This window comes from Carassius carassius, chromosome 46 (assembly GCF_963082965.1).
Source record: "Carassius carassius chromosome 46, fCarCar2.1, whole genome shotgun sequence".
In the NCBI taxonomy this organism is placed as follows: domain Eukaryota; kingdom Metazoa; phylum Chordata; class Actinopteri; order Cypriniformes; family Cyprinidae; genus Carassius; species Carassius carassius.
In genome coordinates, this window is record NC_081800.1 from 12,811,963 (window position 1) to 12,952,099 (window position 140,137).

Sequence of the window (140,137 nt, forward strand, 5' to 3'; positions counted from 1 at the left end):
AACTTCAGCTAACCGTATGTACAAAGGGTAAATTCAGTCATTTTTTTAATTAAGATGTATAATCTTCATTATATATATATATATATATATATATATATATATATATATATATATATATATATATATATATACACACACACACATTAATTCATTCTTTTTTGACAAGAAACATAATCCTTTTAGAAAACTGCATCAGAATCAGGCCAGCACAATCAATTACGAAATGATGCCCTCTGCTGGCCGGTTGTAAAACCATTAGATCAAATGTAGCCAATGCACAGATATAAACAACTTTGGCATTGATTAATCTCATTTAAAAAAAAAAGGTAACTAATATATATATATATATAGCATCATAAATATCTATGTACACATACAAAGAGTTCACACATTCTCAACTGCAAGCTAATACTGAACACAATATCACAATGTTTGATACAACCTTGTTTTAATAGAACATCTGTACAACCAAGAATGTAAAAACAAAACAAACAAAAAAACAGCTAAAATGAAGAATGACTCACTTTTTCCTTTTAAAAAAATATTGTCTGAATTTTTCTCCTTGTTCACAAACTTTTTCTTTTTCTTTCTGAAATCCAAACAAAAAGTATTGACAAAAATGAAACATTGAAAGGCAATTACATTTCTTGGCAATATAAATATAGTGGTATGAACAAGGTTTTTCAAACATCTCGTTTAAGAAGAGCGTTACTGAAAACAGTGAAAATCTGGCCAATGTCGGAGTCACCAATCTCATTCATACAAAACCAGATTTAAATTTAATTGTTTTTTTTTCAGATGATGATGTTTTGATTTGATGTGCTCTTAAATGTTAAATATGTACATTCTTAATGCCAGTAGTCTTTGAGTGAGCATGGCATCCCTATGGCATTTAGTTATAGGTGTAGTCTGAATAGTAGTCTGACCGACCACCCCCTCCCCTCCCAGGGGGATAACCCCAGTTACAGGATGGGCCCCCTCTCATGTGACCCCGACTCGGTCTTGATCTCATGGGATGTGGCGGTACTCCTCGACCCCTGAAACCACCACGCATCATATCAGGATGTCCCCCTCTGGGATTGTACATGCTATTGTTGTGTCCTCCTCGGCACAAGGTTCCCAGTGCAGCTCCAGGGATGGGTAAGAGTCCTCTGCTGGAAGTACTGCCCCTGGTGGGAGGGGCTTGACTTCCACCCTGACTTTCAGAGGAAGAGTTCACTGGAGTTCTGCTGCCTTGGCCACATGAGGTTGAACTACCCATTGCACCTCCTTTCTCTCCACCGGCTTCTTTTTGGACCACTTTAGTAGTTGCCGAAGTAGGGGCACCTTCTTCCTCTTGTCCACGAGCGGTTTCACTCTCAATGGTCCCCACCCATGATCCATCTGCGGGCCTTGAGGCCTCAGTTTGGGTGAAAGGTAGAGCACTGAATCCTGCCCCACTCTGTCCAGCCGCGTAACCCTGCTGGGCTCCTGGTGTAGGACACCAGCCATAAAGCGCTGGAACAGGAGGAATTGGAGTGAGGGCTGGAAAATGTGTAGTATCTGGATAGGAAGGAAAAGTGGTGTGAAGAGAGGATGAGGGAGTAGCAGAAGATGAGGAAGCGGACTCTACACTAAAGTTAGCAGTTTGAGAGCCAGCAAGTCCTAACTGATTAGTGCTGCTTGCCGTTGACACCCCAGGCACTCCCACGCTGTCAGGAATGGGTAGGGACTGTCCAGGTGGATGAAGACAGGTGCCTGATTCTGGAGTAGAAGGCACCTCCACCAGGGGCTGAGGGAGGGAAAGGGGAACGGTGAGCGGTTGAGTAACAGGTATGATGGAGGTGTTTGTTGGAGTTTGGGTCCCAGGAGGAGCAACAGTTTGGCTGTACTCTGATCCCCTGGAGGCCACACTAACTGGAGAGGAATATGCTGAGGACACATGGTAAGCGGGAGAACCAGAGTAAGGGCTCCACTGTGCCGAGCTGGTACACAGGTAGCTCTGGTGGGGGTTCACACCAAAACTGGCCAGGGTGTCCTCTACTTCAGTCATAGAGGTGCTCTCCTGACTGGCAGCTTTATACTGAGCAATGGCAGACTTCAGAGCTGCGTAATCAGTTGAGTAAGAGCCCTGAGTAGGGTAAGCAGATGGGATTGGTTGTACAGGTTGCGTGCTAATGGGGTCCAAAGAGGGTTGGTCAGGGAGGGGTGGACGAAATCCATCGGTCTGGGGTGGAGGGGGCTGAGGTGCCTGTGGTTCCTTCAGGTCATTTTCAGTCTGAATGGACGTCTCTGTGATAACGGGCATGTCATCTTCAGAGTCTATAGACATGTCCTCCTCATCTCGAACCGCATCAGGTTCCACTGAGCAGTCAAAGAGAAGATAGTGTCAAAATTTAAATCTCTCATTTCTTTCTGAATTTTGTCAGGAACAGTAACAGACTTTTAAATCTTTACCTGGTTCAGGTAGGGCAGCAACCGCTACTTCTTCTGGGACACTGATCAAACTCTGGAAGTTGTTCATGATGTCATTCATACCTGCAATGATGACTCCACTACCGGAGAACTGCGAGAATGCGTCATCATGCTTTTCTGTTTACAAACACAGCGCCAATTGATCAAGAAACGTAAACTTAACATAGACAAATCCAAATATCAACTTTCAACTAGACTTGTTGCACATACCTGTCAGGAAAATGAGGTGTCGAAGCTGTGTGTGCTGAGCTTGCAGCTTGACCAGACAGTCTAAATCAGGAGCCGTCCTAGATGGAGTGTCGCACTCGTGATAAGGCAGAAACTCCACCAGGTGTTTCTTCTGGTAGGTCGTCAGCAGGTTTAACAGATCCAAGGCCTCAGTGTTCAGCCTGTGAAAGGGAGGATGTGAGAGATATTGGAGACTAGGAGTCTGTGAGGATTGGCAAAACACACTAATCCTTCGGTCTCTAACCTGCTGAGCTCTTTAAGCTTCTTCTGAGTCTTACAGTGCACCTTCCACTTCCAGGGTGAGCCCTGTTCCTCCAGGAACTTGAGAAATGCCCGTAGCTTCTCTGTAAACACAAATGTCAAAACGACAGAGAGGTGAAACATGAATGGATGAATCATTTACAATGAGATCAATAAGATGTTTTTAGGAAAAAAAGAGTGAATTTCCATTTCATGCAGACTTTAAAGAAAACAAAAACACCAATTTTTGTGATCCCACTTGAAGAGGGGGATTGTTTCAACAAGCTGGTGCAAGATGATGTTGTAAACCCCTGTACATGCTACCTTTAGCTCTCACCTAGTGTTATATTGTCAGGCTTGAGAATGAGCTCATCCGACACAATGAGACCTCCAGACACGAAAAGCTCATTGTAAGTGCGATTTTTCACATCATCCAGGCTGTCCACTCCAGCAAAGTAAACTGTGGGCAACTTCTTTAGAGACACCAGTGCTGGGATCTAAATGGAGTATAGAGGGAACAAGGTCTCAAAATGGATGCGTCTCAGTTTGCATAGTGCAACTAATTAACTAGGTTAAAAAAACAAAACAGAAGTTAACAGTTACCTTATGTACATGAGCGGCTATATCCTCATTCTGAATAATGATCATGAACTTCTGCTGACTTTTACGCTCTAGGTAATTCTGCGGATTGCAATCGATGTTGCCAAGGCTTCTTAAATACTCCTGTAAAACCAAACAAAGTAAGTAAAAGATAAGGCATTTCAAAGGTTGGTCAAATGTATCAGGCCACACTGAATATTCTGACATTTTATACTTTCAGACCTTGATCTCAGTGCAGAGTTCACTCTCCTCATCTCCTCTTTGAATGTAAAACTTTACTGCATTTTTCTGCATGATCTCCATCAGTGTGCACAAAACATCAGGCTTGATTTGCCCAATAACGCTGCCTCCCACAGTGCTTGAGGTTCCTGCATGAGTAGGCTCTGAAGGAATCTCTGGAACTGGAGCAACTGGAGGTTGACTGGCACTTGCAGATGATGGGGAGCACATAGGATTTTCCACGACATCTGTACTCTTGGGGTCAGCTGATTTTTCTGCTGAAAACCGGTGGAGCTCTTTAACAGTGACGAGGCGATGCTTGCCTGAAGGAGGAGGTTTGATGGTAGCTTGTGGCTTGCTTGACAAAGCCTGAGACTTAAGCACTGGAGATGATGTTTTAGTGTGAGGATGAGCAGGAGGTGAGGGCAGTGTGGGTTGGGCAGGAGCCGGCATGGCAGGTGGCAAGGGGGCGGGCACTGGGGCACCAGCAGGCGGTGACACAACAGCCACAGGTACAGATGCCATGGGAGCCTGGATCAAACGGCTCATCTTTTCACAGAGCGTGTTAACGTAGCCCTGCACTGGCAGCGGCGAGACATATTTGGATACAAAAGGTGAGAATGCCGAGCTTGACCATTCAGCCTGATCGTCACATCGTGGCAAAGGTGGCTGAGAGTTGTAAATTATATCTTGGGCGTCCATCAGTTTCTGGATCCCTGTGCAGAGGTTCTGGAACTCACTGTCGAGGATAGTGTCGACTACTTTCTTTGTAGAGTGTACCTGCTTCTCCCCTCCAATCAAACTAGGTTCACCAACTCCCTCTGGAACTAAAAACAGATTATTTATATTAGTTTGGTCATTTTATTATCTAAATTAATGCATATTTTTGCACTGTATAAGTGTTTGAGGGTTTTGCAAGACTTGACTCTGAAAGGCTGCACACTTAAATCAATATATTGTTTTAAACGTATGTAAACACATTGCTTTAACTATAATGACTTTGATAATATTATGACAAAGTTTCTTTAAGGCAGGGGTGTCAAACTCAATTCCTGGAGGGCCGGAGCCCTTCAGAGTTTTGTTCTAACCCTGCTCCAACACACATACCAAGTAGTTTTCAAAATAAGCCTGAAAGAATTGATTAGTTGGATCAGGTGTGTTTAATTAGGGTTGAATCTAAACTCTGCAGGGCTCCAGCCCTCCAGGAATTGAGGGATTTTCACTTCACTCAGTGGCCATCTTTGAAACGCCTCTTGGCTGCAAGTGAAGCTCCTATCTTTTTGAATGGGGAAACGTCAAATTCTCCAAAGCTGTGCACCAAGCTTATGATTCAATTACATTTTTAAAATCACTGTCACATCAATGTTGTTTCTTTTGCTCAAATAGCATAAAAAAAGCTTATTTTAAGGCTAGACCAGCCAGTGAGCATACGCAGTCTTAAGCGCACATCTCCAGAACGGTGACTGTTTCTATAGCAACCAGCTGCAATGATGTGATGACTTTACCGATTAGCGATTGGTCCTTTTATTCAGAGGGTGGGGCTTCCTTCAATGGCACGCCCATATTGAGCGTTGCATTTTTTTTTCCCATTCAAAACTATACGAGTGACACTTCTTGGGTATTCTATAGTCTTTAGTTATACACTTTCTAAAGAAAGGTTATTTCTAAAGAAATTAACACTTATTAGCAAGGATACATTAAATTGATCAAAAGTAAAGACATTTATAATGTTACAAAAGATCTCTGTATTTTGCCATTATAGGAATAAATGACATTTAAATAAAGAATTGCATTATATTAAATAGAAAACAGATTATTTAAATTGTATTGTAGTTCTACTGTGTTTTTGATTGAATAAATCCAGCCTTGGAGAGCATAAGAAACATCTTTCAAAAACATCTGAAACCAACTAACCAACCCTAAACTTTTGAACAGTGGTGTATATAAAGAACATATACATAACGTCATTTTTTTTAAGTTAATCATAATAATAATAAAAAGTATTCTATGTCGCAAGCATGCAGGTTAGGCCGGACCTCTGGTGGATGTTCTCCAGAGATGGTGACTTTGATGTGAGGCTTCTGCTTGACAGGAGGGCTGCTGCTCTAGACTGGACGAGGGACTGTACACATCCACACTGCCCCTGCTGCAGGCCATCTGATCCTAAACACACATACTACAGGTTAACAAAAACAACAATTGAGTGTGGCATTAGATATATTATGAGGAACAGTCCACAGCTCCAACTAATCCTGGTTAACCTGCTCTTCATCAGCACGTCTGCCACGCAGGTCAAGTTCACAGTGAGCGGCTGAGTCACTGGGGTCATGTCCCTCTACGCTTTTGGGTAGTATCGGAGGCTGGCTGCTGGCAGTGTTCGAGCTTTCGGCCATCCTGTTAAGCGTGCTGAGGAAGAGTTTAAGCAAGGCGTGCGTGTCTCGGAGGGTGGCACTCTGAGACACACGCTCCCGCAGGTCCGTGTCACACAGCCCCATGCTGTCCATCACCACTAACGCAAAGGGAAACCAGATGTCAACAAGGATCTCATGTCTCAGAGCAACAGCAGTTATACTCTGGTGCTGGAGCTCTTTTGTGTGAGTAAATACAGGCACAAATAAACACTTCAAATGTACGGGAACTGATGCTTTTCACCTTTATTTACAGCATTTAATAGAAGAATTATTTCAGGTCATTTTCCTATGCAGGTTTAGAAATATATATTTTTTAAACTGAAGCCTTCATTTTTTACACAGAAAAAAAGGTTTTCTAATAAACATCAGGAAATAAGGATGTTACCCTAAATAACATCTTTGTTTTGTTTTTTAAATAATAAAATAAATGAAACATTTAAAATATCGTTTTAAAGCGAGAATTCATATTCAGTATTAGGGGTGTAACGGTACGCAAAAATCACGGTTCGGTACGTAACTCGGTTTTAAAGTCACGGTTCGGTTCATTTTCGTTACAGTAAGGGAAAGAAATGCAAACATTAAACTGCAGGTTGTTTATTACTATAAACTTTTTTTTAATTTGTTTACAATTAAATACTTATTTAATTAAATACTTTTTAATAAAATATATATAAAATAAAAAAAGAATAGGAAATAAAATACTGCTGCAAAGTTCTCCACTAAATAAAATACTCTCAGTCTCAAACCAATATCATATAATAAAATATAATGAAAATATTAATAGATAACTATGATTACAGTGCAGCATTACCAATCCCAGCTTGTAGGCCTGCTCATATTTTAAAAATATAACTTTTCCAAAGTGTAAAATGCAGCATCAACCGTTTCAGTTTTTAGACCTGCTCAGATTTCGTTATTGCGTTGGACCGATCGGAATTAAGAGCAACGGTCTGTTTAAATGCGGATGTGAACTGCGTTTGAATTACAATCGTTTTTTTCCTAGTTGTAGTGATGTTCACACTCGCGTGATGCCTTTTGAAAACCTTAGGCCGGTGACACACTGGCATATTGCACCTGTCAGACATAGTCTATTTTGCCGTCAATACTGTTGACGGTGTCCTTTATCAGTAGGCTTTATATTTATGTTCAACATGAAGTATAGATATTGTTGTCGTGAAGACACAATCCTGGTATGTCGGCAGTCCCCCTTTATGTCACCTACAAAAGGAGTAGCGTGCCAGCACCGCGTCAGGCATGATTCTGGTGTGTAAAGACACAGAAAACGCGAAGCAGCCGTCACGCAACTGACACGCAGCAGAAACGCAACGCTCACGCCACGCAGCCAGTGTGTCACCGGCCTTAGAATCAGCTGCAGGGCGGGATTTGCGCTGAACGCGGAGACTTACGCCACTTAATATGTTCGTTTGGAAACACGAAAATGTATATGTTCCGCGCACAAAATATTGCATTCGGTACACACGTGCACCGTACCGAAAGCCCTGTACCGAAATGGTCCGGTACGAATACACGTACCGTTACACCCCTATTCAGTACTTTTATTCATTTCCATGAGTTTTCTTATACAGGGTTCCCAGAATCATGTTTTACCTTCCCCTACATTCGTTTGGCGCAGACTCACCTCTTCCTGGCTCTCCATTCAGCAGACCTGTCCTAAGGTACTTGCTCACGCCCCCAGGACCTTCCCTCTCCAGCCTCCTCTTCAGGCCAGCGGGGTCCCAGTCCTCTTCTCTTTCCGGCCCGCTCCCCTCATCCTTGCCCAAAGTCCGCTTATGTAACTGTATAAGCTTTAGCAATTTCTCCATCTTCTCTTTGTCATACTCTCCCTGTGACCTCTGAGCGCCACCGTTAGACTGAGAAACCCCAATCGTACTGCTACCCGGCACCTGTCTATCCGAACCTCCCCAGTCTGAGACAGGACTGTATTCTTCTGCACCGGCTGGGGGAGACGCTGCCCCTTGTCGGCTGTCCATCAGATCCTGCTGCAGCGCTTCCACAGGCAGCTGGAACTGTCCTGGACCAAATATGTAAGAGTTCAGTGCCACATCCATATTCTTAGGACGAGGTGCCGGGTGTTGGTTAGTCCGGTCATCCAAACTGTGCCGGTACTCTACTATGTGGAAAGGCCGTATGACACCTTGCTCTTTCTGGCTGAGGTAGTCCAGCACCTGCTGTTTCAGCCCCACCGCGAGCTCTTTGGGTGGATTGGCACGCAGCTTGTAGAAGCCATGATGCAGGGCAGGTACAAAATCGTCTATTTGATGGCTGATTGTGTCTTTAGGCTCTAGTGGAGCAAGAGGGTCCTCATTTACTCCAGAGTTCTTCGAAACTAAAAACAAAACCAAGAAGAATCAGTAGCAAATACACACTTAATACAGAGACACTTCAATAAACAGACATAAAAGAGACACTTACTCAACTTGGAGATGATTCTTTGCTCTTGAAATACAAAAAGCGCCTGCAAAACCCTGTCATTTCTTCCTCGTCGCTCTTTAAAGAAACAAAGACAGACAGCTTCTGTTATTCCACGCAACAGTCACACTGTCAGTGTCACATATATGGTTAAAAGCTGTGCATAAACCTACCAGGGGTAGTGTGCATCTGAGAAGACGAAAGGAGGAAGAGAAATCCTTTGTCTATCAATGGCTTCACCAAAACCTAGAGTGAAGAGTTTAATTATAGCATTACTATAATAAAACACGGGCAGTTTAAATTCTGCATGTCAGATCAGTGACACAGATTCTTTTAACAGACCGAAGACATGGTATACAGGGGTGAGAGATGGCAGTGATGTCATGCGAGAGTAAACCTGCAGGCATTAATGCAATAAAGTGTAAAGTGGGCTGTGAATGAGCTCACCATTCTTTCTCTCTCAAGCCGGTGCAACAGTCCCGAGAGGCTGTTTTCCTGTTTACTTCTCCCCATGACCTCATACAGGCCACAGTACATCCCGCACTTAAATGCTGCAAAATACCACAAAACATTATCATCATGTCAATAGCGCCACATCAAATGTTGTGGCATCTGTCAGGCTGAAAAGCATCCTCCTACCCTCTCGTGATCCACTGTACGCTTCCCATGACAGCAAAACGGGCGGGATCTTTCTCTTTACTTGGTCGAGATGCATAGCCATATTAATGTCAAGCTTGTCTGGGCTGAAAGGTAAAAAATATATATTTATACACATTTAAAAACAATGCAAAAAAAACTTAATTAGCAAAACAAAAGATGACTCACAGTTTAAGTGGAAGGTGAGTGAGACTTGAAGACCGGATGTACACTTGATAGACCTCTTCTCCCTTATTCACCAGCGAGCCACTCCAAACCGTATATCTTCGCCGAACTAAAGCAACAAATTAAGTAATAAAACAATAAGTCAGATTATACACCCATCTTTTCATTTTATGATCTGCCATGAAGAGAAAAAACAAATCATACCTCTTTGCCCTTCATGTAACGTGCTGTTTAATCTACTACAAGAGAAAACAAACCGCTCAAATTAAAATAAAACCTTGACAGATGGTCATTCATTTTCTACGCAAGTCATCAGTGAGCTTGTTTATACCTGTGTGTGGCCGTGGCCGACTCTTTGCCTTTGTATTGAAAAGACACAACCGCATATGGCAACACATGCCTGGGCCTTGACCTGAGCTCCTCAAAAGCAAATTCATAAAAGTATTGCTGGAATAAAACAAAGAGGAATCCATTATAACAGTTCATCTATCGGATCAAATAATACAAATCAGAAGTTCAAACTGAAAAACAAAATGAAACACTTACCTGAGTGTGCTCAAAGGCCCTATAGGACAATAATGAGGTCACTTTGCTGGCATTTTTAAATACATGGCTGTCATATTTAAGGGTCGGCTCAAGATTGTTTTTGGGCATGTTCTCAAATATTGTCTTCACTTTACCCTGCAAGACAAAACAGCATTACTCTTTTTTTGTGCATTATAAAATTAAAGCACTACCACAGTCAAATTTGATGCATGGTAAATGTAAATGTCAGACTCTGTCAATGACTTACCTTCATGATTTTAAATATGATTATGTCTCCAGCGGCTCCCACTTCAAATGGATTCATCTGTAACAAATCTGAGTATTTTGAGAGGTAAACCCCTAAAAATAGAAAAAGCAGCAATCAATGATATGAGAGTTACTTGGGGCGACATTCCTGTAAGCCACAAAAAGCCTTAGGGTAATCCCTCAAAATTTGTTAGCAATCCATTTGGAATGCAGAGTCTCTCATAGAGTTTGCTAAGATTAAATATTTGCAGAAACTATTTCATTTCACTAGTTAAAGCACTCCAAGACACGTTCATAAGATGCCGGGTTTGTGAGTAAAACACACAGCACCTGCTTCACTAAACCATACAAAGATCATGAATCAGAAATTCGCTGATCACTCAGCCAAGAACCAAATTGAACATTATGTTACTTCCAAAACCTCAAACATGCTCTGATGTTTATAGAAAGAGGTTATGGGGTGACCAATATATAAAACAGATGTTACTTTACAAACAGTTTTATCCACGCAAAAATGAACGTCCGTAGCGAGTTTGGCTCATTAACATTTATCTGGCCTAGTGAACACGAGAAATTACGGAACAGTGGTCTTTTTGGCCCTGACCAATTCAACTCCTCCAAACCACAAGATCAAGTGACCGGAGTCCTCCCAGCCAAACAGATATAAACAGATACAAACGCTCACCTTTGACAGGGCTTCCCAGATTGTTGATCCGCGAATGTCCCACAGAAAGACCCTTTTCGCAGACCATCTGAACCTGATAGAAACCACCAGATATTACTTTGGTTACAGTCATGCTTTTGATCAAGACTATTGCTAAATGATGTCAAACCTTTTCGAATCACTGTCTTGGCTTACAGAATTATTAATCTCACATTCCCTTTTACATGTTACGCCGTATATCCTGATAAATAATTAGACAAAAAGACGAGACACTACATGACCTAGCTGTTAAATCTAAACTTAAGTTAAATTTCAAAGAGGGAGCCACAATCTGATAAAGTTGTATAATATAATCAGATTAAATCTGAAAACCTTGCTTGCACTGCTATTTGACTCAAAGCACTGATAAAAGTGTGATAACTGTGGTAAATAGATACATTCTAAACTTTTCAATAACTCAGAGGAGTCAATATTAAAGGGATAATTCACTCAAGAATGAATATTTTGTCATTCATTCACCCTCATGTTGTTTCAAATCTATTAATTATATTCTTCTGCTGAACACAAAAGAAAATATCCTGAAGAGTGATGGAATACACACAACTGCTGGTAGCCACTGACTTCCAAAGCATGGAAAAATATACTATGGAAGTCAATGGCTACCAGCAACTGTTTGGTTGCACACGTTCTTCAAAATATCATCTTTTGTGCTCAAAAAACGAAAGAAACTCATACAGTTTTGGAACAACATGAGGGTGAGTAAATTATGACACTTTTTGGGTGAACTACTCATGTAAGGTTATAAATGGTTATGGAACAGACAATGAGTCACTTCAAGCAAAACTAACACAGCCTCACCTTATTCTTATCAGGCAGCAGAAAAGCATAAGATTCTGCGAGTTCTGCCTCTGTCCTGCCATTCTGCTTCAGTTCCCTTTTCTTCTCGATGAACTATGAAAAAGACAAATCATTCCATGTCAGTTTTTGATTCACTGAAAACAGCTCCCAAGCGGCCCGAGGACAATTTCAATCATCTAGTCTTTCGCAACTGCAAACAGAAATACGGTTTATCAACATCAACGAATTAACTTTCACTCAGCGCTCACCTCTTTCTCCAGGAGCTCGTTGTGAATGAGAGAAGCTTTAGTGTGAGTGAAAGTCCCACGGGAGTTGGTGTCCAGGTAGAACGTGGACAGAAGCTTCACGACGTCCTCAAACTCTCTGGAATCTGGAGACAATTGTTGAAGGAGACCTGGAAGACAGCACACATGAAAGACAGAGCTCAAAAGACATCAATGCATTCAAATAAGAAACGGTCAAGAAAATAAGGAAAAAAACTGGCGTTATTTTATTTTCATCCAAATGCATAGTTGAGTTATACATAACCTGACAGACACTCTCCCCAATGTGAAACATCCTGCAGTTCAGTGCATTACAAGATATACATCAAAGCTAGTGTATATGGGCTTTTGGTAACACTTTACAATAAGGTTCAATGTTAATGTATTAATTAACATGAACTAACCATGAACAGTACATTTTTTACAGTACTAATCCTTGTTAATAGGATTATTATAGGATTATTATAATAGGAATCCTTGTTAATATTAGTTCAGTATCACTCTTAGTTCGTGTTAATTCAAAGTCGATTCATGTTAACAAGCACAACTTCTGATTTTAATAATGCATTTGTAAATGTTGAAGTTAACAAACTAAGATTAATAAATGCTGTAAAAGCATTGTTCATTCTCAGTTCATGTTAACTAAAGTAATTAACTAATGTTAACTAATGATCCTTATTGTAAAGTGGGTTACAATTTATTTTGATGCATCCTTGTTACAGTGTAATTATACATTTAAGTGCTGAGTAATGTTAATTAAATACATGTACTTACTATATGGTTAGGGTTTGGCTTAAGGTTACTTGCATGTAATTATGCATAATTAATTGTTGTTATAATCGTAAGTACAGGTTACATGTGTAACAACAACACCTTAAAATAAAGTGTTGCCAGGTTTGGCGATGCCTTACAGTGATGTTGAAATTTACATAAAATAATGCTGCCATTATGAGAAACAGGATTATTGAATGAAAAAAAAGACATGTCACAAGGCTTAATACAAATTAGCTAAAACTAATGAAATCAAATATTTTTGAACTTGCATAAATCGACCAATTAGTGGACATAATGGCCAAAACATTTACAAAAGTCATCATTTGCGGTTTAAAAAAACAATTTAGTGTCTGTTCTGTTTTTCAACTCCTTACTTTATATAACAAAAGATAGAGCACTAGAGCCAACAAATGCCAAGCAAGATGCCAAAGTGAAAGCTGCCATGCATAACTACTACAAGCTCCTCCCAGTCTGGCACGGTTTCGATTTCATTCAAGCAGCGCTCTTCTGTTTACTAGATTTGATATTTTCTTTTGCGCTACAAGGAAATAGATACGAGAATGAATGGCAGTGTGTGTCCTAATAAGGCTGGCTGCACAGGACTGACAGGTGTTTCTAACCGTCGTGCATGAAAACTGAAGGGGAAATGCAGTGGTCAACTGAATCACACTGCTGCCATTGATGAGGAGGGAAGAAGTGTGTCATGTGGGGTGGCAGCAGTGTATGGTGTGGGAGGAGGAGTGTGGAGCCAGCTAGCAAAGCAATGACACCAGACTAAATGCACGTCTTCGAGGTTAGCGTAAATGACTCGCGCGGCCGCGTGCAACGGATCGGATCCTCACGTGCTGTTCGAGCTGCATGAGCGCGCCTTACTTATTAACCTGCAGCTTCGAGCGGTGCACCAGCTAAAAATCAATTTAGTAACAGTAGTGCAAACCTTTCAGGCTAATCACGTGGTGCGTTATATAGATCGGCTGTTTAGTTTTCAATTCAGGTCTATTAATTTGACTCGAAGCGGTAAAGAGCGTGCTTTTAGCGAACTTGCAGGCTGTGAAACAGAAACTGTCCATTTCGGGAATGGCAGTAGTAGTGGTAGCAATGGGACATACAACCTCTCCGCTCCTTGATTTTCCTAGGAATCTGAAAATTCCTCCTTGGCAGCTCCTCGGCCGACCTCGGTAACGTTAGTGTCGAGGGCGAGCCGCCGCAGTTTTTTAGGTCCGACAGCCCTGCCCTCCGTCGCTCAGAAGCATCTTGTTCAGACATTTGCTCGTCTTCACATCCAGCTTGATCGCCATTTTGCTTGGATGTGGCCGTGCTAGAGGCTGACAACAATTGCTTCTTGCTATCGCCATCCTCCAAGGTTAGGCCGCCGGCCTTGCTGCTCTCCTTGTCGATTTTTCTCTCCTGGCTGAAATTGCAAGCCATTTTTTCGGACCAGCGGTCACCTCGTCAGCTGGCGATGAAGTTGGTTTCAGTGCCGCTTCACGGAGTAATTCTCCTTCTCAACCAGTCTCCGCCATTATGCCTGTGACGTATGCTTTCCCCACCGCTGCAAAACTCTGGCGTCACTGTGTTTACACTCACGGAGGCGGACGCCCCCCAGCGGCGCTGCTGTGAACTGCGCAGTGACTGGACGTCGAGACCGTGAGCTCCGATCGCTGGCGCGCGAGCAGTGCCACAGAGAATCGGTGCCAAAAACGAATCGTCGAGTTGTCAGACAGTGACTCTTTGGGGAAAGTAATGTCTGTGCTCTTTTATTCACACCCAGAACCATCCCCATTAATTCCGTTCAATATGACCACATTTCGGAACATGAAATAAAAAGACTGAGGCAAAATATTAGGCCTACATAATTCTTTCTAACACAGACCTTCATTATTCAAATCGCATATTCTCACAACTCAAATACATTGCGGTTGCTAGTGAAAATGCTTCTTTTTTTCTAATAGTACAACAAATATTTCATTACTTTATCATTAGTATAATTTGAGAGAAGTTGAATTTAAGAATTCTTCATATTTAGTAACCCTTTGGCTTTGATGGGAGCAGCACTCTGGACACTACAGTCACGTTCTCCAGCATGATCTGATTTTATCTAAAGAGCATGAGCTTCAGCTGAAGAACATCAGTGTGCTCATTTGATTATTCATCTAGATATTGCACAATTCTAATTTTGTCTTTCCACATTTAAAGCAATAGTTTACCCTGTAATAAAAAAAAATCTGCCATCATTTACTCAACCTCAAGTTGTTCCAAACCTGTACGGGTTTCTTTCTTCCGTGTGAACACAAAACAGAAAAGGGAGCTGTTTTCTTAGATTTTTGGACCCCAAAAATGTGTTTTTATTCATTTAAAAAACAAATTAATATGATACCTTTTTTATTTTTTTTATTAAAAGTTTATATTCAAATAAAAAGTTTAATATCAGCTTCTCATGGACTCATGTTCTCATTTTACTCTTCTGTCACACTTCCTCTGCTGTAAATATCATACTCTATGAAGCGAATGTAGTCTTTGAGACTGGCAGGCAGAGGCAGGAAACTGATAAAAACTGGAGCCCTCAGACGCAAGCGGCCCAAACTGTCACGGATCTTCAGTCTGCAGAGATGCTTCAGGCTTCGAACGTTTTCTGATGAGGAGAGAACATACATTAATACACTCTGTACACTCATTTCAATCAAAGTATCTGCTCACTTTATAACAAGTATAACACAGCACTTTTAAGAACAATACATCAGGTCTACTGAAAATTTCAAGTTATTGGTTTTCTGGATCTCACTAAAGATAACAGTATCTGAATATGATCTCCAGATGTGACAGGAGACTCACCTTGTATCTTACATATTTCCTGCCACTGTTTTTGCTCAACCAGAACACTCTTCAGTTTGGAGCAGAGAGTCACATGATCAACGTAATCCAGCATGATTCTCACTACCTGGGCTGAGATGTGCTTGAGCCAGTACACTGTGATCACCTCACAGAACTGAACAAAAAGAGTTTAGACTTACAGTCGGTACCTTAAAGGAACAGTCCACCCAAAATAAAACATCTGTCATCATTTATTCACCCTCATGTTGTTCCAAACCTGTGTGACTTCACAAAATAAGACATTCTTAAGACTTTTTTAAAGTCATTGGGGTTCAGTTTTGTTTGGACCTAAATATTCTTCAAAATATGTGTTTCGCATCAGACAAAGTTATACATATACATGGATACATATATATACATAAGATTTTAAGTCTCTTGTGGTTGCATTTATTTGATCAAAAATACAGTAAAAACAGCAATAATTTATTACAATTTTGTAATATATTTCAAAATGTAATTTATTCCTGTGATGCAGTGTCACATGATCCTTCCGAAATCATTCTAATTTGCTGATTTGCTGCTCAAGAAACATTTCTTATTATTATTAGTATTAAAAAAAGTCTGTGGTGCTTAATATTTGTGTGAAAACCATGACACATTTTTTGAGGATACTTTGATGACTAGAAAGTTCAAAAGAACAGTACTGATTTGAAATAGTAATCTTTTGTAACATTATAAATGTCTTTGCTGTCACTGTACTCTCTTCACTGTTGTTTTGAACAAATTAATGTGTTTATTTATATTTAAAAAATATAACCTCAAACCTTCGAAAGGAAGTGTACATGTGTGGAACAACATTAAGGCAAGTGAATTTTCATAAAAATTTTTGGGTGAATCATTTCTTTAACAGCATCAGATCATACCCCTTTATATTGAATAAAATGAGCAGTAACTGGTCTTACCACAACATCTTTGATGACAGAAGCGCTCCAGCCCTCATAATCCACGGGCACATGTGAGGCCTGTCCATACGGACAGTCAAAGCAGCGCTGCACATCATAGCCATTATTGAGCAGCATACGCAGCATCACCTCATCCTTAAGTGCGTACTGAAGGGCAGAAGGGAAGTGGGTGGTGTTGACACGGGAGTAGTAGTTCACATTGGCACCATAGCGGAGCAGAGTGTTGATTAGCTCGTAGTTGCCCAGTCGCATGGCCACCTGCAGGCAGTTGACAGGGTCTTGATTGGGCATGGCCCCGGCCTCTAAAAGCCGCCTCGCTGACTGGACATCATTATTCGATACAGCGAAGAACAGCGCTGACCTGCGTTCGTCCTCATAGTTCCTGCGCACTCTGGGGTGTAGCATGAAGTTTGGGTCAAACCCAGAGCTCAGGAGCAGATCCAGACACTGAGAGTGACCGCCTGCAGCGGCGGAGTGTAACGGGCTCATGCCGCTCTCTTTAATCACCTCTTTCTTAGTCACAGGGATCAGCTGCTCCAGCGCTCTATGAAAGACACAAAAAGAGATTTTTTTCAGGACTACTGGTTGTATTCAGGGTGAACACTACATTGATTAACCCTTCATCAGTGTGGTACTCACAGCAGATGTCCACGGTAGGCTGCACGGTGGATGGGGAGATGGCCGGTGTGGGTGGGCACATTGGGATCGGCTCCATACTCCAGCAGCAGTGAAATGATATCAGGGTTTCCAGAAGCTGCAGCATCGAATAAAACTGAGGCTGAACCAGGAGACTGAGGCTTGGACCACACACTGGCCCCTTAACATGAGAGGGTTATTAAATATTATTAAAAGTGATTGACAAACAGACAGAATGATTGGTACTGTGGATGGATGGATAGATACCAACAGGAACATTTCAAAATCACCTTTCTGAAGCAGAATCTCTACAACGTTAAAATGTCCAGCTTGAGCCGCAAGTCCTAAAGGAGTATGTTCACAGACATCAACGATATTTGTGTCAGCGCCAGATTGTAGGAGCAGGTATACAAAGTTATCCAAGCCAAGCACGGATGCTTCATGTAGAGCGGTTCTTTGAAGACTTCCTCTTTGGTCCACTCTGGCATTGTAGCGTAACAGCAGCAGAGCCAGGTCATACTGGTCATTCTTTATGGCTGGAAAAAAAAGTCAATTCATGTATTCAGGCCAATACCGATAAGAATTATTTTAATTGTTTTTACTTTTTTAATTAAATGTAATTTATTTCTACAGTACTCTACATTAAAACTAAAACACTAAAAAGTCAATCAGTTTAAATCAGTGGTTCTCAACCTTTTTGACAAGGCCCTTTATTTTACAAAATATTAAAATGATTAAGGATTTAAAAAATATTTTACTCACAATTTCTATCTGATGAGGTACAGTATAGAGCTTGGCATAACCATAAAAACGTATATTCATTGTAAAAATGGCCACTACGATTTGGGATTGTTATTTTTTTTACACGACTTTTCCAGGTCTAGAAATCACACTTTAAAAATTAAGTAAATAATTTGTAATAATTTTACATTTAAAATCAATAAAAAATTTAAATTAAATGGGTGGTTGATCAGCTTTTTTCGAAGGCTTCATTGTGTTTATTGGGTGCAATCTAAGTGATTATTTAAAAAAAGCGCAGTATGTTGTCGCTAACCACTTAGTGCACGTTGTCCTTACCATTACAGGTAGTTGCATATTCACGGAAAGCAAGGTTTATGTGAACATCAGGGTTAGTGGTGTCACAAACCCGGGAAAAAGCTTCTTGTAGTCCCTAGTATGGTCTCAGAATTTGTGCTCTTCATTTCACTCATCCACAGCATGCACACACACAGCAGTGAGTAATGGGCAGCCATTGTGCTGCAGCACCCGGGAAGCAGTGGGGATTCGGTGTCTTAGTAGTGGGTATTGAAGGTGGCGCTGTTCATTCACTTTCCCCACCTACAACTTCTGCCGGTACTGAGACTCAAACCTGCAACCTCTCGGTTACAAGTCAGACTCTCTAACCATTGGGCCACAACTGCCCCAATTAACATTTAGAACAAATTGAGGCGGCACAATATTATGCTACAGTCTGAAAAATATTAATGTATTTTTAGATAAAGATTACATTTAATAGTGTTATTAAATTATTAGGTTTCTTTGCTTGGGTGCTAAACTTAAGGAATGCTCTATAGACTGAAGCATAAAATGTCATTTATCAGTATAACATGAATTAAAACAAAAATCTTTGAAAGAGAGAGAAAGAGAGAGAGAGAGAAGAGTCTTGCAGTTCTAATCTTAAATAAAGAATGTGCGCTTACTAAGCAATCTGTATGCTAAAAATAGCATTGCCTTCCACACCTGCAACCAATGCAGAATCATCATCCTCATTTTTGCAGTCAGGGTCACAACCGTTCTGCAGCAGGAATGTGGCATTCTCTCGGAGACCGTGGACAACGGCGAGAAACAGCGGAGTCTCCCCTCTCAGAGTACGGCATTGCCCTGACCCCTGAGGAGATGCTGAATGAGGAATTCTCAGTAAGCAATGACTTAACATGTTTTTTGGGGTTTAGTGAGGTGACTATTATAGAAGCTTATTTCCACAGAAAAATAAAACTTAACTCACTTTTTTTCCTTGCAGTTGTGAATTCTAAACATCTTGCAATTCTGCCTTTTTTCTGTGGCAGAAAATAAGCTTCTATAAACTACAGTATATTTATCTCATGGACCTGCATAAGTGATTTCCAGAATTCTCCTCTTGTGTTGTACCGCTGCCTCATGCATAGGTATCCAGCCCCTGCTGTCTGCATTAGACAGAGCCTCCTTACGCTGCACCAGGACCTTCAGAGCGTCCTCATTACCTGACATCACACATGTAGTGAGCATCATGAAGACTCTAGAACTTCCACAACACTTACTGAAAATGCTGATGAACAATTTCTGAAGGATTTAGCTCTTACCAGCTTGTATAGCGGTGAAAATTTCCTCATGGTCGATGCAGTCCAATTGATCACTGCTTAAACATCAAAACAAAATGTTAGCCACATGCTATTAGTGCATTAAAAGTGGTGATTTCACTATACCTGGTAGCTGAACCAGCATGTTTACTGGACTCCAGTAGACTCTGTTCAATCATGTACTGAGTGGCCTCATCTTCATCATCATCCCAGTCATCCTCCGCAGCATCATACACTTCCTCCATCTTTCACTGATAAACTCTAATTTGGTAATCAGAGCCACAAAATTTACCTGCGTATTTTCTGTGTCTTTACAATGTGCAAAAAGTGACTTTAGTTATCAGTATGTTTATCCACATTTATATCGTCTAGTTAAGGTTTTTTAGAATTTGGCAATAAACAGACAAGTCTAATGTAGGAAAAAATACAGTAGTATATCATGTGTATCATGACAAGCATCATGCTAGGTCAACTTTGTTTTTCGGTAAAAAGTTATAACCAGCACTAAAAACTGTGTTGTTGATGGATTGAAATTTCAAATTCATACATAGAATGAACGTAAAAAGAGCCTAACATCATATTTAGCAGCTTTGGTAATGTCATCCTTTAAATAATTTTCGAAATACTTTAAGAATGTTTCGTAAACATGCAACAGATCCCATGCAATCTATTTCTGCAGAGATTATCTGGAAGAATAATCAGTTTACATATGCTTAATTCAAAGGCAAATGTTTCTTCTACCTGAGACAACGGAAAATGTTGAAAACAGTCGTGGCAGTTGTATCTGTGCTGTGTGTTTTGGTCGCATTACAGTCTTAAAACTATTTTTATCTGTGCCTGCTTAAAAATACATGCACATGGGGCCTGGGCCAGCCAACCAACACCTGGCTTTGACCCACTGCGTGCAAGTCAATCTAGCAATTCTACTCCACCAGACAGCTGACATCAGAGTTCATGTTCTTAGCATTTGTGTTCTTAGGAACACTTGCAATGAGCCATGCTTTCTCCTGTATTCAAATATTTTTTTGAATTAAACTGTTTTGAAATTCACAGTAGACCGTATAAAACACAAACTCTAAACACAGGAAACAGGAAGCTGTGCATTGATTAAATAAAGCAATCCCAGTAGAGATACACATTATCTGATGTATTATTTATTAAATCACAATGGGGAAAAAAAACATAAGAATATTCCTATTCGCAATCTTTTTTTTTTTTTTTTTCTACTGATGTGTTTTTGCAAAAAGTCTAAATGTTATTAAAATATCCTTATGAAAGTAGCATTTATTTGAAATAGTCACAGCAGATATGAGTGGCGAAAAAAACTTTACTCTTTAATGCAATGTGTCCATTATGTTTCAGTGATGGAAAGTAGACTACAACAAATATATTAATGTTACATGACTGAAAGTGCTCTGTAGATCAATTTCTATACTGAAAAATATTTTTCACTTGTTTGGAGCTTCTGTAAAAAAAAATAAGATTACCGTATTTTCTGGACTATAAGTCGCACTTTTTTCATAGTTTGGCTGGTCCTGCGACTTATAGTCAGGTGCGACTTATTTATCAAAATTAATTTGACATGAACCTAGAGAAATGAACCAAGAGAAAACTTTACCTTCTCCAGCCACGACAGGGCGCTCTATGCTGCTCAGTGCTCTTGTAGTCTACACTGAAGACATAAAGCGCCCTCTCACGGCTGTAGACGGTAATGTTTTCTCTTGGTTCTTGGTTCTAAATAAATGCGACTTATAGTCCAGTGCGACTTATATATGTTTTTTTCCTCATCATGGCGTATTTTTGGACTGATGCGACTTATACTCAGGTGCGACTTATAGTCCGAAAAATACGATATATATTCTGGAGGTACTTAATGCTTCACCACTATCATCCCCCGTGCTGAATCAATCACCAGTTATCACAAATAAAAAAACACAATGACATTTAAAGAGAACAGTCGTTTGATAGTGTTTGTATAAGTAAAAGATATTAAAAATCAATTGCAGAGATATTATTTTTAATGAAGACAGTGGAAAACAAACAATCAATAAAGGGGTTCGGTGTCAATCATCTAGCTGACAGAGTAAAGCCACGCCTCGCTTGATCCAGTGCTGAGGACGCTTGCTGGTAGGGAGCAGCATGCTGATGACAAAGTTGGTTGAATGGCCAGTGGTGGACAGTGTACCTTTACGCTCACTAGTCTTGTAGAGGGGACACACATAGATGCTGTGGGGCTGTTCCATGCTCCTCTTATCCTCTAAAGACAGGTTTGGAGAGGTAGCTGAGCAAACTAGAAAACACATTAAGTGATAAAATGGATGTAATGAGAAAATTTAGAATCCTACTTGGTTTGATCCAGATGATAGGGACTGCATCAAATAAAACTTTGGGATACTGTTCAGCCAACACTCCACTGCAAGGAAGAACATATTTAATGACAAAAAATTATAGCTTAGAAATGATTATATTATTTCCAGTGTCTTGCTGCTGTGGAAGGTACTCTTGCCTTTTTCTATCCCACCGAGCTCCATCCAGGAACAGGCCATGAATGTAGACTCCATCTTCAGGAGATGAGTCGGAGGTGTCAAAAGGCAGAACCTAAAGTAATACAGAACAAATCCTTACAAATCATCTCTTTTTTTATCTATTGAAAGTACTTTCAGCCTTAAAAATGCAGTGGCAGAGGATACCTCATAATTAAAGCCAAGCAGGTCAATGGGGATGGAGTACTTCCTGGCGTAATTCTGCAAGGCACCTGTTATGAAAGCTTGAGTGAAGAAAAACCCAGACAACCAGAATACATGAGGCTTCTGTGTGTCATACCACTCCTGGAAAAGAATATGACAAAGAGAGACATGAATTAACAAAAAAAATATATATACTGTAATTTATTCCTGTAATGGCAGAGCTAAATCTTCAGTGTCACACAATCCTTCAGAAATCAATTTAATATGCTGATTTGATGTTCAAGTTGTACTGCTTAATATTTTTGTGGAAACTATGATACATTTTGTTTTCAGAATTCTTTTATAAATAGAAGGTCAAAAGAGCAGCATTTATTTGAAATATTAATCTTTTGTAACATTATAAATGTATTTACTGACACTTTTGAGTAATGCATCCTTGCTGAATAAAAGTATTAATGTCTAAAAATATTAGAAAATATTAAAAAATAAACTTAAAATGTTAGAAATTTTGATACAACTTTAAATTTTGACATTTTTTATAAAAATGTTAAACCATAACATGCATTGAAAATATGTATTGCATTTAAAAAATGCAAAATAAAAGAATTTCCACTAGTTGTCTGATACTTTTGGACCCCATTGACTGTGCATGATCACTGACCTGCAGAAACTTGAGTCTGGCTAGGAAGTCATTGACATAGCTGCCCAATGGCTTGAGACTAGGATAGGAGCATTTGGCCCACTTTTCTGGCACTTTCCCCACCAGCAGACTGCCAGCTACAGCCTCTAGCTCTGCATCCATCACCACCTGCCCCTTAATGGCCTTTATCAGGTTCTGCAGACTCACACGTATAGTACTGCTCAAACTACAAGAGGAAAGCACACAAACATCATATGTGGAATTGTTTCTGTAGACATTTTGGATCTAAAATGAGCTCCGAGGACTCACTTGTTGTACCGCTGCATCTCCTGCACGAGCACTGTATTCATGCTCTCCGCATAACACACAGGAAACTTGACAAGGGCAGACTCAATGTCAAAGTTACCTGGAAGCTGCATGGCCAAAATCAGAATGTCAAAAAAATCACGTATGCAAAATACCTTTTTATCCCAATAACAATTGATAACCTAATGAATGATGAGTTACTTTAGACAGGATGTCATTTGCAATGTCCAGTAGAGTGGTATCCCCACCAGAGCCGCCCCCTCCCTTTGAGCCGCCACCCTGGGTCAGGATGAGGGAATCAAATAGTAGTTTTGTCTGTTGAAGGTCTTTGGAGATGTCTACATTCTCATGCATGCCAAACACCTCAGGATGCTGGGTAGAAGGTAGGTTCTGTGGAGCAAATGCAGTGCATTGTATTGCGCTGTTTCATCAGAGTTTGTATTCAGTCCGTGGTTAGCAGCTACTGTGTCATCACATAAATCCTTACCTTAATAAACTCCACATAGTCTTCATAGATGGACTTTGGTGGTGCGTGATAATTGCCACTGGGGGAGAAGGAGTAGCGTGGGTGGTCGATAATGTCTGTATTGTAGAAGTCAGCGAGGACTGTCATGAGGAGGCGGCGGTCCCAGTCATCTGTTACACGCCCTCCATAGTTACACTCTCCAGTCAGATACGTGATGGCCTCAAAGGGAACCTCCTCATACTCGTTCACAAAGAGCTACGGAACAAAAAGAGGGAAAGACAGTAATATTAATCAACCAACAATTTTTTTTAACACTATGATGATATGAACAAAGAAAGAAATAAGCATAAACAATTACAATATGCTTTGTGGTAAAATTATTCGCACTACCATTGTCACAAACTCACGATCACCAGCTGGAGTGCCCTTGATAACCATCCCATGACTCGGTCACTCAGTCTTGGACTTCATTTACCATAATCCTTTGCACAGACTCATCAGCACTTATTGTTTGCACCTGTGTCTCCTTAACCCTGTCTGCTCACCCTATATATAGCCTGCTTCATTCAGTCATTCATTGTGAAGTCTTCTGTCATAAACGGGTCAGAGACACGAAGGCTGAATAAATGGGCAGACTAAATCAAGACACAGGAAAACATTACCAGACAAATGAACAAGGAAACACAAGTGTATACCCGTGTTTCCTTGTTCATTCGTCTGGCGACGTTTTCTTTTAGAGGCTTATGTCTAGTGGTGGGTAGAGGGAGGCTTCATGAAACACTGAAACAGTCGAAACAAATGTGCAGAGATTTCGAAACAATTCGACACCTGTCTCTAAGTTGACACCTAGTGGTCATTTTCAAGTATTGCCCTGAAATAGTATTGACAATGAATCATTTAAGCAAATTTACGAATTATAACATATATGTATTTTGTTGGGGGAGTGGTTAGTGTGTACACCTGGCATGTTGTCAGAACCAAAGTTGTCACTTTAGGTTTGAATACCGGGAGAAGCATTAATATAATTATAATAAATATTTAAAAGTTGTTATTGGTCTGTTCTTGTAATGTGTTGTAACATCTCTCTGACATTATTATGTTATTTTGGTCATGGAATTTTTTTTTTTTTTTACATATTATAAAGTTTTTAATTTAAATATATTAATTGTTTTGCTGCATTAACTCCACTTTTATACTTTGCGGAAGTTAGTTTAAGACAGATGTGCGATTGTGTGGTTTGTTCCCGATCTTGTCGATCAAAAGCAGATTCGAGTCTCGAAACACTTGTGAAACACCCCGATGCTTTGAATCGCCATAGTCACGTGACATGGGTGTTTCGATTCACACTTTGGAGCAGTGTTTTGAGACATCTGCACTTCAGGGTCTCGACACCGCGTCGAAACATCAGTTTCGCGTCAGTCATCCCTACTTATGTCCCATGTTCCTGTTCTGCTCCTGTTCTGTGTTCTAGTTTTGCATGTTATGTTCTGCACTTCTGAGTCTTGGTTTATTCTGCCCATTATATTGGATTACTATTTGTCTGTGTTTCTTGTTATTGTTTGGACTGTTTTTCTGGTATATGACCTTTGCCTGTGTTTGGATCATGATGGTGGATTACCCTCTGGATGAACACTAGGTTTGGTTTCTCAGCCTTAGTGTCTCAGAGCAGTACATGACAGGTTCAAAAGTCTGGGGTCGTTAAGATTTTCTTATAGAAATTAATACTTTTCTTCAGTTATGAATTAAATTGATCACAAGTGACAGTAAAGAAATGTATTATTGAATTAATGCTGTCTCCACAAAAATATTGTAAGCAGCACAACCATTTTCAACACTGATAATAAGAAATGTTTCTTGAGCAGCAAGACCATATATTAGAATGATTTAAATTACGACTATCCCTGTTCTAATAGGATTTGCACAACAAACATTTTTCTAAAGTTGGAAAAATTTGAAATGTGAGATATTTAATTGTATTTACTAGGATACTTAAAATGATAGTTATGAAATTAGCCTTAGAAAGATCAAGGAGTCATTTTAATATTTTAGAAATGTTATTTTAATTAAACAATACATTATAAAGTAGAAATGACACTGTGGTGGAAATTCAAGTGTTTTACCTGCAGCTGTCTGATACTAATGCGTAAATCTGACTCGTTAAATCCATAAGGAATGTTCCATCCCAATGGCCCAAACTTTTTTCTCTCCTGGACAAGAGCATGGAAGAAGCAAACCCCGTACAGGAGCTTCTCCCAGACCTATAAAACAGTAGTCAGTAATAAAATATCCTTATATCTGAAACATGAGTCAACATAAGACTGCAGACAGTCACTTTACTCACTAGCTCTTTGTTAGGACAGGCTGCAAAGAACTCGGGGTCAGAGATGGGATCTGACAGATACGACTGCAACAGGTTTAACCTCAGTCCAGTAGGAGGCTCATTGGTCATCTTCACTCCATTCTGCAAGATGGTCACTGGAAACTGGACAAAAAAAATAAAAATACTCACAAACTGAATGAGGAAAAAGACAATTGTCTATTAAGGGATGCACAATATAAGTGCCCCATGGGTACCATTGGTGATGGGTAGCTGGTGAGCCAAAGACGAAAGTTTGAATGGCATGTGTCAGGGGTGAGGTCCTCACAGATCTTCTCCAGAGTGGACATCCAGGACACAGCCAGGTGGCAGTTTTGCAAGCACACCCAGGTGCCCTCTTTCATAGCAGAGCGGATCAACTTCATTGCTATAGGACCCTGGCCTTGTCCCAGAGAGATGGATTTAAACTGGGAGCCACCCATGTTCTTATCATTGGCAAATTTCAGCAGACCTAAAAAGAAGGGAAATTTTGACTTGAATGTGTGCTTGACAGGTTTTACACTTTGCCAAACCTAGTTGCCATAAGTTGAAGAAATTGATTTCATATATATCCTGCATTCTGTCTGTGCTATTTTCTAACTGTCTGTTAAATATGCGTAAGTGTTTTTGGTCATGTCTGTTCAACAGCCCCTTTCACACAGTATTTTTTAATCAGTTTAATTTAACACTAAAGACTGGATGTGTGAAAGGGGCAAACAATGTCTCTTGCCATGACAATTGCATCACCCCTGCTTTCTGTTCCATTACTTTATGGAGATCATGTGGCCAATTGAATAAAACATACTTTTTCTATGCAATCACCTTATTTTCAGACCCATTCAGTAAACATAAAATAAAAGGCCAATCAAAACATAAATTTAGAAAAGGCTGGAATACACCACACAACTTTTGCCCCGATTTGCAGTTTGGATGAGTCAATGCTAGTTGCCACATGTCAGAACAAGTCTCCAGATTTTAGGCAGTTGGAGCTGACAAATTTCACAGAAAAATGCAGTGTATGATGCGCACACACTTTTTTTTCTCCTTGCAACAAGCTTTATGTTTCTGCATGAGTTTGTTGCATTCTGAATTACTTAAATGTCTGGCAGTGTGTAATCCTCAGTCGTTTAGTATATGATGCCCAGTTTTTCTCTGTAAACATTAAAGTGAATGTATGGCTTTTGTTCCTAAATCATTTTAGGTTTTAAAAATTGTGTAGCATTTTCCAACCTGAAGTATTTACCCTAAACGTAATTCATGAAAAATTAAGTCCACTCTAAATAAGAGAAATGTCCTATTTAACTGGAGTAATAAAGCACTCACTAGCCATAGGATCTGCTCCAGGAGAGAGTACAAACACCAGAGGAATGGTGCAGTTGGAGTCAATGTAGCTCTTACTGAGATCAAATGGAGGTGGTTCAACAAATCTCTTTCCCAGTTTGTCAGTCACAAATTTGCTGATTGCTAGGTCAATCTTCGAAGAAAGGATAAAGTGAAATTAAAATAACTTGGAAAAAAATGTTACTGTTAGTGATGTGCTGCTTTTATTACTTTTTAATGGACTATGATAAGAACATAATTTTAAACTCAATGAAAACTCACTTTATCAGGTCTAAGGCTTCGGTAAATGATCATTTTTTGAAGCTCATTGAGTTTATCACACCAGGGTTTGGGCAAAGCTGTGTTGTATGGCTCCTTGCTGTCATAAATTGGCAGGAAACTCTCAGGACTCTTAATAAAGCTCTCCCTATATTTAGTTAAAAGAATGCGTCAGTATCAGCTGCAGAAGCATTCATAAACGAAACATGCAAATGTAACATTTCAGTCATTTCATACTTGAGGCCCTGAAGGGCAGGAAGATCACTGGCCCGACAGATCTCATCCCAGCTCTTGTCAGGCAGCCAGTTTGGATCAGGGTTGGCGACGTTGTTCTGCAGACCCACACCTCCAGTGAGCAGGAACTTAAATTCAGAGTACTCAATCTCCTTCTTAGCCCTTAGAAAGATCAAGTTTAGTGCACAGATTCAATAAAGACCATATATACTTGGACATACGTTTCATCAGGTCTCTAGGAAATCTGATAGTGTTGTTTTTATTTAGTAATGTTCAGGACTGTATTAAAGTTTGAACTTACAGCAGTAGGTTAGAACAGAGCAGGAACGAGAAGAGGAGTTTGTCCTTCTCAAAGAGCGAACGGCACACGTTGCAGTACAGGTTATAGGTGAAATGATCAATCAGGTATCTGAGTCTCTTCTCTAGATTCTTTGATTTATTGCTGTGGAATCCATATGCACAATTAAAAGAAAATATGACACAAATTAAAATGACTGATGCCGAATTTTTTAACTCATGTGCAGTTATTCCTCACCTGTCATGTATTGAGCTGACATAGAGGTTGACAAACCAGTTGAGAGAGTATTGATACATGGGGTCGATGTTGGCCAGGTCTGCGATACTGAAGAAGAGGATGGAGGAGTGCTTAGCAATGGCTCTGTAGCCCTCCCTCGACTCAGCTATTTCAATCTCAGTCTTCTCTGCAATCTGAAAGTTCACAGCAAGCCACAGAGGTCAAACCAGAAACGATCATGGCGTTAATAAAAGAATTTAATCTAAACCAGCTCTTTAATGCACTACACCTGCTGTTTCTTAGTGATCTCATTAGACATGATCTTGGAAGCATCTAGGATCTGAATGGCACTCTCATCTTCCAGGATGTTCCCCTCTGAGGACTGTAGAGTTTCCAGGATTTGGTCCTCGATCTCTTTAAGCTGCTTCTTATTGGCCGCAGACTGAAGAATCAGGGCATTTCTTTCCTCTTCTAATTCAGGCCTGAGGGAAAACAGAAGAGAAATACTGTATCATATAAGGACATTACTTCTAAATCATATTTCACAGGAAATCAAAGGACAAAAAAATATGTTTTGCAATTTAATGTTATATTTAGTACCATTAAGATTTGTATTATTTTCCATGTATTATTGTATTGCTTTCTATGATATATATACATTCTATATAAATAAGTTAATGCATTACAGTATTGAAAATTGAGGGAAAATGTCATTTGTCATGAAAATAATGAAAAAAAAAACAACCAACCAAAACAAACAAATTAAATGGTTACATTTAATTATGTATGCATGTATATAAATGATATATATATTTTTAAATCACCTCTCTTTTGCTACAACAATCCCAAGTAACTGGTCTTCAAGGCCCTCTGGTGTAATCATGAAGTTAAGCAGACACACTTTAGTAGCAAGCTCAGGCAGGTAATGAGGGTTCCTTAGCTTTGTAGTGATGTAAAAGCGGAAGTCAGTCGAGTACTCAATCACACTTTCGCCCAATCTGATACAGTCCACACCCCCTACAACAAGAAAGCATGAATTTTCAACCCCTCATTGAGAGTCCAATTAATCATTTAATCAAAATCAACTTAAAACAATATATTTTTTAACAGAGTTAATTAAGTAAAACACCTTGTTTGAAAACTTGTTTGAGTAGCAGCGGCTCTAAGGAGGGGTCGAGCTCCTCTCCTACATTCTCCAGCAGCAGTGGTGTACCAAACTGAATGCAGTTCTCAAGTGTTCTCATGTAGTCAGCATCAGTTAACTTGATCACATTCAAGTTATGCTCCCTTTCTGAGTTTTTCACCCATTTGTTGGCCTGGCCCTGTGGATCTATCATTAACGGCCTGGCAAAGAGAAAAAAACGGGTGGTAAAACATAACACGTTGATTCTAAAATCAGAAGAAAAGACATGTCATCATTTGTAAACACAAGATTTGAAAAGGATTTGGCTTTGTTGAGCCATACCATCTTCTGGAGTTGCTCACTATAACACCATTATCAATGGAGAAGCTGTCAGTGGGAAGGCCAGCGATATTCCAGGCCCTGATCTTGATTGGATCTCCAAGTGTCTTACTTAGAGAGAAGTCATCAGAGGATGGGATCTTTTTGGACTGAGTAGAAAGGAAACATTGAATAAATTACACAAAATATTAATTTGCAAAAAAGACTTTACTGAGGGAAGCAATATAGTACCTTGCAGAGCTTGGCCCACATTTTAGTACAGTCATGGCGGAAGGTGGCAGTGAAAGCTCCCAGATAAGCAATAACACCAGCAGATATTAGCACATCACCTGTCAAGTTATCATATGTGCACTGAAGATCATTGGCTGCCTTTGACCACCTATGTAGAAATACAGGAACACATACTCTGTTGGCTCAAATCTAGGATTCAACTGACTGCATAGATTTCAAAGATTTGGTTGTAGTTTATTGAAACCTGGATTTTTCTCCTCCTAAACCTCCAATTAGTTTCTCGGCTCTCTCAAGCTTGCGAGCACAGAGGTCCACCTGGAACTCCAGCTGAGCTTTCTCTTCAGTCTTTTCCTCCAAAGTCTTCTGCAGTGAGGCCAGACGATCTTCCACCTCCTTTAGCTCCGCCCTCTTTTGGTTTAGCAGGGCCATGGTGGTGGCTAGGGATTCCTGGGCTACAATAAGGTTGGCTTTCTTAGGTGCCACCACCTGAAAGAGAAAATAATTTTAATCTCATCAAGAGGTCTGCAGCAATAAAAAGGTATGCATATATGTCATGAAATATCATATAATAAAATAAAATACATAACATGGAATATATATATATATATATATATATATATATATATATATATATATATATATATATATATATATATAATGTATAGTACATATACTGTATATTTCCTTATATTTAAAGAAATAAAAATGAAAAATAACATAAAAAACAATGTCATTTTGAGAAGAGAAGATAAAGAAGAAAATATGTAATGTAACTATTTAACTAATAATTATTATAGAGAAGGAAATTACTTGGCATGAGATACAGTTAAGGATCTGCCTACCTTTGCCACTCTGTCATAAACCTCCATTGCAGTGATCCATCTGCAAAGCCCCTCAGCTGCAGACGAAGCCTTGGCCACTTTGGTGGGGTCAAAGTCAGGGTTGGTCATGTACTCACTACGGATTTTTTGCATCACTTGAGTCTGTCACAAAACAACACCATTAAAACACATCAACCACAGTGTTAAAAAGTAACCTACTGTACACACCCTACAAAAAAAAGACTTACAGGGATGTTGTCTTTGTCATACTCCTTCAGATCTTTGAGGAAATTCATGTCTCCTAGCAGCTTCTTGCTTGGACCCCAGTAGTCAAGAATCTATTAGAATAGATATCATGCTGTCAGAAAAGAAGTAAAAACAAAGAAAGCTGTTTTCATGTGACCTGTCTAGACTCGCTTTTGACCTTCTGTCCAGTTCCAGCAGGATCATTGATCTTCTCTGGTTTGATGTCCTTCATTACACACACCCCTGCCATCACCAGCTTCACTCCTGATGGAGGGTTCTTCATTGATTTTACAATGGTCACATCAGCTGGCTGAAATAACAAATCAACCCACACCTTTTATGATAATCTATAATTTTATAAACCACACTTTCCAACATTTAAACATACATGAAAAATGACAGGATGTTATTTATATTCTTTAAAAATTCTGGGTGGGGTTCAATCTAAACCCTTATCCCAAACATACTAAATTACAATTCTTCTTCTATATATACACAATCTATATAGTGTGTGAAAAGCAGTATGTAAAATATGTAGTTGACCTTGAGTGTGTCCAGGGCAGACAGCGCAGCCTCCAGTGCAGGGATTGCCTCAGCCAAGTCACTCTCACACTCATTCTTCAATGCCTGAGCTTCATTTGCTTTTAGAGTAGCTGTTTCTTCATCCACACGGACAAGTTTGCTCTTCGCCTCAACCTCCACTGACTCAACCTCTATCACCTGCAGAATAGAAACATGTAGCTAACAAACGCAGGCAAACTTTTATGAAAATTAAGATACTACTATAGGAACAACAGAAACACTGTAAATCACTTCATTGGTAGTACAAAATGAACAGATGATCATTTGCTTTCAGCACAGGTAGTGTAAATTTCTTACTTTCATTATTTTGTTGTTGTCAATCTTAGCCTGTTCTAATTTAGGCTGCAGGTCCACCAGCTCCTTCTTCATTTCACTCACCTAAAACAGCATAAATGCATTCAAATATGCTAAAAAAAGGCTATAAGGTTATAAAAAAAACAATTTTAGTATTATATGCATTATTATATGGATTTAAAAGATACGTTTATCTGCTTTAAACACATTACCTGAGATTCTGCAAAAGCCAGTTTGTCCAATCCATTTGTGTATCTGTTTTTAGCAGTCATAACAGTGTCTCGTTTTTGAGTGAGAAGAAGTCTGAAGGCAGCTATGAGCTCCAAGTAGGAAGTAGGAGTCACATAGTTATGGCGGCCCAGCTCTGACAAAAACCTGCAAGGATTACATAATTTCGTAGAATTGTGACAACTTTACTGTTTGACATTGCAAGGTGCCTGTGTTCTACAAGCCACAAGTAAAAAAAAAGTTGGGTCATCGTTTTTTGTAGGAACTGGCCCTTTAACAGATCATACTAGCTTTGATATAAACATCATACCTGTGAGACAGATCGATAGCAGAAGTGTGGAAGGTCTTGCAGATTGGCACGATTTCCTGTCGCTCAAGATCACTCAGCTCCAATGTCTCCAAGAACTTATTAGCCACTCGCTCCAAAGCCTCTTCAGGCCATGGCTGGGGAGATCAGAAACTAAACTGTAACTTCACTTTCAGAGAAGGTGTATATTCAAAACTGGTTAAATTGGTCATTTTTTTTTTTTTATAACATGAATAGAATTAGTTAATTAAAAAAAACTCTTAGTTTCTCCAAACATAATTAGTAAATGCTCAACCATCTCTTCCCTGTCTTAGCCAACCTTACCTGAAACCAATCTATGGTGCAGCAGTTAATGAGCGAAGGGAACTGTCTGAGGCGGTTTCGGAAAGCATCTCCTATCGGGCTAAAGGCTACTACTATATGTAGGTTCTCTCGGCAGCGTGTCACAAAATATGCAAACAGGGCCAGAGGGCTGAACTCCAAATTTGTATTCCCAGCTTGAGCAATGGGGCGTACAGCCTGAAGAGGATACAGAGAAAAAAAAAAATATTCTTACAATACAATGCATCAATAAAGAGTTACATATATGAAACATGCATTTATTTTGTCGGTATCTTACCTCCATAATTTCTTGCTTTTCATCCACAGCAAAGATGTTTGGTACCTCTCCTGTGTTTAAAATGCTGTCCACATCTTCTAAAAATGCTTCATCCTTTATCTGAGCATCAGTGAGCAGGAACACCATTTTCTGGCCTTTAACTCCTGCATTCTTCATCAGGCGCTAGACAACACAAAATCCATTAGTCGGCACATTTTCCTTCTAAATATAATCTTCATGTAGCTCTTTTCCATATAACAGTTCAAAGTGACCAAGGGCTTTCAAGCTCCAAAAATATTATGATGTATACTTGGAATATTGCACAAAAGTAGAATTCATTACTTTTATGGTGCTTTAATGGTGTTTTTGTATCTTGACAGCACCTCGCATGGAAAAGAGCTGCGTGATGACTCATAAAAAAATAAAAAATAAATCTACTTTTGAGCTTCACTGAAACAGGAACAGCATACATGTTTGGAATGTAAATAATAGTAAATAATGAACTTTTTTTTAATTTTAATTATACCATACCTTCAGATCATCTCTCCATTCATTCATGCCATAGCTTTTTGAGATCTCAGGCTGGAACAAAGTCATATTAGCCATAAAAGTGGCAAGCCTGGTGATGGACTGACGCCCACTGCCTCCAACTCCAACCAACAAAGCATTCCCCCCAGGCTGTTTTAACACACGGCTGATCCTGGACAGGTGCTCCAGGACATAACTATACAAATGAACAAGGGAGACAATCAATCAAATATGTCATACAGTACTTCTGTTCTCTTAAAAGTTTTGTCAAAGACTATAGAATACCCAAGACGTTTCACTCGTGTAGTTTTGTAAGACTGAATAAGCATTTTTAACACTATTTGAGTAAAAGAAACATCGTTTATGAGACCGTTGTTGTCAGATTTCACTGGTGTGTGATTGGATTAGATTTCAATTGTAAGCTTCACGAACAGTTTTGGAGAATTTGATGTTTCCTCATTAAAAGAGATAGGAGCTGCACTTTCATGCCCGAGAGGCGTTTTAAAGATGGCCACCAAATGAAATTATTTGCCTTAAAGGGACTTAGGTGTTGTTCCCCCAAACATAAAAATTATGTTATCGTTTACTCACCCTCATGTCTTTCCAAACCTGTATTAATTTATTTCTTCAGTGGAACAAAAAAAAGATACTTTGAAGAATGTTGGTAGTCAAACAGTTTCAGTTCCTGTTAACCTCCACTCTTTGGACAAAAAATGCAATGGAAGTCAATGAGAACCAAAACTGTCTGTTATCAACATTCATCAAAATATCTTCTTTTTGGGTTCCACTTAAGAAAGTAAGTCATACACTTTTGGAATGATATGAGGGTGAGCAAATGATGACAGAATGTTCGGTGGACTTTAAGACAATGTCTATTGGAGAATCACAGTATATGGCTTGATGCACTAAAGTGTATAAAGCTTTTTAAAAGTTACCGGAATATGACCAAGTTCATGCGGTTCTTGTGGGTTTGGTTGTACTCTTCCAGACAGGCTTCTACCACCTCACCAAAGTGCTCCATGGAGGAAACCTCTGCATACAGCCTCTCACTTTCATCTATGTCAGGGGTCATATAATCACCAAATAACAAGTTCCGCAAGTTCTCCTCACAAAGCTGAGGAAAAACAAAAACCAACCATTTTGGTTTCACATGATCAAAAATTACTTCATATTCATCACTGGAAAGCAAGGCAGAATTTTTGTCCTATTAAATTAGTATTTTTCATTAAAATAGATCAGTTTTGTTAAAACAAGATACATTTATTTAAAAAAAAACTGCATGAGATATTAAGATAATACATTCTAAATTACATTTAACGTACATAATTTAATGAATGAGAAGCCTTGGATGTTTTTTGTTTATTGTTTTTACGTACAGGTTTGTTACAATCCTTAAGATGTTCAAAGACTGTGTCAAAGTTCTCCATGAAGTGCTCTTTCACAATATTGCTTATGACTGAGAAGAACCAGGCTCGGTCATGGTCATCCACAAGGCGATCATAGAAGATGCGGTACAATTCGTGTATGAAAAGCCGGATCATTGTTCGCTTGTTTGCAAGTGATTCCTTCTTCAGTAGCAGGCAGCCCTGCACAACTCGTGAGAAATCCCTTAGGTTGAAAGTGTAATGAGACTTAGCTGGGGTGGGAAGGAGATTTTCTATAGCCTTTTTATAAACCTATTTCACACACAACACAGAATTAGACAATGTAAAATAAAACAGGCAAAAAATAAATAATGGAATTATTTCCATTATATATATATATATATATACACCATTCAAAAGTTAAGGGTGAGTAAGTTTTTGCTCTTTTAAAAGAAAGAAATTAATAATTTTATTCAACAGGGATGCATTAAATCTCATGTATAAATTACTTTTTAAAATATATTCATATAGAAAACAGTTAAACTGTAGAATAAATTACTGTTTTTACCATATGTTCCATTAAATAAATGCCGTCTTTGTAGGAATAAAGGACTATTAAAGTCAATTTAATGTAAAACCTTTCCAACCCTGAACTTTTGAACGGTAGTGTTTACATACTGTATCTATCACGACTGACCTCAAGTGTTGCAGTGACTATCTGATTGCCAATCGTGAAGCAGTCAGGTGGGAAGTCATTGGTCCGGAGGTAAAAGGTCACAACATTAGAAAAAATGCGCACCATGGTCTCATCACTGAATGAATTGATGCTGCACATGTTAAAATGGCGTAGAAAACGAGGAGTCACTGCATTCCTCCCACCACCAGGGGGACCCATGGCAGAGATCAGTTGCAGGTCCATAAGGGTGATTTTTGAGGTATCCTTAAGGTCATACCTACAACATAAGGACTCTGTTAGAGCATGAGTTATATAAGCTCAGCTCTACAACAACACATAGACTAGGACAGATAAGACTGATTTATAGTGTATTCAAGTTTTCATTTACCAGTTCCCATGGTCAAAATACTGACGAAGCAGCTCAATTGGAGGCTGTGCACCAAACACCTCTTTTGCTGGCATATTCATGTCATCCACAAAAATGATGCATTTCTTTCCCATGGGAGGTCCATACACTCCCTTTCGCCTCTTGTCTAGTCTGGACATAATAATGTTCTAGAGGATAGATAGAGAGCTTGTGCTATAGAAAAATACTACTGAAAAATGTTATGGGTTCATTGTGAAAATTAACAATATATTGACAAATGGGGATTGGAAAGTATCGTGGTGCTTACCTGAGTTTGATTGGCACTGGTGCGAGCTGAGAAGTTGATGAAGAATGGAAGGAAGAGGTCTTTGTCGAGATTGTTCATTAGTTTTTCTTTCACATAAACAGACTTTCCTGTGCCTGTGGGGCCGACCAGCAAAAGAGGTCTAAAATCGAAGTGAAAAACAAAAACTTAAAAAAAAAATATTTTCTGTGAATGCAATAACACAAATTAAAATCAATAGTTTAAATACTAAGTTTAAAGAATATATAAGTTAATGCAATGGTTCTAAAGAAAATTTAAAGAAAATTTCCAAAGGAGTTACAGGATGACTTAAAAGTATTCAAATTATATAAAAAAAATATATTAATATATTAAGAAAATGGAACTTTAATCTAAATTAAAAAACTTAAAAAACAAAATCAAGCCTGAAAACCTGAAAACTGAAACCATATTTCTTTCTCCTCTCAATAACCGCTGGCCTAATGTTTTTTCAAGATATTTAAAAAAAAGACTTACATCCCATACTGAATGCAGAGATCCATTAGGTAAGTATATCGCACAGTGTCAATTGTGGGGACAATGATTTCCTGTACTTTAGTATTCTTGTCGCCTAGTGGTGCATTTCTGATGGACTCATTCCAGTGGACCCAGCGACCTTTTCCTTTGAACTAATTTGAAGGGGGAAAAAAAAGTCATTTTTCACAGTATTAGGCCTATCTCTCACATTCTCATACTACTGCAGTACTATATACCAACCTCATAACTGTAGTCATAGACAAGACCTTTCTCTTCGAATGGACAGTCCCATCTTGACACAGTAGCAGGTATTGGATAGTTTTCTGCCTTTCCTGAGATTATTTCCCTTAAAAACTGATCGAATCGACTGCGACTATCTGTATCACAGCAACCACCGACAGACCACACCAGGGCAAAGGCAAAAGCTGCCTGCATAGGACAAAAAAATTAGTGTTTATAAATTTAACTGGATTCTGATGAGTTGTATGTTGTACCTTTTAAATGAATAATTACCATGATCCATGTGCGTATGTTTTTGTTCCCTGGATCTTCATTTAAAGGTCTAGTAAGCAGCATCTCAAAGAGTCGTGTGAGAGACACAACTGTATTACTGTTGCTGGTGGGAATGACCTCCTGAAATATTAAACTCCATTTAATGCAATGAGCTCTGGCTGATTTGTTGACCACATCTAAGATCAAAAATTATTTAACATGGTTATGCTATATGCAATTAATAATGTAAAATAATTACCCGGCATTGCTTGCGTAATAAAACAAGTGCAGGAGGAAGTAACCACTCAAAGAGTTGCTGCAGTAGTGTGGAATTGTCTTGTGACTGAAGTGGGTCAGGAAGTGTTCTCATCCATGATAGCACCAGAGGAGTCCATCCTAGCTGAGACGGCTCCATGTAGATCATTCCACAACGACTCACTGTGGCTGGCTATTTCAGGAATTAGAAATTGTTAGTACGGTATAGATGATGAAGGCTGAAGCGTTTTCGAATATGCTGCATATATGGATAGTACTGAGATTTAATATTAAATATTGAGACAGGCCGACTCACAGAAGCTTGCGACAGATCCATAGCCTCAAAAATGAGACTCATCTGACTGGACATCTGGATAATCTCCCCACTCATGAGGCATAGCTAAAATATAATAAAAAACAAATATTATAATTCAGTCACAACAGCAACCACCTCCTGTCTAATATAGAATGCTCCAACAATGCTGATATAAAGGTTATATAAAAAATTATATACAGGTTATTTAAATGATATCAAGAAACATTCTTAAAATAATGTTAACCTGCCTTTTTGTTGTCATCCAGCACAGTGTTCATGCTCTCAATCCAAAGTGTGTCTATGGGGCCATCGAACACCACCCATTTCCTGTCCGGGGTGTCACTTGAGGCAAATTCACGAAAGGTGTTTGCCACAATCCCATCTGTCCACTGATAAAACAGAAATGTACAAGTGAAAAAATGCACAAATAAACAAACTGTTGCTTTTTATAATCTGATGCAGAAACCAAGCTCCTACCTCATGGGAAACAGGATCAAACTGACCAAACACTTGGCCCATGGTTATAGATTTAGGATTGACAGTTTGATAGACAACTTTTTCTTCTTCATTGTAGCCCCTCTCATTCATCAGGGTCAAAGTATCAGCAAGAACATGAAGTACTTTGGTTTTTCCTGCAAATGGTTCTCCAACAAGCATGAACCTATGGAATATTTCAACAGAACATTTTATTGTTTGAACCAACATTTTTAATGGATGAAAATCCTCTTGTGTGATAGAGTAACAAAAACAAATGTTTCTGTGTTTTGCCTCATATGGTTACATAATATAATGCAGTATAATATATTTTTGAGCTTTACAGCTAGTAGATTGTCATGTAAATTATAATATTACTATAATATTAATAAATAAAACGTTTCACAAAAAAATTCAAATTACAAGTTTAAGTATTATTGGTTAGGAAATACCAACTTACCCATGACGAACAATCATCATCTCATAAGTCTGAATCATTTTGTCCAGGAAAACCTTTACAGGTTGCACATTGTGTTTTTTGCAGCACTCTTGAGCACATTCCAGAAATACCTAGTGCATAAGATGTGGTGAAAATATCTTATTTATCATTAGAAATCTAAATTAAAAACTAAACTAACAGCATTACGTAAAGGGAACCTTATAATCTGCCACAGGTAGTGAAATTCCTGGGAACAGGTCACTGGTGATTCCATTGAAAAGAGGGATATCATGGGAGAGAAACTTGGGCTCATTTACATCCTTGATGGACCGTAGAAGCTACAGTACCAAGAGAATGAGGGTAATGTATCAGGTTTTAACCAGCTTGTGGTATGAGACACTATGTTAACTATACTTCCTTTTGATTTACTTACAAGTATATCCTCGTTTTCATCTGGAAATTTGAGTTTAAGGTTCCCAGCAGCCACCAGCACAGCTTTAACAGCTCTCATCCCATAGTCATAGTGGAACTGAGAAGACAACTGCTCAGAGCACAGTCTGTAGGTCATCACAATCTTCACTGAGAGAGGCTTAGCATTGAGGAAGCCATAAGAGTACAAGGAGATCTCAGCGATCAGTGCATAGTTAGGCACCATCATGGCCACTGTTCTAAACAAGACCTTGAGTAACATGAAAATAGAACAGTACAGTTAAATCCAAGTTAGATAACCTGATCTTAATTAAACAGGTTACTCATAACACACAAAAAAAAAACACCTTGAGATTATCAGGGAGTTCAGATCGGCCAGCGTATCCAGGGTTCATGGTGATGGCCACAAAACAGTTGGGGTTGAGGCGTAACTCTGTGCCCTCAAAGTCAAAATACTCAAGTCTCATTTCGATTGCCCTCTGAATACATAGGATCTGCTGAGCTACCACCGACAACACCTCCAGCTCAATTCTGTTAAATTCATCAAAGCATGCCCAGGCACCAGAAGACGCCAATCCCTTGAAGAACTAAAAATAATATTTCAGGCAAATGTTGACTTAATATAAGAGATTTCCTGTAATTTACAGAGCTCATTCAGTAAATGATAGATAAACTGATGATTATAGACTAATGAAATTTGAGTGCAAGAGATGAATCTCAAGTTTCTGAGTTTAAGAAATTCTTTGACGAGTCCTTGATGTAGAACATAATTCCAGCTTTATGTATGAAACGAGTCCCTCTCACCTTCCCCATGGCTAGGTAGTCAAGGCCATCCGAGCAGTTAAACACTACACACTGCACAGCAAGGGCTTTGGCCAGATCTTTGGTGGTCTCGGTTTTGCCTGTGCCTGCAGGTCCTTCAGGAGCTCCACCCAAATTCAAGTAAAACGCTCCAATCTTTAAGAGGGCAATACGTCAGATACCAGAAAAGGGAATATTTATGCCTCAAAAATAATAAATATGTAGCTGGCATGATTATTGTTAGTTTGATTATTGTTTTAGATTTAATTAATAAATTGTAACAAATTAGTATTTTCTGTATTCTCATAGCATAATAGCAAATCCTAATAGCCAACATAAATTAAAATAGTCATGTAATATACCAAAGTTCGGTAGCATCTGTCTGTTAATGGTGTGATGACCAAGCGAGGAGAGTTTCCGAGGTATTCATAAGCATACTTGACATCACAGTTTATAATGCGGACACGCACATTGTTGTCAGCCCAATAGTAACGTAGCTGGGCAAGCCACTGGAAATCTGTCTCACTAGAAACACCTGAAATGGATATTCAAAATTAAACAGTACAATACAGTAACCTCAAATTCAAATAATAAAGTCATACAACAAAAATATAAATATTTTGTTTTATAATTTCTTCAGAAGACTGAAAAATGCTTTTTAAAATTCATAATATCAGAGCTACCATGCAGATTAATCAAAACAAGAGAACCTTTCTCTATCATCTCCATGACAACATCCCTGGCATGCACATCTATGGTCACTAGGGCCCCCAGAGTTGTGCGTGTCTGCTTGGACAGCTTCCCTCTCACCAGTTCCACGATATCATTCAGCTGATTCTGCAGCTGCTCATAGTAGTTCTTCAGACCCTATGAAATCATTCAGATCAATATCTTAGGTACACTGATAACAGAATCCAAAGGTCCACTAATATTCAGAGTGGTTTCCTTACATTAGCGCCACTCCTGATGGCCTCATGCACCTCCAGTGTCCAGTACATCTGTGAAGTACAGAGGACCACCTGTCCAGGCCACTCACGTACCCACTGACTCCTTTTAGCCTCTGGATAAGCCTCAACACATTTAAGTGCAAAAAATGTAATAAAGACTTAAATTTGACACAAAAAGTGCAAATGGGAACTTGAGCCTTACCAGTCTGGAGCGATTGATCACATCCCTGACGCTTCTCAGCATGATGTCTTCCACCTGCACCAGCCACTTCTCCACAGCTCCTCGTGCTTCAGACGTAGAGATCCTCTCGATGAGCTCCACACGCTCGCCTTCACTGCTGAACATGGCCTGGATGTCCAAGTTGGGCAGGAAGTCCAGCTTGGCGATGCCCTCGAAACATTTCTTTAAGTGAGGCTGCACTCGCATGGGATCTTTGGTTTCTGAGAGAATCTCCAGCATCTCATCATTTGACAGGAAAAAGAATCTACATAGAGTGAAAAGGAAATACTGATAAACAATACTGAGGATTTATGGCATGCCATGGCAATTTGAAAGTACGGCACAATGGACTAACTTAAAGGTGAAGTGTGCATTGTAGTTATTAAAACTAAAAGTAAATGTAAAAAGTAAAAGTAAAGGCACTAAAATTGTTTCCGTTAAATTAAATAAAACAGAAAATGAAAAGGCTTTGGCAAACAACTGAAATAAGTAGGTTTAGGTTAAAAAATGCTCAAATGAATCAATCCAAAATAAAATGAACAAAATACACACACACACACACACACACACATATATATATAAAAAATAAATATTTAAGCTAAACAGATTTTTTTTTCAGGAAAAAAAAAAATAGAAAAAATGAAGTATTAACAAATAATTGCAATAATTGTGTATAAATTAATTGCAAAAATAATGAATTTTTCCAAATATGTTGTCCGCCATTGGTCAAAAAAAGTTGCCCCGTCCCAAACTCACATCATTGGTTGAGCCAGTGCTGTTGTGCAATGAGTTGTCAGAATGATCAAACAAACAGCATGCTAGTTTACTTTTTTAGTAAAATCTACTTATGGATGGCTTATTTTAAAATTGAAAAACATTGCATAGTTTAGCTTAAAACATGCAAAAATGTTTATATATTACCGTGGAAAAAACAATCTTTTCTTTTCAAGGTATGCATTCAAGCCCTTCATAATGTTCTCAAGGAGGATGTAGGACTCTTGCAGTTTTTCAAACAATCCAGGCAGAGAAGTTGCAGCTAAAACCTGTGCAAATGGAAGGATTACTGGCATTAGTTTCTTTTAATCATAAAATAAAACCAATGACTGAGCTTTATGCTAGAAAGTAAGAAAAATGATTTCTAAACCTCAAATTCTTTTACTGTTTGTATTTAGCACGTGTCATCACCTTTGGGTCCTTCACACAGTGCACCATGACCTCCTTCCAGTGTTTGTTTACAATTTGGAAGAGACGGCCCTCCTCTGGCATCTGCTTCATTATATCCTCAGAACTGAAGATGGGCTCTAGGTATAGCCACTGATGTTGCACCTTCAGCCACTCATCTATAGTGTCTTGGATTCGGATCAAACGTTCCTCCCAGGCCTGGTTTAAACCAACAAAATTAGCTCTTTCAAAAACATCAAGAACATTTACAGCTCTTTCAAAAGTAAATTTTTTATATATTTTTTCTATTTTAGAGGTTTTTCAAGCAAGCTTATTTTGAAACCGTTCATGGCATTGGTTCACATTTGTGAATAAAACCAAATATACATTTGAATTCTCGAGTAACTGATTACTCGTTCTTTTATAGGACTACAAAATGACTTACTCAATCTCAATCTCACCTTAATTTCTGTCTCGAAAGGCTTGATGAAAGGAGAGCCTCTCATAGTTTGGGTTTTCACTATCTGGTCATCCAGCATGGTTTGAATCTCATCCACCGAGGACAGGATGGACGCGCCAGTGTCCCTGTATGGATGATAATGAAATGACACCGTATCCCACACTTCCACCATATTCTGCATGGCCCTCTCCAGAGCGAATTCCTGAAAGTAAACATTTTCCAAAAAGATGGAGATGTAAGGCGTTTTGTCTCTTCGTGGCATATGACTGCATACAGGAGCTGCACTAAATCATATGGGCATTGATTCACAGTGTTATTACTTTGCTGGCTCCTGCACTGATGTTCTCAAAAAGTTCCAGGTATGGGGTGAGGTTCTGTTTGAGGATTTTGCGCAGTGTGCTTCCAGAGTCAGGAGTCAAGTCATTTCCTGCAATTTCTGACATTTGCTCCCAATGGCGGGGTCTGATGCCGGGGTTACACAGGATGGACACCAATGGAATGTACTCCTAAAAATAGAAAATAACTTTAAAGGGACAGTCCACCCAAAAATAAAGATGATATGATAATTTCTCTAGCTTCATGTAATTCCATTACAATCGTTAATTGTTCACTTTTGGATGAACCAACCCTTTGATCTATAGCATAAAAACACTACCTTGAACTCTTTGACTTGCTCCACAACACTGGTGCAAATGAGAATAGTGGCACTCTCCTGTTTGTCATCTTCCTCTTTGGGCTTCCTCTTTAGTCCTGCTATTTTCTCCTTCTCTTGCTCTGCCTTCTTGTGTTTCTGTTGGAAGAACTTCTGCATCTTGTATATTTCTCTGATGTACTCCTCAACCTCCAGCTCTATACTCTCACCATTCAAATCCAAGAAAGACCCATCCATCCATCTGCACTCAGACGACAGGATAAGATATCAGTCTTTATAACATGAATCAAGTTCTTGGAGAGAAAAAGAAACTAAGTGATCGATTATGAAAATGGATAAGAGGAATATGATTCCACAAACCTCTTTCTTGTGCGTTGCCATTTGAGAACCAAATTGAAGAGCTTCTGATAGGGCTCAATAGATTCCTTGATCACTTCCACCTCTGGGTATGTGGTTTGGTCCCATTTATAAAGTGCTTCTTCTTTATTGATAAAGACAATTGATTCCTCGATGTCCTGAATTCTTTTCTGCACTGTTCTCACATCAGAAGCATACTGGAAAAAGAGGAAGTATTACAATATAAATCACTGCTTTCTTTCAGAAGTGAAGCAATCATGACAGATTAGTTCAAATAAATAGTTTAGCCCAAAAAGGAAACTTAATTCACACCTTCATGTCATCCCAATGATACCCATTTGTTTTGCATAAAAGAAAGAAAATAATATAGGATTGAAATGATGGCTGACCAAATTTTCATTTTGGGTGAATTGTTGTTTTAACTAGACAAATAAGCAGAATATTTCAGTTTGTAAAATACCTGTTGCATCATATCGAGCTCAGAGCATTGTGTAAATTCCTCCATCCTGCGGCCTACTTTCTCTAGCTCTAGAAGCAGCTTCTCTCTTCGAACGTTAAGTTCTTGCTGACCCTTTTGCTTGGCCTCTTCCATCACCTACAACAACACAGTGCGTAAGTCCTTCTAACAGAAATATGTTTATATTTTTGATTTACTGTATTTCCTTTCAAAATATCACCTCATCACTTTGATCGAAGATTGGGTAAATGTTTTGTGGCCAGAGCACTACTGTGGCATTAAGTTCAAGATGCTCTTCATCAAAAATATGAACATCCATCAAATAATTCATCCTGTGTTGTGCTTCCTAGAAAAAGTATCATAAAAAAAGTTACCATTTTAATTGTTATTCACAGACCACTTAAAAGTGAATAGTTCTGAGGTACCCACCATTATATTATTGTTGAGCTCCTCTATTCCCTTGGTTTTCACCTGATCTATATAAGTAATCATTTCTATCATGTCCTCTGTTGTTTCGGGGACTTTCAAAGCCCTGTCCCGAATAGCCTCAAACTCCTCACAAATACTGAAAAAAAAATTAAGCCATATACACCGCAAGTCTAAAGAGAAAGTAGGCAAAGTAGGCACCTAAAATTTCATCCTATTACTAATACACTGGCAAAACAACTGGAGCACTGGACTTACTGAAGACTGCACTGATGGTGTGAGCTAACAAGCTTCCCCACAATGATTTCAGAAAGGGTGTTTGCTTTTTTTGCAAGTCCTTGCTTGAGCTCCTCGCAGTCCAGTCGTACCATGTCAAAATGCATCAGAGAGGGAAGACCAGATATCTCCTGCGACAATTCCCGAAACCGTTCCACTTGCTGACATGCAGATACATTAACACAAAGACAAATATTGTAAAACAAAAATACTGTAGATGCATTTTTGGTGAGAGATAACGGACTTCTTTCACAACATAAAAAAGTACAACGTTACCAACCTCAAACCTTTCAACAGTAGTGTATATAATACATCGAATTAAACATAAACTGACCTTAGTGTACTCATCAAAAGAATGCTCTTCTTCCAATAATTTTTCCACTTGAGCCTGTGCTGTCCCATTGACTAACCAGTCATAGCTGTCCACTAAATATTCATGTAATTGAGCAGAATAAGGAGAGTCACAAAAAAAACACTATGTGGTATTGTAGCATTTATATGTGGTTGTTGAGGTGTTGCTAGGGTGTTTTGCGTACCATAGCCCTGGAAGTGTTTGGCAGGTCCATCCAAGTTTATCCTTACAGCATTCCTAAGACTTGTCTGTGCCCACATCTGAACATGATCTGGAAGCTTGGCATCCACCACAGAAATGTTGCCCTCTGCCAGCCATGACTGGACCGTCTGCACTCTCTGTGGGACAGGCAGGACTTAATATCAAACATGAGCACATAAACTGATCCAATCTGATTCACATAGTCAGAATAATTCTGTACAATGCAACTACATATCAGTATATTTCCCAACCTGCATGGTATTGCTGATCAGGTTTGCAATTTCAAGTACAGCCTCCTCTAAATCATGAAAATTCGGATAAAAATCCATCTTCTCGTCATCAAATATTAGGTCCATCTTGAATAGTGGAAGCTTGCTGATGTTGAGGGGATCAAATAAGCTGGTAAATGCCACCACGCTCCTTTCAACTAGTGCCTTTAGCTAAAAAAGTGTTAACAAAATCAATTTTTCAATTATCCTTAGCCAACATCAAAACATAAGTAGTTGGCAAAAAATCTCATAGACACTGCTAGCAGGTATAAAACGGTGTGGAAAATAATCCTCAGCTTACCTGATTGGATAAAAGGGTTGAGGCACAGTTGTAAAAGGAGTCAAGCTTTTTGGGTTTGACTTTCTGCAGAGTGTCTTTGTTGGTGAGCAGGTGAATGACTTTGGGGAACCAGGATTTCATGAGTCTGTCCTCTACTCTCTCACACTCAACAGCCACTTTGTTCTTCAGACTTTCACAGTCTACAGGCCCTGTGGACCTTCATAGCAGGTTTCAAGGTGTAAATTAGCCATTCAAATTTCAAATTTTTGAATAAAATGACCAAAACTTTATTTTTGTCTTTTTTTCAGCTAGCCCAGGTGATATGTGAAACAATGTTCACTTTTTCATCAAAGCATTAAACTTGGTACACTTGTACAGTTTGCAGGCCTGAACATTTTCAGAAATGGAGCCATCAGAAAAACGCCTCATGGTGGCCATTTTACTTTCCGACATTACCTAATTGTGTATTTTATGTTCTATCTCCTGAACCAAACATGATAACACAGAAAAAGTGATGTCTACCCATATGTTTTTATGGTCAAGGATTACAATGATATCATATACAACAACACAAGAGGTTAATAGTTAATGAGGTTAATGAGGTTAATGGTTAATTTTGAATTTGTGAATTTAATAGTGAAGTTGAGAGAAGAATTATAGTGAAATTGTTTAAGAGGTGTGACTGAGCAGTGTGCAAAAAAGCATCTATTTTAAAGTCAATTTTAAAGTTGTTTAATTAGAATTATTTAACAAATATTTTATTTAATATTTTGTATTTAATGTTTATTAACTTCAATCCACCAAATCACATCAACATGCAAGAATCTTACTGTCATGTGACATTAAAACCATAAAACAGAAAATTAGACCCTTGTGACAAATGCAAATGCACGATTTATCCTTTCATCGTCTGGAAATACCTGAAATTGACCCAAGCAACAAATATACAGCATGTAATTAGAAAAGAAATGATTACAGATAAGAAAAAAACTTCCTCAGTCATAACGGTAGTACCTGCAGTCGGAGAGATCTATAAGGAGCAGGTGGGAGAATGTGCTGTAGCAAATATCAAGAACACTTTTCATGACCGGATGTAATATGTGTAGATTCTTCTGCATCTCTTTTCGACTTTGCACAAAGCTGTCATGCCATGGACAGGAGAAATCTAAAATTCTGGCGAAGCAAAACCAAGATCATAAGTATTGACATTTTGCCAGACACATTATCTAGCCCTATTAAGATTATTATGTTAAATGTTGCTAGAATATTGAATTTTTTCTGCATTATTTATTATATAACCTGTACACTTACTCAGCAGATCTGTTGCTCTCTTGAGAAACTGTGTCAGTTCCCTGTGGATCTTTTAGTACTGTGTTTACTAGAAAAAGAAAACAATAACAACCTAATGAAAACCCAAAGATTTGATCAAATTGCTTTATAAATAAAAACGTTAAAACTCTCTCTCACACACACACACAAAACAGATCTAGAATATATATAATTTTCTGTGAATATATACCAGAGCATCAAATGGACTCACCTCTGTGCTTGGTCATGACTCTGAGGTAGGTCTCACTGACCTCTTTGCATATGTCTTCCAGGAGCTCTTGCCTGCCGGGGCCCTGTCGAAGCCGATGGGGAACACGGGCCAACATAGCATCCAGCCACTGCTGCTGAAAGGGCGCAACAGGGCTTTGCTCAACACACTCTTTCAGGAACAAGTAGTTTATCTAGGAGAATGCAGAGAAAAAAGTATAAAACACATTGAAATGATCCACTATAAAAAAAGAGGTTCATTATGAGGTAAAAATAGCATACATATTGTTTCCTCTCTTCACTGATCATCTGGAAAACAAAAATAAATTACATTATTAACAAATACGATACATCCACATGAGATAGTTTAAAACTGTATAGTGAGTGAAGAGTTCATACTGTTGAGGGAAGCTCTGGTTCAGGAGATGTCTGTCCTGCCTGCTTGGCCTGCTTGTAAGCTTGCATTGACCTGTCAATTCTAACACAATTGAAGATATCACATTACAATATGACTCTATTATAATACACAACACCCTGTGGCATACGGGTAACTGACATGTCATTTCAAAGATAAACAGCAACTGAAATGTTTTATATAAAACTATGGTAAACATTTTTCAAATTATTTTATAATTACTACATGCCATTTGTAACTTATTTGAATGTGTACTTCAAAACTTGTTTAAAATTTTGAGTAAACTACATCAAAAAGCAAAAAAGTGAAAAAAAAAAGAAAACAATTATTGTACAGTAAGATTTTTAACCATTTTAGAAAGAAGTCTCTGATAATCACTGTGGCTGCAATTATTGTAAAATACAGGATAGGAAACAGTAATATTGAGAAAAAAAGAAACGTTACAATTTAGAATGTCTCCTATTCTAATATATTTTAAAATGCAATTTATTTCTGTCGTTACTAACAGCATCTACTTGAAAAATAAATCTTTTGTAACATTATAAATGTGTTTGTCCTTACTGTTATAAATATCCTTACTGTCTCTTCTGATTCCTTCACTGTAATGCATCGTTGCTGAACATAAGTACGTGGCTATTTTATTTTTATTTAGCCTACTCTTTTAACTACCAACGCAACACATTAGGACAGTAGTGTGCCGTGTTGGGTAAAGTTACTTTTAAAAGTAATGCCTTACAATATTACTTTACTTAGTTACTTTTTATGGAAAGTAATGTGTTACGTTACTTTTGCATTACTTTTTAAATATTAGCAGGGCTTGATTATTTTTAATATAAGAAATTCTATTTATAGCAAATGTAAAAGCCCTTTCACACCAAAAAGTGTAATGAATAAACCTTAGGCTTATGTCTGTACAGTAGAATACAGGAGAAGACGGTTTAACACTCTTCAGCAATAAAAAAACAATGAAGCACAATTGTTAGTTTATCTAAATTCATGGTTGCTTATTAGTATGGTTGAACTGGATCATCAAAGGTCAGCAGCGAAGATAATACATAGGATTAGATACATTACATATGTTATTTAACATTTAATTATAGCAGGTTTGCGTCATATTCTGAGTTTGTATTTCACTGTTTTAATTCATTTTTATTAATACTGAATCAGTTTTTTGTGAGTAGGATGAATTAATGCACATTGACAATAAGTCTAGAATTACATCATGTTCACACAGCGCACACAATGCCTCTCTACTTCTGAGTTCTCTCAATATGGGGACAGGAGACTTGTCAGTCAATAAATGGGAAAACAAAGTAACTGGCGTTACTTACTTACTTTTTTTTTTTTAAAGTAATGCGTTACTTTACTAGTTATTTGAAAAAAGTAATCTGATTACGTAACTCGCTTTACTTGTAATGCGTTACCCCCAAAACTGGTAGTGTGTATTTTACTGTAAACATGCATATTTCAATCATAATCTTTATTTAAAAAAAAAAAAAAAAGCCTAGGTTAATTGTCAACAGCCAATTAACAAAGTAAATACAAAAGCTAACAGTGATTAAATACCACAGCAGTGCTCTTACATGATTTTGTGGATCTCCTGCTGCTGTTGTTTGCTCCTCTTGTGCCGCAGCAGTTTTCTCCTCACGGCCAGTCGGCTCTCTGGAAGGCCTGAGGCTCCCTCCTGGACCGGAGGGCTTGGGATGGGAGGTAGGGTATTGTACCTCCTCAAACCACCCACCGCCTGAGACTTCAGTGCACCTGCTGAGGTCGGCATTTCAGCGGCTAAAGGAAAATATAGCACAATATTTGTTCCGTTGAGCATATATCACAATATGGCGCATCATTCACTAGAAACATGAGGGCAACAGACTTCAAAACAAAGTCTATAAAAAAGTTAACAAATAATTTTTGAAGTGATTATGCATTTTACCGTTTATAGCAGTTTTGACACGTCATACGCACTCCTAACGGCACTTTTTTTTCTCCGTGTGCCAAACCAATACAAGTTTGTTGCATTTGTGGAATTTCCGTCAACACACTGGTTGCCATGGATGCACAATCGGAAGTGCTCGTCAGAAAACGCATCTGTCAGCGGGATGCCTCTTAAAGGGATACTTAATTGCTAAATCAAAAGAAGAAACAGATATGTAATGATTAACTCCAAACCTCTATGATTTTCTTTATTTTGTGTATTGCAAACGTGCAGGCAATACAAGTAGCCTACTGTAAACGGCGAGTGAGGCTGTCAGTTTGTTTTGGGTTTCACAGAAGAAAGATCCAGTTTGGAACAAGGGTTGTCAACTGTGCTTAATATTTTGTTGAGATATTTTATTTTATATATATTTTTTAGATATATTTATTTATTTAATTTTATTTATTTATTTTTATTTCTTGTTATATGTACTTAAAGAAAATAAGATTAAAAAGAAAATGTTTGGTGCAGCTGTTGTTATTTACATAAAAGTCTGATAGCTTGGAATGTAAATCACCAAGATCTTAATGACAGTATAGTACAGTAACTAATGACAGTAACTATTAAAATGCATATAAATATCAGTTGTCACGCTATAAAGTATCTTCCAATAATATGTCTTATTAAGATTATATCTTAATGCTTAGTTTTAATATCAAAGCTCTGTAGTTTTAAATGTAGGAGGGGGAAATATGTACTTCTTTTTGTTATACCTTGGCAATAAAATAGTTAATTTGCATGTTCTAATGTGGATATCAAAAATGAACAAGGATGAAGGTTGATGCTGAACAAAATATGCATTGATGACCAAATTCGTGAAATGTGAAATAAAAGCCAATGTGTTGATTTTATGAACATTACACACCACAAGAGGGCACCATTTCCCCAACATCATTACAACAGGGCGTTCACAATCAAATGCATATGGTGTGATTAATGAAGTACTGCTAGATATCCCATAGTTTAATTACCTTCAGAGAGATCCAAGTTCTGTCTGACCTGTCTGAGTGTGAACTGTCTGGGTCTGGTTCATCTTCAGCAACAATAGTACAGTAAACGTTCTTCCCCTGAAAATGTCTTCTTATGGAAGCAAAACCATAATAAAGGGTGTCTGAGGGTGTCATAGGGCCCATCAAGCATTATTAGTTTATCCTTTGTAGTTTAGAATTAGAATAAAATACATTCTGCATTTTCTGCAATAGTGGTTTGTGTGACAAAGGAAGCTATTAAAACTATTATGAGTGAAAGCAGAGCCACACATTTGTCTACACTGCATTGAGGCCATTGTGAAGGCGACGTTAAAATAGGTCTGTCTCACCCAATGAAGATTACTGACAGTTGTCACTCTGCTCATCAATCACACTTTAAGCACATTTGAGACAAGGGGCAAATGACCCACTTTGCTCACTGAAACCTCTCTGCTGGTTTTCATTTACATAATATAAATTTACATAAGACAATGTTGCCCATAAACATGAACATTTTTCCTATAGTTGTATTTTAATATGCCCAAATCTCTTTTTTCAAGCATGCCATACCACAAAAGCAAATAAGGTCCGATGTTGTTTTAGACCCCAATGACTCAAATTCTATGGACAAAAATATTTTATTTTATGTTTCACAAACATAGAGGTTTGGAATGACATGATGAGGGTGAGTAAAAATAATAAAATAATAATTTTAGGGTGAACGATCCCTTTAAGACCTGTGCTATTTAAAGGGTTAGTTCACCCAATAATCAAAATTATATAATTAATAACTCACCCTCATGTCGTTCCAGACCCGTGAGACCTCCGTTTGTCTTTGAAACACAGTTTAAGATATTTTAGATTTGGTCCGAGAGCTCTCAGTCCCTCCATTGAAGCTGTGTGAACGGTATACTGTCCATGTCCAGAAAGGTAAGAAAAACATCATCAAAGTAGTCCATGTGACATCAGAGGGTCAGTTAGAACGAGTCAGTCTTCTGTTCGTTATCTGGCTCGGCTCGGTGTTCATCTTCAGTTCTCTCTTCACAGCAGTTCAGTCAGTGTACTGTTTGAGTACATGAATTACTCCGGGATATTGGTTTGTTTGAACTCAGAGGAAGTGTCAGCCACATTAAAAAAAGTTAACAGCTTAAGTCATTTGTGGATTAATGCTTATTGGAGACACAAACCGTTTCAAACGATTCAGTTTAATTTGGTGAACTGGTTCAAGAAGATCCGGTTAAATCGAATGATTTGTTCGCAAACCGGATATGACAAACTGCTTTTTTTTTAACTCTCTCACAACAGACACGGAAGAGAAGACAATGATGAATAAAGTCATAGTTTTTGCTATTTTTGGACCAAAATGTATTTTCGATGCTTCAAAATATTCTAACTGACCCTCTGATGTCACATGGACTACTTTGATGATGTTTTTCTTACCTTTCTGGACATGGACAGTATACCGTACACACAGCTACAAAGGAGGGACTGAGAGCTCTCGGACTAAATCTAAAATATCTTAAACTGTGTTCCAAAAATAAACGGAGGTCTTACGGGTTTGGAACAACATGAGGGTAAGTTATTATTGACATAATTTTGATTATTGGGTGAACTAACCCTTTAAGCATTAATGATATACTATTATAGTTTAAGTTTTGAAAGAGATTTTAATTTATTTTCATCTTGATTTAGGTTTAGTTATAATTAAGGTTTTTGTAATTTAATTTCTTATTTGTTTTTTTTATTTTATTTTAAATGTCTATATAGCTTTTTATTATGTTAAAATTTTTAGCTTTAGTTTATTTAGTTCTATTTATTTTAGCACAGAAATGTTGCCTTGGAAACTACACTGAAAAAAATGGTTTACAAACTATTTGCTCTCAGAAATACTGTTTAATATCTCAAACAATTACAAAGAAATGACAAGTAACACATTGAATTAAATATGAAATAGTAACTGAAATACTATGTACTCCAAAAAAAAAAAAAAAACTTTGAAGATTATATTTAAACATTTTTGATTTTTCTATTTAAATACTTTATTTTAGTTAATGTTTGTTATTATTTCAAATAATGAATTTTTTTTTTATGGTTTTAGTTTTTTAGTAACCGCTGTTATGCACAATGGAGGTTGAAGAGGTTTAGTAGGTTTGTAGTATTTGATTTATTTTGGTTATCAAAGCTCTCTGTGTAAATCTAGGTCAGTTGTCACAGCCTTTAATTGTGCTTCAACACAAATTCACACTCTCAACTAATTTTTAGCCACGCCAGATATGCAGTGCTTATGAAACTAGGCTCCTGGGACTGGAGTTGAAACGCATAAACCCTTTTCCTTGAGGTCATCCGGCAGCTACTGTATGATTGTATGAGAGAGAGGGTGCAGAAGAGAGAGAAAAACGATAGGGGAGGGGTAGAGGAGTGTGTGGGGGGAGAGAAAGGCTGCAAGAATGAAGGCTGTGAGGCGAATGACGCACGATTCTCTCCCCCCTGCCCGCTGATTGGCCGCGCAGGCCGCCTGTCAGAGAGCCCAGGTTTAGGGATGTGCGTTCAGAGCAGATTATGAAGCAGACCTCATCTCTGGCAGTCTCATCAGATTGTCTCAATGGCTAAACACAAGCTTTTCCTGTTTTTTTCTCTGTTACTGTTTGTGTTTATCTCTCTGTCTTTGCCCTTCGATCAAGTGCCTGCGATCCTGGACAGGAGGTAAGAGCTGCGCTTTCAGCTCTAGTTTGGGGAGGGGGAATGGGGCAGTGATGCTGTGCAGCTGATGCACTGTCTTAGTCTTTTACAGTGGGCAAGAGACACCAAGAAAATGCGCTTTTTTAGGAAAATGTTGAAAGAGCATTCGTAGAACTAAAAAATGAATTTGACGTGTGTGGGCTCTAGATTCAGAGCATGTTGTGGTTCTGCTGCAGTTTTTCTTCTCTGTAACTATGAGACATGCAAACATGGCTATGACAATGGGGCAGCAGACAGACCCCATCCAGTGTCTGTAGGAGTCAGCTTACAGATGCTACTCCAAGAAACAGAAGAAAGAAGTGAGATTATGATGGCTCTTGCTTTATATGCATCTCTGAATACACAAAATAATCTGTTTATTTTCACTTTTACAGTTGCTGAATTCCTTTACTCATATCAGAGATGGAATAGCATAAATATGGTAATTTAGCTGAATTTATTTTTATTTCTTTACAAACTCAGTGGTATCATCTGCTATTACTGTATATGAGAACAATGGGAATAATAAAAATGTGCCATTAATATATAATTCTAAATTATTACATTTACAAATGTTACAATTTAGCAGTTTCACAAAAAATACAAATGTGAAATTTCACAAACTATTTTACAGCCATTTTTTGTGCTATTATTCTAATAGCAACTTTCTGTAAATTGTATATTTTTTTCTAACATTGTATATAATTGTACATTCTGTAAGGGTTTGCAAATGCTACAATATATGGTAAATTTTAGATAAACATCAGCAAACGTATTAAAAAATATGTACTTAATATATTAAATAGTATGTTAAATAATATATCATTCATTAATTTACTTGATATATATATAGAGAGAGAGATAGAGAAGGTTTTATGAAGTTTAATTTGATCAATGAAACTAAACTATATTTAGATATGAGTGGTTATTTTTCAAATTTCTGTCACCAGCTAGAATTTCTCAGATTTCCATGCCTTTATATGTGAATATATGAATAATGTATGTGCATATATTATATGATAGAGATCAAGATGTCTTCCTCTAGTTATGTATAGACTGCAGCTATGGTAAACAACCTACCAACTTGCCCATCTCTCCCTAGATAGATCTAAAGCTTAGGAATTATAGGGATAAGAACAGCATTGCAGGTTGTTGAAACATTAGGGATCTCGTTAGTCCAGAAATGTGTTTTAGGAGTAAAAAGTGTTGAGTGGTTTACAACCCTCCTCAAGTTTCTCAGGGTCAGTGTAGACCAAAACAGACACAAATGGCAGCCAATAGAATTAAACCAAAGGCTATAATCTTATTACCATCAAACAGACAAATCTATTTTAAAACATTGTTTTGTTTGTAGAGTACTGTGCTGGTGTGTGCTTGTGTAACTGTGCTAATCTGTATACTAGACCTATAATCTATATATGCAATAGATGATATTGAGCTCTGACAGCAGCAGTGAGGTGAAGACATAGTGTGAGCGCTGCTTTTCATTACATAAATGCTCAATTCAGCACTTAGGCTACTGTGTCCAGCCATAACCAATGACAGCAGCGCAGTCCTCAGCTGCTGACCTCGGTAAACTGGCATTAGAACAAAGGCGAGAGTCACTCCTCGTGCACACACACTCCTCAGCAGGGCTCTGAAGACCAAATTTGCTGTGCTTACACTGTTTTTTTTTTAGAATTTTTAGCAGAACTTCACAGAAAGAAGAAAAAAACTGTACAAATGTAGTTCTAAAGCTCTTTATATGTCATTTTTATATGTCATTTTGGTGCTTATATTGTTTTTGGTCCTTATACAAAAGTATTTCTAGAGCTACTAATATAAAGGATTTTTATACATCATTTCTGGATTATATTTTTTGAGCAACACTAGGCAGAGAGAAGAAAAAACTGCACAAACGTAGATCTAAAGCTCTTCATATGTCATTTTTTTTAGATTTCCACACCTGTTTTTTTTTTTGCCGTATTGTCAACTTGATTGGATTATAGCGGTTTTATGACTCAATATGCTACGTCGCTTTTGATTCAGTGCTCATATCGTGCTTAGGAACTGAATGAACTTAAATGCTCCATGTGGTAATCTGTTTATTTTCCCCACAAGTCTGATGTTTTGCTGTATTTTTTAATCTCTTACATGATCACAAAGCTCTAAGCACTAAAGTCCAGTGTAGTAGAGGTGGGTGGGGTGGACAAACTGGTGTGGTACATAAGAGATGAACCTAAAGAGAGTGAACCAGGGTCATCTGATGCACTCGTTGGCTCTCACACACCCTACTGACTTTGGTGCAGATGAACAGGCCTTAATCTAGGCCTAGTCTTGGATGTCAACACATTCACACTTCAGGAAACCTTCTCTTAGACAGGCAAAAAGATTCTTAATAAGGTTTTAGGAGATCGTCCGCAAGCTCATTATCTCTGTGATTAGACGTATAAACGGTTCATTTTAGGATAATCCAGCAAGTTTAAGAGCGAGGGATGAGGTGGCATGAGGAAAAATATGCATGTGCGTACATACACACAAGGTGTCAATAAGTCATTTTCAGCCCCCACTTTGTTGATGGACTCAAGGTGCTAAGCACGTGAGAATCATGACATTCAACTAAATGTCTTGTCTTCTCTTGAGACACTAATCTGGACTGAAGATGTCAGACTTGTGGTCATGCATCACTGCTGCATCAAGATGAGTGGATCTACGGGAAATCTGTCTTAGATGCTGATAAGTAGGCCACAGTCTGACATAAACTCCTTTTTTTGTTATGCTTTTCTTTCCCCATTACAGCTCGGAGGTTCCATCATTTCAAGCTGTGAGAATTAGAACAGGTTAGTATCTATATTAATTTAATGGCAGTTATGCTTTTTAGGTTTGCTTGCATTATTTGTTTAACTTTCCAACTTCTTTTAAATTTTATACTATCATTTTCTGCTGGCTCATTTTTGTTAACTTTGTGCATAACTGTACAGTATAAGGTCACACTTGTGTTTATCTATTTATTTGTTTTATGTTGAGCAATGTGTGTAAAGCCAGGTTGAATGAAACCGTTTTGTCCTACATTTCAATAAACAAGACTTTTTCCATTAAGGAACTTACAGTTTAGACACTATATTTTAAGTGAACTATTTTTGCTCCACCAGTGAAAATGGTTCGTAACGAAGCCACAGCAGAATCAAACATTACATGTCACTAAATAACACACAGCAGTGGAGTTTGTTCCTAAATGTGTGTTGAACAAATTGGTTGAGTGAACAATTCAATGACTCACAAAAAACAGTATTTTTGTTTAATGAATCAGTTGTCTGAAAATGACTAAATGAATCACTTTTATCAGCCCCTACTGGTGTAATGATTGAACCTGCTGAAAGAGTCACTGAAAAATCCCCACCGACAATCAAACTGATACCTTCTGTTGTATGATGGCAGATTAACAACTGAAGCTTTATGTCAAAGTTTAATCATAAACTAGAGCAAATGGAATATAATTGAATCTCAGACTGAATTAAACTATACCACTTGTGGTTATATTGCACGATGCACTGATTGTAACATTCTATAAGTTTTATCTCTAGATTTCTGTTTGTCTTTTTGAATCTTACTTTCATACTGCAGAAATGAAAGCAATTTTTTTCTAGTATATTCACTTTGCATGCTTAAAAGTGAAGCAGCAATTTGCTGTGCTGAAAGAACTCACCAAGCCATCTCCCCCTTTGTCCTATTTCAACATTTTGTGATGCAGATGGAGAACATGTTGCGAGTCCAAGTGCCTCACATGAGGAGAGTTATTCGCCTGCAGCTGAAAATCCACTCAGAAGAATACTGCAGGTATTGCATTTTCCCTGATAGTCAATGTGACCTTGGCTCCCTTAAGCAACATCTCTGCCTTAATTCATCCATAACACAGTGACAGTCTTAAAAATAACGTATTATGAGGAAAAAAGCATTTGTGGGCCAGGGAATATCTGTCATATCTACCGTCTGAACGCTGAGTGTTTTCTTCTGTGAGAAAGCACTTGAGATCAGAAAAAAACATCAATAATGCACTAGTTCCATACATGGTTGCTCAGTTTTTCCTTTTATCATTTTCAAACAGCCCTTTGGATGGCATCTCCATGCCCAGCCCAGAACCAAGCGGAAGTTACTACAGTCTACCAGCTCGGGACCCTACTCCCCACTGACTGTAGCTTACAATGGCAAGATATGCATCCTTTTCAAAGCTAAGAGACTGGCTATTCGATACAGAAACAACACTTTCCTGGACCTCACAGAGAGGGTATTTGGACCCAGTGCACAAGTAGACACCAAAGGCTCTGTTTGTACAAAGGAGAAGGCCACGTATGTAAAAATTCTTCCTGCCATAGATTCAGTAACATGTATTGCAGCTGTTTTATTTACTAGTTAGATTGGTAGTTTTAAGTTAGTGATTATATATTTGTAGATTTTTAATTTTATTCAGTGGCCCCAAAAGTATTTGGACACATTAGGCTATATATTAAAATAGATTTTTGTTTATTAACAGAATATTTAACTAAATATTGAACCAAGTGGCATTCATTTAACAGAATTTTTTTTTTTATAATTTTGATTTCTGAAAATAATAAAATAATAAAACAGAAGCTGTATTGCTCAAAAAAGTATTTGAACACTAGGTTCCATATTTTTTTTAAATAAATTCATATTTTTAATCAAGGATGCATTAAAATGATCAAAAGTGACAATAAAGGCATTTATAATATTTCAAATAAGTGCTGTATTTTTAAACTTTTGATTCATCAAACAATCTTGACAAAATGTTAACATATTTACACTAAAATATTACTTGAAAATAGTAATATAGTATGGTTTTATTTGTTAAAATTACATTTGAAACTTATTTTAAATTATAATTATATATTTTTACTGTATTTTTGATCAAATAAATACTGCCTTGGTGAGCATAAGAAACATATTTTTTTTACTCTTTTATTTGGTGATTTATGGATATATAGTTTTGTAGTTGTACTGATGAGAGTCTTACATTTTTCTAGGCTGTCTTTGCGTTTGGGTGATGTGGAAGACATCAGGGGACTTTTCATCAGGTAAACTGTATCTGTATCAACTGCATCAATGTATCTGTCAGTTGCTTGCGCAAAACCTCACTGACTGATAATTACATTCAGTCATTAATTACTTCCTCTTGTCTGTTTTCTGAAGGCTTCAGATGTCCAACACATATTATGAATCAGTGGGCCAGAACTGGTTCACTCTGGACAGCGTTCACATCCACTACAACTGGACTCATGAGGCCACGTTCAATGCCACGGAGGTCTATGCCCCTGCCACATATTCTTACCACTGCCAGCATGTCAGCAGCTTACAGAAATATGACACCCTATTGGTGCCCAGCTCCCACACTGACAGCTCGGCAAACTGGCACATCACTTTCACAGATTTTCAGGTAGCTGCCACAAAATGTGCTTGAGTGTTATCAGAAGTTTACTAAAGTTCAGTATTACTTATTTGAAAATTGTTGTGAAAATTCTACTGTATATTCATATTCTGCTATAAAGCCGCACTAAAAAACAATAGTGTCATCATTGAGATCAAGTCAGTTCAGTGTTGGTTCAGTTCAGATAGAGCTTCATGATAACTCGTATTTTAATCATGATCACGATTTTCTATTCTCTCGATTTATTAAGCATAATTGCTATTGATATTTGCCGGCTTTCCATGCTTTACTACCTCAGCTACACAAATTAATTGAAATTAATTTATTTGTTTTATTAAACTACAGTATCTCAGACAGAAAACATTTATTTTCTATTTTTCCCTCCAGATCCAGGCTTTTAATGTCCAGTCCAACAAGTTTGCTTCAGCAAGCGACTGTGCAACGTTCTTCACGCCAGCAATCTTGATGGGCCTGATCACCTCTCTGATTCTGCTGCTGGTGTTGGCTTATGCCCTGCACATGGTTGTTCACCTCAAGCACATTGACCGTTATGAAGAGCACAAGACCACCGTCTACTTCCCCCGCACCCCCGAAGCCGAGCTTCCAGACAAGAGCAGCGTATGAGGAGAGACAGTGCTGTAAAACCAGCAAAAGACCAGCATGGAAAGGATTGCTAGTTCTGATTCTGGATGGCTGCGTTGTCCTCTTGGTCTTCCTCCTGCCTGGCACTACATCTTCTCTTTATCACTGTCTTAACCTAACTTCTTACAGTCACAGATTGAGATTGCCTGATCAATCAAGTGTTAAAACCCAGACTGGAGCCAAACCTGGACAGATCATGGCTTTCCAGGACCAGGACTGGGAAGCCAATGAAATGGGGGAAAAAAATGAGAGATTGCCTTTTAATAGACCACCATTATGGCAGACTTTTCAAAGTACTTCTCTGACTGGATACAAGTACTGTGGTTAGAAATATAAAAATTGACAATGTGGTGGTGGCAGGAGAGAAAAGACTGTGAAACAGAAATGACTGTGGCCTGATATGGAAGTCTTCTGGTTTTTTTTAATTTACAGTACTTCATAAATCACCATCTCATTCATCTGGAATGGAGTCTGCAGACTGATCTGCCAATTACAAGAACCGTTTTATGACTGCCAAAGTGGTGCAAAACTGTTTGTTAGCCTTGATGGGTAACTGACAGCAATAATGTGAAACCGAAATATACAAAACAAACCATAAATTGTACAGTGCTTATGTATTCCAGAACTATACAATGTGGATTCAGGAATTCCATAAATATACTTATTGGCTTTAAACGATCAGCTAGATATTCATATAGATCTAGATTCAACTGCTATTTTAGTAATTAACAAACTTCCAGTATTAAGCACCTTCAAATCTATAAACATTAAGTGCGTAAAGCGTATAGCAAGAAAAAAGCCTTTTTTAAGCTTCGGAAACTGATATATTGCACAGAAATGTTTTTTATATGACCCTTATAATTGCTATGCCGTCCCTTTTCAGGTGGAATATATTAGGACTAATAGATGCATTTAGCACCCCTTGAGAATTTATAGTACAGACAGTATAACTATAGTGAGGTAATGCTGAAAGAATGCTGTACAATTATTCATGTAAGTGTTTAATACCCTCAGAATCATAATCAGTATACCTCTATATCTACAATTATAACATCAGTAACTCATTATCACAATAACCTACAGCATGACAATGACTAGAGATAAACCTCTGCCATGGCACGTCTGATACTGGAGGTAGCAATGTGTAATGTGTTCATTTGAATGATGGTCATACACACTGAAGAGCACAAGAAGTTTCCTGAACATTGTCAACTCAATTCAGTCTGAACAATAAACAGTGATCAGATCAAAAGAGTGCATTATCCTTTTATGTCTTCAATGGTAGAAAAATGTTGCATTCCTTTTCTGTATTGTTCTCTATTATGGTAAACAGTGTTCGTGGCCATGTACACTGCTGCTGTAGGGATCACCGCTGTCTTTCTAGCCCACCTCACGCTGGCTGTCTTTTTGTGGTGAAAAAGCAGCAATCCCCTTCTGTCTGATTTTTTCCTGCCCTTTCTGCCATCTGCTCTGCCCTCACACTTCTCAGCAGGAGCCTGCAGCGCTGCCCTCTTACCGGGACAGTTTACCTGTCTGCCTTCGAAACGAACATTACTCACACATGCACTACTTTCTATGTCGCTTATTCTCACAGCACTGCGTGTGATTTCCTGCAGGGTCTAAAAGCCTCACAGCTGGCTTCAGTCTGCCTTTGTGATACATACAAACAATATCATGTCGGCTTAGTCATGGCTGAGTGCTACTTTCTAATTGTTTATTCCTTAATTATTTACTTTTATTCCACGGCACTCTGCTATATTTGATTCTGATTGGTCAATCCTTCATCCATGGCTACTTTTATATTTCTCTTATCTCTCAGCAAACTGTTACATACGAGCACAACTATTCAGTTATCAACCATAGTGAAAATAACCTCAGAGGACTTCAGTATTAATATCACTGTTGTTGCAGTGTTTGTCCTGTCGCTAGGCTGATTATTATGTACATAGTATTGGACTTATTTTGTCAGTGGAAGCATCCAGATAATATAAAGATAAAATGATAAAATAATTCTTAAATCAATATTTTATCTTGTCCAGTGTAATAATTGGGATCAGGTACAATCAGCTGATAATTATCACAATATCAACCCCAACAATTCACTTTCGTCTGCATTTGGGCAAAGACTGTAAAAGTGACGTAACGTGACATACAGCCAAGTATGGTGACCCATACTCAGAATACATGCTCTCCATTTTACCCATCCAAAGTGCACACACACAGCAGTCAACACACACACACACACACACACACACACACACATCGTGAACACGCACCTGGAGCAGTGGGCAACTATTTATGCTGCAACGCCCGGAGAGCAGTTGGGGGTTCGGTGCCTTGCTCAAGGGGACCTCAGTCATGGTATTGTCGGCCTGAGACTCGAACCCAGAACCCTAGGGTTAGGAGTGAAACTCTACAGGGGCCAGTAGGCCATGACTTCCCCTGTAGATCCTTATTAATAATGATGAAAATTTGATTTTTGAAGAGGCCTTATGATCAAAATATAGTAAGATAATAATTATCATTAGAATAATTAAAAAGGTAGTTTTTTTTGTATGTTGATTTAACGTATATATCTTCAAATTTCAACATTGATTTATTAGTATTTTGTTAACCCTGTATAACCAGTAAGCATTAAATGTTTTTTTTAATTTTATTTTTTTTAAACAACAACTAACATTTTGCATGAGTTTAATGTCGTTTATGTGCTGTCTGGGCATGTATGTACTGTAAACTCACCACCTTATTAAATGCAAAAAAAACACTTATTCACTTATTTAGTTTTGAATACAAAAATATTCAGTGTAAGTATTAGAGTATAAAAGAGAATGGAAGCGATAGAGAAATTGTATAATCTTCTTAATCTAGCCTACAAAACACTAAATTATTCAGGCACCTGAGACCTATTTTTAGATCTAAATCTTGAACAAACCCAGCTTCATTTTGTAGTCATTACAAACTACAGATTCTTATATTGCAGGGATTTATGACCATGACGCATCCCTCTCAAGGATTCAAGGTTATAGTGATGGCACTGGACAAGGTCACTTCAAGGTGAGTGATATTCTCCACTGGTGATCGGATCTGATTTTTCTCTTGTGCAGTCAGCGCTTACGTGGGCAAGAAGTATGAATGAGACAGGTTTGCTCTGTCACCATGACAACAAAGGAAAGATCCATACAAACCCTTACAGTCTCCATGTGAGGATGGCAAACTCCATATCCATATCAGTTGCCTTTGTTGGTCAAATTTAGAAAAATTAGCCAGTGTAAGTCAACCTGAAGGAGAAAACATAATTATTTCATAAAGAGATTTAAAGTGATGGCACTAGAAATTCAATGCATATGTCTAATGTAAAATTATAAGTAGCTAGCTATAGAGTGTACATCTAAAGTTATGTTCAGATGAATTATGCAAAATGCACAACAAGATTGCACAGATTTTCTATAAGGTAAGTAAATAGCAATGTGTAATTTATGTAAAGATTCAAGAATAAAGTTTTGTTAAAATAATGTGAGACTTCCTATCTATCTATCTATCTATCTATCTATCTATCTATCTATCTATCTATCTATCTTTTTATGGATGTATCTTTTTTATGGACAGTTCAATAGATTTTAAATGATTCTGTTTCCTTAAATGCTAGATTCATAAATATTTATAAATAATATAAATGGAAGCAGAAGCACCCAAACATACCTGAAACACGTTGAAGAGCTAATTCAAAATAATAACTTCATACTTTTCCTCCTAGCACTCAAAATCAGGGTTATTTACATTTGGATACCCTCTAAAATATTAAATAAACACGTGACTATAAATCATTGCAAGCAAAAAAATGCATGTATTTGTTGAGGATCAGCTGTGAATATTTGTTTACTATCGACTTTGCCCTCTTCAAATGATCGGAGCACTTTGACGTGTCACGTGATTGACATCTTGACATGCAACTTATAATATAATTTATTAAAGCACAGTGCTATGGTTACCATTTGGCACTGATACAAGCACGAATGACTACTATTGTTAACCTTTTGTTACATAAGAGACGCCCTAATGAGTGAAAACAATGGGTCTGAGTGTATTCTACTATGCAGCTGCAGCCTCTTTGGATGCCTCGGGACGCTTGTGTGGCCATGTGAGCGAGAACTCCAGACCACCAACACCAGGGGGGCGACAAATGACGACGCATGCAAACAATTTCCACAAAGAAAATGACCCCTCAGAGTACAATATACTTTACTAGCGATTCTATACAGTAGTCTTTTCCACCCAAACGTTTTACTGCATGATTCTGTGAGGTGAAACCCCAGACAAGATATTCGATGCGTCGGTGCCCCCCGCTTTTCAGAATGGACTCGTCCAGTTCTCATCGCCGGAATCGATAGTTATAAAGAAGCTTGAATATTGCAGCTCTGTTTCGGCACCGGCTGACGTGACATCACGAGTCTTCAGGTAACGGAATCCGTTTATAGTCCTCAGACTTAAGCGACGTGAAGGTAGTGATTAATCTTCTTAATTGATACAATGACGCATTACATAACTGGCATGGCGTTATGCTTTGAATGTGAGCTATAATTTGACGTTTAAAACTGGAAAAGATGAAGACTTGTGTTTGCGTCATTAAAAATCTCTTGCCATTTTGAAAAACTGTGATTATTTTCGTTTACCGCCTCATTAACTAGCTGAGTCATAATTGGTATCACCTGGAAATGTGTAATTAATGTCTTTACTATTCAAGCCAATTACTTTAATTAAAAAAATAGCCAAGTTAATATTTTACAGTAGCATTAACATAATTGCTCCCGTGCTTTGTTACAGTGGGAGAAATAATGGAGGAACAGCTGAAAGATCCTATTAATAAAGTGTCTCTGATCCAAGGTAAAGTCACATTACTGCGCTTGAGTTTCTGTAGTTGCTGAAGTGTTTTGAACCAAACTGTAGTTCTTTACTGTTCCATTAGGCAATAATTTATAGTATAATAAAGCTTGTTTTTTATTTTTTATATTTATTTTGCTTACAGTATGTCAAAAGTACTGTGAGTCTAAAACAGATTGTTTGGCTATGTAAATCTAGTTTTTGTTGAGCAGAATTGGACTAAATCTTTGTGATCTATGTATTTTTAAATATTGAATTTAATTATTTTTACTATGCATTTTTATTATTTTTTACATGGAAAAAAGACAGATAGAGAGGGGAATAAAGTTTGGTGCATTTTTAGTGTGACACTTCTGTAAGATATACATTTTATATGGGTATAACTATATTTTGCAGTGCTCTTCAGTAGTTCAGTGCAATTAATATGATTTGATGATTTGATAATTTAATGATGCATGGCAGAATATTCTTGTCATTAGTTGCAATGGAAAGGTTTTTGAATGGAACGGTTTTCCAGTCTGTGCTAATACTTTAATCATGGCAGAAATTTTGTCTGACTTTGTCTTCCTGTTGGTACATCTATCTTCCTCCTCACACACTCAAAAATAAATTAGGCCAGAGCATTCCTATATGTCCTCATACCCAGCTGAGAGATTGAGTTCTTTGATGTAGAATGGCATCGATAAACATTACCCACTGCAATACCTCATGAAATGTTAATGCCTCTGTCCTCTCTGCTCTGGCAGTTGTGTTTGGCCTACACAGGCTTCGGTATTTTAGCTTAGTCATGCAAGTGAGGCATGTGAAGTTTAGTTTTTGGGAATCATTTGATTGCAATGATATGCCCTTGAGATGGCCATTTATGGTATACACCAGAGGTAGGCAACGTTGGTCCTGGAATGCCGATGTCCTGCAGAGTTTAGTTCCAACCCTGAAAAAAAAACCTCACTTGTCTGAAGCCTTATTAATCCTGAAGACCTTGATTAGCTTGTTCGGGTGTGTTTGATTAGGGTTAGAGCTAAACTCTATTGCCTATCCCTGGTATACACCCTTGAGTTCGTAAGATGAGGTTATATCTTTCTGGAGTATTTGATAAGATGGCCTGGTTTTCAGCAACCCATATTTAGAGGAAGAGGAGCAGGTTTGTTTCTAAGTTTAGGCAAACTAAATTGCAGCCAGTAAATGTAACATTTGCAGAGCAATGGATCAGTTGAAAATCTTCATAAATGTTTTTATAGAAGTTTTTTAGAAAACTTTTCTGATTCATTATGAAATGGCACTGTATTACATTAAAACCTTTAAAATCCTTTAATCAAATGGCAGCTTTATTAAAACCCACGGTATCCTTCCCAGTTTAAATCCTACTGATGACATTATGTTTTTAGCATAGATCTATTCTGAGTCAAGTTATTAATTCATGGAATAGGCCCGTTTTCAGACCTCCAGGAAAATTACCATGCTATTCATTCTGATTTAATTAACCTTTGGAGACATGGTTTGCACTTTGTCAGAGGGCAGAACAATCCGGCAAAGTTGAAATGCAACTCATTGATGGTGATACAGAGATAAAGACACAGATCACCCATTAACTGTTGATGAAAGAGTGATTCTCTGACAGCAGAGCGCCATAATAGTGTCTAATTATGAATGTAATAGTTCGCATTAGATGTCATCAGTGGTGGATGTGTAATCATTTCTCCAGATGAGCTGAGCAGGAGCACTGTGGAGGCCAGTGAGTATGAGAAGGTCATCCAGCGGTTGAACCATGAACTGCAGGAGGCCAATGAACAGGCCAGTTCGGGCAAACACAAGTGTATTGAACTCCAAGGTAAAAGAGGGCCTTTAAAGCCACTCTGCATAGTTGTGTGTATTTTTGTGACTTTGAAGAGTGGAATTCACTGTTGTAAAAAGATATATCACTGTTGAATTACAGTGGATAGCTGTACTAGTGCATTTATTGCTGCCGTAAATCAATCTGCCCTTTCACTAAACTTAGGGGCCGTTTACGCGACAATGTTTTCAGCCAAAACATGGAACCCTTTTATGTGTTTTGCTTGTTCGTTTACACAACAGTGGAGTTTTGGGGACTGAAAAGCATATTTTTGAAAACGGGTTTTAAAGTACATGTTTTGAAAACGCCACCATTATCATTTCCATGTAAACACCCAAAATGGGAGTCTTTGAAATTGGTGACATCATGCATGTGCGTAGTACGTGTTAGGCATGCGCAGTACGTGTCGATTTTAAAGGCAAGTGCGAACAAACATACACAACAAAGGTGGAGTACATGGTACTGTTGTTGCTGCTCAAGAGTTTGCTAACGCTTCTTCAGCAAAATGTGGATTTAATTCTCCAATATTACAACCAACAGCGGAGATGTATATATATTGTAGATATATAAAACATACAATCGTCACTTCCCTACAGATAGTGTTTAATAACAAGATGACAGCGCCAACTACTGGCCTGGCATACGTAATACAGCTTTTTTGCGAATGTGTAAACTCAAATCGTTTTGAAAACGCTGTTGTGTATACGTGAAACTTTTTAATAATGCAGTTTTTGACTACATCGTTGTCATGTAAAGTAGCCTTACGTACTACCTGAAGAGATGTTTGAGGGGAGCATGGGAAAGAAACTGAATCCATTCGCCTTATTAGAAGTGTGCCATCAGAATGATTTAGAAACTTGTATTGAAACTTGTAACTTTTATCAAAGTACAAAAACAACAACTTGCATACAGTTGCTTTAAGTTCACATAAATTACTTTTCTGAATATGAATTTGAATTTAAATATGAGAGACAAAAACATATTCTTGATCAGTTATCGCCTATACTGTATATATTTATATAAAATGCAGTATTTCCATTGTTTATAATAATCGCTATTAAATAATTATAAATATTATGTAATACATTTTAAAGATTTGATAAAAAAAAATATTAATAATTATTATTTGGAATTACTAATTATTGTGGATACTTGTATAAGCTTGAGAACATTTTAAATTTATTTGGGATGGCAGTCATGCTCAACAAGTCCCCTTAATAACCTGTGCTGTGTACTGTGTATTACAGGTCTATTGGAGGAGGAGAAAAGAGGTAATAAGCAGCAGGCCGAGGAGTCAGCAAAACAGATGAAGGTCTTACAGAGTAAGTCAAGGAGGGTGTGTCTATCTTGTTATATTTCCTAAACATTGTATTATACCAAATGGTTTTTATGTGTCTAATGTGCATTCAGCTCAGCTCCAGAAGCTGCAGGAAGATATGGAGAATCTCAGGGATCAGAAGGACAGCACAATCTTCAGCTTGCGTCAGGAAGCGCACGCAGCTGAGGAGGACCTTCAGGTGTTGCGCCGCACTATGGAGAAAACGGCAGCCGAGCGAGAGCATGAGGTTAGCGCGCTGAAGGGGAACTTGGCGACGCTAACTTCCGAGCTGGAGAAATGGCAGTTGGCTGCAAACAAGTACGAGCGTGAGCTTGACAGTGTACAGGCCAGTCACCAGCAGCAGAGCCAGCAGAGAGACAGAGCTGCCAAACAGCAAGGTACCCACAACCCCACAAACCACTGTCCTCACAGATGACTGGATTGGCCTGTAGTATTTTAAGACAACATCTTAAATCATGAAATCATGTGAGAACATCAGCATTTCTCATGTATTGTGATAAACCTAAAGGCAAATTCATCTATATTTACACTTCCACATTAATTTGAATATTCGAACAAATCAAATTAAAGCTTTTAATAATAATAATAATAATAATAATAATGATGACAATTCATACATTATCAACAATGTTGAAAGTATTAATTTTACCACAATATTGATTAATCAGAAAACTCCTATTTCCTTGAAAATGGTATAATATTTTAAGATTTCACTTAAACTAATTAATACAATTAAATAATTACTAAACTAACGCATAACTATGTTTTAACTATAAATTTTCTAAAAGGTTCTTTTATGTCTTCTGCACATTCATCATCTCTTTGGGGTTTTTGTCCTCCCTTCTCAGAATGATGAATGATATAATGTGTTTGTGGAGGCTACAAATCAAGCCCTAGGTTCACCAATGACTGTTACAGCGGTGTTTGCAGTAATCTGACAGATATTCAGAAGATGACTCACATTTCTCTCATCACTTCCACCGTTATGTAACAGAGTAGCGTTGTGAGTCAGTGTGTGTGTTGTTTGTGTCTGCATTTGTGTGCTATCTTTGGGTATGTTTTTAATTGTGTGTGTGACGCAGCAAGCGAGCTGGAGCGGCTGCAGAAGGACTGTGAGAGTCTGAGGAGGGAGTGTGCGTCTCTGAGGTCAGAGAGAGAGCAGCTGGCTGATAAACAGCAGAAAGAGAAGATCAGCCTGCAGAGTGAGAGCAGCACCCTGCGCTCAGAGAAGGAACAGCTACTGAAGAAACAACAGCAGCTGGAGAAAGAGCTGGACAGGTCTGTCTTATGCGGTATCAAATACAGTTACTTTGAAGGTGAAGTGTGTCATATCATGCCACTGAAAGCACCACATGTATTCCCACCCTAAACTCACACTGTTAGTTGAGTCAGTGTTGCCATGTAAGACATGTTCAAAGACACCAATTTTTGTAGAGCCACAATGTTTAAACTTCTTAGGGAAATTAAAGCGATAGTTCACTCAACTCAAATCTTTATTTACTCATCCTCAGGTTGTTGTATGACAAGTCTTAGGGTTGCACTACAAAAATAATGCCAAATAATGGCTTATCATGACTAATTTTTTGTTTTTTTTTTATTTTTTTAACTTTTATTTTTAGCTGCCTCCTATCCAATAATCTCAATAGGCTTTGCACTGAACTTTTAATATTCAATTCAATTTGATCAGATGCAACTGCAGTCACAATTTATGAGATGCATTATTTGAATGCTTGGCGAAAGAGATGCGTTTTTAATCTAGATTTAAACGGAGAGAGTGTGTCTGAATCCCGAACATTATCAGGAAGGCTATTCCAGAGTTTGGGAGCCAAATGTGAAAAAGCTCTACCTCCTTTAGTGGACTTTGCTATCCTAGGAACTACCAGAAGTCCAGAGTTTTGTGACCTTAGGGAGCGTGATGGATTGTAACGTGGTAGAAGGCTAGTTAGGTACGCAGGAGCTAAACCATTTAGGGCCTTATAGGTAAGTAATAATGATTTGTAACTGATACGGAACTTAATAGGTAGCCAGTGCAGAGACTGTAAAATTGGGGTAATATGATAATTTTTTTTTGACCTGGTAAGGACTCTAGCTGCTGCCTTTTGGACTACCTGTAGCTTGTTTATTGAAGATGCAGGGCAACCACCTAGAAGTGCATTACAATAGTCTAGTCTGGAGGTCATGAATGCATGAACTAGCTTTTCTGCATCAGCAACAGGTAAAATGTTTCGTAGCTTGGCAAAGTTTCTAAGATGGAAGAATGCAGTTTTTGTAACATGGGAAATATGGTTTTCAAAAGACAAGTTGCAGTCTAATATAACATCCAGATTTTTGACTGTAGCGGAAGTAACAGTACATCCATCTAGTTGCAAATTGTAATCTACAAGATTCTGTGTACTGTTTTTTGGTCCAATAATTAATATCTCTGTCTTATCCGAATTTAATAGGAGAAAATTATTGCTCATCCAATCATTTACATTTTTAACACACTCTGTTAGCTTAGATAATTTAGAAGTTTCATCTGGTCTCGTTGAGATATATAGCTGAGTATCATCAGCATAACAGTGGAAACTAATCCAGTATTTTCTAATAATATTACCAAGGGGCAACATGTATATTAAAAATAGAAGAGAACCTAGGACGGATCCTTGTGGCACTCCATATTTTACTGGTGATAAATGAGATGACTCCCCACTTAAATAAACAATATGGTAGCGATCGGACAGGTAGGATCTAAACCATCTTAGAGCCTGCCCTTGAATACCTGTATAGTTTTGTAATCGATCTACGAGTATGTCATGATCTATGGTGTCGAACACGGCACTAAGATCAAGTAAAATTAGCAATGAGATGCAGCCTTGATCTGACGCAAGAAGCAGGTCATTTGTAATTTTAACAAGTGCAGTTTATATAGTGCAGTTTTAAAAGTGTATATAAAAACTATGATATGTGCAATTTAAATGTTTGTATGAAATCTAGTTTTTATTTGACTGTTGATTATTACAAAAAAATAATAAATGGCAATTGAATTTGGACTGGACTTGAACAAAATCAAGAATGGAATCAAAACATTTGAAGAACTTGCGCAGTCCTACCGGTACACTTTACCTTTAAATAGGAGAAAAGCTCTTTTTGCTGTCTTTTGAATGTAATGACGTTGTAATCTCTCTGGATTCTGAACCTGCATCCTGCCCACAGCTCCAAGAAACAGAACACAAGCCTGAGCAACACGGTCAAGACCCTGGAGAAGACGCAGGTAGACCTGGAAAAACGACTGAGCGTCCTGCAGGAGGAACACCAGAGAGCCACCAGCCAGCTGGAGCAAAGCAATAGCAGGATCAAAGAACTGCAGAAAGAGGTTATTCCTATCGTAGTTGAGAAAGAAAGAAAGTAACGCTGAGATTCATTAGCAGGCATGTCACAAAAGAGCTCTGCTCCTAAAAAAAGACCTGGCCCCTGGACACACAGACTGTGTGTGTGTTATTGATTAGGCTGATTGCTCCTTGTGAAAGATTCCTACTCTCTCTTTTTCGCTCTCAGTATGAGGAGATCCAGGCAGAGCTGTCAGGCCTCAGGGAGAAGTATGAGAATGCAGAGGAGGAGAAACGCTCCTTCAGTCTGGAGCTGCAGCAGAGCAAAGAGCGTCTGAGTCTTCTGCAGGACAAAGAAAACAACGTGAGTGTTCAATCCCTGTAATGCTGATGTTCAACAACAGGGGCACTGACAATAGGGACAGTTCAAGAGGAAAGAGCATATATTACGTTGTTTTATGCCCTTGAAATCAACGCTGAAAAACATAGCATCATTTGTTTGACATACACGTCTTACAGTTTGTTAAAAAAATTTGTATAGCCTAAAGGTGAAGTGTGTAATTTCTGTGGCCAACAACGACAGCTGAATTGCAGACTGTTTCCAAACAGGTTTCCCCAAATACTTCTACAAACATTTACATAAAGAGTAAATACCCCCCCCCCCCCCAACAATTCCATGTGACAACATAAAATACATGTGGAATATTACTGTCACCAAAACAAAAACGAATATTTATTTTTTATTTTGCATCCATTCTTCAAACTGCTTGACCTATGGATAGGGTCACAGGGGTGCTGGAGCTTTTAGGCAGGGAAACTTTTATTTTATTTTAATTTACTCCTGCAACACAATTGAGATTCTTTGAGATTCTTGTAATGTTTTTATTCTAATGAAGTTATTAATATATAAAATAATATTTTAAAAAATCTAACAATATAATAAAAACTACAAGCAATTCCAAACTAAGCATCGGTTGAGCCAAAACTTGACATGTCAAGTTTAAACAAACAGCTGTATAGTCTCTGCACATTAAACTGGAAAAGGGGAAGAGGTTATCAATGAAACAATTACACACTTCACCTTTTGATTTCTTTATCTTGATGACCGTTAAATTCAACAGTACAGTTAAAGTGTACATAAACACAAGCCAATCATTCAGTAATATCCCTCCCTTCCCTTCTTTAGCTGTCTTTATTGCAGCCCATCCTAGCCGTAGCCATCGGCGTTGTCCTGGCTTTGCTGTATTGGTGCTTGGGCCCATTGTGGTAGAAAGGTACACAGTGCTCCCGTCCCGTCTCATTCCTCTGCTTCATCCTTAGGGCTATGCATGACCACTAAATAATTCTCTCAGCTTAAGCTACCAAATACTGTCCGATCTTCCGTAAAATGCTTCTGTTTTCCTACTACAGGTCCGCTTTGTATCATAAGACGCAGAATAACAAGTGTTTCTAATAAATCAACTGCATTTTGAAGGTTATTTTCCCAGTGTAGCTCTAAGGCATCCCGGCTTTCTTTGTCCTCCACTGTACTACATCTGCTGTCCTCGTCTTGTGTGTACTGACCTCAGTTTCTCTGCATCATGTCCTTGTGGCTTTTGTGTCCCCGTCTCGGCTCATTTGCATCCCCGATTGTAAACGAGTTCCTGATAGGTGATGCGGTACTACAGGTGATGTCATCTGTATGTTTGTTCTTGCAGGGAAAATGGATCAGGTGGATGCCCGTCGCTGCTGTGACCATTGCCGTGACGGGGTATTTGCTTTCAAAGACCTCAAAATAAACAACGTGATGAACCAGTAACAAGCACAAGCACACGCACCATGACATGCTTACCTAGTAAATGTTTCTCAGACTTGTGACATTTGTATCCTTGTAGTCTGTGTGGTGTTAGTTTGAGTAACAAGTGTTTAAATGCAAATACTTACTTGAGTATTGAAGGCCTTAGATTAATAATGTCACAACATTCCCTCATTTGCACCATATGTAATAGATTTTTTTTTTAAATGAGAGATTCTTTATGCACTGCGTTGTGAAGTATCTGACCCATAACAGGTGTTTTATTGAACACTGTTGCTTTGCTAAATAAACAGTTAGTGAGTTGCCTTATATAACATAACTTTAGAAAAACAAATGTTAATGCATCCCTAAACGAACACTTTCATGAGAACTGATTCAGAACTGCAAAGCCCACTGTAATAACCATCAAAGTTCTTTAAGTTTTAACTTGATCATGTTTTGTGGCTTAAAGGCCTAAATCTGCTAGTAATGTTGTATGTATTTGCACCTTATACGAAGCCATTAGTGATTAGTCTATGCACTGTACTTTATTGTGATAAGGATTTGCCATATTAATGACGATGATGATCACTATTTACCTTGGACATTAGAGTGCTAATGTGTCCGAAAGAGACCTATAATAGAGTGTTTATGATATATTATGTTTATTACTTGTACAGAGATTTAAGGAAAAACTACCTGATCTAACAAACATGATAATTGCAATAAATAAGCAAAAGCGAAGTTCAACCCTATTAAGTCCCTGTTTAATTTTTATGTTTATTTATGGATATCAGCTGAATTGTATTTCGGTAACTTTACAGTAAATTTGTTAACATTTGGTACAACTAAATGACAAATGCTGTAAAAAAAAATAAAGTTTTAATGCTTATGTAGGTTAATTTTATTTATAAATATGAAGCCAAGTTTGTCATAGACCTGCAGCCAAAGGCACACTTCTACGGTGCGATGAGTCATCCCTCCTCGACACTGCATCGGAAATATGAGGACATGCCCGGATTAAGAGAGTTCTGGCAATAATACGCTCCATTTATTCTGGAGCAAATGAAGAGTAAGGTCACCAGCGATGAGTTAAATATTTAGTAAAATTTTATTTTATTTTTTTAAGTATGCCAGAGCACCTACTGCACAAATAAACAGAGCTAACTTTAAAATTAGTCCATGTTTATACTCCCCTTTATTTTAAAAAAGTATGTTATTAGAATAAACAAGCCATAATTCAATCTAAATGTACTTATAAGACAAAATAGTATAACTGTCTTCATGCTGTTAACAATGGTTCTGGCTGACTGCAACTGTGGCTATTATGCCATATATTGAACATCAGGCTTGGTTACATTGTTTTGCTTTAAACATTCACCTAGAATTGTTGAATTTCTGTTGACAATTATGATGTGATTGGCAGGGTTATTGTTAACAAACTATTAAAAATGTGTTTTTAAAAATGAATCTGAAATGGATGTTAAATTATAGACGTTTGCTTGACAACTGTCTGAAATAAAATAAGCTGAAGTAGAATTACAAAAAATACAAAAAAATAAAACTTTAAAATAAAGCAAACATTTTTTTTACAAAACGATAAACGAAAATGAAAACTTAAAGTATAAAAATAAAAGCTAATTCAAAATATTAACTCTATAGTACATAAAAAAATACTAAAGTAACACTGGTCATTAGTGTCTTCATTGTATATACATCTATTCATTTCTCAAAAAGACATTATCAAGTGTTGAGCTTAGTCTTCACAGATAATGATCTGAATTGCTGATCCCGCATGTTTTTCATATAAATTCCTATGGCCCTTTCCCTAATTAGAGAGGGTAGGCTTTGGGTCAAAGTGTCCTAGTGTCAAATTTGGGCATGGCACTTCAGTCAATTAGCTGTTTTCTGGATCAGAACAGTGATCCCAGCTGAACTCTCTTGTTTGGATATAATGGCTAAATGACAAAAACAACAAAAAAACCTACCTTAATTTATGTTACCAAGAGATGGTCTCTAAATTCTAAGAACAAACAGACACACCTTCACTGTCTCCATGCAGACAGTAAGGCCATAGTGGATGGGAACTTGAAGCTGATTCTGGGTCTAGTGTGGAACAGCATTACTCCATCTCCAACCTTGAGGCAAACTATTCTGTCTCTAAACTGACTCCAGAGATGAGGCTTCTGCATTGGGTGAGTAACACTAAAGAAGCCATGCAGCAAGCTGATGATTGGCTTGGGATTCCACAGATGAGTTCAACAAGAATAGACTAGTTATCTTACTTGCATTTTAATAAAATCCTCAATGACTTATTTTTTATAATAAAATTGATCAAGCTCATAGCCCCAGAAGAGACTCTTGATCCAGCTGTGGATGAGCAGTCCTCTCATTTTTTCCCCAAAAACGGACTAAAAAAATGGATCTCAACTCAAGCCAAGATGGGATCAAGAAAGATGGGCCCTTTAAAAGCCCCTTCTGTTTAGTCTTTTGATTTTGTCAATAATAATGAAAAGGAAAGAGGGAAAGGATGCATCATGATGATAATCAAACATTTATTGATGAAAACACTTTCGGCAGAAGGTGATAAAAATAGTATTTGTTGTTATGAGTGAATGATTAAAGTATGCATTCAATGTATTCATTCTAAAACCCTGATACATTCAAGAACAAAACGCCACTAATTTGTTTTGTTCAGACCTATAGTGTTCAAACCGATTCACCCCAAGCATGATATAAATATCTTATATCTGACAACCGATCAAAATATGTATGACTTTAAAGAGTTTAAGCATTTAAAGACGCAGACGACAAAACTGCAGCCCTTACAGAACATTAGTCCATTTTTGTGGATGCTAGCATAGTTCATGTATTTAGGGTGGTAAAGAGTACATATGATTGATTGTAATTGGCATGTTATGTGTCACGTACCCAAATCCAGTTGTTTTCATAATGTGTACAGCCTTGTGAACCTTGGGATGACTAGAATTTTTTTTTTTTTTGTATCTCCCTTTCACTCAGTTTAAAATCTTATTTTCTATTACATGTTTACTAACAAAATGTTATAGAAAAGCAAATTAAATATATCATATATATATATATATATATATATATATATATATATACATCTATCTATCTATCTATAGATAGATAGATAGATAGCTAATGTAATTATATATCCATACGTTTTATAATTATATCAGTTTTTTAATAATTATCTTTTCAAGGTTTTGCCATTGAAGGTCCATCTCAGACAAAGATCTAGTGTGATGAACATAATGATGGCTTGTGAGTTTCTGGCCAATGGAGGCCATGTGAGTATGTTGTATATGTGATGTGTGATGATGAAGAAATACACAACAGTCCCTTCAAGACTTCTATCAGACCTAAGAGAAAAGACTTCCACCCTGACCAGCAAACTCCTATATCCTGTCCTATTAATCTGTCTTGCAGACATGTTTCCGGCCCTTCATTTTATATGAATTAAATGTTTTCATTAGATGTGAAATGATATAGGTTATGCATGTTGGGTTTCAGGTGAAAGTAGAAGAACCAGGTGTTTCCCAAACTGGCTGCATGGTAAACCTTCAAACTGAATTCACTGCAGATGCCAGTCAAGCTGGTGAAGGAGAACTTAAAGTGTATGCTCAGGGACTAATACTGTGAAATATTTAATTATTATATTATTATTATTAACATTTAAATTAAAAGCAATTTGAATTTTCAAAGTGATTTGAGTTCTTCACAGAGAACAGATAGAGAGTGTATAGATGTTATTGTTGCCTCTGAACAATCTAGTGTCTTTGTCTGCTCCTATATCCCTTCATCTCTCTCCAAACACACCATTGCTGTAGCTTGGGGAGGAGTCATGGTTCCCGGCAGTCCTTTCATTGTGAGTGCATATATTTATCTTTAAAAAAAATTAGTGTTAAATATGCTCTTTGGAGTACATAGTGGATTATGTGAAGATATAAGTGTGTGATGTACAACAACTAATGCACATTCAGATGCATTTCATTTACATGGTCTAATAAAGATGAAAAAATATAATTTTATATAATTATAATTCCATTTCATCTCGCGGTGGCTTTAAACCTGTCTGGTGAAGATGTACTGCTGTGTAATGCTGCAGCCAGAGCAGGAATGTAATAGGATGTTTATTACTCTATTTGTACTGGCATTCACTGTGTCAAGAGGGAATGAAACTGCTTATTGAAATCACATGTGAGAAAACATGTATTAAAAAATGAGCCATTGAGCACTGAAATATATAACTGTAGTTTTGAGTTCTTTTGCTGTGCTGTAGGATTTTGTATGATCTCTGTGTCATTAATGTTTCAGGTTACACTTCGCAGGATTAAGATTACACCAGGTAGCCCAGTCTGGTTTAAACCAGATGGAACGGAAATCTATTACTCTGGTGAGTTTAAAGGAACAGTTTTTCCAAAAATGAAAATTGGATCATTTATTCATCATGATGTTATTCCAGAACCTGTATGATGGTATTTGTACAGTGGACTGAAGAATCTTCATACAGCTTTTTTTTTTTTTTTTTTTTTTTTTGGAACAATGAGTTTCTGATATTTATGTTGCAGATATTTTTGATTTTATGTTATCTGATTGTGTGAAGATGGCGAGATGGACCTTGATGAAGACTTTCCAGAGAACGTATAGTCTGGTGGTCATTGAGAACTTATGAACATAGTCAGCACATGAAACATCCCTGGAGATGCCATGAAGGTATCGAGTCTTACATTTTGTGAATCCACTCAAAGTACTTGAACAGTCAAGTGTCAGATGTTGTTTGTTTCTTCAGGTAAGGGCTCATGGTCCAGGGCTACAGGAAAGGTTTTCTTGGTTATAAGGCTGAGTTTATCATTGACGCAGAGCAGGTAGAGGAAGACTTACCATAAGAGTGGATGGACCCTGTGACTTTACAATACGATGTCTGGACAATCAAGATGGCACTTGTAAATTGTTTTATCTCCACACAGAATATGGGATGTACAAAATAAATGTCCTTTTTGGCAACTCTCACATAACTGGCTCTCTATTTCAATCTATTGTACAGAAGCCAATTGACCTCTCTATGGTTTTGGTAACAGCCTTTGGTCTGTTACAGGTGAAAGTTGGTGAACCTTGCATTGCAAATATAGACTGTGCAATGGTAGGATCTGGAGCTCCATCTGTGCAGGCTGTCTCTGACTCAGGAGTCATGGTCCGAACCGAAGTGAAGGAGAATGAAGATGGCACCTACACAGCTGTTTTGTGCCTCTAATACATTGATTCTAAAAATATGGAATATTATGGTGGATCCAAAGGTCTACAAAAGCCATGTGAATGTGAGCAGACAAGGTTAAAAGACCCCTATTTGTCACATTGCCATTGGTTTGAATTTTGATTCTATTCGTTTTCTTGATTGTCTTCTCATCCATTCTGTTGTTTCAGGCATTGTGGTTGGTGATCAGGAAACTGACACATGTCAAGTCGTTGCAAATGGTTTGGGTTTTCAAAAGGCCTCACTGGACATCCTGATGCATTTAGTGTATACACCAGGTAAGGTAGAAGTTAATTTCAGGTACGCATTCAGAGCAAAAAATTACTGACAACCAGTTTTGATCCATAAAGTTTCTCTTTCTCAGCAGATCTTAGGTTGATGATCTGGACATAACAGTGGAAGGTCTGTCTGAGTGTCAGGTGACAGCGGTGAAGGCATGTATAATGTGGAATATACTCCTTCAGTGCCTGGTGACTATAAGATCACCATTAGAGAACAGCATTACAGGTAAGCTTTACATTACGAGAAACAATTCATATTTGATTTTATTTTATTTACTGCAGTCACTTTACAGGACTGCACTGTTGTTGTTTTTTATGTAAATACACAATTTTTATTAAGAGATTTGTTTAAATTAATTTTTAAAAGTATTAGCTGAACATATTTAAAAATGTTGTCTTGAATTTATTCTAAACATCTAGTTTTGTAAATTGTATGACATTTGTTACACACATTGTTCTCACCATGATGACTGCATTCCTGATGATATATTTATTTACTTAAATGAAACCATCGTTTTACACAACTGCTGTCTACATTCGACAGGAAGTGCATTTCATGCATCAGTGAATAATTTTTCAAGTAATGCAGACTCTGGAGTCTGTCTGCGGTCAGGGATTTGTCTATCTACAAATACTGAAACTCATGGTAAGAACACCTTAAAAGCAGAATACCTTCCAAAAGCTGATTGTGCCTTTATTCTCTACTCTTTTGGATCTCGCCCAATCACGGCCAAACATACCAATGATGATTCCTTTAGAAGGTGTGTTTAGTATGAAGCAAACCTAATACACCCATTCCATGTCCACAGGTTCTTATTTCACACTATCTTTCAGTCTTCTTAGGTTTCATAACTTCTCACTCTGGTAGAAGTGATGAAGATGGCTTAAAAAAAGAGGAACCTTCGAGTCAGGAGGGAAGTGTCCAGACATTTGCACCAGAGACGGTCACCACAGTGAAAGCTTATGCTCAGAAAAGTGAGTTTGAAATATTGCTGTCATTTGCATGGCAATATGTTTGATAGGGCAATAAATTACATGGTGGTTTTGCATGTCAGTTCAATCAAACTTACAGATGTGATGGACAATGGAGATGGCTTTCTCACCAAATATGGAGGGCTCTAATTCTGTAACGGACAAATACAGCAGTAAAGAGACTTTAAGAAGGTAAAGCAGTGATTTAATAAGTCTATTTTATTAAGACATTTTGTCTTTTATAGAGAACTACTAGAAACATTTGGTGTTTTATTTGTGTTCCAGGCAGACTTCACAGTTGAAAACACAGATCCAAAGATTGTGCTCAAATTCCTCAGTCATTCAAAATCACCTGAAGTAAATCCGGGAAGCCTCGAGTGTGCACTAATGATCACCCCCAATGGTGAGGACCAGCCTCTCTTGAAAGATGGTATGGATTCCTATGGATTTCTTGCACTGAGCCTCGCGACGCACTTACGTTTTGAAATGATTGAACTCCGTTATTTTATGTATATTTTAGGGTGCTGTAGTCATCATCTAGTTAACAAACACCTATTAAAATGAGAGTCCACATGATGATTTAAAAGTCCAGACATTTTCAGAGATATAAGAGATATTCTGATGATTACTGTGTACAGAATTTTTCAAACTCAACAGAACTTGAAGTTTTAATCCAACATAAGCCTTCCTGAGAAAGCAGTGGCCGGTAAACATACGTGACTTTCACCACAGGCTGTCAGTTCTCTAAACTAGTGATCATGACTGCAGTGTGAGAAGATCAGAATAAGCCTTTCATTTATCTGTATTAAATATATTAGTCACTAACATATGTCATGTTATGTCATGCCAAAATGTGATTATTAAAAAGTATTTACACTGTCAGTTAAATTTAGTTAGGCAGGAAGTAGTTGTACACGTAGTCCATTGGTGTGTCTTGTGTAATTGTCAAAGCTTATACCTACAGAAAAGGCAGAACTGACAGAGGTTAATGAAAAAACATAGATGGGACTTACTCTGTGAAATATTCTGCCACCATAGAAGGTCTTCATTTCTTTATGGTCAAATATGTTGATGATGATTCATATTGCAAGTAAGATATATATATTTATATATATTATATATATTTATTTATATATAAATTTTTTGTTATTGTTGTTATTGTCATTTTTATTATAGTAAAACATCACCGACGGTCCTGATTATATTATCTAAATCTGTGTGGAAGTCATCAGATATTGGTATAGATTTAGAAGATACATTGTTTGTTGTGGTATTGATTTTGTAGGCACTGCAAATCATGTTGAAATGTTAAATAATGAGAACAAGACCAATGCCTCAAAACACAAGCCCCTCCCTGAAGGCCATCACTCCTCAGCTGTCAGAAGTCCAAGTGAGGAGGATTTTCAAAGGTAAGATGGCCATTACATTCCAGTCTCTATCTAAACTATATGCATTAATCATTCTCTCGCAATATCCCCATTCATTGTTCACTAATTTGTGCTGTTTATCCCTTCATTAATTGTGACATGAATTATAGTCACTATCCGTCATCCTCAAAAACCTCAAGGTTTTCAAAACAAGGTATGAAAGTGTGAAGTTTCTTCAAGGTTAATTTCAATCCATTTAATAATGTCTTGAGTCCTTGAGACATTTCGTACCCTGAATGTCATTAACATCTTCATTTTTTTTTCTCATCAGGTTGAGGGCAAAAATATAATTCCTCTTGGTGCCATTAATCGAGCTGGATTTATATCCTGTGATATAGTCCTGCCATCAGGTGAAATTACAGGTGAGCTGTTCCCCGGATTTACTTGTTCATTTTAATAATCGTGGCCTCACATCATTATTTTGATGGTATTCATAGGGGAGGTGATCACACTGTATGAAAGACATCACAACCTGACGTGATTGATAACAAAGATGGGACAGTCGTTCTAAAGTTTGATGTAAATTTTGACTTAATTCATCCATCCAACAATCAACATTTGTGATATTTATTCCATTAGAGCGGTTTAAAAATGATTCTTTCTCCCTTCTGCAGAACTTCCACTGCAGTATTATGCAAATAGTCTTGCTATACGTAGCACGATGGCCTATGGACGTAGCCTTGTGTATGGAATTGCAAATGAGAAGGCAACATTCACCATCTGTCAGGAAGATTCAGCCTGGAGTGAGCATTTGTTTTGTGATTCCATAATAATGGACTCTGAACTCTGGACTCAGTTTTATTGTATATTGTTTGTACATCCCATATTAGTTGACTTTTCACTCTGTGTGTCTGTAGAACCAAGAACTATAACAAAGACAAGTGGAAAGTGTGCTGAAATAATAAATAACATTGCTGGTATCAAAGCATAATGAAATATAATTTATTGCCATTATAATAGAGTGTGTTTGTGACGAGTGGGGCGGGGCCGAGGGACATGGGAGCGAGGCCCATGGAGGAGATGGAAGGATATAAAACTGGAGCGACGACAGTGAAGGACGAGAGAGGACCAGGCCTGGGCTTTTAGTTGTGTTTTGGGTTTTATTTTATGCGCACCAGTCGTCCGTGAGGGGCTGGTGCGCTGTTTTGTGTTTATCTTGTTATTATTAAAATGTTGTTTTGAGTGTCCGCCGGTTCCCGCCTCCTTCTTCCGGATGAATATGAAGGTTGATATCATTACAGTGGTGCCGAAGCCCGGGAGAAGGAGGGACGCGCTGCTGAAGATCCCTCGCCGCTGTGGTGAATCCGCGGTGCCATCGAGCTGGCGAGGAGTGTGCCGCCATGGACGCTCGAGGCGGTGGACTGGAGCGAGTTGCCGGGGACGGGCGAGCTCGCTACCGGCCGCCCACGATGTGGAGAGACGGCTGCCGTCCGTGAGGGAGCGGAGGAGTCGGCGCCGTTCGCCAGGTGGCCGGAGCCTGCTGCCTCCGCCGGAACGGGGAGGAGCAGGGAACGGGGGACTCCTGCCGGCTGCCCAAAACCGGAGGAGCCGTCGCCGTCCACCGGGCGGCGGAGGAGTGTCGTGCCGTCCGCCGAGGGCCGTCCAGTGCCACCGCCAGGCACCGCGGAGGAGATCACCCAGCTGGTGGAGGGCCGAGCAGCGGTGCGTCTGGGAACCGGAATTTTTTTTTTTTTTTTTTCCTCTCTCCCCTCTCTCGTCTCTGTCGCTCCTCCTTCCATCTCCTTTTCTCTCGCCTCGCCTGTCCTACCCCCAGGTTCCCGCAGGTCCCCGGGAGCGGCCCCCCCGGAGGGAGGGGGGGGGGGAGTAGAGCGCAGTCTCGGGAGTACCCCCCGGCCTGCGAGGGGCGATGGGGGTATGTGACGAGTGGGGCGGGGCCGAGGGACATGGGAGCGAGGCCCATGGAGGAGATGGAAGGATATAAAACTGGAGCGACGACAGTGAAGGACGAGAGAGGACCAGGCCTGGGCTTTTAGTTGTGTTTTGGGTTTTATTTTATGCGCACCAGTCGTCCGTGAGGGGCTGGTGCGCTGTTTTGTGTTTATCTTGTTATTATTAAAATGTTGTTTTGAGTGTCCGCCGGTTCCCGCCTCCTTCTTCCGGATGAATATGAAGGTTGATATCATTACAGTGTTAAAGCCAAAGTATACTTCAGTTTTTTTGTGTGTACGCTAGCGGTCGATGTTATGCGCTCTTGAAATCTTTATCTTTGTCCAGCATCTACTCTATTTTTCTCCAGAAGTTATGACTTATAAAAATGTCTTTTTACTCTTTTAAACAAAAACAAAGTAAACTTTGGCCTATTCTCAGCAGCTTTTGTTCCAGAAGTACTTTTTCCATTCATTTTTTCACATAGGGATTTTTAAAAAGTCTTTGTTAAAGCGTTCTAAGCCATGACGTTTTTGACTGTTGCACTTTATGGATCATAGAGTCATGAATGTGTTATTTGTTCAAGTGAACTGGACATCACAGTTCAGGGTCCAACTTTCAAGGCCAGAATTGCTAGTATGGCAACCCCAACTAACCTCAAACCAGTATTCATTATGTTATAGTGATCAAACCTTAAATCATGGTTTTTATAAATCCAATACAGATGTAAATGTAAGACGTTCACAGGTAAAACTGGGGAGTGCAGTTGACTTCACGCTGGACATCATTGAAGAAAATATTAGCCAGCTCTCCGCGAGCATCTTGTCACCCACGGGCAATGATGTACCCTGTTTGCTGAAAACACAACCTGACAGCCATCTCGGTGAGCCACCTATTAATTACACACAGCTGCAGTTGGGAGACATGAAATGACAAGCATTAATGAGCCTAACCAAATAAGCTTTAGCATTTGACCAGATGCATCCAAGCATACCAACATCCTTAGTGCCACCATCAAATTTCTTTCAAAATATTAAAATAATCTGACTCCAAAGAATTCTATATATTTTATCATTTGGGTAGATGTGTATATAATAATTGTTTTTATTTATTTTACATATATATATCATTTATTTATATAAAATTTATTGGCATTATAATAATTTTTTGTGAAATTGCGTTTGCCCTTCAAAAAGCTCAAGCAAGTGTTCCAGGTGTCCCACTAATGACACTAGACAGTTGGCTAAGTCAAATATGAGTCATTTCAAAAGTTTGCATTTATATCATTTTGCAGATGACTTTAATATTTGGTCCCGTGAGGCCGGAGCAGGAACTCTGTCTGTCTCATTGAGCTCCACTTTGACTATCAGCTGGATGCTTCTAGCACTGTGTCCTACACGTTTCAAGAGCCTGGTGGGTAATTCCTGTAATGCAGCATATGTAATGTTGCATGTTCACTAAAACTGTACACAAGACTTTCACAAATATCTGATAAAGGTCAGATACTTAAACTTTAATTATGTACGCTTTAGTAGAATGACCAAAGATAACTTATATGATGTCAATTTGTTAATTGTGATCTTTTTTTGACTATTTGAAGTTTTGATATCAGTAATTGTATTGAACGGGACGATTTTAAAGTAATAATACAACTAAACATGACAGAATTCATCAAATCAGTTGCTGTGCTATTGTTTTCCCACAAAAATGATGTGATTGTGGGGAATCATGACATTAGAGATCTAGAATCATTTAGAATAATTATTTTATTCTATGATAAAAACATATCTACGATTAAACTAATTGTAGATAAGATGCAAACAAAAAGACTGGAGTACATTTTAAAAGAAATACTAGGATTTCAGGTTTTCTACTTGAACATTTCACACTTTATTCAGTGTTACTTGGTGTTTTTTGTAATTTATTGTGAAATTTACTAGCAATTTCTAAGTGAAAATTGTTTCTACATCAATATTTTTTCATCATATTTCCATTATTTAATATTATTTCCAAAAAATGAGTTAACTATTACTAGCTGAGGAACACTCTCTGTCAGACATGGAGATAAACACAACATCTGACAGCAGTGCTGAGCCAGTTTTCCTGTCAGATGCTAGTAAAGTCATCTGCCATGGCCCAGGCCTGAGTAAGGCCTTTCTAGGACACAAAAAACACTTTTTATGTGGACTGCAGTAAAGCTGGTGAATGCAGCTTGACATTAGTGAGAATGTTAATTAACTTATTTGACTAAGTAATGTCTCAAGAGAAATGTCTCTAGTTGCATTTGTGTTGTAGGACGAAACCTTTTATTTGTCAATATGCATGGCCCCACCGTCTCCTGTGAGCATGTCAATCTTTCATATGGGCGGACATCAGTACAGGATCAACTATGCTGTCAAGGAACGAGGAAAATACATATTAGCAGTGAAGTGGGGAGATCAACACATTTCATATTATTGTTCTGTGAAATAGCTTCATATATGTATGTGTTTGTTTACACTACTGGTCAAAAGCTTCTGGTTGGTTGGGTTTTGTGTTTTTGAAAGAACTCTCTTATGCTCACCAAAAATACTGTAAAAACAGCAATACTGTAAAAAATGCTATTTTCTATTTTCATATATTTTGAAAAGTATTTTATTCATTTGATGCAAAGCTGAATTCTCATCAGCCATTACTCCAGTATTCAGTGTCCAATGATCCTTCAGAAATCAATTCAAAATGCTGATTTGGTGCTCAAGAAACTTTCTTATGATCATCGATATTAAAAATGATATCAAAAACATGGTTTTTATGCATTTTTCAGGATCTTTTGAAAAAATAGAAGGTCCAAAAGAAAAGCATTTATTAATTTTTTATTTAACATGTTTTTTTAACAGTTTAAGTGTCAATTTAGTGTATACCTGCTTGAAAGTATTAATTTATTTACACATCAAACAAATTCTTCTTGTGAATCCGTACAGATTTCGAAAAGATGTCAACATAACTGTGCTATAAACATAAATCCAACTAAATGGCGTGAAGTCAGATGGAATGTATAAAAAAACAAATAAAAAATTATTTGTTATATGAAATTCTTGTCATTTTATTATGACACTGTCTCAGTGTTCACTGGGCTAAGCAGAAAGCTGACATGGACTTTTATGAAGTTACAAGGACAGACAGCACACTGACCGGCTACAGTTTGATGTTTGGACTTTTGGATCTGTCCAAAAGTTCTTTAAAACTGCTTGATTAAAGATGACATCAATGTAGGATTAACCCTGAAGTAAGTTCATTGCTCTCAAATTGTTCCAAAATCTATTTGTTGAGTCAGAGGTCAGTTGTTATTTTTTTAATGATTTGTACTTTTAACCTCAACCAAAGGTTCAGTTAGAGATTGTACAGTCGTGGCCAAAAGTTTTGAGAATTACATAAATATTAGTTTTCAGGAGTTTGTCAGAATTAGTGGGTTTTTGTTTGTCCACCCGCCTCTTGAGGATTGACCACAAGTTCTCAATGGGATTAAGATCTGGGGAGTTTCCAGGCCATGGACCCAAAATTTCAACATTCTGGTCCCCGAGCCACTTAGTTATCACTTTTGCCTTATGGCACGGTGCTCCATCGTGCTGGAAAATGCATTGTTCTTCACCAAACTGTTGTTGAATTGTTGGAAGAAGTTGCTGTTGGAGGGTGTTTTGGTACCATTCTTTATTCACGGCTGTGTTTTTGGGCAGAATTGTGAGTGAGCCCACTCCCTTGGATGAGACTCAACCCCACACATGAATGGTGTCAGGATGCTTTACTGTTGGCATGACACAGGACTGATGGTAACGCTCACCTTTTCTTCTCCGGACAAGCCTTTTTCCAGATGCCCCAAACAATCGGAAAGGGGCTTCATCGGAGAATATGACTTTGCCCCAGTCCTCAGCAGTCCATTCACGTTACTTTCTGCAGAAGATCAATCTGTCCCTGATGTTTTTTCTTGGAGAGAATTGGCTTCTTTGCTGCCCTTTTTGACACCAGGCCATCTTCCAAAAGTCTTCGCCTCACTGTGCATGCAGATGCGCTCACACCTGCCTGCTGCCATTCCTGAGCAAGCTCTGCACTGGTGGCACTCCGATCCCGCAGCTGAATCCTCTTTAGGAGACGATCCTGGCGCTTGCTGGACTTTCTTGGACGCCCTGAAGCCTTCTTTACAAGAATTGAACCTCTTTCCTTGAAGTTCTTGATGATCCTATAAATTGTTGATTAAGGTGCAATCTTAGTAGCCACAATATCCTTGCCTGTGAAGCCATTTTTATGCAACGCAATGATTGCTGCACGCGTTTCTTTGCAGGTCACCATGGTTAACAATGGAAGAACAATGATTTCAAGCATCACCCTCCTTTTAACATGTCAAGTCTGCCATTCTAACCCAATCAGTCTGACATAATGATCTCCAGCCTTGTGCTCGTCAACATTCTCACCTGAGTTAACAAGACGATTACTGAAATGATCTCAGCAGGTCCTTTAATGACAGCAATGAAATGCAGTGGAAAGGTTTTTTTTGGGATTAAGTTAATTTTCATGGCAAAGAAGGACTATGCAATTCATCTGATCAGTCTTCATAACATTCTGGAGTATATGCAAATTGCTATTATAAAAACTTAAGCAGCAACTTTTCCAATTTCCAATATTTATGTAATTCTCAAAACTTTTGGCCACGACTGTATAAGTAGATATATGTTCAGATTTGTAAAATGTGTCCGTGAGTGTGAATGTATAGACCTTAAGGTACAATTATACTTTTGTAGGCAGTGACACGGAAATGAAGAAATAAAATGATGGTCATGTACACTGTGTGCACAATTATTAGGCAAAAAGTTGATTCTAACCAGATCAAGAAACTGATGGAGTCCGTGAATGGAAGGCTTGTGACTGGTATCGGAAAGAAGTGTGGCTATATTGATCAATGAGGTTTTCTTTTTGAAATTTCAGAAGTGTTTTTGTAAACGGAGATTATTCTCACTTTAACAGGTGAAAATAAACGGGGAATGGGGAATTTTATTTTTATTTAGTTGCATAATTCTGCACTCTACTATTTGCCTAATAATGGTGTACATGTAGATATTCTCTTAAGAATACCAAAATTTCACTTGTACTACTTAAATGTTCAGGTTTGAGGGTTCGTTAACATTTCGGATTGACCAAGAGCACTAGTGGTACAATAACAAAATGAATTCTCAAAAATACAACTTGCCTGATAATTGTGCACACAAGTGTATATATTTTAAGTGCATGGTGAGATATAGGTTACATGTATTGATTAGTCACAAACGGATGATGCCAGACCCTCTTTGACTCTGACCTGTACAGATAGTGTCTTCTAGCAGGACAACAAAAGGTATCTTGAAGTTTTACTTCATCCCCTAGCATGTGTAATATTTGCCAGTCATTTCTGCCTGTAATTGTGTGCCGTGTTATTCTGCAGGGTGTTTCTAGAGAAAAACAGTTGTTATGGATCAGGATCTGGTGAATCTGTTCGCCATTGCTATCCCTCTCTTTTTACCATGGCCTCTTTTATGCTGTGCATGGCCATCACCATCAAAGTTACTAGTGAATTAGATTACTAGTAAATAAATACTATATACATATTACTTTATAATCATTTAAATATCCTTCTTTAGAAATGAAGCCCAACCTCCTGTTTTTCATGAAAAGAAACCAAGTAGTTTTCTTGGATCTAAATAATGACAAATGTATGAAGTGAAATAAGAAATATTTAAAAAAAAATTTAGGTCTGGTGAAATTCTGCAGGTGGATTAGACCAACATTTATTTAGCAGTGCATTTGAGTCCCTTTAACACAAGCTTCAACACAGTTGTGTAGTGGTTTCTGCACAGATGTGGAGTGATCCTGCGCTAGTGTAACGTGAGGTCACGTGACTGCGGCTGCTGTGCCGTGTGCTCTCGTCTTTGAACAGCAAACACTCGAGAGTCGTGTATAGCCGCTAAATGATCAAAACCGAAGTATAAACCCCTCAGGCCTGGAGAGAGGTAAGGATGACCACATACCATATAGTATGACTGCCAGAAAAAACGTTAATTTCATTCATTTGTCACTCTTACATTAGTAGTTAGCAGGGAGCTAGCGGTTTATTATGATAGCTGGTTTGTAAAACGCTTCATATTATTAAAACATGTTCATGTTTTTTAATGTTAGAAGTCATCAGGCACAGTCGCTGGACGTTTTTAACTTATTTCTAGGGAAACGTTAAATTACGTTTCAGAAAACCTGAATAATACATGCCTTACTCACCAAAACAGCTAGCATGCTATTGGGCATCCAAATCTATTTTTCTCTCTTTATTTTTTTTTCTCCCTCTTATTTTGACATCCAATTAATTGAGCTTCCTCACACAGAAATACATCATCTGTTTATCTCCGTGTGTACTTGGTTTGTTAAAATATTCAGGTTCTCAAGTGAGGTCTGTATATATTTATGTTCCTTAAATGTAGGGCTAATCAGTGTCTTTTTTGCAGGTCTAACTATAACCCAACTTTAATATCCGAGCTTCTTCTGTGGGTCAGACCAGTCTACCTATCCTTATCAAATGGATAATGGGGACTGGGGGAATGGCAGGGTATGTATGCACAGGAATATTTAGCATAAGTTATTGTTACAAAGGGTTTATTAGACACCGTTGTTTATGTCTATCCAGAACTGCTATTGGAGTAGAATTAAGAGTAATAGAAATTCAGACATTTGTATAAATAGAACAAAATAATTAAGAAAATTTGGCTTTGATTAAACCTTGTGTGAACACACAATTTTGTATGTTTCAAATTGCAGCTATAAAAACATGTTCTTGAAAGTGTGTGTGTGTGTAATATATATATATATATAAATATTTTGGACAAAGATCGAAGAACACTTAATATCCCAGAATACTATTAACTATGAATTGCAATAAAAATGGGTTGCTGTTTTTCTTAAATGATCAGATTTAAAGCCCATTTACACCAAGAAAGATGATCATTAAGATTATGTTGTCTGCCACTTTAAATGCGCAATCTCTTTAATGCTGGTGGATTCTGAGCTGGATTCTCACTGTCAATTATTTGATTGTTTATCAGCTATGAAAGCGATTCCAATAATATTGTTAATCCAACACTATAGATGTGGTGTGGATTTTCCTATTCTCATATAATATACATTCTCATAAATAACCATTAATAAAACATCACATATAGCTATTCTCGGTGTGAACAGGCCTTTACAGTTTTTCTTGTACTAGGTAATAAAAAATAACAAAAGTAGATTGCCAGTTAAAACTTCTAACTGTAATTCAAACTACAGTCACCTTCATCGGCACAGACCTTTAGCCTGTTCTGACTTGGCTTGTTATATTTTCTAACTGATCCGGTTAAAGGTTTTCCCAAAACATAACATTCAAATTGGTTAAAATTTTCATAGATAGATGGACAATTCTTTTTGTCTGACCGTAAGGTCTGTGTAAACTTCAAATTACAAGCTTATTTTAGAGCATATTAAACTTTAAAGCAAAATGTCAAACTGACATGCTTAACAAACCTTCCTTTTCTATTCCAGTTCAGCATCCTGCAGGTTGTCAGCAATTTGATTGAGATTCCAACACGTACATTGTTTCAATGAATGGTTTCAGCCATTCAAAACAGTGCTTTTTTTTAAAATTAGCGCTTCTCCGGTGACAGATTGACAGATTAGCTGCATTAAAATTCTCAATTAAATGTTTGATTATATGTGATGAACTGCATTACTGATTCTCCGCTTTTGTCCATTGCTTGTAGTTGACTCACCCAGTCACCCTAAATGTTGGAGGTCACCTCTACACGACCTCCATCTCCACTCTTCAACGTTACCCAGACTCCATGCTGGGCGCCATGTTCCGTGGAGACTTCCCCACAACGCGGGACGCTCAGGGAAACTACTTCATCGACCGGGATGGGACGCTTTTCCGCTACATATTAAACTTCCTGCGCACATCCGAGCTCACTCTTCCTGTTGACTTCATGGAGATGGACCTTTTGCGTAAAGAAGCTGACTTCTATCAGATCGAGCCTTTAATCCAATGCCTCAGTGACCCAAAGCCTCTGTACCCGCTGGACACCTTTGAGCAGGTGGTGGAGTTGTCCAGTACCCGCAAGCTGTCCAAGTACTCCAACCCAGTAGCGGTTATTATCACACAACTAACCATAACAACCAAGGTCCACTCGCTGTTGGAGGGAATATCCAACAACTTCACTAAGTGGAACAAACACATGATGGACACCAGAGACTGTCAGGTGTCCTTCACCTTTGGACCATGTGACCACCATCAAGAGGTGTCTCTAAGGGTCCACCTCATGGACTACATCACCAAACAGGGATTCACGATCCGGAACACACGGGTGCACCACATGAGCGAGCGTGCCAACGAGAACACAGTGGAGCACCACTGGACTTTCTGCCGGCTAGCATATAAAGTAGAAGATTGACCAGTTTATGAATGTGCTACCAAATGTGGTTGCTGCTGTTTCCAATTCCTTTTAATCTTTAGAAATTCCATTATCAGTTGAGACCAACAAAGAGAAAAAAAAGAAATTTAAAGGATCACATCATGCAATGAAGAATATTTTGCAAAAGCATTAAAATAATGATACAAATGCATTTGCAATATATATTCAGATAATACTCAAGCATCTTTCAGTATTCTATTAACACCTTGACCACAAAAAAAAACAGATTCACCAGAAATTGTTTCAGGTGTTCATTCATTCCTTCAGTTCAGAAATCTGTCAAACATTGTGCACTATGTGCAACACCGAGATGTTAGCGTGCATGTATTTCAAACATATTCTTTAACTATTAAATGTCCACATGCTGTAAATTAAAATCACTGAATGGTTCATCAGTTTCGTTTAAAAAGAAAAGAAAAAAGGTGTTGGCAAAAGATTTGTCTTATTTTATCGTACTATATTTGCCCATTTCGAAGGTAAAATATGTTAAATCTCAAAGGCATGGTTCACCCAAAAATGGAAATTCTGACATCATGTCACCCTCAAGTTTCTCTGAAAATGTTTGAGTTTCTTTCTTCTGTTCAGTACAACAACAGAATACATTTTAAAGAACGTTATTAACCAAACAGTTGCCGGCAGCCATTGACTTCCACTGTATCGTTTTCATACCATGGAAGTCAGTTGCTACTGTCAACTGTTTAGTTACCAACTTTCTTTAAAATATTTTGTGTTTAACAGAAGAAAGAAACTTTGGAACAACTTGAGGATTTTAGGGTGAGTAAATTATGACAGAATTAAATTTTTTGGGTGATTTATCCTCAATTTAAGTTTTGTATTATAGAAAGCATATAGCAATGATGAGTAGTCCCTGTATGTAAGGGAGTTGGTAGACTCCAGTCAGCGGACCTATTAGAGCACACACACTATGACGTTTACGCCGCCATGTTTCCTGTTCTGTTCTGTAAGCGCAGTGGAAACATGCGATAAGACTGCAGTGTTGAAGGACAGCTGCTCGGATGGTGTATTCTAGCCATTACAGATCATTTTAATAAGTGCATATTACTGCGCTGTGTTTAAGGAAGGGTCTTGCCGTTGACTGTGTTTTGAAAGATGTTTGGAAAAAGCCAGAACCTAAAATATATATTAAGTCTTGTACCTGGAAAAAAACGTCTCGGGACGTACAGATTTTTGCCCTTGTTCTTCTGTATCGGGGGCGTCATGGAGTGGATCATGATTAACGTGAGAATAGGAAAAGAAACGTTTTGTAAGTATGCTAAGACAAATCTTATGTAGCCTACACACACAAACACACACACACCTCTCTTTTTGAGCGTTTCTGTGCATCATCGTGCGTCCTCTTTGCGCAGACAGGTGCTGTTGCACTGTGTATCCAGCGTGAATAATCGTTAAATCTTTAAAGCAAAAATACTGTGTAGTAATGTGTATCATTAATCTTAATTACGCAGGGGTACTCAATTGACATTACGCTTAGATTATGTTAAAATGAATATATTATACAGGAATATATTTATGTAGTCATAAGTTAAGAATTCAATTTTAATTAAGTATTGGTTTTTGTTATTGACACGTGGTTACATTATTTTCTGGCTTCACAGATGATGTCTACAGAAGAAAACAATCAGAGAGGGAATACCAGCACAAGACTGAGGAGGGCTTTGTGCTCACAGAGTCTGAAGCCAAATAAGATCATCAGAAAATACTGGAAATAAACGATCACCACCATAAAGAGACTGAAAACAAAACCACCTTGAGACTTTTGCACATTAACACACTTTTGATATCATTCAAAAATGGGAATTTTATTACACATCAGCTGTAGGGCAGCTGTGACAATGACTGTGTGATTATGAGATGCAGAAGGCTGCTAATGTTTGTTTCTGTAAGGAAAATGGCGATTTTTGTATTGTCTAAAAGTTTTTTCTGCAATAAAAATGTTTTGTGATTTTAAGTAATACACCGAATATTATTTTAATCAAATGAATGCAAAACTGAAGTAATAAACAATTACCCTTGTATCTTTATGGTCTGCTCCTGGACATCTGTATCAACTGGACTTTCATAGTCTGTGTTAAGAATTACCTTTTTCTAGTAAAGCACATGAAAAGAAAACTAGTATATTGTTTTCCCTCAAAATGAACAAGTTCAACAGGTTCACATGATATTTTGCCTTTTGATGAGCTAATGAGTTCCCAGATAACTTGCTGACGGTGCTGGTTCCCATTAGCTATCATATAATCCCAGTATGGATTTAACAGGTTTTCCATTGCATACCTTTCTTGGAACAGATTTATGATATCTTGCATTCTGATTATACAAATATAAAATACATTTGTTTTAGCCATCAAAAACATTAACATGTTAAGCAAAATCCTATTTTAATATCACGATGTATGCAAATTAGCATTATCAGGATTAATTGCCATACCTTTGGTTTCTTGGCTTCCATGACAATTCTACTCTCTGAGATTAATTCTTCATCATCTATTATTTTCGTTTAATAGTAGTTTAGGCACCACTTTACTGGTTCTTGCTGGTTAACAAAATATCCACGGCACAGTCACGAAAAAGAGTAAAATCCTTAGATCCATCATCGTTGTTGTGGTGTGTGAAGAAGAGAGAGGAGCGACGCAGCCTGTCACAGCCTCAGAGTAAAATGAGACCTTTAAGAGTTTCTCTGCCTGTGAACCATTAAAAAACAATTGATGAAACGGCCTTAACCCACTCTGTGCAGTCTTATGGTTTTTTAACAGATCACTCACCTCTCTTCCCACCAAAATAAAATGCTGTGATCCACTTTATTCTTCTGTTTTGTGCATATGCATGTTTTGAAATTGTGCTTAACTGTCTAAGTGGATTAAAAACAACTTTGAAATCGATATACTTTGCCGTCTTCTTATGAATAAGAATTATCTTACAACAAGATGTGTGTTCCTTCCTTTTGTGATTTAATGAGACATTTTCAGGGAACACTGATTTGGAGAAACAGGGAAAGGGGAGAATGAACAGTGCTGGCCATGGAAATAAAGGACAGAATTCAACAGGAAATTATTATTAGTTCAGGAATCTTGGAGTGCATGTTTGAATATGGTGAACTTGCCAACTCAAAATCTATGCATTTCATCCATCTCTATGTGATGTTCAAAAGCTTTATTGTTAGAAATGCAGCTGGGTTTGTTTGGGAGGTATCAGGGGATGGATTGAGAGAAGAGCGAGAAAAACTTCTGTCCCCCTGCCTTTGATTAAGCCGAAGTGAAATTTTCTGATTTGGGCAAAATAAATAATATCCGGAAGTGCTGTGAAATACATTTTGAACATCTTTTAGCTGACATGCTGTACCTTCACCAACTATCGCTTCTAAGAAGCGCTAAAGATTTAACAGAGATCTGAAAGGTTTTTGAGCAGCGTTAGAGTACTACTCATTGTACATCTTATTTCATCTGGCATTTTATAAACAGAATTAACCAGGTGTTCATGCCAAGACTTTTAATTAAAAGGCACTTCCTCAACCTCCCTCTGGGTGCCATTACTTAACCTGATGGGATGAAGGATTAAAGTCAAGGAGAAGAGAAAGAAATGGCATAGACAGACCAGACAGTGTAACATGCAGATGAAGAAAAATATGGGTAAAATTATTATTGCAGGCAAAGCATCTTTGTAGCAAGGTCCAAATATTATTCTGCATGGTTTGCCAGAAGCTCTACAAACTGATGCAGAGTGGCTTTAGCATTTTGGCTAGTTTCTGCTTGTTTCAGGTAAATGAAATTATATTTCAATAATCCTAAATATTAGATATTATTAGTATGAAAACCTTGCCAATTGTTACTCTTTACCTTTTGGATGTATGTGAGATGCAAGATTTATCTTCCAGTTTCTTCTTTAATGTTTTAAAGAACTGCAAAATTTACACCAAGGGAGGGTTTCAAAATCTCTCATAACAGAGACGTGAACCTTCTTCATTTTGGGCTGGTTTTCAGTTTCTCCTTCCTGTGGGCTGATGTATCTGCTGAGGAGGCACTTTAAGGCCGTATTGGTGAGGACTTGTAGAGAACACAAGTGGATCCATCCTCACCGATCTGATAGGACACCTCGTAAGGGTTCACTCACAGTGTCAGCTCAGCTGGAAGTGATGAGAAAAGCTGCTCGTGGGTAAATCCAGCAGCAGAGGCTGCTATTCCTAAGCTGGTGCGTTTTACAGTTGATCTGTAAACATCTGTAGCCAGAGCCTCTGCAGGGAGCTTGAGGAAACCAAAATAATAGTAAATTAAATGAAATTCTACGAGTGAATTCAGTAATTATTCTAAAAATGGTACCTGTAAATTGTTTCTCAAGGACACTGATTTTAATAACAAACCGACAGACTACAACAAATATTAGACCCACTGCAACTAGAATATTAGCTACAATGACTCTTTGCAGAACATGAATAAAGCAGAACTCCTGAGACAATTACGTCATAGAGGAGAAACAGCGCGCTTCTTTAGCGCCATCGCCTGACAAATCAGCGCTCTGTGATGATGAGTGAAAATCTGAAGAATCTTAAAATAGCCAATGTTAAATGTAACTGGTACAGTAGCACATTTGGCCTATTGGCAACTGAACACATAATCAAGACAAAAATAATCAACAAATTCGCAAGGTTTGCAGGTGAGACACTGTGTGAATAACATGCATTCCAATTCTGTTTTCAGATGCATTCTGGGTGTGCAGATCCTGAGTGGGCCTGGTGGTAATCATGTATGATTTCAGTTAGTGTCTTTTATAACTTCATGAATTTGGTAACTTCACCTCTAAGGATGGAGTTCATTGAATATTGTGCATTATTGAAAACTCTGCGTGTATAGCTAGTTCTTTCACAATTGGTATGATTCCCTTAGGACAATTAACAATGGTTTTATTACATATGTAACCTTGCATTTAAGGCGTATTTATTACCATTTGTATAACCAGTTTTACTACAAATACCATGGTTAAACTTAAAATGAATTTGTTTAATTTTTATGTCTTTGACGGGGAACTACATATGTTATAGGGAATACATTTTTTTATTTATCTTCTCGATTAATCAATAACTTTGCTAGAATTTGACAGAACTCTTTGATTTAAAAACATTTTGCTTTGCTCTTTAAGTAGCCGCAGACAATTATGCAACCGTTCTTAAGCATCTATGTGATGTTGTCATATTCTGAGTACAAGCAGTGCCCTAAACTAGAACAATTCTGAAAGAAGAGTAAAAAGATTTTACCCTACATAATTCCGTTAATTTTGCATACTGCATGTGTTGTAATTCTATTGCAGGGCGTGGAAAGGGAAAGACCCGCACTTCATAGATTTGAAAGATACGCTCCTCCCCTTATGCACAAACGTAAAGCTGTGTCCTCGAGCTTTCTGAGTATAATAATACCAGTGGAAACTGTTCACTGCAGAAGGGAAAGAAAGAGAGAGCAGTATTGTCGGAAGTGAAACATTTCAAATGAGGTAAGGAGGGCTGCTTTTCAGTATATTAAGCTTTGTATGCAGTTCTGTGAGTCTGTTGCTTTCTCAGTGCTGAGTTCCACATGTTGTAGCTAAATAGGAAAACAATTGTTTTACATACAGACAAGTTCTTTAGAAAAATGTGTGAAAACAAACCTGTTGCAGGTTATTTGAAACCCTCTAACCCCACAGTTTCAACATGCTATCTGCAGTCTGTATTTCTTCTTATAGCAGCAGCATCCCCGCCCTCTTAGTTACTGTTGCTCCCGGGACAAACAAACGGAGATGCTCACTGTCTCACGATGACAGCTGTCAGTGGGAAAACCGTGTCCCACGATGTTTTTGTACAATTCTGGACACAGAAGAGCCACCATTCAAGTGGGAATTAAATATTCCATGGAGGGAAATTTAAAATAAATGTGGTGGGTAACTCGAAGCGAGGGATTAGGAGAAGCCTCAGGTTACGGTCGTCACGATCGCGGAGGTCAACTGTTCATGTACCAGAGTACGACTACATTAATGTACATTTAACTAGTTTAAATATGGAGAGGCATTGAAATGTAGACCTTTGTTTAAGTTTTTTTTTTTACCTAACAGTTACACTGTACATGATGTGAGAACAGTTCGCTAATTAAGTTTATAATGCAACTTTAACGTTAGCTAGTTTTAAACAGACACATTGCTGAAACGCAAGAAAACATTAATGTTCTGCTTGAGCAGATGAAAAGTGTAAATTAATAAGTGTAACGTTACGACAACCATAAAATGAATTTTTTTTTGTTGTTGCTGTTTTGTGTGAGTTTAGGAAATGTAATAAAATAAATGATATTGCCCATCTTCTCAGGATAGCTGGAATCAGTGTTAAAAGTACTACAAGCACATCGTTTTTTTATTTTTTTATTCTTGTAGCATAAACACCATCGAACCGATGAAAGCTTCGTATCTTCCAATCTTTCTCTATGGCGCTGAAACCTACAGATGTTCGAGTTCCGCTTCTCGTGCAACTGATACTCGACTGCTATTGGCTCATCTGTGTTCGAGGGGAGGGGCTTACCGACACATCCAGAAACCTGACTGAGTCTGTTAACTGTGTGATCAAAGGGTCTCACCAGAAAAGTAGCCAAAACTTTCAGAGCACGAATTCTGAGTATGGTTCACCATAATTGGCTGTATGTCACATTACCTTAATGTTACTTATCAGTTTCATGATCACATTTTTGCAATAACTGTATATAGTCATATTAAAGAGTAACTAAACCCTAAACCAACTTTTTTTAGTTAGTGATCTATAATAATGGGGCTTTATTAGTGCTGTTCATTGATTCGAGTAACTTTTTAGACATTTGAGTATAAAGTGTTTTAATTCTACAATATATGGTGTAAAAACGTGTGAGTGCTGCCCTCTTCAGGTTGAACGGTGGCTACTACAGTTGATTTTTCCTATTGGATGTTGCGGTGGCAAGTGACGTAAGCGGTGGCAGGTGACGTAAGCAGTTTCCAGCTCACCACGCCCCTTGGTACGAGCTACCACGCCCTTGGCAGTATAAAACCATCAAAATCACTGTAGTGAGTCAGGAGCTGGAATTGCGAGTATTGGTAACGACCAGGTCACCAGGATAGACTAATATAGCATCTATTTAGCATAGCAATTATATAGTTATTTAGATCTTCAAGTTAGCGTAGATTTATCGGTATTTAGTACAGTGGTCAGGATGGTACGGAGGTGTGTTGCTGGTTGTGACAGCACTGCTGGACTGCATAGTTTACCAGCAGACTTTAAAATTAAGCGCCAGTGGTTGCATGCATTTGGCCTGGAAGAATGCAAGTTCCCGCCTAGAGCTCAAGTGTGCAAACTGCGTTTTACACGGGATTGCTTCTCCAACGCAATGGAGGTGGAAATGGGCTTCTCCACACAGCTCGCGCTGAAAAGCGACGCGGTGCGGGAGTTAAGACCGCAGTTTGAGCCAGTTGCTCGAATTGATATGAACAGACACCTCGACACCCTCCACTTCAGGTAAAAGTGGGGGAGAAAAGTCCTCTACTTCAAATGATCGCTCTGTTGCAAAGCTACTTGCGTTATTACAGTGACTCTCCATTTTAGCATCTCTGACAGCAGTTGTCAATCAATCCGTCACTGCGGGTCTCAGGATCACGCCGCACTCGCTCAGCCCCGCCCTAGGTTCATCCCCTCTATCTCCGCTGTGATCTGCCCACTTTTCAGCATTTTTCAAATATTGTCAGTGGGTGGAGTCAGGCTCTGAGCAGGGGTTTAGTTACACTTTAAAAAATTTATGCATTTAGCTGGTGCTTTAGATAGAAGCAACTTACAGTGCATCCAGGTTACACAATATTTTTTATTTTTTTTTACCTAGTGTGTTCCCTGGGAATCAAACCCACAGCCTTTTGCACTGTTAATGCAATGCTCGACCACTGAGCCACAGGAACAGGATTAAGCATGTTATTTTTAATTCATGTCATTTCTTCCCCATTGACCTGCCCCTACCTTTTAAAGATGTTTTTACACGTCTGGGTGCCTGTCTGCATGTGGTTCCAATGCTCCCATTAATATAACATTTGAAGCCTGTTCTTTCCCAATGAATGATGAAGTTTTAACCACGGAGGTGTTTTTCTGACTCTTCACATGCAGGATGACCGGCAGACTGCTCCTCCTCACTCTCTCTGTGCTCTCTGGCCCGCTGAGCTGCTATGGCTTCAGAATTTGTGCCTTTAATATTAAGAGTTTTGGTGATTCAAAATCAGCCGATGCCAAAATCATGAATTCTGTATCAAGGGTAAGAAGATTAACAGTACAGTGCAATGTCTATCTAATCTATCTAATATATCTATTGTAAAAGCATCTCGCAAAATTTGTTCTTTTTTGCAGATTGTATCTCGCTGTGACATATGCCTGCTCCAGGAGGTCAGAGATCAGAAAAATAAAGCCATCCCACGACTGCTTGCTGCAGTCAACAGGTAGATGATATGCAAATATTAAAAAAACAAATCTGAAATCACTGTAACCAGTCATATTTAAGAGCACAGTGCATAAATGCTGTTATCTTATATTTTGTTTCCAGACTTAATGGTAATGATTATGACTATGTGGCAAGTGAACGTCTCGGGAGGACACAAAACTATCAGGAGCAATACGTTTTTGTTTTCAGGTATGTGTTCAGCACTTCTGTACATTAGGGCAATATGTAAAGACTAGGAATGGGATCATATTTATTATTGTCTGATATTAGAAATGTTTTAATTTATAAGTATTAGTCGATACTGAATATTTAATTGTGATGCACATTTAGATTGAATTTGCTGTCATTTAACGCTCACTTGAATAACATTGTTAAATGTATTCTTTAGCGAATCACAAAGTGAATATCCATTTTACAGTTTATATTATAATGTTGTGATGCCTAACTTCACTCGTTGCATTACAATTATTATTTTGAAGATGATTCTTGATCACCATAATTGTTATGGAAATTTCAGATCTTTTTTTTTTTTACTCAGGAAAAGCACAGCGAAGCTGAAAAACCAGTATCAGTATCCAGATACACAGAAAGGGGATGTAGATGCTTTTTCCAGAGAACCATTTGTGGTACATTTTCAAGCCCCTAAAACAGGTAAAAATAAAACAGGGAAAACTTTATGCATTGAATTTTTTCCAAAACAAGTCATTATAAACTGAAGTTTGATGATTTTGGTCATGTCATGCGATCTCATAGTGCCTCTGTTAACAGTGGCCAAGGAGTTTGTCTTGATCCCGCAGCACACCACTCCCTCAAATGCCACCAAAGAGATTGACGAACTCTACGATGTCTTTGTGGACATTAGAGCACGGTGGAAAATTGAGGTATGATGGCAGATTTCTAATATTATATAGAGTATAATATCTTGAGATCAAATGGCGAGCTTAGCTTTTTTGTCATCTTTGCAGAATGTGATGCTCCTTGGGGACTTCAATGCAGCTTGTGGTTATGTGGCCAAAAGGAACCGTAAGAAAATCAGGCTCTTCTCTGACCCATCTTTCATCTGGCTGATTCAGGATGACGTGGACACTACAGTGAAACAGTCGACTAACTGTGCATATGACCGGTATAGTAAAATACTCAAATCAGCGTAATAAAATAATGCTCTAATGCAATAAAGCATAAGGTCAACCTTTTATGCTTGCTAAAAATTTAACCATATTCTTTAATGGTTAATCCTCAGAATTGTTGTGCACAGAGAGCCATTTCTCAGAACAATTGAACCTATTTCAGCACAGCCGTTCAATTTTCCCAAGGAATTCCACCTTACAGAGGCTGAGGTAAGCCAAAATCAGCACTTACTGTTTTTATTTTGCACATGGTCATGCCATTGAACTTCAGGTTGTGTTAAAGGCCCTAGAAGTGAGTGATCACTACCCCATCGAGGTGCTCCTCAAAACTCAGAAAGTGTCCTTCAAAGGAAACAGCAAAGCTTTGTGTCTTCTGCCAACAGTGTTTGTCTTGAACATCTTACTGCTACTGCAAATGATCATATGAACACGAATGAACCAGAAGTGGATTATTCATCTCACCTAGATGAAGTGGACTTTACTTTGCTGTTATACAGCTGTTAATGTACCTTAGCTTATACAGATCCACAACTGCATCTTCAGGATGTGCTGAACAGTGGATGTGACTTATGAATAAATTATGAAAAATTTATTTTGCTTTGATTAATCTAAGTTAATCAGGTTTCCATAAATGGCTTTAGAGAAAATATATCCAATCTTTGTAATAAATATTGTTTTACTGTGGAAACTTTCAGGAAATATGTCGTCACACAAAAGGCCCAAAGAAAAAATCCACAGAAAACTCTGTATTAACACCAATTAATGTTTTTCACTGCCAAAAATATTTTCACAATTACATTTTCACAACTACTTGGCCAAGTATTTACTAAGAATGTACATCGGCATTCAATTTAATTAGCAAAGTCTTGCTTGGAGCAAACGGCAAAGCATCTTCCAGAATTATATGGTCTGATTAACAGTGAAGTTAAGCTTTGTCCTGAAGGCAAAACAATGATAAACCGCCAAATGCCCAATCAATGCCACGCATAACTTAAATTGAATGAAAATCCATTCTGGAGAAGATATTTTTTTAAATAAACAATGCAAATTATGAAAAACTGTAAATCAAAGAATGGACTTTATTGGTGTCATTAGAGCCTTGGTTCACACGGATGAATAAGTGTGAATGCTTAGTTGGCGTGCAGGGCCTTCCAGCGGCTCAGGGGTCCATGGCTGGGAATGTACTTCACCCCACAGCCATCAGGGATCACACGCTTCTCCGCCAGCATGTTATCAAAGTCGCAGGCGTTGAACTTGGTGAATCCATATTTCTTGGAGATGTGGATCTAACATTAATATAATGCAGACCGTTAGCATACCACCTTCAAATATTAAATCACCTACACAGTTTTTAAACTTCGTTTTACATACCTTCTGACGACCAGGGAACTTGAACTTGGCTCTCCTCAGAGCCTCGATCACATGTTCCTTGTTTGAAGCCTTTGTGCGCACAGACATGATCACCTGGCCAATGTTCACACGGGCCACTGTGCCCTGAGGCTTACCGAAAGCACCACGCATACCAGTCTGGAGCCTGAAGAGGAGAACAACAAAGATCAACTCACTCAAAAGTGGTCAAACAAATTCCATTTGAAAAATAAAGAATGTTATGTCTCAATGGTCCCTTTAAGGGCCCAGCACTGCGCAGCTAGGCTCATACACAAACCAAAGACTTGCTGTCTGCAGCCTTTGCACACCACACAAGTACAAACAACCTGTCTAGTCGGCTTAATAAGCTGCAGGTAAGAGTCTCAGACCACACACACGCTCACCTATCAGCTCCAGCACAGGATAACATTTTGTTGATACGGATGACATGGAAGGGGTGCAGGCGGACACGGATGTGGAAACCATCTTTACCGCAAGTCTTCACCATGTACTTGTTGGCGCAGATACGGGCAGCCTCAAGAGCTAGTAAATTAACAGATCAGAGGGAAAAAAAAACGAAGACTGTATGAATCAGAAAATGTTTGATGCAAAATGTTTAAGTATAAGATATGAACAACAGTATTGTATGAAGACACCTCACCTTCACTGGACAGCTGCTCATATTCATCAGATACCATGTGAGCACACAGCGGGAACTCATCCACCTTAGCCTTCTTCCTGCCCAAGTCGAAGATCCTGATCTTGGGATCTGAGTTTGGGAGAGGAATGCGCTTTATCAGAACAAATCTTGAATAACTGGTTTCATTAATAGAGGACTTTTATTAAGTTTAAACTGTTATAGTCCATGCATTCGGGGTACCCACATTTTTTGATCGGTTAATTTTTTAGTTTGAGAACGCTGTAAGGATTAGAAATATTTCTAATTCACCATTGAACTTCAAAGTCAATTTACGAAACACTTTAATTATCACCATGTCTTATGAGTTTAACACGTAAAAAAGCTGATTAAACATGCTCTAAAATCAAGAAAGTCTATTTATAAACATTTTTCAATTTCAATTACTTTTTAAAAGCACAGTAAATGGCATTTTAAAACTATGATTTTCCAGGCTGTGCATGAGCAGGGGATTTGTGTGTCTACACTTTCATAATAAAGATCCTGGACATGTGTTGTCTTCCATAGCTTACCAGGAACACCTCGACAGAAACGGGACTTCGGGTAAGGCTTGTTCTTACAATATCTGTAGCTGTAAGACAACACAGACCATTAGTAAGACTTAAAACCACCAACACAGGTGACTAATACTTAAAAGTACAAAGACGTAATGTACACAAAGCTTAACACCCTAACGTTCAATATAGCATCTGTTATATTTAGAGATTCAAACAGCCCAACAACTACAACTGCAGTAAACGACTAACTTAAATGACAACCTAATTTCAGCGTCTCACTGGGCTTTCATTTGTGTGTTTCACATTCACAAACACTGGGTTTCAAGTGATCAAGAATTTTATAAAGCAGTGAATTTGAGTCCAGAAGTGTCTTAAGTAGACAGTAGCGTGTGTTAGTGTACGGTCACTGCTGAATGAAGCACATGGTTAGCGAGCCCTGGCATCTTCACCAAGACCGGCTTATAAAACAACAAATTTACAACTTACCAACGGGCTGGACGGCGGCCCATGGTTGCGATCTGTAATGTACACAATAACAATAGTTTAAAAAAAACTAAATGTGTATTTATAAGACCGTAAATAAAGTGGTTTTTTCGACAAACCTGAAGAGAGCGTCGCAGCTCGCTGTTACCACGCACTCACCTAATGGAGGAAAGGAAGAATACCGAGCTTCCGCGCGTCATAAATGCGTGAAACTTCTTCCGGTTCTTCTTCTTCTTTTGATTTTATGGAGGGTTGCCTACCAACTTTAAAGGTGCATACCACCACCTACTGTCATGGAGTGTGGAGAGAATGACTAAGCCCTCCTGTATCCTATTACATAACCCACTATTCTTAATAAATCTCATGACTGTATTTAATTGTTTTCCTGAATTTGGCCTGTCATTTAATAAGCTGGCTATATTTAATTCCTGGCATCCTACTGTTTGTAATTATTCCATAAGTATCCTCCTTTCTTTTTTATATGCTTTCACATCTTCAAAACATATGATCTATGCTACGGTTTCCTCTGTTAAACAGACATCAGATAAACCTGTGCTATGTTTCCCTATAATGTGAAAAGTATGATTTAGATTTAAATTTCATGTAGGTAAATGTGTGAAAATAACTAATAGTTGAAAATTATTTTACTTTTCTTTATTTTTTTAAACCTTGTAATAGTATGACATGAGTCCCAGACTGTCTGCCATTTCCTATTGCATGCTTCTAAAATGCAATGTTTTCCTTCTGATCTACTGCAATGTGCAATGTTTATACTTGGTTCTTTCATTTTAATTGATTATTTTGGGTATTATGTCTGTTTCATCATTACCTTGAATTTCCATGTGTGTACCCACATAAATTGAATTATTATTCTCATCTGTTGTAAACTGTACAATATAATCATGATTTCTGTTAAAATGTCAGTTCTATTTGTTTCCAATGATTGTAAACTCATAAGAACTGCCATTGAATCAGAACATATTATTACTTTATCAGGTCTAACTTAATAAACCTAATGTAGTGCCTTTAGAAATGCTGTCATCTCAGCTGTATACTGTAGATGTACCATCTGTTATGCTTCCAGTCTTGCTCACCTCAAACACTGGAACATAGAATGCAGTCCCTGTCCTCCAGTATCTATACTCTTTGACCCGTCTGTATATTTGAAGAAATTAGTGTGATTTTTTTTATATACTCATTTACATATGTAATTAAACTAACTGCTCCATCCATTTTCCTTCTGTTCTTATGTAATTTTATGTCTATTTCATGTTGAGCTAATATCCAAGGTGTAATTGGAGATATTACCACTAATGGGGCAAATGATATTGACTCTAGACTCTAGACCACCTTCATTATCCGAATTATTTTCCATGCAACAAAATTGAAATTCAATTGCATACTACCACAACAAAATTAACAACTGTTCTGACCCTCACTTTTTCAAGACTTTCTCTTCTTTTCTTAGTCAGACTCCACCTCCTGCTTCATCGACTCAGCCGACGACTTTGCAGTTTTCTTCACAAATAAGACAAGAACCATCAGTAACCAATTCTCCACACGGCAGACTGAGGATAACTACACAACGACTAATACACACTCTCTTTCCTCCTTCTCTCCACTCTCTCTTGCAAAGACACTTGAGTGAGTTGTGTTCAACCAACTCTCTATGTTTCTTGTACAGAATAACCTCCTGGACAGCAACCAGTCTGGCTTCAAAAGCAGCCACTCAAATGAGACTCCCCTGCTCTCTGTTACTGAAGCCCTGTGACTGACAAGAGCAGCTTCCAAATCCTCTGTACTCATCCTGCTGGATCTGTCTGCAGTTTTTGAAACAGTTAATCACCAGATTCTACTGTCCACCCTCAGAAAGATGGGCATCTCTGGAACCGCACTCCTTAGGTTTAAGTCCTACCTCTCCGATAGATCCTTCAGGGTTTCTTGGAGGGGTGAAGATTCTAAGTCACAACTTCTTACTACTGGGGTTCCTCAAGGCTCAGTACTCATACCACTTCTCTTCTCCATTTACATGACGTCATTAGGATCTGTCATTCAGAAGCATGGCTTTTCCTATCACTGCTATGCTGATGTCACTCAACTTTACTTCTCATTTCAACCAGATGATCCGATGGTAGCTGCTCGCATTTCAGGCTGAGTGACATTTCTAGCTGGATGAATGACCATCACCTTCAGCTCAACAGTCTCATATACAACTGGGTTCATCAACCATAACTCCCTCCAGGACGGCAGGAAACCTAGGAGTTGTGATGGATCATCAGTTAAGCTTCACAGACCATATTGCTACAACAAACCGTTCCTGCAGATTTGCCCTATACAACATTAGGAAGATTAGACCCTTCCTGTCAGAGCAAGCGACCCAACTTCTTGTCCAAGCTCTTGTTCTCTCCAGACTGGACTGTTGTAATGCTCTCCTGGTGGGACTTCCTGCATGTACTATCAAGCCTCTACAACTGATCCAGAGTGCAGCATTGAGGGTTGTCTTCAATGAACCAAAAAAAAAAGCTCACAATACTCCTCTCCTCATCAAGTAACACTGGCTACCAGTAGCCCCTCGCATTAAATTCAAGGTACTGATGCTAGCCTTCAAGACGACCACTGGCATGGCACCAATATACCTAAACTCACTAGCTCAAACTTATGTGCCCTCCATAAGCTTGTGTTCTGCAACCGAACGACGCCTTGTGGTGCCATCCCAAAGAGGTTCAAAATCACTCTCACAGACCTTTTCCTGGACTGTGCCCAGCTGGTGGAATGACCTCACAATCTCAATTCGAACAGCCAATTCTTTACCCATTTTCAGAAAACATCTAAACACTCATCTTTTTCACCAGCACTTGACCAACTAATACTAACACTTACCTTTTCTTGTCTATCCTATTCTTTAGAGAAAAACAAAAACAAAAAAACTTAGCTACGGGTTCTGTGCTAGACTAACTGAGACTTGTCATGGCACTTGTATACTGTGATTGTTTTCTTGTTGGTCTGATTGCTTCTATTGTTCTCATTTGTAAGTCGCTTTGTACAAAAGCGTCTGCTAAATGATTAAATGTAAATTTAAAGACTTTACCTGTTGGATTTAAAATTTCCCAGCAATCATTCAGAATTTTCCTTACATGATGAGTATCTCTTTGTCCCTGTAGATTTAACCAGAATGCCATAGTTTCTGTCTTTTTATAAATAATGGCATTTCTGATATTTTTATTTGTAATGCTGCAATGGCTGTGAATTTAACTGCTCCTAAAATGAGTCTTAATGCCTTAGCTTGCATGACATCTAATATCTTTAACAACGTTGACGATGCTGACTCCTAAACAATGCATCCATAGTGTAAGGTTGATCGAATAAGACCAACATAAATGCCCTTTAATGGCTCTTTGTCAGCACCCCATTCGTGTCTCATTAAATGTAAAATTTTACCACATCTCTTTAATATATAATCTATATGATCCTTCCAGGTTAATTTGCCATCAAACTACACTCATAGATACTTAACATTTTGACACTTTCTCTAAAGAAGACCCATATAATTTAACCAGTTTATTCTTTTTAATTTTCTTCCTTGTAAATATCTGGTAACATGTTTTAAATATTGAGAATTTAAATCCCCATTCTAATAACTATTTTTCACCTACTTCTATAGTATCTTGAATTTTATCCATTATAACAAAAATAATAATTGTTGATTATTCCCTTGAAATTGTAATTGCAATTATTAATTTAAGATTATCACAATTTACACTGAATTATGTTTATACCATTGTTTGAAGCAACTACATGCCATATGCATATTTTTATAGCCTATGAAAATAATCAAGCTGAAAACACCAAACTGAAAAACTTGTATTGCTTTTCATTAAGCCTCAAATGTCAACTTTACATCGGACTGGTTTCTTCTTAAAATAAAAAAAAAATAAAAAAATAATACAGTAACATAATAATACACTAAGTAAAAATATACACTAACACTAAAATAAATAACCTGTAGAAAGAAAAAATCTCAGAATTACATCAATAACGATTAATTGCCTCTTTGAACGACTATGTTATTGTGGTATCTGTAATTGTAATCGCGATGATAAATTGTATTAATTCTTCAGCCACTATTTTTAGTGGTGCTCGAGCCATGAACAAGTTTATCTTATACCAACCTGAGAAATGTTTCTCCTCAGAAGCAAATTAATATGAACTAGAAATGCATATTGTTTGCAGAGAGAAAGAAGCTACTCATGTGCAGCTTGTGAATGACTCTACAGGCAAGAAAAAAACATTCCAACTAGATCAGATTATTACAGATGAGTGAATCCAACCGAAAGAGTATCATAACATGAAAACAATTCAAGTACCAAAATGACAATACCATAACCACGGTTTTCGACGCATTACTGGAATATAAACTAGGCCTACTGTACATGGCAAGTCTTCAGTAGGCTACCATAGTATGAACAGTAACATGGTACCTCCACATAATGTCTTTAAAAATATATATTTTTAAAGGGTTACTCCAACCCAAAATGAAAATGTTGTCATTAATCATTTACACCCATGTCATTCCAAACCCTTAAAAGCTCAGTTCGTCTTCGGAACACAATTTAAGATATTTTGGACTGCCAAGTAAATAACAGTGTCAAGGTCCATAAAAGGTATGAAAAGCCTTCATCAGAATACTCCATCTACCATCAGACGTGCAATCTGGGTTATATGAAGCGACGGGAACACTTTTTATAAGCAAAGAAAACAAAAATGACAACATTATTCAATAAATCCTTCATCAACGTTTTCCTCTGTGTCACGCCATATCACCGTGCTGCGTGTTTGCTTCATATAACCCAGATTGCACGTCTGATGGCAGATGGAGTATTCTGACGAAGGGTTTTCATACCTGTTATGGACCTTGACACTGTTATTTACTTGGCAGTCTATGGGACAGTGTCAAGCCTCCAGGTTTTCATCCAAAATATCTTAAATTGTGTTCCAAAGACGAATTGAGCTTTTATGGATTTGGAACATATGACAACATTTTCATTTTGGGGTTGAGTGACCCTTTAATAGAAGAAACTTTAACAAATGCTGTATCGTGTAGAAACTAAAAGTCAATATGATTCCGTTATTTCCTTGGTCAGTAATAGGCTAAACGATTGTTTACGTTACAGTTATGCATACACACACACACACACACACACACACACACACACACACACACACACACACACACACACACACACACACACACACACACACACACATATATATATAACTATGAATTAACACATGTGGAATTATATACATAACAAAAAAGTGTGAAACAACTGAAAATATGTCATATTCTAGGTTCTTCAAAGTAGCCACCTTTTGCTTTGATTACTGCTTTGCACACTCTTGGCATTCTCTTGATGAGCTTCAAGAGGTAGTCACCTGAAATGGTTTTCACTTCACAGGTGTGCCCTGTCAGGTTTAATAAGTGTGATTTCTTGCCTTATAAATGGGGTTGGGACCATCAGTTGTGTTGTGCAGAAGTCAGGTGGATACACAGCTGATAGTCCTACTGAATAGACTGTTAGAATTTGTATTATGGCAAGAAAAAAAGCAGCGAAGTACAGGAAAACGAGTGGCCATCATTACTTTAAGAAATGAAGGTCAGTCAGTCCGAAAAATTGGGAAAACTTTGAAAGTGTCCCCAAGTGCAGTCACAAAAACCATCAAGCGCTACAAAGAAACTGGCTCACATGCGGACCGCCCCAGGAAAGGAAGACCAAGAGTCACCTCTGCTGCGGAGGATAAGTTCATCTGAGTCACCAGCCTCAGAAATCGCAGGTTAACAGCAGCTCAGATTAGAGACCAGGTCAATGGCACACGGAGTTCTAGCAGCAGACACATCTCTAGAACAACTGTTAAGAGGAGACTGTGTGAATCAGGCCTTCATGGTAGAATATCTGCTAGGAAACCACTGCTAAAGAAAGGCAACAAGCAGAAGAGACTTGTTTGGGCTAAATAACACAAGGAATGGACATTAGACCAGTGGAAATCTGTGCTTTGGTCTGATGAATTCAAATTTGCGATCTTTGGTTCCAACCACTGTGTCTTTGTGCGATGCAGAAAAGGTGAATGGATGGACTCTACATGCCTGGTTCCCACTGTGAAGCATGGAGGAGGTGTGATGGTGTTGGGGTGCTTTGCTGGTGACACTGTTGGGGATTTATTCAAAATTGAAGGCATACTGAACCAGCATGGCTACCACAGCATCTTGCAGCGGCATGCTATTCCATCCGGTATGCATTTAGTTGGACCATTTATTTTTCAACAGGACAATGACCCCAAACACACCTCCAGGCTGTGTAAGGGCTATTTTACCAAGAAGGAGAGTGATGGGGTGCTGCGCCAGATGACCTGGCCTTCACAGTCACCGGACCTGAACCCAATCGAGATGGTTTAGGGGTGAGCTGGACTGCAGACAGAAGGCAAAAGGGCCAACAAGTGCTAAGCATCTCTTGGGGAACTCCTTCAAGACTGTTGGAAGACCATTTCAGGTGACTACCTCTTGGAGCTCATCAAGAGAATGCCAAGAGTGTGCAAAGCAGTAATCAAAGCAAAAGGTGGCTACTTTGAATTACCTAGAATGACATATTTTCAGTTGTTTCTCACTTTTTTGTTATGTATATAATCCATATATAATTCCACATGTGTTAATTCATAGTTTTGATGCCTTCATTGTGAATCTACAATTTTCATAGTCATGAAAATAAAGAAAACTCTTTGAATGAGAAGGTGTGCAAACTTTTGGTCTGTACTGTATGTGTATATATAAACCAGTGTAACCATAGTTTTAGTAAGAATACAAAAACACAAGAGGGCGACAAAGCTTGTCAAACCGTTCGCTCGTTGCACATCGTCTCGAGGGAGGCGCTTGTTGCTTTGTCCTTCTCCAGTCCGGATGTGGTAATGAAATCCCTCCTGCACAGTGACATCATAGCTCTGAACTGTGGATAATGAGGACCAAATGCTCGGATGGTCATTGGAACCCATGAAATCACAAATGTTGCTCATAAGTGTAAAAATGACTTGATAATACAAAAATCCTTTTTCTACCCTAACATTTGATTGAAGTGTGGAACATCAGTTCAGATGTAGATCACTAAAGCAGCCATTGTGTAAGAACGACCAAGATATATATATATATATTTTTTTTTTTCAGGCCTTGACAAAGATAATTTATAATCTAAGGAAATATCCACTCTATCCAAAGCTGAGGCCAAAGCTCTGTAAACAGTCTGAAATCTTCTTGTGTCGCTCTGTGTTATTCAACTAACTGGGGCAAGCAGACATTCTTACCTTAGATGGGGCTGTGCACAGGTCAAGCCAAGTCAGATCTGCCTCCTCATTCATTTGAGTTCAGAACTGAGTCAGACTTGACCGGCAATTACTCCCACAGCAACACAGCCTGGAGATATGCAAAGAATTTAGGTCTAAGGCTTTGGCATATATAGTAATATTTAAGAGAGAGAAAAAAAAGTTTTGAGCTATTTTTTCATGCATTTTCTATGGACACACACACACACACACAAATAAATATAATGCATTTATTTATGTTTTGACTGAATAAATCAGTCACAAACTATTTTGATTAGTTTTTTCATTTGAGTTTACTTGACTGATGAATCAGACAACCGTTGCAGTTCTCGTTATAACACGTAAGAGTTTCAAAACTCACATTTGAGGTTTGAATGTGTAATTTATGTTGAAGAAGAAAACATGAAAGTATAATCATGTCATTTTACCACATTTTATTTTTTATTTTTTTGCTCATAAATCAAAAACCACTATTCGAAAAACCCATCTGACATTCCCAAGGTACTCCATGGTGGTTTCCACATTGGTTTACAAACTGAAGTCATGACTAAACCGCTCTTTTATGGGATCATGATGCAAATATGCAACAAAACAGCCACAGTATTTCTTTATTATCTATTGTTATGATTTTATTCATTGTTTAAACCAAATTTGGTTTACAGTTACACAAAACATGACAAAAACTACATGATCCAACTTAGTGTTCTTGCATCTAGTTTAAGCATTTTTTTTAGTTGCCCTTGTGGTTCTCTTGATTAGTATATGGTAAGATACTGTATGACACTAAGAATGGTCAGAATGTATCATGGTAATGGTCTTTAGTGACAGAGAACTCACACTTTATAAAAGGTTTTGTTTCCTTTCATCGAACCACAAACTAAGTGTGGGGCTTCAGTTACCACACCCAAAGCCTTCACACATCAGTGTAGAAGAGCTGCACGGACTCATATAATGCACAGCATCAGCTTTTACTCACAAGTGGAATGAGTTTTCACATGCCATTGTGTCTTGGCCTTGCACAGGTCCTGTGCAGGTTGCATATGCATATGCTTGTGCACATGTATAGGTGTGGTTTAAAAGCATGTGTGCACTGTCTGGTAGGGTACATGGTGTAATTTCAATGCTCAAAAATGTGAGAAGAAAAAGAAAATGAAGAAGAGTGTGGATCATGACTCATGAAGTTAAAGAGGAATAAAAAACATTAGGAAAGGGGGAACTAAATGGTATGAAAAAGGGCTGGGTTGGATGTTACTTATTACATCCCTCTTTAAAATAAGATATTAACCAGCTTAATGTGGTTTACTAGTTTTAGATGGTTTAAACTTGACTCTCAACCTGACCAAGCTGATTTAGCAGATCGGCCAGCTGAAAAGTGACATCAAAACAAACCAACTAAACTTTTTTATTTTATTTTTTTAAATATCATTGTTTGTGTTCATTTGATGATCTTGGATAATTTTCCATTCATCTGTGTGGAAAAGTCATAGTCTAATCCCTTCAGGGAATGTAGGCTAATGTGATGATTTCCCCAATGATAGATTCAGGCAAATGGCTAGTTATTTATCTCAATCCAAAAAAAAAAAAAAAAATACAAAGAAAATTCTATCCCATTCTTCTTATGATTAGTACATCAGGTGCTATGGGACGTGTTCCTGGTCCCAGTTGACCTAATAGGGAGCCAGTGTAGTGTTGACAGTACCAGGCTAATATGGTCGTACTTCCTGGTTCTTGCGAGAATGCTAGCTGCAGCATTTTGGACCAGCTGGAGTTTGTTTATGAAACGCACAGAGCAACCACCCAATAAAGTATTACAATAATCTAACCTTGAAATCATGAACGCATGAACTAATGTTTCTGCATTTGACATTAAGAGAATAGGTCGTAATTTATATGTTTTACACATGCTAGAAATAGAATTATCAAAGGAAAGATTGCTATCAAATAGTACACCTACACTCTTTAAACAAATGTGTTAAAACAAAACAAAGTGTTCTGAGTGTGCTCAGTGTCACTTTACTTAACACATTAATGTGATGTTTTAGGTATGTGTCTTAACTGACAAGTGTTACTGAGCAATTCTTTTTACGTTTCAAAATAAAAGATAGCCTTTTCAAAATTTAGATACTTTTATTGTGAAGAACCATTGAAGTACATAATGTTAACATGAAAATAATTATAATACTACAGTAAGTATTATTTTAAGTCAGGATTTAAAGAGACATCACTGCTTTTAAAGTGAAACTTTTTAAGGTTGTAAGGTTAAATCAAATAACAAAAGAAAAAGAGAAATCATTTGACTGCTCTGCTTGCTGATTAACTTTTGTAGCTTGAATAAATTTTAATCAATATAGCATTTGCATACAATTTATAGTTTACGTTAAGATGTGTGCTGTTTATGGAGGCTATATCTTTAACACCAAGCATTTCTGCAGACTCTGTTGATTTTCTCCTTGAATCCTTCAACTCAAAAATTAAGAATGTTATTGATGATATTGCTCCAATAATAGTCAGTAACAAAACAAACAGACAGAAATCAGTTTGGAGAAGATCAACAGCAGTTCAGACTATGAAGAGAAAATGCAGAAAAGCTGAGGGGATGTGGCGGAAGACGAAACTTGAAATTCACTATAGCATTTATAAAGGCAGACTTCATACTTTTAATATGAAACTAGCCACAGCTAGACCGAATTTCTTCTCAAATCTTATAAACAGTAACTTAAACAACACTCGTACTATTTTTACCACTGTTGAGAGACTGACAAACCCCCCAAGTCAGATTCCCAGTGAAATTCTCTCAGACAGCAAATGTAATGAGTAAGCTTCATTCTTCTCTGAGAAGATAATCAATATCAGGAAGGCGATTAGCACATACTCAATTAATGCAGAAGTCAGACAGATTTAGCTGCAATATCAAAAAGATACTATGTCTATTTTTAAAGAAATTGATAGCAAAATTTTGTAAGAAATAGTGCAGCACCTAAAATCATCAACCTGCTATATTGACACAATTCCCACATCTTTTATCAAAAGTATGTTTAACGGTTTAGAAGCAGATCTCTTAAAAGTGGTGAACGCCTCACTTCTTTCTGGGACATTTCCAAACTCCCTGAAAACTGCAGTTGTTAAGCCCCTTCTGAAAAAGAGCAATCTTGATAACACCATTTTGAGCAATTATAGATCAATATCTAATCTTCCTTTTATAGGCAAAATTATAGAAAAGGTAGTTTTTAATCGCCTGAACAAATACTTAAACTCTATCCATAAAAAATGGATACCTGGACAATTTTCAATCGGGTTTTCGAACGCATCACAGCACAGAGACAGCACTCATTAAGATAATAAATGATATTCGCTTAAATTCTGACTCTGGCAAAATACTCTGGTATTGCTAGATCTCAGTGCTGCGCTTGACACTCTCGATCATAACATACTACTAGAGACTGGAAAACTGGGTCGGGCTTTCTGGGATGGTACTCAAATGGTTCAGATCATACTTAGAAGGGAGATGTTATTATGTGAGTCTAGGAGAACATAAGTCTAAGTAGACATCCATGACATGAGGAGATTCACAAGTCTCAATTCTTGCACTGCTCTTGTTTAGCCTGTATATGCTCCCACTAAGTCAAATAATGAGAAAGAACCAATTTGCCTATCACAGCTATGCTGATGATACCCAGATTTTCCTAGCCTTATTTCCAAATGACTACAGCCCCATTGACTCCCTCTGCCAATCCATTGATGAAATTAATAGTTGGATGTGCCATAACACACTTCTTTGGGTTGGCCGTGAGTCCAGCCCCCCTCAGCGATCTCAGGACAGCCCTCAGATGCTGCATATGCCGCTGCCAATCATTACTAAATATAATGATATCATCTAGGTAGGCAGCCGCATATGCAGCATGGGGACGCAGAACCCTATCCATGCGGCGCTGAAAGGTGGCCGGTGCTCCGAACAAGCCAAATGGAAGGGTAACAAATTGGTGTAATCCAAACGGCGTCGTGAAAGCTGTCTTTTCTTTAGATAATGGAGACAAGGGAATCTGCCAATAACCCTTCGTTAAGTCCAATGTCGAATAAAAACGAGCCGAGCCTAGAAGATCAAGCAACTCGTCAACCGGTGGCATTGGATACGCATCGAATTTCGGCCTGTTGCCTGTTTCGGGCCTGATGTTGCTCTTGGTGCAGGGCCGTGAGGGATGAGATGACATTCGCAAATGGCGTGGAGGACGGGCTCTGCATGGTGGCGGCACTCCTTCTTCCTTTCCCGGGTTTCGACACCAATATAGTGAGTTCGTAGGAGGAAAGGAAGAGGACAAGGGGTCGGATGGAACTGCTGACAAGGTTTTTAATAAATCTAAAATAATCGTTACAAACACCAATGGTGACTTTTATTCTGACACTAGCAGACTCTATCGGCAAACGCTTCCGGTTAACTCCTTCCGGTGGTCAGCAGTCCGTCTCTATCTCGACTGCTTCTGTCTCTCCTGCCATTTTATACTCTCTCCACGCCAATTACTGAAACAAGAGACAGGTGTTGATCGTTTCCGCCCAAACCACTCACTTACCGTTCGTCTCCTGATTCTCTCTCCCACTGCAGACTTCGCTAAACCACGCCCCCCCGCCACAGTACTTTTACTTTGTATATAAATCACTTAATGACCTAGGAACGAAATATTGTAGATATGTTCACTGAATATAAACCTAACAGACCACTCAGATCATTAGGATCGAGTCAGTTAGAAATACCAAGGGCTCACACAAAAGAGGAGTCCGCCTTTAGTTACTATGCCGCCCACAGTTGGAATCTCCTTCCAGAAGAGATCAGATGTGCTAAAACACTAGTCACATTTAAATCTAGACTCAAAACTCATCTGTTTAGCTGTGCATTTATTGAATAAGCACTATGCAATGTCCGAACCGATTACAATTTATTTTAAATATTCACTGTATTTTATGTCAAATCATTTTATATTTTTAAATGTTTTAAAGTCATTTTAAATAAGTATTTTTTTAAATAATTTTCAAAGTTTTTATATTGCTTGTTTTATTTTTGAAATTATTTTCTTCATGATTTTTACTTTCTTTTATGTAAAGCACTTTGAATTACCATTGTGAACGAAATGTGCTATATAAATAAACTTGCCTTACCTTGCCTTGCCTTAAGACTTTTTTAAATTCACTTAAATGAAAAGTGTTTTTTTTTCAAAGCCTAATAAATGTTGAAATAATGGCTTTCAATTATACTGTCATGTTAAATGGCTATAATTAATGGCTAAAATTTAGGGGAAATTTGATTTAATAGATGTATCTGTAACATTATTGGTATCGATGATACTGGTCTTCATTAATAATAGGCTAGTTAAAAGATGCCAGTAAACAAATTTTAAATGCAATCTTTATGTTTTTTCTATATTAATTCAGAGGTTGGTTATTATTATTTTTTAATTGACTGATAGACAGCACTAATGTTACCTTTTATAACCTAGATGCTACTGTTGGTATAAATTTTTCTTTTAAAATTTTACTGCTGAACAGGCATTTACATTTAATTTCTAATTCTATAGGCCCATAAGAAATAGATGGGGATGGTCCCTACACCTTTGTCCCCCTTCAAAATTTCAGTTCGATAACCTGGCCTTCAAATGAAGCTAACTGAATATCCATGGCTTAAGCTAAACTGTTTGTGAAACTGGGCCTAAAATTTTAACAGCAATGACTAAGCATTTACTTCTGATGGATCCTGGGTGATTTGCAATATATTTGGGATTTGTCCAACTCATGAGGTGATCAGTAACTTACTACAGCACATCCAAAAACACAGTTGTGTGGCCACAGTGTGTGAAAACAACAGCCTATAATGGTAAAAATCCCCCCACTCACTGTTTTATAATCCCAATAAATCATAAACCATCTCCCACACAAGTAGTTGCAGGTTTCTCTACTATGACGATATAGTCTGTAAAAGTCCATTTGTGATGCTCTCTGCCCAATTAGCATATACACAGCCCTGAGTGAGAAGCTGCAGTCTGCCATTACTGTTCTCTTGCTGTCAGATTTATTTATCTGTATTATATCTGTTTTTTGTTTAACATCAATTAAATTGTTACCCTTAAAAGTGTCATGTGATGCGACTCCAAGTTTTCCTTTCTCTTTGGACTGTTACAAGCTGTCGGCCTTCCAAAAGAGGACACGACTAGAAATCAGTGGATAAGTTGTATTTACAACAATATTCCAGAACAGTTCAACCCAAATATTCAGATGAGTGCAACGCATTTTATGAAGGACGATGCGTTTTAGAAAGGCTGGGCTTAGAGGAGTAAAAATAATGTACATTATGTGGAAAATAATGTGTTTTTAACCTTAAACAGCATAAATACATTGCATTACAGCAAACAGACAAAATAATGTTATTTTTAGCAACGTCATATGAGCCCTTTAAATTTGCTTGGATGTTTTTTTGTATTTGCTACTTCAGGGAACAAACACAGCCAATAGACGGTTTCATCGGGCGCACGCGCCTGGACCTAAGTTAACTTCCGGTCTGTGTTGTGTATATCGGTCTGGCTGCAGTGCTGCAGTGCCTTCTACAAACGCATCTTAAAGTCAAGGTGATGAGTAGACTGAAGTTGGGCTCAGATGGTTGTGCTGCGGGATGTGTTTCCCATACATTTATTTATTTTTGGAGACTCGCCACAATTTTAAAACCGATCGATTTTCAAAAAGGCTTCGTTGAACAAACATGAGTAACGTTACGTACTGCACGTTTAATAATAATAATTCCTTACATTTATATGTTTAAATATCGGCCCCGCCCATGAAAATATCCAGGTAAATAAAATATATTCCAGAGTTTTCAAGGGCCCTCTCTTCCTTTGGGGCCCTGGTAATCAGTACTGGTTTTACCCCCAGTCCGACGCTCCTGCATGTGAAGTTTAGCTTGTCTGTCTGCTTCCTGACATAGACCCCAGTTAGTCAAGTTCCTGAGAAATGTCTCAAAGGAAAAAAAATATTTTGATAGTTTTAACATGTAATCATCATCGACCCCCGTAAGGCGAACCATTTCAGATTATTATTATTATTATTTATTGTTTATTATTATTATTGTTATAAATTTCACATATTATATTAAATAACATTTAAAATATTCAATATTATAATATTTATTTATAATATAATTAATAAAAAATATATTATATATTTATATAATATACATACATATTATATATTTTTTCCCCAATACTTCTTATTTTAGTTTTTCCATTTCCGTAGAAAGACAAAATAGGTTTCATGATGGCACTGAGAAACATGATGAGCTGGCATACTGCACCACAGCATCACCTTAAACAGGAAGTGAAAATATATCCGTTGCTATGGGGATGACGACTATTTTGTAAATAACAGAAGCCAGAAAAGCCCGATGCTAGAGTATGACACATCATAACTTTCTGTCTGCTGTTCTGTTGAAATCACCAAAGACGGAAGAATTCCATACATTCCCCTCTCATTCAGCATCTCTAGTCTACTGATGTGTGGAGGGCTGCTTAACTTAAACCTGTGCCGACATGTGAACTACCATAGTCATGAGATCATGTGATGTCATCTCGGGTCAATTAAAAGCACGTCATAACGGGTTAATGAAGGGGCCCTGTCTTCAGGTTTCATGTTTTTAGTTCAACCGGGATGGTGGTGAAAAATGTCTACAGTATAAGTTACCATGCTGTGCTTAAAATAAACAAAAAAGGCAGTGAATGGTGGAAAAATATATAATAAATGTTAGGGCTGCTTTTAAATGTTAAAATCTTACTGTCATACTTGTTGGTTATAATGGAAATGACCTCACAACTGAAGAACCATTGTAATTTGTGTAAGTATAGTCATCATTATTATAGTGTAGTAAAATATTATAAGTGAATTTTGTTAACTGTGAGATGGACTTATATTGGAAGTTGGGGTCAAGTGGTAAAACAAAACAAAACAATACTAAACAAATAAAGAGTGAATGAATGAATGTGCAAATTAAAGTGAAGGAGGAAAAATCCCTCACAGTATAATACACAAATTATGTGTAAACTACAAATTTATAGAACATGTATATTGTGATTTGCAGATGTGTATATATGTGTCATGTGAGGTTAATCTTAACTAAAAGAAAGAATCTAAGCATCAAAAAAGACAGTGGGAAGTGCAGTGTGAACAGGCATTAATCTTCTTTGTTACCTGGCCCATGGTGTTTGGAATTGAAATTGTGAAATTCAAACAGCTGTGCCAAGTGTTACTGCTCATTGCACAATGATTTGACACATAACAGGCATGTCTATTCTGCACTGTCTTGCAGTCAATGTTCCCTTTGCAAAGTATACTTTACTGTTTAATGAGGACACAGCATAATTCTGCATGATACATCTATTGATTTTTTTTAACACATCATCCATCTGCTTTGGGACCAGAGACAGATAATTCACAGCCCTGAAAGATGAACTGTCTGGATTCTTGTTTAGACAGTTTCATTTTCAGTCTAGTTTCTAAAGTGCAGATTCCCACTCTCATATACACGCATAAGCTACTCACACAAGCAGAGCATGCTGATGATGGTGGTGGGGGGTGGGGGGTTGTTAGTGTAACACCGGAATCACACCACTTACAGTGCCACCGGACCAGTTCTAGGTTCTAAGGAGTGGGGAGCAAAAAAATAAATAAAAATAATTACACCAGAGACCGTTGCTTTAAATACAAAAGGCCGGCAATTTACTGAATGCAAAATTCACATAGAATATACAGTAAACAAACAAACAAAACAAAAAAAATACCCTGCAGATTCTTTGTTTTAGGTAAGTATTATAAATGAAAAGGTATTTCACTTTCTTTTTGTTCTTTAGTTCACCTAAGTTATTTTAATCAGGCTAATCTTAGTTAGAGAAGTCTTTTCCTAGGTTAAACTTATTTTAGAATTCCTATTTTTTTCCTGAGTTAACTCTTTTTCCCTTTCTTTTACAGGTATGAAAATACCTTCAGTTTACACAACCAAATCAAAGTGGACCACAAGCATTTCAAATCACATTCAAACATATGAACTCAACATGAAAATAAAAGTATGACACTTTAACATAAGTTCAAGTCCAAATGTGAGTTCAATTATTCAGTTCAATGAAAAGTTTCAGTTCGATTCAGTCCAAAAATAATAGTTCAATCGGTTCTCTTACGAGAGCTCTCTCGTACTGCGTCTTAGCTAAGACGCTACGGGAAAAGTCTCTTTTCACGAAATACTGAAGCAAAAAATTATCCTTAATTTTGTATTTTTGTAAAGCGCATTTGCAGCAGTACACAGCCATAGGCGAGACGGCTCGTTCGCTCATTGGCTTGTTCTGCGGCAACTGCACAGCCTATCGAGCGCGGGCTGATGCAACATCAGACCAATAAGGGCGCTTCGCGCCCTTCTTGCCACTTCCCGCCGAAACGGGTGTGGCCCAACCTATAAAAGGAGCTCGAAAAGGCTGACTCACCTGATTTTTCATCTCTTCAGCGAAGCTCACGCATCGCTGGATCACGGAGGAAGCAAGCGCCGTCTGAGAAAGCACATCAGCAGGACGAGCCATTCTGAAGCTGCTGGCATCGCCGCCTTCCATTGCCGTTCCTGCTGCGCTATCCGGCGCCTATATCCTTTCAATCCTGTTATATACAAGCTGTTCTTTATGTGTGTGTGTGTGTTCGCCCTGCGACACACACTCGTAAAAGAGCTCGTGTCTTTTTTAAGATGCCTTCCTGCAGCTCGTCAGAGCCCCACTCAGCGAGGGAGACCGGTACGTCATCTGTGTCTCCTGCCTGGGTGAAGATCATGCAGCGCTCGCTCGCTGACGGCGGATGCCCCCACTGCGAGCTGTTGCCATGGTGACTCTGAGGACTCGCCTGGCCTTTTTCTCTGAGCCTGCATTCTCCGCTGCGCTGAGGCGCCGTAAAAGCATCGCTTCCAGCGGATTCCGGAACCGTCTTCAGCTCAACCGAGCTCGCCGGTTCGCCCTGCTTCACCGGCCCCCCCTGCATCGCTTCCCGGTGGGCAGCGCCCGCTGTTTGCCGGCGCGTCGTCCGAGGAAGTCGATCTCAGGGCCGCGTCGGGGGAAGAGGACACGCGCTCTCTGCTAGCTTCGGGCAGTGAGGGCTGGGCGAGCTCCGAGGATCTCGCGCCTTCTGCTCAGAAGCCCAGCAGACGAGCTGACATCGAGAAGGAGCCGGGGCGAATGATCGTGTTGGCCGCGATGAGTCTCGGCCGCGAGTGGTTTGCACCAGCGCCCCCCCCCTCTCGTTCCCGGCTGGATGGTATTTCCCTTTCGGATGAGCGTACTTCTCAAAGCCCGCCTCATTTCTTCCTGAGCTTCACGAAGAGGTGGCGAAGGCTTGGAACGCTCCATATTCAGCACGAACTCGTTCGTCTGTCTCACTAGCATTCTCCACACTGATGATGCTAAAAACAGGAACTACCACTCACTTCCGCCGGTGGAACAGGCGATAGCGACGCACCTTTGTCCGCCCTCTGCTGGACGGCGGCAAAAGCGGTGTTGCCATCTAAAGCCTCCTGTGTGACGCTGCGTCGGCGCTACTAACGATGGCTGCTTCATCGAAGCGCAGGTGTACGAGTTCCGCTGTGGCCGAGCTCTCACCCAAGCGCGCCGCTGTTTCAGTTCCAGGAATTGTGACTGTCTCAGCGTTTTCTGCAATGCGCAAGCCTGCACAGTTGCCCGCTTGCCTGCACACAAAAGCCGTTATCACAACAGCTTCAGCAACGCAGCTCGAGACCCCCGTTCTCGCTCTACTGGCCGTCGCCCCGCGCCGCGGGGACCGCGGCAGAGGATTACGGTGAGGCCGGGAGCCCCGAAGCCATCCTGGGAAAGCCATCTACGCATGCTGCATGACGCTGCGTCGGCACTACACACGATGGCTGCTTCATCGAAGCGCCGGTGTACGAGTTCCGCTGCGGCCGGGCTCTCACCTAAGCGCGCCGCTGTTTCAGTTTCCAGAGATTGTGACTGTTTCAGCGTTGTTTGCAATGCGCAAGCCTGTACGGTTGCCCGCTTGCCTGCACACGAAAACCGTTATCACGGCTACCCAGATATTTCCCGAAAAAGGTGTAATTTCTGGTGTCCCGGCCACGGCCGATGGTGCTATAAATGAAGTGACGATGCCCACTGCTCAGTGACCATCTCCGCATATAAGCACAGCCCTTCACACAGGGCTCGCGCCTATAAAAGCGACTCAAGTCGATCACGCGCACTACATAGTAGACGTGCCCACTCCTCAGTGCCCACAATCACTATGTCACACGCGTCATGTGGTTTCTGTAAAAACGAAACCCGTGCACGTTCGTCCGGCCACGGCCGATGGTGCTATAAATGTAGTGACGATGCCCACTCCTCAGTGCCCATCTCCACATGTAAGCACAGCCCTGCACACAGGGCCTGCGCCCATAATGTCGACTCAAGTCGGTCGCGCACACTGCATAGTAAACGTGCCCACCCCTCAGTGCCCACTATTACTATGTCACACGCGTCATGTGGTTTCTGTAAAAACGAAACCCGTGCGTGCTCGTCCGGCCACGGCCGATGGTGCTATAAATGCAGTGACGATGCCCACTACCCAGTGCCCATCTCCACATATAAGCACAGCCCTGCACACAGGGCTAGCGCACATAAGATCGACACAGATCGGTCGAGCGCGCCGCATAGTAAACGTGCCCACTTCCCAGTGCCCACATACACTATGTCACATACGGCGCGGGGCTTCTGTAAAAACGAGGCCCGTGCACGTACATTCTGCACAGGCAGACAGCGAGTTTAAAGTGGTAAAAGTGCACACATGCAGCCCACGGTTACTCGCAGATATATCGAGTCCCACGGGACCCGCTCAGCCTCCCTCCAGTCGGTTAAGCGCCGGAACGGGGTCGAGGAAGAGCGATCTGCCCGCTGTGATCAACGCGCTCCCCGCCTCAGATGCGCAGCACACTCGAGCGCCGCCGTTGCCCAGTCAACAGAGCGCGTTTCGCATCCAGCCCTTAGCCATTCATGCAAATGCATGGTCAGTGCTTCCAGGGGTTTCGGATTGGGTGCTAGGCATTATAAAGAGAGGCTACACGCTACAGTTTTCTCGACGCCCACCGTGCTTTTCAGCGCGCGTCGAAACTACGGTCAAAACAGAAGTAGCACACATACTTCGGGCCGAAATATCAAAACTGTTGAGCAAAGGGGCTGTAGAGCCTGTGTCTCAAAGCGAGGGGGGGCTGTACAGCAGATACTTTCTGGTGCCCAAGAGAGACGGGGGTCTCCGGCCCATACTGGATCTAAGACAGCTGAACAGGCATTGATGAAACGCAGTTTCAAAATGCTCACGACCAGGAAGCTCCTCGCGCAGATTCGCAGAGGGGACTGGTTCATGTCAATAGATCTGAAGGACGCGTATTTTCAAATACAGATAGCGTCAAACCACAGGCGATATTTGAGATTCGCCTTCGAGGGCCAGGCATACCAGTTTGCAGTCCTGCCATTCGGCTTGTCCGTAGCTCCTCGTACGTTTACGAGGTGCATGGCTGCAGCGCTCGCTCCTCTTAGACTCAGAGGCACACGAGTGCTGAATTATTTGGACGACTGGCTGGTTCTGGCCCGATCATGAGCGGAGCTCATGGACCACAGAGCCGTTTTACTCGATCACCTCGAGAAGCTCGGCCTCAGTGTCAATTGGGTGAAGAGTTCGCTGAACCCCAGTCAGACGATCCTGTTTCTGGGTATAGTTCTGAACTCGTGTTCCATGACGGCGCGGCTGTCACCACAGCGCGCGATGGGCATTCAGCGTGCAGCGAGTTCTTTCCGCTGTGGCGCGACTGTGTCGCTCAAACACTGTCAAAAGATGCTGGGTTTCATGGCCTCAGCATCTCCGGTTCTGTGGCTGGGCCTGCTCCGCATGCGCCCCCTGCAGTTCTGGCTGAAGGCTCGGGTGCCGCGCAGAGCGTGGGCGTCTGGCCGGCTGCATTTCAAGGTCGATCAGAGCTGTGTTGCGGCTCTAGCACCTTGGACAGCGAACGGCTGGTACCGATCAAGTGTAAGCCTGGGGACTTCCCCGAGTGTGAAAATGGTGTCGACGGACGCCTCCACTTCGGGATGGGGAGCGCTGCTCGAAGGCAGACCGTCCTTTGGCCTATGGTCAGAATGGGAAAAGCTCCATCATATCAACTGCCTGGAAATGCTGGCAGTGGAGAACGCGCTGACGCGCTTTTGTCCCCATATCAAGGATCACCACGTCATAGTCCGTTCGGACAACATGTCCGTGGTGTCCTACATAAATCGCCAGGTCGGTCTCGGGTCCCGAAACCTGTGCAGGCTGACGGAACGCCTCCTGATTTGGGCTCAGCGCAACGTGTGCTCGCTGAGAGCAGTGCATGTGCCTGGACTGCAGAATCTGGGTCCAGACAGGCTGTCCAGAGGCAATGTTCCTACGGGCGAATGGTCTCTACACCCGCAAACAGTCCGGCTGTTGTGGCAGAGATTTGGCATGGCGGAGGTGGACCTCTTTGCGTCCCACGAAGACGCTCACTGCCCCGCGTTCTTTTCCAAGAACGAAAGCGCGCTGTCACGGAGATGGCCGTGCTGCCCGCTTTATGCGTTCCCTCCCGTCTCCCTCCTTCCGCAGGTGATAGAACGGGTGAGAGAAACGAGATGTTCAATACTGCTTGTATCACCTCTTTGGAAGAACCAACCATGGTTCCCAGATTTGATGCAGTTAGCAGATGTCGCCCCGTGGCCGGTACCATTGAGGAGAGACCTCCTCTCGCAGGCCAGGGGCTCGATTTGGCACCCTCAACCGGAGTTGTGGTCCCTCTATGTATGGGCACTCAATGGTTACCCGCTGATCTCGCAGTGAGAGTGCTAAATACCATCACTCAGGCTAGAGCTCCGTCGACACGACGTCTGTATGCCTCGAAGTGGTCGGTGTTCTCCAGCTGGTGCACAGCTCGAGGTTATTCACCCCTTAGTTGTGAGGTGACGGAGGTCCTCTCCTTCCTTCAGGAGCTGTTGGATAAGGGCAGAGCCCCATCCACGCTCAAAGTTTATGTGGCTGCCATCGCGGCGTTTTCTGAAACGGCGTCCGGTCAGTCAATAGGAAGGAATGATTTAGTCATCCGGTTCCTCAGAGGAGCTAGGAGGCTGAATCCTCCCAGACCTCCGTCAGTCCCTATGTGGGACCTCGCGGCGGTTTTGGAGGCCTTGAAAGGTCCCCCTTTCAAGCCTATCCAATCGATTAGCCTTCAGCATCTGTCGTTCAAGACAGTATTCTTGTTGGCTCTCGCTTCTGTGAAGTGTGTGGGTGATTTGCACGCGCTCTCGGTGAGCCAGTCGTGCTTGGAGTTTGGGCCCAATGACTCAAGAGTCATACTCAAACCTAGGCACGGTTATGTGCCGAAATCCCTCAACACACCGTTTCGGGCTCAGGTTATTGCCCTGTCTGCCCTGCCGGTGTCAGGGGAGGATGGAGACTCGAGTCTTCTTTGCCCTGTCAGGGTTTTAAGAGCTTATGTGTCTCGCTCTGCTGCCTTTCGGCAGACGGAGCAGCTATTTGTCTCGTTCGGTGGGCGTTCCAAGGGAATGGCTGTTTCGAGACAGACTCTATCCAGATGGATAGTTGACGCCATAGCGTTAGCTTACGCTTCCAGGGGCCTTCAGTGCCCGTTGGGCGTCAGAGCACACTCCACAAGAGGCATCGCCTCGTCGTGGGCGTGGTCTACTGGGATCTCCTTGCAGGATATATGTATGGCGGCAGGTTGGGCCTCGCCGTCTACATTTATCAGGTTCTATAACCTGGAGGTTCACGCCTTGCAAGCCAGGCTGCTGTCGGTATAGGCGAATCAGGGCCCTGAGGGGAATTCTGAGTTCACGAGCGCTATGCGCTGCCGACTGTTATATGGGCAGTATTGCGTAAGACCCGCATTGCCACATTGGTCAGGCCTTGCCTCGGCTGTGTGACGTCATATTGCCGCATCTACGGATGCTGCTAGATATGGGACGGAGGGCTTTTTCCCTTTTCTGTCCTGGACTCTCTGTGAGTCCCTCAGGTGACTGTGCACTGTAAATCCTGGGCGTTGCTTCAGGTTTATTGGTGTGTGATCCCTGCGCGCACGGCGTTTTACACTGGGTTCCCGTAGCGTCTTAGCTAAGACGCAGTACGAGAGAGCTCTCGTAAGAGAACGTACTCGGTTACTAAATGTAACCTCGGTTCTCTCTAGAAGAGCGAACGAGTACTGCGTTCTCTGCCGTGCGCACGATTCACTCTGGTTCGCTTCGGCGATGAAATAAATCAGGTGAGTCAGCCTTTTCGAGCTCCTTTTATAGGTTGGGCCACACCCGTTTCGGCGGGAAGTGGCAAGAAGGTCCTTATTGGTCTGATGTTGCATCAGCCCGCGCTCGATAGGCTGTGCAGTTGCCGCAGAACAAGCCAATGAGCGAACGAGCCGTCTCGCCTATGGCTGTGTACTGCTGCAAATGCGCTTTACAAAAATACAAAATTAAGGATAATTTTTTGCTTCAGTATTTCGTGAAAAGAGACTTTTCCCGTAGCGTCTTAGCTAAGACGCAGTACTCGTTCGCTCTTCTAGAGAGAACCGAGGTTACGTTTAGTAACCGAGTACGTTTCCAGTTCAATTCAAAACCAATTCCTGATTCTCCTACCACTCTGGCAGCGAGCTACCATACACAGGAGATTTCCTCACTGATGCAATGGAGAAGATGAGTTGAAAGTCTGGGTCTGGCTCGCCATCTTGAATCCCGTCTGTGCATGTGCACGCCTGCACACTGCAGACCAATCTTCGCTCCGACCAAGCTTCAAACCAAGCAGAAAAACCTGACCAAAACTGGTGTGGCTTAGTTCCCATAAAATCCCTGTCAGTTCCTGACCAGGTAAGTTATGTTTTTTCAACTGCAAAATCAACGTTTTCACTCTTTTCTCTGCTTATTAAACAGCTCGTTCTCTCCGATTTCTCCTCTGCTGCAACGTCACTGAAGTGCTGTATCTAGCGTCACTAGTCCCTTAAAGGGGCAGTGACATTAATTTTCTGTCAGCATACTTTTAATCTTAACATTAAATTGTCGTATTAACATTTTTAATTAACTAAATTTAATTAACTTTAATTAACATTTTAATTATTTATGTCATATTTTAACATGGGTTACATCCTCCCCTCTTTACCTAATGCACGTCCCTGTGCATTCTGAATCTATACTGTCATAACACTAGGGGTTTTTGGAAAACTAGGCTCTTTAAGGGAATCTGTAAACACATCACTCAAGGTTTGAAATAAAGACTGAACTATTGTAACCAATGGGTTCCCTAGCTCAGGGTAAGTCAGTCTTTTAGTCGCTTTTCTGTCTCTGATAGGTCTTCTAGAACAGTCACCTTGTTTCTTGATGTCAGTTTGGTCCATAACACTGGAGTTTTCTTTGCCCTCCTGAACAGGTTGAGTAGAAAGATGGACATTATCCAGGCCTTCCTCATGTAGGTTTCCAGTTTCCTGTCCAGCGGTTGAGCTGCTTTCTTCAGTGTCAGGTAAGTCATTATTTCCAGGATCAGGTAAGTCATAGTCTGCAGGATCGGGTAAGTCATAATCTGCAGGATCAGGTAAGTTCAAGTCACAAGTCTCTACTGGAACATCCTCAGGAAAAGCTTTGGTTATATCTAAAGGATCTTGCTTAACAGCAGCAAACTTTTTTGAGGGTTCCGGTTCAATCCTTTCTGATAAGTGTTCTATGGGTTCAGGGGTCGAGTCAAAACCCAGCATTTCCACTCTTAGGTTTCTGTGTCTATCATAATGATATTCCTCAGAGTCAGATTGGGATTCATCCTCATCAGCTCCATCTAAACTGTCATTTTTAGGATGTTGTCGAGTTCTTGGTCTTCTCACTGCCATTGATGGGTTAGTTTCACTTTCGATCGAGGTCACAGGAAGGAAACCGCATGGTAGCAGGAGGTCACGATGAAGAGTTCTTTGTGGACCATCTCTTGTCTCAGGCCTCACAACATATACTGGGATATCTCCAGATTGTCTCTGGACAATATACACATCGGATTCCCACCTGTCGGCTAGCTTGTGCTTGCCTCTAAGGTGGACGTTTCGAACCAAGACTCTGTCGCCTTCCTTCAAGGTGGAGTCAACAACATGCTTGTCAAACCTCGCTTTGTTGCGACTGGCTGTCTTTTTAGCATTCTCAGTTGCTAATTTGTAACTGTCTTCAAGTTGAGATTTCAGGTTGCGAACATATTGCGAGTGTGAGCCTGGCTGGTGATTGACTGGTAGGCCAAAGGCTAGGTCAACTGGCAATCTTGGCTGACGCCCGAACATTAACTCATAAGGGGTAAAACCAGTTGTCTCATTTTTAGTACAATTATAAGCATGTACTAATGGTTTGACGTAATCCCGCCAGTGACTCTTTTTCTGATTCTCGAGGGTCCCCAACATGTTGAGCAGGGTCCTGTTGAAACGTTCTACAGGGTTTCCTCTCGGATGGTAAGGGGTGGTTCTTATCTTTTGAGTGCCAATGAGCTCACACAGTTCTTTTATTGTTCGGGACTCAAAGTCGGGACCTTGGTCACTGTGGAGTTTTTCAGGGATGACATAATGGACGAAAAAGTGGTCCCACAGGCTCTTGGCCACTGTCCTGGCTTTCTGATTCGGGGTGGGGACGGCCACTGCATATTTTGTAAAATGGTCGGTAATGACCAAAATGTCTTTGGTGTTACTGGAGTCCGGCTCCACACTGAGAAAATCCATGCATACAAGTTCGAGTGGTCTTGTAGCGGTGATGTTGATTAGTGGTGCGGCTTTTTCGGGCATAGTCTTACGTCGTGTGCACCGGTTGCAGGTTTTGACCTTAGTTTCCACCTCGGCTGACATTTTGGGCCAATAAAAACGCTTCCGGACGAGATCTAGGGTGCGCTCTGCGCCCATGTGGCCCATGTCGTCATGGAGACTCTTGAGGACTAAGGATCTCAGGACTTCAGGGAGCACTAGCTGGTAGTGAGTCTGAGCACCCTCTTGCCGCTTGCGATACAAGACACCATTTAAGACCGTAAGTTTGTCCCACTCTCTTAATAAGAGACCAAGCTCAGGAAGTTCCTTCCTCAAGGATGGTGGGGGTTTCTCTTCTAATTCCACTTGCCTGAGTACTTCACGGATACAGGGATCAGCATTTTGCTTATCTTTTAACTCAGCTGGTGTCAGTGAGGGGATAACAGGTAAGCCACCAAGCTGATCCTCTTCTTCAAAGCTTTGTGGGAGAGCCTTTGGATGATGGGCAAGTGACACAACCAAGGTGGTGTTGGGTGATGTTTCCCCAGAGTGATTGTTGATCACTTGGCAAACCAAATGCTTCTCACAGATAGCTTTGATGGTGTTTTCATCTAGGTGTGCATAATCAGCCTCTGACAAGTGTCTTTGTGTGAATTGTTGTATCCTCTCAAACTCTTTTTGTGATGATATGTCATCAGGTAATCTGCCGTGGGGACGCCTGGACAGCCCGTCTGCGTCTTGATTTTGCTTACCGGCTCTGTAGTGTAGCTGGAAATCAAATGTCGACAGAGCAGCTAACCATCTATAACTCGTGGCATCGAGCTTAGCAGAGGTAAGAATATATGTTAATGGATTGCTATCGGTGACAGCAAGGAATGTGTTCCCGTATAGGTAATCCTGGAATTTCTCTGTCACTGCCCATTTAAGGGCAAGGAATTCTAATTTGTGTGCAGGATACCTGGACTCACATTTCGACAGACCTCGACTTGCATAGGCAACAACTCGCTTCCGTCCCTCTTGCTCCTGGTAAAGGGCAGCACCGAGTCCCGAGGTGCTCGCATCTGTGTGTAAAATGTAGGGGAGCTTGGAATCAGCAAACCCGAGGATGGGTGCTGTTGTCAGTTTTTCAATAATGGTGTCGAACGCTGCCTGACAAGCAGGCGTCCATCTGTCACCAAAGAGGTCCTTTGGGTTGTAGTATTTCTCACGGTTCTCTGTGGTTTTACTGCGCTTTCTCAACGGCGGATAGCCAGCAGTGAGCTCGTTGAGTGGCTTCACAATCTTTGAGTAGTCTTTTACGAACCGGCGGTAATAACCACAGAAACCCAGGAAGGTTCTTAGTTCTTTAAGGTTGTTTGGTTTTGGCCAGGTTTTTAATGCTGCTACTTTGTCTGGATCAGTTTCGATGCCCTTTTCAGACACGATGTGGCCGAGGTACTTCACAGAAGTTTGGAAGAACTTGCACTTCCCTGGAGACAGTTTCAAGCCAAACTCTTTCAATTGGTTGAGCACGTGCATCAACCTTTCCTCGTGTTCCTCCAGTGTCGAGGAGAAGATGATGAGGTCATCAAGAAAAACTAGGACTTGCTTCAAGTTAAACTCTCCCATACAGCGCTCCATAAGCCTCTGGAACGTACTAGGGGCGTTAGTTATCCCCTGAGGCATCCTGTTGAACTCGAAGAATCCTAGTGGGCAGACGAAGGCGGTTTTGTGTTTGTCTGCTTCCTCCATCTCTATTTGATAGAATCCTGATTTGAGATCGAGTACTGAGAACCACCTGGACCCAGTCAACGCCGAGAATGACTCCTCAAGATTGGGTAAGGCATATGAATCTCTTACTGTTTGGGTGTTCAACTTTCTGTAGTCTATGCAGAGTCTGACGTCGCCATTCTTTTTCCTGACGACAACAATCGGCGAGGAGAAGGGCGATTCCGATTCACGGATGACCTCTGCATCCAGGAGTTGCTGGAGATGGTTACGCACAGCCTCTATATCTTGAGGGTGTATAGGTCTTGGTCTATGTTTGAATGTTGTCTCGTCACGGAGGGTTATATGGTGTTTTATTTTGTCAGTGCGACCAAAATCAAGCTCGTGCAGTGCAAACACCTCCGGCATGGAACTTAATTTCTCAGTTATCCTCTCTTTCCACTCATTGGGTACAGGAGAGCCAGTGAAGTCAAGGTTGAGATTTAATTTTTGGTCAGGTTTTGTGGGAAGGTCTGGGTCAGGGGTCTTAATTGATTGAACGCTCTTGACAGCGTGTATCTCTGCTATTACAGTCTTTGGAGATAGAGTGATGTCATGATGTGACTCATTCTTGAGCATGACTGGTATGTAGCGTGATAGTTTTGGTGTAAGGCTTACCAAGCTATCTGTCACCAGAATGCCACCTGGCAGGGAAGATGACTTTGATGACTCTACCATCACCCATTTTCCAACATCAGTTGTCCTGCGGCTCACTGATCCTTCAAGGACTTTGGTCTGTCCAGCTGCAATAGTCTCAAAGTCCCTACAATGAAGCCTCACCTCTCCTAGACTGGAATCAACAGACTGCCTTTTCCTGATTTCAAGGGTCTTTAAGACAACTTTGTAGCCGTAAGGGAGAGACTCATAGTTCTGAGGTGCAATATCTGCATACTCTTCATAAAGAACATCCAAAGTATTTGTGCCTATAAGCACTGATGACAAGGTGGAGCGCATGTCAGGTACAACCAAAACTAGTGTGGGCACCTCAATGTCCGCTCCAAGCAAGCTCTTTGGGAATCTGATGGGGACCTCAACATAGCCAAGGTAAGGAGCACTTTGGCCGTTGGCTCCTTCCACCTCAAGCAGGTTATTCAAGGAATTCATAGGTAAGTGAGACAGGTTTTCTAGATAGAAAGAGTTGGGGATCATTGTTACTTGAGAGCCTGAATCCAACAAGCATCTGCAGTCTTTGTCACCTATGGTCACTTGTGCAGTGCACTTGGCTCCAATCAGCCCTTTTGGCAGGGTCACTGTCTGTTTTTGTGTGTGGGAGTACACACAGGCTCTGCAGCTTCTTTTTGGGACACTTTGTCTGTGTTCCAGTCCCCGTTTGTCCCACAACCGGAACTGGGTCTAGTTTAAATGATCAGGCTTTGAAGCGCCATTTGCAATGTCCCATGCTAACTGCTTTTCTTTTAGCTGCTTCCTCTTCTCAGCTACGAGACATGGGTTCGGCTCACTTTCACACTGAGGCTTAATGTGTCCGTCCTCTCCACATCTAAAGCAATACCAGGGCCTTGGTCTATTGCTTGTGTTGTTGTTTACATCTCGGCTGTGGTGCAGCCTTGGAGATGCTGGAGTGATAGCTGTTTGGGGAGCTACTGGTCTGGCAGCTGATTTAGCCTTTCTGCCGTCTTTCTGTGTGATACGTGTAAGCTGGGACTGTAAATCAGCTATTTGTTTCTTTAGGTCTTGGATTTCGGACCTGTGATCAAGCGCTGACTGAGATGGATTGCAGTCTTCTTCACTCTGCACATAAATACCTTGATAATAAGAAGACACTTTTGGCTTTGCAATATTGAAGTGCTGTTTCATGCGGGATGCTTTGGAAGTACGCTTATCTTCTGCTGTGCGTAGTAACAAGAGAAGTTCAGCAAAGGTAGGTGGGTTTTGTTTCTTTTGTTCTAGCTGGAGTTCAGCTATCAAGAGGTTGTCCCAGCAGCCTCTGACAAACTGTTTGAGAAGATGGCGGTCAAGGTCACTTGCAGTTACACCTCCCCTCCTTAGGGTGGTGTTCAGCATGACCTGCAGCCGTTGTAGATAAGCTGAGGGTTTCTCACCGTTATCTTGCATTGTGTTAAGATACTTTGCGAAGAGGTCATCTCCGTCCTCGACAGTGCCAAAAGCGGAGTCCAAGATCTCCAAGTATGCTTTAAGAGGAGATTCAGGTGTCAGGTGCTTCACAATATCGATAGCAGGTGATAAGAGACTTTCAAGAAGCTTCCGTGACCTGTAAAGATCAGACTGTGTTGTGTCTTTAAGGAGAAGTTCCACATTGGAACGCCATGTCTCATAATCCACTTCATTGTTGGATCGTGGGAACCGCCCAGAGAAAGGTCTGAGTCTCAAAGAAGTCTGCACCTGCAGAGCAGAATCTTCATTTCTCACTATATGCTCGACTATTACTTTTTGTATGTCAGGTGGGTTGACGTCAGAAAGTTTCAGAGCAGGCTGTGTCTTTTCTCTAGATGGTGGTGGAGACCAATGATGTTGAACATGCTGCCCTGTGGCCGTACTAGGTAAGGGGCTTATTTGTGCAGCGTTTTCAGGGCCATATTGTCCTGGGGTATCAGGTGAGTTCTGTTCTATATCTTCCTCTTGGGTTTCGGATTGATCTAGTTCGACACTCTCACTGATGACGGAGAGCTCTTCTCTGAGGACAGCTGCAAAGTCTTTGCCAGTCTGTTTTGCAATGTCCTTTAACTCTGAGAGGTAAGTCTGTGGAGCTGTTTTGCTAGCTACAGGTGTGTAGACACTGGCTAAGGCTCTAATGTGATAAGTGACATCAGTCCGGGTCTTACTGTTGAGTCTGTGTGGCAATGAAGGTAAGAGAGACTGCATAGCTGTACCATATACATACTCTACTACAACCTGTTTTTCTGAAACTGGCTCAACGAAATCTACTGGAACTACCCTTTGAATGGAACCATATTGTTTCAGGAAATCGTATAGTTCCTCATCAGTTTCTGTACCAGCTATACCACTAACTATAACCGAGTTAGGGATCTTCACACTACTCCTTTGAATAATATCCATAATGAATCACTGGTAACAATACTATACGGCCTCTGGTTTCTAATTTTAAATGCTTTAAGCCACTCCTGGCTGGCTCGCCAAGTTTGTAACACCGGAATCACACCACTTACAGTGCCACCGGACCAGTTCTAGGTTCTAAGGAGTGGGGAGCAAAAAAATAAATAAAAATAATTACACCAGAGACCGTTGCTTTAAATACAAAAGGCCGGCAATTTACTGAATGCAAAATTCACATAGAATATACAGTAAACAAACAAACAAAACAAAAAAAATACCCTGCAGATTCTTTGTTTTAGGTAAGTATTATAAATGAAAAGGTATTTCACTTTCTTTTTGTTCTTTAGTTCACCTAAGTTATTTTAATCAGGCTAATCTTAGTTAGAGAAGTCTTTTCCTAGGTTAAACTTATTTTAGAATTCCTATTTTTTTCCTGAGTTAACTCTTTTTCCCTTTCTTTTACAGGTATGAAAATACCTTCAGTTTACACAACCAAATCAAAGTGGACCACAAGCATTTCAAATCACATTCAAACATATGAACTCAACATGAAAATAAAAGTATGACACTTTAACATAAGTTCAAGTCCAAATGTGAGTTCAATTATTCAGTTCAATGAAAAGTTTCAGTTCGATTCAGTCCAAAAATAATAGTTCAATCGGTTTCCAGTTCAATTCAAAACCAATTCCTGATTCTCCTACCACTCTGGCAGCGAGCTACCATACACAGGAGATTTCCTCACTGATGCAATGGAGAAGATGAGTTGAAAGTCTGGGTCTGGCTCGCCATCTTGAATCCCGTCTGTGCATGTGCACGCCTGCACACTGCAGACCAATCTTCGCTCCGACCAAGCTTCAAACCAAGCAGAAAAACCTGACCAAAACTGGTGTGGCTTAGTTCCCATAAAATCCCTGTCAGTTCCCGACCAGGTAAGTTATGTTTTTTCAACTGCAAAATCAACTTTTTCACTCTTTTCTCTGCTTATTAAACAGCTCGTTCTCTCCGATTTCTCCTCTGCTGCAACGTCACTGAAGTGCTGTATCTAGCGTCACTAGTCCCTTAAAGGGGCAGTGACATTAATTTTCTGTCAGCATACTTTTAATCTTAACATTAAATTGTCGTATTAACATTTTTAATTAACTAAATTTAATTAACTTTAATTAACATTTTAATTATTTATGTCATATTTTAACATGGGTTACATTAGACAGTCTGAGCTGCACATGTAGTGAACCAGATTAACAAACACTGCCGTCACTGCCATCTTCCACTCAAAAGTGACATCATTATTTATCTGCCTCAAACATCTGCTTATTCAGTCCAGATGCAGGTATAAAAAGGGCATCCCAGTTTCATCCAGCTTCGCTGTAGTGTGATGTTATGAAAATATGAGCTCTTTTTGTGAATAATGTCAGAATTATGATATGCACAAATATGCATACAACATATCATCAATTATTAATTTCACAGTTGAGCACAACAGCATAATATCTCATATTCTTATCATATCCTTATTTATTTTTTTACTTATTTAAAGATATATTTAAAAAATAATAATACGTGTAATGATAAAAACCTTTGTATTCATCCGGAAGAAGGATGCGGGAACCGGCGGACAATCCAATAACATTTTAATAAAACAAAATAAAAACAAAACAGCGCACCAGCCCCTCACGGACGACTGGTGCGCACAAATAAAACACAACTAAAAGCCCAGGCCTGGTCCTCTCTCCTCCTTCACTGTCGTCGCTCCAGTTTTATATCCTTCCATCTCCTACGTGGGACTCGAGACCGGCGGTGGGCCGCAGGTGCCACTGATTTGCCCAATCACTGCCGGCCTCACTCCTTGTTCCCACGTCCTCTCGCCCCACTCGCCACATACCCCCATCGCCCCTCGCAGGCCGGGGGGTACCCACGAGACTGCGCTCTACTCCCCCCCCTCCCTCCGGGAGGGACCGCTCACGGGAACCTGCGGGAACCTGGGGGTAGGACAGACGAGGCGAGAGAAAAGGAGATGGAAGGAGGAGCGACAGAGACGAGAGAGGGGAGAGGAAAAAAAAAAAAAAAAAACGGTTCCCAGACGCACTGCTGCTCGGCCCTCCACCGGCTGGGCGATCTCCTCCGCGGTGCCTGGCGGTGGCACTGGATGGCCCTCGGCGGACGGCACGACACCCCTCCGCCGCCCGGTGGACGGCGACGGCTCCTCCGCTTTTGGGCAGCCGGCAGGAGTCCCCCGTTCCCTGCTCCTCCGGATTCCTTTACGGAGGCAGCAGGCTCCGGCCCCCTGGCGAACGGCGCCGACTCCTCCGCTCCCTCACGGAGGCAGCCGCCCCTCCATATCGTGGGCGGTCGGCAGCAAGCTCGCCCGTCCCCGGCAACTCGCTCCAGTCCACCGCCTCGAGCGTCCATGGCGGCATCCTCCTCGCCAGCTCTGTGGCACCGCAGATTCACCACAGCGGCGAGGGATCTTCAGCAGCGCGTCCCTCCTTCTCCTGGGTTTCGGCACCACTGTAATGATAAAAACCTTTGTATTCATCCGGAAGAAGGAGGCGGGAACCGGCGGACAATCCAATAACATTTTAATAAAACAAAATAAACACAAAACAGCGCACCAGCCCCTCACGGACGACTGGTGCGCACAAATAAAAACACAACTAAAAGCCCAGGCCTGGTCCTCTCTCGTCCTTCACTGTCGTCGCTCCAGTTTTATATCCTTCCATCTCCTACGTGGGACTCGAGACCGGCTTGGATGCAGGTGCCACTGATTTGCCCAATCACTGCCGGCCTCACTCCTTGTTCCCACGTCCCTCGGCCCCGCCCCACTCGCCACAATACGTAATAATAAGTAATTATATATATATATATATATATATATATATATATATATATATTACTTATGTGTTCATATTTAGAATTTATTTATATTTATTATAATTATTAAAATAATTATTATTGCTCATATACTCAAAAAACACAAATCCTAGATAGTGTGAGAATGAGAGATTCGTCACTGATAGCTGCTATGTTCTGGACCTCCTCCACATTCCTCCTCCCCAAATAAGGACAGGGTTGTTGACACACTCTCTCTCTCTCTGCCCTTTTCTTGCTTGTTATTCTTCTCTTTCTCTGTCTCACATATGAGGACATAATTTTCAACAAACAATAGCTGATGCACAAGCATTTAAAAAAGATCATGGCTTTTATGTATCGTGGCTTTTAAGCTTTTATTTGTCTATGTATTTTTGTGCAGATGATTTTGTGTTGATGCTGGTTCTGATTAGGGGAGCGTGTGTGCAAGTGAAGCAGCACAGGGAGGATATTTTTGTTATTCCTCTGAGGCTCAGCATGATTTGATGAAGCAGTGAATATGGATGGGGGTCTTGAGGGTAACATTAGCTTTGCAGGGCTTCGTAGTTTACTGAACCCCTGCCTGAATGTAAAAGTGTAACATCTTGTACACAATTCATTTTTAAGACCAGGGACGTGGAAATAATTTTAAACTTTTTTCCAACTTAACATCAATTATTAAATGAATCTTTCTTATATATCTTGATTTTTTTTCCTATTCCAAAAGTATACAATCCAACAGCACGGAGAAATTTCATTGTTTGTACCACTTAGTGGTGGGTACTTTTTGCCTACTATTTTATGAATACTGTGAATTCGGACATACTACTCTGTTCACATACTGAATTTAGCCTAATATAGTAGGGAAGTTTGCAATATCAGTTTAGAAAAATTCTACATTTGTCAGCCTATCCCATTTTACCTAAACTATTTACTTTTAATATCCTTACAATTTTAAATTCATATTTAACACATTTGCATGTTCACACTTCAGCTGGTTTAATAATGGTCACAATACATGCAAATAAATAAAATATTTGATCTCTTTTAGATCAAAAATTTAGAAGTGTTTTATTTGGTTATTTTGACTTTTTCTTTCTTTTTTTATGTTATGATTTAATTATTCACAATACCAGTTTGGGGAACTCTGTTTTAGATCATTAGACGGTATTATGTTCTGGTTCCCCAGATTAGGTTTGCTGATGTCAGTATCAAATATACATCCTTTACAAGCCAATTTCAAGACAGAATTCATTTCCACCAGCCGTAACATATCACTATGTACTGTAAGCATCCATGGTATGTCCAGATGAAGTAAACTTTGTACGATTCTACCACTGAGTAGGTATGAGAGTGTCCCAAACCACATTCCTCATCTGTTCAGCAATCATCAGACCTACTTCCTCACTGCAGCTCTAAAGGCCAGGCGAGCTTCACTCTGCAGGGGATCATCATTCTTTATTTTAGTGCAAACAAGTGATGTAACCTGCAGTCCACCAAAAGCGATGTTTCTACAGTCTTTACACAGCAACATGATTTTAGGGTTGTTCGAGGCATGGCTGAAATAATCTATGCACAGAGGCTTTCTTGATGGAGGGTTGTTTAGTTCTCTGTGAGAGCAGATTTCTCTCTCTGTCTCTCTCTCACTCTCCTTGTCTCTGGTACCTCCACAAACACAGTTGACCATATATGGCTGTGTTTGTGGAGGGTAAAAGGGTAAGTGTGTGTCTCTGCGTTCAGTTGTGCAACTTTGCACCATCATGTGCCTGCACATATGAGTGTTTGGGTATAAGTTGTCATTCAAACAACTTTTAAATGAAAAAGAAGCAAGAATTAATTTTTGGAAAAGTATTGAAAGAAAATTGCTAAGAGATTATTTGGCTGCGATTCAGAGTTTACTTAATGAGCTTAACTTTTAACGACATCATGAATCATGTAGGCCAGCGATGAAGAGAATAAATAATGTCTCATGAAGATATCACAATGTAAGACGAAAACCATTTCATTCAACCCTGCTTTCAGTGACTCTAGTTAACCGAATATGAACTACTATTTACCAACTACTGGCAGCAAGTTGTTTTATATGTGCACGTTTGCAATATGAAATGCGCTAGAAGGCAGGGTGTGACGTAATGTGTAATTTGTCAAGCTTGCTTGCCTGTGCCTGTATGCCACAATGTTCTTAATATGGTCAGACTTCCCAGTTGAAATGAATCAGATAGTGAGAGAGAAAAGAAAGAGAGAACATAAGGAAGAAAAGTGATGTCTCCGACATCATGACAGCAGCTCTGCAGGTTACTGTGTCACGCTGACCATTATATGTACAGTCGAACATCCTGAGCATGTCTCAGCATCTTCCTTGAAAGCAACACAAACAGACGGCTGTAAGCTAGGAATAAATTATCACGTGCAGATGATGTTCATTGACTGTCATTATCTCGATCCCTCAAGACATTTAATGTCTGTTTTCACTTCACTGGGCCTCGTTTTGTACACTACAAAGATTTCGCACACAGCGTTCACTGCCAAAATGTCACATTTCTGCACCTCAGGAGTAAATATTCACTGTGAGTTTGTTTACTTTTCCCTTCTTCCCACAACACCTTTGGATGAATGTAAGCAGACTGAAATAGTGATGCACCGAAATGAAATCATTGGCTGAAGCCAAAACTCTTTAATTATGGATTCTATTAATGTTGCCTATTCTTAAACAATATTACAATTGAACGTCCTTCAATTATGTATCTTACATGTTATGATAACATAAAAAAGAGGAACATTTTGTTTAAATAAAGGCAGGGCCTGACTCCACCCTTCATTGTTCAAGTATTTTACATTACTATTTTACTTTGTACAAATAACATATTACTCATTATATCTAACATGATTCTGTTTGTTGCTATTTAAATGTGGTGCAAACAGTATCTACCCTATTAACATTAATCGAATTGTGTTTGTGTTTGAATGAAATCTTCCCTAATTAAATTGATAACTGTACTGTAAAAAGCATAGTTATGCATGTGTCAGTCAACTCAGACACAATTGGGAAAAGCAAATGTAAACTAAATGTATAATCATGTTTGAATTTTGACTACATGGATTAATGTCTTTAGTGAGATTGTTGTAGTCATGCACACATTGTGTATTTGAAATTATTCATGCATAGCTCATCAAAATGGAAAACGTGGGCTCTTTCTAAGATATTATAATCAATATGATGAAACATGGATGATTTCATATGCACAATTCTTTCTGCAAATGAGAATTTCTGTTATCTGATCTTATGAATTTACTGTGTTAATTTTTCAGTTATCTCTTTCAGTGCACATAATTTTGGCACTTCCATCATCAGCCTGTTTTTTGCAAAGTTGGATTAATCTGTGTTAATTAATGTGTTCCTGTAGCTCAGTTGGTAGAGCAATGCTTTATCAAGCGCAAGGTTGGGGGTTCGATTCCCTGGGAACACCTGATAGGTTAAA

At 39.2% G+C, this 140,137-nt stretch overlaps 9 protein-coding genes, 1 long non-coding RNA gene, 1 other non-coding gene and 1 pseudogene across 19 annotated transcripts; 7 read left to right on the forward strand and 5 right to left on the reverse strand.

Moving 5' to 3' along the window:
• Positions 1-431: 431 nt before the first annotated feature.
• Positions 432-14,323, reverse strand: LOC132129485 (protein TASOR-like). 4 transcript variants are annotated; one of them, XM_059541107.1, is made up of 23 exons: positions 13,868-14,323; positions 11,967-12,112; positions 11,719-11,811; positions 10,882-10,954; positions 10,198-10,289; positions 9,951-10,085; positions 9,736-9,851; positions 9,609-9,640; positions 9,408-9,513; positions 9,222-9,325; positions 9,030-9,133; positions 8,756-8,828; positions 8,586-8,660; positions 7,792-8,499; positions 6,003-6,250; positions 5,778-5,904; positions 3,745-4,568; positions 3,526-3,645; positions 3,260-3,419; positions 2,927-3,026; positions 2,665-2,843; positions 2,437-2,571; positions 432-2,343 (listed from the first exon to the last, which is right to left on the reverse strand). In XM_059541107.1, exons 1-23 carry the CDS (start codon positions 14,181-14,183, stop codon positions 893-895), a joined length of 5,517 nt encoding a protein of 1,838 aa, XP_059397090.1. In that variant the 5' UTR covers positions 14,184-14,323; the 3' UTR covers positions 432-892. The 4 variants fall into 4 exon arrangements, with proteins under 4 accessions (XP_059397090.1, XP_059397088.1, XP_059397089.1 ...); XM_059541105.1 differs by having other exon boundaries at positions 9,609-9,643; XM_059541106.1 differs by having other exon boundaries at positions 13,865-14,323.
• A 786-nt stretch (positions 14,324-15,109) lies between these two features.
• On the reverse strand, positions 15,110-20,340 carry LOC132128866 (dynein axonemal heavy chain 12-like). Its single transcript, XM_059540244.1, has 10 exons — positions 20,242-20,340; positions 19,627-19,761; positions 19,504-19,556; positions 19,273-19,404; positions 18,905-19,063; positions 17,455-17,700; positions 17,168-17,345; positions 16,529-17,072; positions 15,588-15,741; positions 15,110-15,387 (listed from the first exon to the last, which is right to left on the reverse strand). Exons 2-10 carry the CDS (start codon positions 19,743-19,745, stop codon positions 15,212-15,214), a joined length of 1,761 nt encoding a protein of 586 aa, XP_059396227.1. The 5' UTR covers positions 19,746-19,761; positions 20,242-20,340; the 3' UTR covers positions 15,110-15,211.
• Positions 20,341-21,500: 1,160 nt separating this feature from the next.
• dnah12 (dynein, axonemal, heavy chain 12) lies at positions 21,501-50,085 on the reverse strand. Its single transcript, XM_059540243.1, has 74 exons — positions 49,954-50,085; positions 49,604-49,805; positions 48,005-48,083; positions 47,888-47,914; positions 47,610-47,799; positions 47,381-47,447; positions 47,084-47,242; positions 46,091-46,286; positions 45,772-45,960; positions 45,504-45,657; positions 45,302-45,393; positions 44,950-45,128; positions 44,695-44,830; positions 44,486-44,611; positions 44,269-44,403; positions 43,812-44,005; positions 43,455-43,692; positions 43,120-43,305; positions 42,801-43,001; positions 42,364-42,558; positions 42,100-42,221; positions 41,161-41,443; positions 40,962-41,081; positions 40,722-40,878; positions 40,374-40,546; positions 40,015-40,167; positions 39,558-39,797; positions 39,215-39,460; positions 39,000-39,119; positions 38,803-38,912; positions 38,346-38,529; positions 38,117-38,257; positions 37,869-37,952; positions 37,557-37,745; positions 37,319-37,438; positions 37,046-37,234; positions 36,806-36,957; positions 36,314-36,452; positions 36,028-36,194; positions 35,661-35,916; positions 34,976-35,275; positions 34,535-34,713; positions 33,603-33,795; positions 33,093-33,254; positions 32,798-32,992; positions 32,477-32,610; positions 32,151-32,313; positions 31,942-32,022; positions 31,606-31,782; positions 31,241-31,372; positions 31,065-31,154; positions 30,838-30,978; positions 30,240-30,481; positions 29,996-30,143; positions 29,768-29,913; positions 29,432-29,646; positions 29,127-29,319; positions 28,592-28,784; positions 28,324-28,496; positions 28,090-28,230; positions 27,792-27,950; positions 27,558-27,702; positions 27,279-27,429; positions 26,174-26,427; positions 25,941-26,081; positions 25,720-25,857; positions 23,621-23,854; positions 23,335-23,523; positions 23,137-23,240; positions 22,849-23,053; positions 22,191-22,328; positions 22,007-22,098; positions 21,846-21,913; positions 21,501-21,757 (listed from the first exon to the last, which is right to left on the reverse strand). Exons 2-74 carry the CDS (start codon positions 49,795-49,797, stop codon positions 21,564-21,566), a joined length of 11,892 nt encoding a protein of 3,963 aa, XP_059396226.1. The 5' UTR covers positions 49,798-49,805; positions 49,954-50,085; the 3' UTR covers positions 21,501-21,563.
• A 3,390-nt stretch (positions 50,086-53,475) lies between these two features.
• LOC132129614 (V-type proton ATPase subunit S1-like) lies at positions 53,476-60,994 on the forward strand. 2 transcript variants are annotated; one of them, XM_059541254.1, is made up of 7 exons: positions 53,476-53,666; positions 56,460-56,500; positions 57,412-57,497; positions 57,763-58,007; positions 58,700-58,750; positions 58,866-59,109; positions 59,488-60,994. In XM_059541254.1, the coding sequence occupies exons 1-7, from the start codon at positions 53,566-53,568 to the stop codon at positions 59,722-59,724; spliced, it is 1,005 nt and encodes a 334-aa protein (XP_059397237.1). In that variant the 5' UTR covers positions 53,476-53,565; the 3' UTR covers positions 59,725-60,994. The 2 variants fall into 2 exon arrangements, with proteins under 2 accessions (XP_059397237.1, XP_059397238.1); XM_059541255.1 differs by having other exon boundaries at positions 57,766-58,007.
• Positions 60,995-63,940: 2,946 nt separating this feature from the next.
• LOC132129431 (sarcolemmal membrane-associated protein-like) lies at positions 63,941-73,627 on the forward strand. 3 transcript variants are annotated; one of them, XM_059541030.1, is made up of 10 exons: positions 63,941-64,241; positions 64,564-64,623; positions 66,323-66,448; positions 67,699-67,773; positions 67,862-68,167; positions 68,873-69,068; positions 70,986-71,145; positions 71,328-71,462; positions 72,285-72,372; positions 72,796-73,627. In XM_059541030.1, exons 2-9 carry the CDS (start codon positions 64,575-64,577, stop codon positions 72,366-72,368), a joined length of 1,131 nt encoding a protein of 376 aa, XP_059397013.1. In that variant the 5' UTR covers positions 63,941-64,241; positions 64,564-64,574; the 3' UTR covers positions 72,369-72,372; positions 72,796-73,627. The 3 variants fall into 3 exon arrangements, with proteins under 3 accessions (XP_059397013.1, XP_059397012.1, XP_059397014.1); XM_059541029.1 differs by having other exon boundaries at positions 63,942-64,197; XM_059541031.1 differs by lacking the exon at positions 72,285-72,372 and having other exon boundaries at positions 63,943-64,197.
• A 310-nt stretch (positions 73,628-73,937) lies between these two features.
• LOC132129013 (filamin-C-like) lies at positions 73,938-79,202 on the forward strand (annotated as a pseudogene).
• A 76-nt stretch (positions 79,203-79,278) lies between these two features.
• Positions 79,279-84,272, forward strand: LOC132129358 (uncharacterized). Its single transcript, XR_009428495.1, has 4 exons — positions 79,279-79,406; positions 80,580-81,192; positions 83,465-83,600; positions 84,012-84,272. It is a non-coding gene; the product is annotated as an uncharacterized LOC132129358 (long non-coding RNA).
• A 4,278-nt stretch (positions 84,273-88,550) lies between these two features.
• Positions 88,551-91,589, forward strand: LOC132129368 (BTB/POZ domain-containing protein KCTD6). Of its 2 annotated transcripts, none has more exons than XM_059540935.1 (3): positions 88,551-88,731; positions 89,218-89,318; positions 90,505-91,589. In XM_059540935.1, the coding sequence occupies exons 2-3, from the start codon at positions 89,289-89,291 to the stop codon at positions 91,189-91,191; spliced, it is 717 nt and encodes a 238-aa protein (XP_059396918.1). In that variant the 5' UTR covers positions 88,551-88,731; positions 89,218-89,288; the 3' UTR covers positions 91,192-91,589. The 2 variants fall into 2 exon arrangements, with proteins under 2 accessions (XP_059396918.1, XP_059396919.1); XM_059540936.1 differs by lacking the exon at positions 88,551-88,731 and adding an exon at positions 88,775-88,845.
• Positions 91,590-91,721: 132 nt separating this feature from the next.
• LOC132129369 (ubiquinol-cytochrome-c reductase complex assembly factor 5-like) lies at positions 91,722-93,249 on the forward strand. The gene is made up of 2 exons (XM_059540937.1): positions 91,722-92,476; positions 92,829-93,249. The coding sequence occupies exons 1-2, from the start codon at positions 92,323-92,325 to the stop codon at positions 92,915-92,917; spliced, it is 243 nt and encodes an 80-aa protein (XP_059396920.1). The 5' UTR covers positions 91,722-92,322; the 3' UTR covers positions 92,918-93,249.
• Positions 93,250-95,677: 2,428 nt separating this feature from the next.
• On the forward strand, positions 95,678-101,540 carry LOC132129124 (deoxyribonuclease gamma-like). The gene is made up of 10 exons (XM_059540587.1): positions 95,678-95,877; positions 96,529-96,708; positions 99,353-99,497; positions 99,590-99,678; positions 99,783-99,869; positions 100,219-100,331; positions 100,449-100,561; positions 100,646-100,803; positions 100,921-101,017; positions 101,091-101,540. The coding sequence occupies exons 2-10, from the start codon at positions 96,704-96,706 to the stop codon at positions 101,232-101,234; spliced, it is 951 nt and encodes a 316-aa protein (XP_059396570.1). The 5' UTR covers positions 95,678-95,877; positions 96,529-96,703; the 3' UTR covers positions 101,235-101,540.
• A 326-nt stretch (positions 101,541-101,866) lies between these two features.
• Positions 101,867-104,030, reverse strand: LOC132129125 (large ribosomal subunit protein uL16). 2 transcript variants are annotated; one of them, XM_059540589.1, is made up of 7 exons: positions 104,012-104,030; positions 103,856-103,887; positions 103,385-103,443; positions 102,837-102,944; positions 102,580-102,718; positions 102,179-102,341; positions 101,867-102,093 (listed from the first exon to the last, which is right to left on the reverse strand). In XM_059540589.1, exons 2-7 carry the CDS (start codon positions 103,876-103,878, stop codon positions 101,938-101,940), a joined length of 648 nt encoding a protein of 215 aa, XP_059396572.1. In that variant the 5' UTR covers positions 103,879-103,887; positions 104,012-104,030; the 3' UTR covers positions 101,867-101,937. The 2 variants fall into 2 exon arrangements, with proteins under 2 accessions (XP_059396572.1, XP_059396571.1); XM_059540588.1 differs by having other exon boundaries at positions 103,972-104,017.
• On the reverse strand, positions 102,415-102,549 carry LOC132129871 (small nucleolar RNA SNORA70). Its single transcript, XR_009428627.1, has one exon. It is a non-coding gene; the product is annotated as a small nucleolar RNA SNORA70 (small nucleolar RNA).
• Positions 104,031-140,137: the final 36,107 nt, after the last annotated feature.

Excerpts from the sequence above, each read along its gene's own strand:
- LOC132129485 (XM_059541104.1), bottom strand. The coding sequence starts at position 14,183 with ATGGCTTGCAATTTCAGCCAGGAGAGAAAAATCGACAAGGAGAGCAGC. Across the intron at positions 4,569-5,777 it reads CTGGAGAACATCCACCAGAG|TTCCAGAGGGAGTTGGTGAA; the intron begins GTCCGGCCTAAC and ends ATCTGTTTTTAG. Across the intron at positions 2,572-2,664 it reads ACACCTCATTTTCCTGACAG|AAAAGCATGATGACGCATTC; the intron begins GTATGTGCAACA and ends GTTTGTAAACAG.
- LOC132128866 (XM_059540244.1), bottom strand. The coding sequence starts at position 19,745 with ATGGAGGAAGTGTATGATGCTGCGGAGGATGACTGGGATGATGATGAA. Across the intron at positions 17,073-17,167 it reads GCCTACCGTGGACATCTGCT|AGCGCTGGAGCAGCTGATCC; the intron begins GTGAGTACCACA and ends TGTCTTTCATAG. Across the intron at positions 15,388-15,587 it reads GGAAATATGTAAGATACAAG|AAAACGTTCGAAGCCTGAAG; the intron begins GTGAGTCTCCTG and ends TCTCCTCATCAG.
- dnah12 (XM_059540243.1), bottom strand. The coding sequence starts at position 49,797 with ATGCCGACCTCAGCAGGTGCACTGAAGTCTCAGGCGGTGGGTGGTTTG. Across the intron at positions 36,453-36,805 it reads CTCTGCATTCAGTATGGGAT|ACCTCTTTTGCTGGTCGGCC; the intron begins GTAAGTCTTTTT and ends CTTCGATTTTAG. Across the intron at positions 22,329-22,848 it reads CCAGACTCAAGTTTCTGCAG|GAGTGGTATGACACACAGAA; the intron begins GTCAGTGATCAT and ends ATTCTTTTCCAG.
- LOC132129614 (XM_059541254.1), top strand. The coding sequence starts at position 53,566 with ATGGCTAAACACAAGCTTTTCCTGTTTTTTTCTCTGTTACTGTTTGTG. Across the intron at positions 53,667-56,459 it reads CCTGCGATCCTGGACAGGAG|CTCGGAGGTTCCATCATTTC; the intron begins GTAAGAGCTGCG and ends TCCCCATTACAG. Across the intron at positions 57,498-57,762 it reads CACTCAGAAGAATACTGCAG|CAGCCCTTTGGATGGCATCT; the intron begins GTATTGCATTTT and ends ATCATTTTCAAA.
- LOC132129431 (XM_059541030.1), top strand. The coding sequence starts at position 64,575 with ATGGAGGAACAGCTGAAAGATCCTATTAATAAAGTGTCTCTGATCCAA. Across the intron at positions 67,774-67,861 it reads ACAGATGAAGGTCTTACAGA|CTCAGCTCCAGAAGCTGCAG; the intron begins GTAAGTCAAGGA and ends ATGTGCATTCAG. Across the intron at positions 69,069-70,985 it reads CTGGAGAAAGAGCTGGACAG|CTCCAAGAAACAGAACACAA; the intron begins GTCTGTCTTATG and ends TCCTGCCCACAG.
- LOC132129368 (XM_059540935.1), top strand. The coding sequence starts at position 89,289 with ATGGATAATGGGGACTGGGGGAATGGCAGG. Across the intron at positions 89,319-90,504 it reads GGGACTGGGGGAATGGCAGG|TTGACTCACCCAGTCACCCT; the intron begins GTATGTATGCAC and ends CATTGCTTGTAG.
- LOC132129369 (XM_059540937.1), top strand. The coding sequence starts at position 92,323 with ATGTTTGGAAAAAGCCAGAACCTAAAATATATATTAAGTCTTGTACCT. Across the intron at positions 92,477-92,828 it reads AATAGGAAAAGAAACGTTTT|ATGATGTCTACAGAAGAAAA; the intron begins GTAAGTATGCTA and ends CTGGCTTCACAG.
- LOC132129124 (XM_059540587.1), top strand. Across the intron at positions 100,332-100,448 it reads TTTTCAAGCCCCTAAAACAG|TGGCCAAGGAGTTTGTCTTG; the intron begins GTAAAAATAAAA and ends CTCTGTTAACAG. Across the intron at positions 101,018-101,090 it reads TCCACCTTACAGAGGCTGAG|GCCCTAGAAGTGAGTGATCA; the intron begins GTAAGCCAAAAT and ends GTTGTGTTAAAG.
- LOC132129125 (XM_059540589.1), bottom strand. The coding sequence starts at position 103,878 with ATGGGCCGCCGTCCAGCCCGTTG. Across the intron at positions 103,444-103,855 it reads GGCCGCCGTCCAGCCCGTTG|CTACAGATATTGTAAGAACA; the intron begins GTAAGTTGTAAA and ends GTTGTCTTACAG. Across the intron at positions 102,945-103,384 it reads TTTCTGTCGAGGTGTTCCTG|ATCCCAAGATCAGGATCTTC; the intron begins GTAAGCTATGGA and ends TCCCAAACTCAG.